Source organism: Callospermophilus lateralis, chromosome 3 (genome assembly GCF_048772815.1).
Source record: "Callospermophilus lateralis isolate mCalLat2 chromosome 3, mCalLat2.hap1, whole genome shotgun sequence".
Classification (NCBI taxonomy): domain Eukaryota; kingdom Metazoa; phylum Chordata; class Mammalia; order Rodentia; family Sciuridae; genus Callospermophilus; species Callospermophilus lateralis.
The window spans coordinates 87,032,237-87,171,857 of record NC_135307.1 but is presented as its reverse complement, the minus strand read 5'-3'; the positions used below and the strand labels follow the sequence as shown (position 1 = coordinate 87,171,857).

Here is a 139,621-nt window from a genome sequence, read left to right as displayed (position 1 = left end):
CTCATGAGGTTTTCATTTTTATCCTTCCTTCCAACGTGGTGCTATCTCAGAAATGAGCATTAGTGTGCAGCCCTAGACAGATGCAACCATCTCCTTAGGAGGAGATGCTGATCTAAGAAGGATCTTCTGTGGGTCTGTCTGGGCTGTGATAAGGAATATTCTGAAATGTGCCTTTTCTGCTGAGATCGTGTTAGCTCCAAAGCTTTTCCTATCGCAGAGTGTTTCAGTTCGTTATTTTTCCTTGTGGATATACTATGTGAACAATGGTATGAGTGTGGTATGCCTGATCACAGATGGATTTTGTTATAAGCATCAATGTGACACTTGCAGGACACTACAATGTGGGACATTGTTTCTTCCATATTTGGAAGATAAATTTTATGTGTAGACTGTTTTTTTTGTAAGATATTGTTAATAACTAAAATTTATTGAAATGGTCTTGCAATGACTTGCATCCAGATGCTTAAAAGAAAGCATTGCTGCTACAAATATTTCTATTTTTAGAAAGGGTTTTTATGGACCAATGCCCCAGTTGTTGAAGCCGTTTGGTGTTTTCATTGTTTAAAATGTCACCTGTAAAATGGGCATTATTTATGCGGGTTTTTTTATTTTTGGCATTTTTTTTTTTTGGCATTCCTGATAATTGTATGTATTGTATAAAGAAGGTCTGTACATTGGGTTATAACACTAGTATATTTAAACTTACAGGCTTATTTGTAATGTAAACCACCATTTTAATGTACTGTAATTAACACGGTTATAATATGTACAATCCCTCTTTCTTACCATACAACTTTTTTTGTGTGCAATGAACCAATTTTGGTTTGCAATAAAACCTTGAAAAATAATAAAAATATATATATATATATATATATATATATATATATATATAATGAAAAAAATATATATATATTTTAAAAAAGAGGGGACTGGGTATACATACAGCTCAGTTGGTAGAGTGCTTGCCTCACATGCACAAGGCCCTGGGTTCAATCCCCAGCACCACAAAAAATAAAAAAAGAATTTCCTGACTTAGGGCATTAGCACTACTCTCAGTTACCACATTTTGGGCTTCTTGTCTCAACACATCATTTATGGATTATAGTGTGCTCATAATCATGCATTCCTTTGAGTTTTTGTCATTCCCACTAAAGAGAGATCATTTGACTTTAATAGATGGCTGATGCAAACATTTAAAACTTTTTGAGAGGTAACAGCATACCAAGAAGAGTACTAATTATGACTGTCACAAGGATGATACCAAGAGTATGGAGCATGCTCTTGCTATAGTTTGGATTTTGAAAATTTTCCAAAGGCCCATGTGTTAAATGTCATGAAGTGGACAGGACTTTTCTGCCACAAACACAATCCTGCTATGATGGGCTGTATTGCCACAGGCCCAAAGCAACAAGGCCAATAAAACATGGACTAAAGCTTCTCAAACCATGAGTCAAAGTAAGTTTCCTTTAATTATTATCTCAAATATTTTTCATAGTAATAGCAAAAACCTGACTTACACAGTTCCTTAGCAAGGGTGCCCATGAATCTAACCAACTAAAATCAAGTAGATCAGGAAATAAAACAGTTAAGGAGTCTGCCTGTTTTAATAATAAGTAACCTGTCCATTAATTTTACACGTGTCCTCACCAAACCCATTGTATTTATTTATGTGCAAAAAGAAGTACCAGCAACTACCAAATTCCCCTAGTTTAGGTGACAATTAAAAATATCATCTAGTATTGAAGGACTGGATTAAATTAGTGGTTAAAAAAAAAAAACACTAGTGGGGCTGGGGTTGTGGCTTAGTGGTAGAGCATTTGCCTAGCATGTGGGAGGCACTGGGTTCAATCCTCAGCACCACATAAAAATAAATAAATAAAATAAAGGTATTGTGTTATCTACAACTAAAAGTATTAAAAAAAAAAAAACACTAGCACAATTTGAACAGTTGCAGCAGGGATGTTGCTAAAGTCATGTACTAGCTAGACTAAAACATCTCTTAAGGCCTATAAATATTTGAGTTTGACACATAGTTAACACAGTTAAGTGAGTCACAGAAGTTATTGCTTGTGAAATTCTGGTCACAGTATTATTCTGTCAAGTGCAAGAAGGAAGCATAAAAAGTCTTATTACAAGGGGTGCTAGAATTTTATTTCGACAAAGGGAGTCTTACTATGAAAATCTTGGGTGGGAAAAGCTGCACACAGTGTGAAGATAACTTCTGGTTTTGACTTTCAGTCTGTTTCTGGTTGTGGCATTGGGTGTTCTGGTGATCATATCAGACAAGACTTGTTTTAGTTAGCTTTTTTGTTTCTGTGACCAAGACAAGCACTTAGAGAAGGGAAATTTTATTTAAGACTTTATAAGTCAGGATTCTCCTATGAGAACAGAATCAACAGGAAGCATAATTATAAAAAGGGGATTTATTAGGTTGGTTTACACACCCGAAAATGGATAGTCCACAATGGTCGTCTGCAGGCTGGAGAGCTGGAGAGCTGGAAGAACCAGTACCTGCGCAGTCCAAGAGGATGAAGCAATGGTGCTACCGCAGTCCAAGACAGAAGGCTTCTGGAGAATTGCTGGCAGAGGCTGCTTTGGAAGAGTGAAGAGGCAAGAGTCTGATATCCTCAGATGACAGCAGCAGCAATCAAGAACCTGTCCAAGAAGAATTAACTTGCATCTGCTGCTGCTGCCTCTTTCTTCCAATTTTAATTCCATCCAAACCATCATCCTATTGGACATTGCTGCCCATGCTTAGGGCGGGTCTCCATTTCAGTTGGCTATCCCATATGCCAATCATTCCTAGGCGCGCCCTCATCAACACACCCATGAGGCTCTTAATCCTTGTCATCTCTTAATCCGATTAAATTGATAATTCAAATGAACCATTACAGGATTCATGGTTTAGCAATTTCATTGCTGAGGCCCAAGGTGATGTAGCACATTATGGAGGAAGGGCCCAGTGAAGGAAAGCTTCTCAGGTCAGGGAAGGATCAGGAAAAAGGAAGGAAGAAGGGACTCCAGGGAAGTTGCACCCTTCCAGGCATGCCCCCACGACCCAGGTCCTCCAGGCACACCCCACCTGCCTACAGTTACCACCCAGTCCATCCATTCAAACTAGGGTAGAATATTACAGCTCTCACAATCTAATCATTTCATCTTTGAATGTTCTTTCATTAAGAGGAGATTTTTTTTTTTGGGGGGGGGATACCATATATCCAAACCTTATCAAGGCTGTCTGTAATTTCTCTTGAAATTTACATGAAATTGTCCAGTTTTGTCTTATTGAGTTTTTATTTTTAGTTGGAGAGTTGTAATCAGATGTTATAGAAAACTAGAATTCAGAATCCAATCCAGTCTACAGGTACATCACAGAAACGCAAAAGCAATGATCAGGGTTACAATATAATAACAGGTATACTACAATTTTCTTCTGCAATGTGATTTTTCTCTCTATAATCACTTCCATTTCCATCAAGATAATTGTTGTAAGATCAATTTGTTTGCAAAATAGGTCTAGTCTCCTGATTATTTGCATAAGTGGAGCCATAATAACTACACAGGCTGTTTTCAAATTTGTTTTGTTGGAAGTTTGACAAAGAATCTCAGATTGGCCTTTTATAAAATCTCAAAGCTAGGAAGTCAAATTGAGGCTGACTTCAGATAACATTCTGTTGAGAGCCACAGCCCAGTCGGAATGGCCCCTGGCATTTTGCCAGAAGTAATGGTTGAGAGGTGAGCCATTAAGATGATTCGGAATTGAAACAGGTTGTGTATTCAATTGTATATAGACCCCTGCTGGCGCCCTCTACTTTGGAGTTCCCGTTGAGTTCTTGAGGGGTTCCGAGAGAGTGGGGTCGGAGCCCGGTGGAGAGCTGGGAGAGTTCCCGGGAAGTGTGTGTGGAGTGCTGGTGGAGTTCAGGCAATAAAGTTTCCTGTTTGAACATACAAGTGCTTTGTGGCGACTCGATTTGTGCCCAGCCAGACTGCGGCAACATTCCAATCAAAGCCTTGGTAATATATATACCCAATGTTTCCAATTATATCTTTCTTATTCAATTTATGCAAATAAAATAATAACCATAAAAATAAGAATATTCACTAATAGCTTCCAAATTCTAGAGGTACCAGGTAGGGAGAAAAGTGTTTCAATTTTTGTTTACAAAATATACTTTACTAGATTGCTATAAATATAGATAACTTATGTGGGAGACCAACCTTACAGGTGACTGAGTCACACTCCCCAGCTGGGTGCTGAGGCGCTCAGTCGAAGAAATGTGGCAGAGCTTTCCCCACCCTTTTTGGGTCCAAGGGTCAGTGTCTCCTTCATGGATGTGTCTTGCTACAGCCCCATGGGTAAAGCTATGCTCACCTGTTCCTTTGTAATATAACCCCTTGCCCTGTTTAGGATAGAATCTTCTATGGCAGTGCCTTGTGTGTGTCCCTTTCTCCTACTGTGCCCTTGGGTGTGGCCTACCCAGGTGTCAGTCAACCTGCTTACAGTGGACATCATGAAGACAGACTCAGCCCCCTGAAACCTGACCCCTTGCCTCATTTGAATAGCTTCTCCTCAATAAAAGGGGTCAGCGTGTGTGTGTGTGTGTGTGTGTGTGCGCGCGTGTGCGTGTGTGCGCGTGTGTGTGCGCGCGTGTGCGCACGCTCTCTCTCTCTCTCTCTCTCTCTCTCTCTCTCTCTCTCTCTACCTACGGACGCTTAAGGTCAGAGTGGCCGTCACAGCGACCCCAAAGAAAAAGGTATTTGTGTCTCTTATGTGGTTATTTCATGCATCCCAGTTAGCCCAGTTTAATTGGAGTGACCCCTGAGCCTTTTAGTCGTGAGAACAGAAACCCAGCAAACTTAAAATAAAAATATTTCCTTAAGACTGTGCCACAGTCTCTGGCTGGGCACAAATCACGAGTCTCCACACAGCTTGTAGATTCAAACAGCAATTCTTTATTCCCGAACTCACACCGGCTGTCTACAAACACGTTCTGGGGGAATCCACGTTCTCTGCCCAAATCCACTCTCTGCCCAAATCCACCACTCTGCCCAAATCCACTCTCTGCCCAAATCCACTACTCTGCCCAAATCCACTACTCCTGGGCTTCTGTCTCCCAAATATACTGTCTGACCCTAAGAACTCAAGAGGAACTCAGCAGCAGGATACGCCCTATTCTAAAGGGGGAACACCCTAATCTCCTATTATGCTAAACCGCCCTATTCTAAAGGGGGAACACCCTAAACACGGATCCTGCCCTGGTCCTTGAGCAAGGTCACCTTACATGCAATGTCCTGCAAAATGTCCTATTTCCATGAGTCCTTCCACTAAAGAAACATGGGGGTACGCTGGCAAGGAAATTGTCATACCTACTTGGCTGATGGCTCCCAGCATCTCCCCGCTTCTGATTAATTAAACAACAAGTAATGTGGCTTAAGGACCGTGCCTGGTAGGTTGTCCAGTTCAACATATGGTTCTTACCCGTCATTGGAAAACTGACCTTTAGGCGTCAGCCTCCTGTCTTAGGTTGATACCACTGCAACTGGATCATACCCGTCACTGACTACCGGTCCAGCATACAGCCATACTTGTGGATAGGTCTATGCACCAGTGGGGGGGTGAGGTTCTTTGCCTCACCTCTGTTGGCCCCCAAATTTGGCCTTGGTGCCAGTGGGGGAGTGAGGTTAAAGTGGCTTAAGGACCGTGCCTGGTAGGTTGTCCAATTCAACATACGGTGCTTACCCGTCATCGGAAAACTGATCTTTAGGCAACTGACCTTTAGGCGTCAGCCTCCTGTCTTAGGTTGATACCACTGCAATTGGATCATACCCGTCACTGACTACCGGTCCAGCATATAGCCATTGGCCCCCAAATTTAGACCATCACTAGCAGAAGGGAGGAGCATACAGAAATGCCACGACACCAAGCCAATTGACAGTTCCTTTGGAAAAATTGCATCATTGGTGACACCTTCAGCAAAGATATGCCAGCATTACCACAATTAACATGTGGTGCGCTGGCAAGGAAATAAAAATTGCATCACTGGTGACACCATCACACCATCAGCAAAGATATGCCAGCATTACCACAATTTGCTGCACTAAACGTAGCTACATAGTCCAGGCAAGTTCTGCAAGTGGTTCAAAGTGGAGGAATCTATCAATATGTCCGTCTCCTCCCAAAGTCCGTTGCCTCCCAAAGTAAGTTGACTCCTTGATTGAGCATACTTGTTGAGTTATATTCATTGGGATGAAGATAGGAATTCTGGCAATGATGCTAAAAAGACATTATCCTGAAAAGAATTATTAAATATAATGAAAAGGAAAGGTGAAAGTAAACAAACAGATCTGTTAACCTCCTTAAAAAACAATCCTTAACAGCTGTTTACCTGATTTAAATTAGTAAACAAGCAGATCTGTTAACCACCTTTAAAAACAATCCTTAACAGCTGTTTACCTAATTTAAATTAAGCCATTTAAATCACGTGAATAAAAAATAAATAATTCGGATCCATTTTTTCATGAGCGCTCCTCATATATGAAATATGGACACACAGACATACAACACAAAACACAAATGTGCAAACAAACGTACAACACATAAGATAATAATAAAGGCCTTGTAGCTTTACCTAGGTGAAATCTCCATTGCAATGTTTAAAAACTCCACAGTCAAAAAATAAAACTGATCAAAAAAAAAAAAAAAACATTAACCTAGGTTTCTATGAGCTCAAAAAATAAAAATAGAACCTTATGATGTGGAAAAATGCAATAATAAAATAGATATTGAAAAAAGCATCCTGGTTAATCACAGTTGCAGATGTAAGAATGGCCAAGCTGGGGTTTTGGATATCAGCTGTTATGGATTTGAGTCAAATCATCTTCTTTTTGATCTGTAGAAATCGTTTTAGTTAGTCTTTCTGGAATCCAAATCGGTTGCTGTTCTCCTGTGGAAAAACAAACAGAACCCCGACTCCAGAAAATCACTGGGTCAGGATCTTTCCATTGTCCTGTTAGAATATCTTTCCAAAGTACTTTAGTCTTATGTACATTTTTTGGATACATATGTCTTTCTGTAGCACTAAGTCCTCATGAATCCAAATTTAAAAAGTTTAGAGTAAAAAGCGTTATTTTAAGTTTATCTTTGGGGGATATATACCCCTTTCCAATTCCCTCTTTTTGCTTTAATAAGTACGTTTTAATAGTTTGATGAGCTCTTTCAACTATGCCTTGTCCCTGTGGATTGTATGGAATTCCTGTTATATGAGTAATACCAAATGATGAGCAAAATTGTTTAAAAGAGGTAGAGGTATAGCCAGGACCGTTATCAGTTTTTAACTGTTTAGGAACACCCACAGTGGCAAAATTTTGTAAGCAATGAGCTATAACATCTTTAGTTTTTTCTCCAGCATGAAGGGAGCCCATCAAAAATCCGGAAGAAGTATCAACTGTAACATGTAAATATTTTAATTTTCCAAATTCTGGCAAGTGTGTGACGTCCATCTGCCAAATATGGTTAGGTATCAGTCCTCTAGGATTGACTCCAAGATTAAATTGTGGTAAAAAGGTCACACAATTTTGACATTGTTTTATTATATGTCTGGCTTGTTCCTTAGTTATTTTAAAACGCTTTTGTAAAGTATTAGCATTAACATGGAATTTTTTATGAAAACTCGTAGCTTCTTCTAGTGTAGAGAAATATGTATGTCATGTGTAGTTTTATCTGCTAAATCATTGCCCAAACTAAGGGCTCCAGGTAATCCTGTATGTGCTCTAATATGTCCTATAAAGAATGGATCTTTTCTGTCCCAGATTAGACTTTGTATAGTGGAAAACAAAGAGAAAACAGTAGAAGAAGGGGAAATCCTACCAGCATCTTCAAGAGATACTATAGCATTAACTACATACTGACTATCAGAAAATAAATTAAATACAGAATCTTTAAACATTAAAAAGGCTTGTAATACTGCATTAAGCTCTACCTTTTGAGCTGATTGTTTGGGTACTAAAAATGTAAAAGTTTGATCAGGGGTAACTACTGCTGCTGTACCATTATTTGGCTGATGCTGGGAGCCATCAGCCAAGTAGGTATGACAATTTCCTTGCCAGCGTACCCCCATGTTTCTTTAGTGGAAGGACTCATGGAAATAGGACATTTTGCAGGACATTGCATGTAAGGTGAACTTGCTCAAGGACCAGGGCAGGATCCGTGTTTAGGGTGTTCCCCCTTTAGAATAGGGCGGTTTAGCATAATAGGAGATTAGGGTGTTCCCCCTTTAGAATAGGGCGTATCCTGCTGCTGAGTTCCTCTTGAGTTCTTAGGGTCAGACAGTATATTTGGGAGACAGAAGCCCAGGAGTAGTGGATTTGGGCAGAGTAGTGGATTTGGGCAGAGAGTGGATTTGGGCAGAGAACGTGGATTCCCCCAGAACGTGTTTGTAGACAGCCGGTGTGAGTTCGGGAATAAAGAATTGCTGTTTGAATCTACAAGCTGTGTGGAGACTCGTGATTTGTGCCCAGCCAGAGACTGCGGCATTTGGTGGCTCGTATGCGGAACGCCTGAAGCTTGGGGGTAAGTGAAATTGCTCGCCCCTGAGGGAAGGCAAGAGAATGGATGACCATTTCAAAAAACAATGTGTTCTTCTTTTGATTTATTTTGTTTTTCTTTCAAGCTGCCTATCCCTAGAAATTTCTCAGGCAAACTGGATTATTGGGACGTAGTTCATCTACATTAAAAGGACTTATGATAAGTCCTGGGGTAATTGATCCCGATTATGTAGGTGAAATAAAAATTATAGCTAGTTCTCCAAGAGGTATATCAGTAATTTCACCTAGAGATAGAATAGCACAGTTGTTAATAATACCCAGCCTACATAATAAATTTCCTAGTCATAGTGTAAAAAGAGGTTCCAGGGGATTAGGCTCCACAGGTGTAGATTGGGCTATGTTGTCTTTAAATTTAGATTCTCGCCCAATGTTAAAACTAAATATTCAAGGACACGACTTTAATGGGCTACTGGACACAGGTGCAGACCTTAGCATCATATCTAGTAAGGAATGGCCAAAACATTGGCCATTACAACAAGCCACTCAAACGCTTCGAGGCCTAGGAGTGGCTACTAATCCCCATAGAAGTGCAATGGTATTAGATTGGAAGGATCCTGAAGGATGTGAGGGAACTATACAGCCATATGTATTGGATCATCTTCCTATAAATTTATGGGGACGAGATGTCCTAGATCAATTAGGTTTGACGTTAACAAATAACATCAATCCTAATGCGCCCACTACTAGGGCTAGACAAGTTTTTAGGAAAGAAAAAAGATTAGGAAAACAAGGACAAGGTATAGCAGCACCCATTCAAATAGATCAAGGAACAGACAGACATGGGTTGGATTTTCAGAAAGGGCCATTGAGACAATCAAAATTACTTGGAAATCAGAAAGACCAGTGTGAGTTCCTCAGTGGCCCCTGACTAAAGAAAAGATACAAGTAGCCCATGATCTGGTCAAACAACAATTAGCGGAAGGACATATACAACCTTCCATATCTCCCCATAATACTCCCATTTTTGTCATTAAAAAGAAATCTGGTAAATGGAGATTATTGCAAGATTTAAGAGCCATTAATAATGAAATGGTTATTATGGGACCTGCTCAATCAGGGATTCCTCAATTGTCTGCTTTGCCAAAAACCTGGCATGTTTAGCCATAGATATTAAAGATTGTTTTTTTTCAATTCCAATTCATCCAGAGGATAGTCCACGTTTTGCATTTACTATCCCTGCATTAAATCATGAAGGTCCTGATCAGAGATATGAATGGAAAGTACTCCCTCAAGGGATGGCTAACAGTCCAACTATGTGTCAAATATATGTTAATAAAGCAATCCAGCCACTTAGAAATCAAAATCCTGAACTACAAATATTTCACTATATGGATGATGCATTATTGGCACATAAAGATAAAAACATATTGCTGGAATGTTATGCCACACTTACAAACTTATTAAAAAATTATAATCTAGAGATAGCAATAGATAAAGTACAATTAAATTTTCCAATTAATTATTTAGGAGTTCTATTATCCTCAACCATGGTCCGTCCACCAAAAATTCAAATACGAGTAGATCAACTCAAGTCACTTAACGACTTTCAAAAGTTATTGGGAGACATAAATTGGATAAGGCCTTATCTAGGCATACCAACAGGAGAGTTGGGACCTTTATTTGATATTCTAAAAGGTCCATCAGATCCAAACTCACCTTGCATGTTAACTCCTAAAGCAAGAAAGGCATTAAAAAATATTGAAACATATATGGAAAATATACATTTGGATAGAATTGATATAAGTTTGCCTTTATTATTTATTGTACTACCAACAAAAAATATTCCTACAGGAGTATTTTGGCAAGGAAATTGTCATACCTACTTGGCTGATGGCTCCCAGCAAGACTGGAAAACAAAACATTAAATGGAGGCTGGGGATGTACCTAAGTGTTAGAGTGCTAGCCTAGTATGCATGAAACACTGGGTTTGATTCCAAGCACTGCTACAATAAAAAACCAAAACATTAGTTGGGCTTGGTGAACAGGCCTATAATCCCAGTGATTCAGGAAGCTAAAACAGGAGGATTACAAGTTCCAGGGCAACCTCAGCAACTTAGTGAGACCCTGTCTCAAAATAAAAAAGGGCTAGGATGTAGCTCAAGAGTAGAGTTCCCCTGGGTTCAATTCTCAGTACCACAAAAACAGAAAAAAAAACCCCAAAACATTAAAAAATCAGCAATGTTTCAAATAAAAAGACATAACAATCCATAACTATTTTCATCAGTTCCTTCAGCATCATGTAACTAATTCTTGTTTTGCCTTATCTTGGTTAGACATTGTATCATCCCCAAAGAAAAGGGGGACAGTAAAACACCATGTCTGAATGCTTCTTTCTGTTCCCCAAAATAACCTAGCTAAATTAAGAGAGCAAGCCTGGGCTGGAAAGTCCAGATACTTATTATCTTAAAGGACACTGGCTTTCTCTTATGCACACTAGAAACTAAGGCAATTAGTGTATTCTGTAGAAAGCTACTTTCTTGCATTTATATCAGGACAATTGCTCCTTGGGATGCTGGTCATACAAGCAAGCTAATGTTGATTATGTCACTGCTTCTGCAGCTTAAATAGAAAACTCTTCTGTGAGTGGATACAGGCATAAAATTGAGGGTACTCTGGAAAGGATACTTGTGACTCCTGCAATCAGATACCACCGGACAGAGGCTGTGCTTGTTGAAGCACCCTGAGGGATGGAGGGGCTATCTGTTCAGCCTGTTTCCCCTGAACTCTTGGAGCAGTCTCTGATCTCTTGTAAACTTTCCCCAATAAATCACAAGTCTTGCGCACTGACTCTGGGCACTTTTTTTTTGACCTGTTTGCAACCTACCCCTGATGCCCTGGCAAAACTGGGCTTATAGATAAGACAAACATTTATAAAACAACCACTTTTGTCCCAAGAGTTTTGGAAACTCCTTACCCAGTTCAAAGTTATTAGAAACCTGTATTTGTAAGAGCCTCCCCTTCCCATCCTTCCCATCCATGACCTCCCTGAAGACAAACACTTTAGGATTATAGTTGCTTATAAAAAGCCTCCAGAAATGTATCAGAACAAAAAGACTTAATAGTTATGATTAAAGATCTGGTGAGTGCTGGTACTCTAGCTCAGGTAGAGTATATGCTTTGGCATTCATGAGGTTTTGAGTGCATGTGTACACACAAAAGAGCTGATGAAAAATTATTATGGGGCTGGTGTTGTGGCTCAGCGGTAGAGCGCTCGCCTAGCATGTGCAAGGCCCTGGGTTCGATCCTCAGCACCATATAAAAATAAATAAATAAAATAAAGGTCTTGTGTCCAATTACAACTAAAAAATTTAAAAAGAGAAAAATAAAAATTGTTATTTGTGACATACTGCTGCGCCCCTCCTCTGACTCAGGAAATGGCAAGGCCCTACTGAGGTGGATGTCTGGAGGAGTGCAGTATATTTCTGGGAATGGGCTGGTTTGTTTTTGTATTCCTTTAATAAGTATAGTTGCGACTTCTTATATTACAATTAAGTATGAAGGAAAAAACATTTTCCCAATTAATGCAACTACTTCTGAAGAATAGATCTGTTTGCTCTAAATGCAATGATTCAGCTGTGGAGCGTAAATTGTTAATGTTTAAGGAAAAACTCCCTGTATTCCTGTCAAGGAAGTTTTTGAGAAATTAAATTAAAATCAAGAGAAGAAGAATTAATGTTAAGAAGACAGATTAGTGCTTAGTACTGGGCAACTTGTTCTTGTTCCTGTGCACCATGGTTTGTGCTCTTACTCTTGTTTGATTAAAATTAATAACAAGTTAACCACTTGCTGTAACCATGGCACCGGTTCCAGTCAGTAAGTCAAAAAAGAATAGTCAAGGTATAGGCCAATAGTTTGGGACATTTCTAACTATTATTAAAAGTTAACTAAGCAGAAACAGCTCAAAGCAAAACGCGAACTGAAAGTAAAAATGTTTGCTTATGCCTAAGCCAAGAGACATTCTTCTTATCTAATTGTAGCTACGTAATATTTTGTTTCTTTGAATAATGATTCCTGTTTTATAACCACAAAGTTCTGTGAGCCTGCCAAAATGCAAAGTATATATGATCAACTTCACAAGTAAAGACTGGGATCAGCACCTTCACTTTGGTGTCTGTGTTGTTTCTCTACCCACCTCCCACCCCCCACTCCTCACCATTTGTTGTCTTCTGAGACCCCCTGTTGGAGCTGAACTCCGACAACATACAATAACTTACCATAATAACTGAAGAGTCATGACTAGTAATACCACTCTAAAATATGTCAGATTCCTAGGATCTCATATGATTTTTGTATTACATATTAACAAGCATATCCATATAAATAGAACTCAAAGAAGGTTAAACAATATATTTTTATTTGACAATGTTTCCCAATTCATTTAACAAATGAAAATAAAACTCTCTTTCAGACTTCCAGAAACCCTCTGAAAATCCTAAAGTTTATTCAAGGGGCTGGGGATGTGGCTCAAGCGGTAGCGCGCTTGCCTGGCATGCGTGCGGCCTGGGTTCAATCCTCAGCACCACATACAAACAAAGATGTTGTGTCCGCCGAAAAACTAAAAAAAAAAAAAGTTTATTCAAGGTCAAAAATATTCTATTTTATGGGCTGGGAATGTAGCTCAGTAATAGAGTGCTTGCCTAGCATGTGTGAAGCCCTGGGTTTGATCCCTGCATCCAAAAATAAATAAATAAATAAATACAGACTTAATTTTAGAATTTGATTTTGGGAAGTTTGTCAAAAATATCAAAAGGCTTATTGTGCCTACCGATAACTAGGGGATAAATATTTAAAACAAAAATCAAAAGGCTCAAAACAATTAAATAGGATCAAAGATCATTATAAAATAAAACCAAGGTGATAAATGATCTCAAGGGCACCAAGCACAAGAAATTACAGAATCATTTGTTTTCTAGACCTGTTATCTAGAAGGTGAAGAAAAAAAGTCTTGCTTTTTAAGAGCAGATGAACATTTTAGAAAAATTTATTAGTAATTCCCTTCTAATTTCAGTTAACTTCATCCCACATACGATTTCTTTCACAAGACTCAACCTCCACAAACCTTCTACAACCTTCCATGGCCTTTAATCATTGGCCCTACATTTTCCTCCCTCTCATGTAATCCCAGCAGCCAGGAGGCAGAGACAGGAGGATCAAAATTTCAAAGCCAGCCTCAGCAAAAGTGAGGTGTTAAGCAACTAAGTGAGACCCTGTCTTTAAATACAATACAAAGTAGGGCTGGGGATGTGGATCATGGTTGAGTGCCCCTGAGTTCAGTCCCCCATACCCCCACCCCATCAAAAAAGAAAAAGAAAAAGATACATATCCTCATATTCCACAGTCTTCCTCATAAAACATACCTTACTTTTCTCTCATACAAAGTTGTTTCCTTTCTTATTTCTTTTTTAAGTTACAATGTATTAGAATTTTATTCCTTAGCAATTGTGAACCAGCAGTCTGTAGAGGAATACCATTTCATCCTTTCTAAAAATATATGCTTCCTCAAAGTGAATTTTTCATGTTCACTAACAGATCCAAATAAATTTAACTTCTTAAACCATATAAAAATAAGATGCCAGAGCTGGGCTTGGTGGTGCTCTCCTGTAATTCCAGAGACTTGGGAGGCTGAAGCAGGAGGATCGCAAGTTCAAAGCCAGCCTCAGCAATGGCAAGGCACTAAGCAACTCAGTGAAACCCTGTCTTTAAATAAAATACAAAAAAGGGCTGGGGATGTGGCCCAGTGGTCAACTGCCCCTGAGTTCAATCCCTGATACCAAAAAAAAAAAAAAAAAATACGATGCCAAAGTAGTTAACCTTTTTGCATGTTTGTGTGGTACAGGGTATCAAGCCCAGGGCCTTGTACATGCTAGGTATGTGCTTTACCACTGAGCTACACTCCCAGAATAAAGTATATAAACTTTAAATTTATGCTTAATGATCAATATTTTAGTATCTGTGATTTGTTTACTTATTTATTTGGTGCTAGGGATTTAACTCAAGGCCTTGTACATGCTAAATACACTCTAACACTTGACCATCCAGGGGCAAAATTACAACTTAGTTTATAGATATTAATTAACTTTGTTTTCAATTCTATAATTGGGCACTGTTTTATCCCATAAAATAGAATATGTGTTCTAATGGTAGAGCCAAGGAAATTGGTTTCATAATCAAAGAAAGGCTTGAAAAATCCAGAAACAAAAAGCAGATTGGGTATTTTAGTTACTTTTCTTAGAAGATTGGGACAGGAAAACAGACCTGTAGGGAAATAATTGATTAACTAACTTTAAGCTATTTTTTTTTTTGGTGGTGTTGGGGTTGAACTTAGGGCCTTGTGCATGTGAGGCAAGCACTCTACTGAGTGAGCTAATTCCCCAGCCCCCAGGCTATTTTTTAAAAAATTGTTTTTACATTTTTTTAAACTTTTATTTACTTATTTTTATGTGGTGCTGAGGATTGAACCCAGTGCCTCACATGTGCTAGACAAGTGCTCTACCACTGAGTTACAGCCCCAGCCCAACCTCAGGCTATTTTAATGTTACTTCTTTTGTTTAAGAATTAAGGCACAGCCAGGTTCAGTGGTACACTTCTGTAATCTCAGCAACTCAGGAGGCTGAGGCAGGAGAATCGCAAGTTCAAAGCCAATCTCAGCAGTTTAGTGAGGTCCTAAGCAATTCAGCAAGACCCTGTCTCAAAATAAAATATAAAAAGTTGGGGATGTGGCTCGGTAGTTAAGTGCCCCTGGGCTCAATCCCCGGCCACCCCCCCCCCCCAAGATGCAACTAAGGAGGCTGAGGCAGGAGGATTGCAAGTTTGAGACCAGCCTCAGCAATTTAGAAAAGCCCTAAGCACTTAGTGAGACCCTATCTCAAAATAAAAAATAAAAAGGAGCTGGGCAGATGGTTCATGCCTGTAAACCCAGTGGCTCAGGAGGCTGAGGCAGGAGGATTGTGAGTTCAAAGCCAATCTCAGCAATGACGAGACACTAAGCAACTCAGTGAGACCCTGTCTCTAAATAAAATACAAAATAGGGCCAGGAATGTGGCTCAGTGTTTGAGTGCCCCTGAGTTCAATCCCTAGTACCAAAATAAATAAATATAAATAAAAAAGGATTGGGGATGTGGTTCAGTGGCTAAGTGTCCCTAGGTGAAATCCCTGGTGTCAAAACAAAAACAAAAACAAAAAACAAAAACTTTTTAAGCTGGGCTTGGTGGCAAACACCTGTAAACCTAGTTACTTGGAAAAATGAGGCAGGAGAATCTCAAGTTTGAGGCCAGCCTGAGCAATTTAATGAGACCTTGTCTCAAAATAAAATATTATAAAAGGGCTGGGAGTGTAGCTCAGTGGTAGAATGTTGGCTAGCATGTGTGAGTACAAGGTCCAGGGTTCAATCTTCAGTACTACAAAAAAAAAAAAAAAAAAAAAAAAAGTATAACTGGTCCACTTTGAATGTTTGAATATAACTCTTGCTGCTCTGCTACTATGATTTCATTTAAAACTGACATTTTTTTTCTTCTCTCTCCTCCTTCTCCTCCTCTTTCTCCTCCTCCTCTCCCTAACCACAGGGAAAGCAAGATTTAACTTTCTTCCATTCCAAGCCCAGTTATCTGTCCTCCAGCCCAGAGACCACAAGAATGAAAGCATCCAGACTTCAGATTTGGCACCTGCAGATGCAAGAAATGACTGTCTCTCAAAGCTACAAATGAATGAATGACTCCTGACAGGGCACGTTTGGAGTGTAGCCTTTGTATCCCCTCTTTAAAAGCCCACTGCCTCTGGGACAAGAGTTCACTGTTTCTCCTTTGCTGGCAAAGCAATAAAACTTCTTTTTCCTTCTGAAAACCTTGTCTTCATTATTAGAGTGGCATCAGGGACAAGAACTAAAACAACAACAACAAAACACAACTAAGGAACCAGGGACTGGGGATATAGCTCAATAGCAGAATACTTATCTAGTATGTGTGAGGACCCCAGCACTGAAAGAAATTTTTAAAAAATTTTCCATTTCCGAGTTGTAAATGGAGCCTATCATACATCAAGTGACTCTGTGTTAGTCTATTATTTCTGGAAATTAGTATGCCCCAGTGATCTCATTGTATTTTTTCCTTTTTTCTTCACACTTAGGCAGACAGGGTCTCCCTAAATCCTAAATTGCTGAGGCTAGCTTTGAACTTGCAATCCTCCTTCAGTTTCCTGAATAGCTGGGATTATAGGTATGTGCCATGGGATTTTTCGTCTTGACAAAAATACCGTAGTAATATATTACATTAGGGGAAACATTTTTTTCATATATTTATCATCTATCTATCCATCTATCAATCATCTACCTATGAAATCTTCAACTGTCATACACTGATGGGGTAATGTAAAAGTAATTTGTTTTGGAACTGTCATGAGTTAACCTACATTATGATTCAGCAGTTCTGTTCATGTTTGGTTTCAAGAGAAACCAAGGCAGCTGAAACTCTGAAACATCATTATTAATCTACCAGCTGGAGAACAGATACTGATCCATTCAATATGAATGGATTAGTCAGTCAGACATGTTGAGTTAAAGAAATCAAACACCAGTATACACTGTATGAGTCCATTTATGATGCTACAGGTTGGAAGAGTGACCTTGAAAGGTCCAGAGTGTCCCAGTGTGCCATTATTGGGAAGTGCTGTCGACCTTTAGGAAATGAGGGCTTTTTTTTGTTTAATATTTTTAGCTGTAGATGGACACAATACCTTTACCTTATTTATTTAGTTTTTTATGTGGTGCTGGGGATCAAACCCAGTGCCTCATACATGCTAAGCAAGAACTCTACCACTGAGCCACAACCCTAGCCCAGGAAATGGGGGTTTACAGAAGATCCTTAGGTCACTGTGGATGTGCTTTCAATAGGGATTATGGAATCCAGGTTTCATGATCTTTCTTTTTTACTTCCTTTTGACTCACAAGGTGAGCTCTTTGCTATGCCATTCACTCCTGTCATGTTACATTATTCTCCAGAGGCCCAAAGTGAAGGAGCCACATGATGTTGGACTGGAACCTCCAGAACCATAAGCCAAAATATTAACCTTTTTTAAGTAAATTGCCTAACCACTTAACATGGTGGCTGCTTGCTCAAAATGTCAGTAAGGCAATACTAACGGATAATGATTTGTCAGAACAGTGATTATTTCTAGAGCAAGGGCAGTGTTATAAAGCTTTGTCCCGGGGTTTCATAAATTGACTTCCAGACCACTCATGTATAATTGAATCAAGCCTTTATTGAAGCACACCAGTGGCGACTGACCAGAACATAAAGCTGTTCCCCTGATCAGCCCCGAACAATTGCAAGGGTGCTCCTTATAAGCCTGAAAATTGCAAGAGGTATGTTTGGGGGTCCAGCCAATGCAAGTAAGCCAGGTTACAGAAGCAGGAGAGTACAGTCAGGCGGTGGGGTGCTTAGCCAACCACAATTAGCCCAGTCACCCCAGTTACACAAACAGAGCCCCATTACCCTCGTTACATAGACAATGCCCCATTAGGTAGTTCTGTGTTCTTAAAGGTTTCTACAGCAAAAGGAAAAGAACATCTTGTCCTGGTCATGACCCTTCTACTTGGCATGGTTGTTTTACAAAATGGAGTTACTAAACAAAATGGAGTCACTTTGGCTTGACTATCACAGCAGTAATTGGCAATCTGTATACTTAAGGTTGGTGCATTTTGTTAAGTACAATTAATTTATTTCTTGTCTTTTTTTTTTTTTTTTTTTTGAGAAAGTCTTATTCTGTTACCCCAGCTGCCCCTGAACTCTTGGATAAAGTGATCCTCCAGCCTCAGTTTCCTGAGTGCTGGGATTATAAGTATGCACCACTGCACCTGGTCTTTTCTTTTAAAAACCTGTAATAATATATAAAATGTGCCATTGGCTAGGTACTGTGGCATGTATGTAATCGCAGCAATTTGGGAGGATGAAGCAAGAGGACTGCAAGTTCAAGAGCAGCCTCAGCAATTTAGTGAAAACTTTTCTCAGAATCAGTGGCACAGTATCCCAGGGTTCAATTCCCAGTACAAGGAAAAAAAAATTGGGGCATTGTAACTTTTTTCCCCCAGTGCTGTGGATCAACCCATGATCTCTAACAAGCTCTATTGCTGAGTTACACTGCCAAATCCAAAGTGTGGGGAGCCACTCTTGAGTTATTTGAGCATCTTCACTGGGCCTTGGAGCCAAAGAGATTTTGGTTTGGCATTGCAAGCTATTTTGTGGCTCCTCCTGCTTAATGGATTGGGCAATGTACAGGACCTCTGTCTTCTCTAGGCCGGGAAGACTGATCTCCTAGCTATAGAGTTGGGCGTGACCCAGTGGGAACTGGGCAGCCCACCTCCTACCTTAATTGGCTAAGAACATTCTGTAGAAAGCCTTTGAAGTTCCCCCAAATAAAGAAAGCAAACGTCGGCTCTTGCTCTTTCTAGCGTGGAAGCTTGACCCTTAAGGTTGAAGAGCTATCCTGCCCCTACTCTTTAAAACTATTTTCTGTGTTGTGTGATTTTTTTCACCTTATTCCTCAGCCAGCCCACTCCACACAGGGGAATCCAGCTTCCATCACCTGTGCAGGCTGAGTCAGACCAAAGGTAATTTTTTTTGGTGGGGTGGGTCGGGGGTGGGGGGAGGCACGGGCTGTGGTACTGGGGATTGAACCCAGAGGTACTCTACTATTGAGTTATATCCCCAGCCATTTTTTGGTGCGGGGGGGGGGGGGGAGGGGGGGCGGCGGATGGGGAGTACTGGGGATTGAACTCAGGGGCACTCAACCACTGAGCCACACTCCCAGCCCTATTTTATTTAGAGACAGTCTGAGTGCTTAGCACCTTGCTTTTGCTGAGGCTGGCTTTGAACTCACAATCCCGCCTCAGTCTCCTGAGCTGCTGGGATTACAGGAACGCGCAACCATGCTCGGCTCCAGCCATTTATTGTGAGACAAGGTCTAAGTTGTCCAGGCTGGCCTCAAACTTGTGATCCTCTGTTAAGGTCTGTAAACAAGTCAGATTGGCACCTGTTATTTTGCCAGAGAAATGTTAAGAGTCTGTAAAAAAGTCTGGATGGCGCCTGGCAAAATGCCAGAGGGAGTGGTTTGTGAAGTAACAAAAGCAAGCCATTAAGTGTGGAGATTCCTTATTGGTTGACTGCTGTATCTATTTTATGCTAATTAGATAAGCTGTGTAAAATGTATAAATATCACTCAGATCCTACAATAAACGGCTTCCACTCCTGCTGCATCAACGTACACAAGTTATTCGTCACCCCCCGGTTATTCTGCTGCAGCCGGCCTGCGGCAATCCTCCTGCCTCAGCCTCCTAAGGTAGGGAATACAGGCATGAATCACCTTGCCAGGCTTCATGTCTGTCTTAAAGATGGCTGTAATTTGAGCCTAAGAGTCAAAGTTGATAGTTCCCAGTTCAGAGGGAAATTGAATGGCTGCAGTGGTGTGGTCAAAATGAGAAGCAGTATGTTTGGGGTGAGAAGGGATGTTGGGAAATTTGAGAACATGATTACAAAAGGAACAAATCTTTTGCCAAGATTAAGCTCTCAATTTGAATAGTATCACCACCAGAACCTTTGCCAGGCCTTAGATACATACAAACCAGCAAGACAGGTATTCTCTCTGTTTTACCATAGTTTCTGATTAAGACTGAAAAGAAAAGATTTGCCCAAGGCCAGTTCAGAAGGTATGCTGGGATTTCAATTGATGGGAATGGGCTGCAAGCTGAAAATCTTTTTTTTTTTTTTTTTTTTTATGTGGTATTGGATATTGAACCCAATGGCACCCTACTAATGAATACATCCCCAGGTATTTTTATTTTTGAAACAGTCGCAGTCACCCAGGTTAGCTTTAAATTTGTGATCCCCTTGAGTAGCTGGGATTACAGATTTGCATCACCATGTCTGGCAAAAACATCCTAATTTTTATAACCAATTCTTACTATCACCCTGACTCAAAACTTCTATATAGCTGAACACAGTGGCACATGCCTGTAATCCTGGTGATTTGGGAAGCTAAGCAGGACGATTGCAAGTTCAAAGCCAGACTCAGCAATTTAGCCAGGTCCTAAGCAACTTAGCAAGATTGTCTCAAATTTTTTAAAAAAGGCTGGAGATGTTGCTCAGTGGTTGAGTGTCCCTGGTTTCAACCTCAAGTATCAGGAAAACCACCACCACCACCACCACCATCACCACCAAAAAAAACCACTTCTATAATGACTCAATTTCCTCAACCTCTCAAGCCACCAATTAATTCCTATAGTTTTTGTTTCAACTTACTTTACACCTTTGTAGTCATGGCCCTACATACTTATTTCCTGTTTTTTTTTTTTTTTTTTTTTGTACTAGGGATTGACTCCAGGGGCGCTCGAGCTACATCTCTACTACTTACTTTCTTTTTTTTTTTACTAGGCCTAGACTAGTTGTGTTTAAGTGATTGGGTCAAATAGTATTTATGTCCTAACAACTTAGTAGTAGTTTGAAAATGTAATACACCTAAAACTAAGGAAAATGTATATTTCCATTTTAAAACAACTATATAATCATTTACTAGTCAGATGTTGGGCACTCTCAACTTCTCAAACTTTGGAATCTAGCTGGATGGACACTGCCACCTTCATTTCCTAACTGGTGTTCAAAGGAATTGAGCCTGGTCTATTTATGTTGTTACTGACCTACTTTGATAGTTTACAGGGGCCTAACATGTCAAGTATCCCTGTGTGTACCCTAACATTAGAATATCCCGTGGCATTCTGTGAATATGCAGCCATGTTCCAAGGGTGCCTTGGCTTATGGTCTGGGAACCACAGATATAAGCAACAAGCTTTACTCATGTCCTAACCAGGCAAATACCATGAGTATTTTAGAAACATGAATCTGGCCTTGATGTTAAGAGGATAGCAGGAATAAGAGAATAGACTCAGCCAGGCACAGTGATTGGTGTATACCCAACGAGTGGTGCAATCCCAATGAACTCAGAAGGCTGAGGCAGGAGAATCACAAATTTGAGCCTAATCTGGGCAATTTAGCGAGACCCTGTCTCAAAATTTGGTATGAAGATGAAGCTCAGTACGTGCCTAGCATGTGTGAGGCTGAGTTCAATCCCTAGTACTGCAAAAAAATAAATAATATATAAAAGTAAAAAATCATGAGATACTGAAGGCACCATGATTTAAAAAGTTTGGAAACGTCTGGCCTAGATGATAAAAATTCACACTTCTTAGCCTGGCATTCAAGGGTCTTCAAAACTGCTGGCACAAACACATACTTCCCATCCCCAATATTCCCTGGCTCATTTTTTTTTTTTTTTTAACCAGGAATTGAACCCAGGGGCGTTTAACCACTGAGCCACATTCCCCTTTCTTATTTTTGAGACAGGATCTTGCTAACTTGCTGAGGCTACCTTTGAACTTGGATCCTCCTGCCTCAGAGACTTGACCCACTGGGATTACAGGTGTGTGCTACTGCTGGTACTCAAATCCATTTCTCCTACTTGTTGGTTGACCCTGGGCAATTCTCTTAGCCTATTTGTCAACTGAAGGGGAAAAAAAACAAAACAAAAAAACTAACGGCACTTAGCTTATATGGCATAATGAGTATTATTACATAAAGAACATACACAAGTACCATATGTGGCAAGTGCTCAGTTAAGTGGTAGACATGATTCCCTCTTATTTGAAACAAGCCCAACCTGTATTCTTGCCCAGTTTCCCAAGACTAACCTGAATATCCCCTAAATTTTCTGGTCTACAAATGTTATTTATTCTCTGTTGAGCCATAGTCCACCTCCTCCATTGAGTCTTCCCCAAACTAGCCCATAGTTAACTACCATCAGACTCCGTACCACCACAAGTCCATAATTAAGTATTGCCTTTTGTAATGTAGCTGGCATCACCTGCACATTTTGTTTCCCCAAATAGACAACTGTGAGCATCTTTGAAGTTAGGACCGTGATGCTACCTTTGTTTCCTAATGCATCTAACACAGTAAAAAGTACAGATCAATATTTGCTGAATTTGGGGCTGGGGATATAGTCAGTGGTGGAGCACTTGTCTAGAATGTAGAAGGCCCTGGTTTCAATCCCCAGTACCACTAAAATAAAATGCCAAATTTATATAATGTATAAATATGGGCTCCAGAGCAGATTAAGTACTCAAAACAACTCTTTTGTCAAGACCAGAGGAAACATACACACACACACACCAAAAAAAAAAAAGGAAAGTAAGCACAAATGCTGGCCAGCAGTGCTAAGTGGAAGCCTGGGATCAAGGTCCCTTGTGAGATCAGGTCATGAGACAGGGTCTCTATGTTGGAAAGGATGTATTTGTCAGGATAAGCACACAGGTAATTAAATTCCTAGGAGTGAACTAGCAAGGCCTAGCAAGAAGTGAGGATAGCATAAGAAAGTGTCCCACTCTCTCCTTCCAACTATGCTTTTATTTTTGTCAGAAATACCAATTACATCCTGATGAAGTGGCATATGCCTTTAGTCCCAGTGAAGGGGGTCGGGGTGGGGTTGGTGAGGCAGGAGGATCCCAAGTTCAAAGCCAGCCTCAGCAATTGCAAGGCACAAAGCAACTGAGTGAGACCCTCTAAATAAAAAAATACAAAACAGAGCTGGGGATGTGGCTCAGTGGTTGAGTGCCCCTGAGGCCAAGCCCCGGTAACTCCCCCCGGCAAAAAAAGAAATACCAATTATAAATTTGAGTAAATAATCTTTTAAATTATAAATATCCTGAAAGTGGGTAGAAGGAAATTTTTAGCCTTTCTCATTGATGAGGTCCACTCCTCAAAATATGAGACATAAACAATTTATGCAAGGGCAAATAATTGTAGCCCTTTAAGCTAGGGTGATGTGTTACTTGGCTTTACTGGAGGGCTCTGGGACGATTTAAAGATGCTTAAGAGTAGGTTATTTTGGGGGATGAAATTAGGAGGTGCAGAAAGAATAGGAGATGGCTGAGCAGGAAATTTGGCTGTGCCTTTGGTAAACTTGAGGGGAGTCTATTGTGGACTTTGGGCAACAAACTGTATGATCTGTGGGACAGGGACTGGGCCCAGGGTTAGCTGTGCGGCAAGCGGCAGGTGTATAGGAAGAACACTGGCACAAGCCAGTCAATGGAGCCTGTCACCCTTGGTACAAATGGGGGAACCACTCATTGGTCCTGAAAGCAGAAGGCTAGAGTGAGTGCTCAGTGAGTGGAAGAAAAATATCCTGGGTAAATCAAAATATCCCAAACTTGGGCTGAGGTTGTAGTTCAGCAGTAGAGCACTTGCCTAGCACATGTGAGGCACTGGGTTCAATCCTCAGGCACCACATAAAAAACAAATAAAATAAAGGCATTCTGTTCATCTATAACTGAAAAAATTTTTTTAAAAATCTTGAACTTATTATAATAATGTTCAGTTGACATGTTTAGGTTAAAGCTATTTTCATTCCTCAGAATATACAGTCAGAATATTTATATAAATATTTATTTCCAAAGTAGTACTTAAAAAAAAAAAAAAACAGATGTGATTTAGATTAAAAGCTCCAAGATGTATTGTTTCAGGTAGGTGTTATTCCTATTTATACCATCACCCCATTTGTTAAGCCAAAAACTTCAAGTTCACAAATTTACAATGATGTATAAAAGCCCAACCAGGATGGAACAGTGTGTGTTCTAAGAGAGAACAGCACAGCTTATCAGTGATGTCTCAGGGAGCTCCTGTGCTCTACTGTAAAAATAAGGATTTCTTCCTGTAAACCTGAATGTGACCTTCTAGAGTCTCTGGTTGTGGCTGCTTTAGTCTCCTGATTCTAATGGTGTGCTGCTTTGTTGCCTACAAGGTTGAGTCAAGCTTCCAGGTCCATTCTTATAGGCCTCCATTATCTACATGTGATGCTCAGGAGAGTTGACCAATCTGAAGGTGGGGAAAGCTGTTTAAAGGAAGAACCTCCATTTCAGCATAATCTGCCCTTAATCCTACTGCAGAAACTGTTTTCACTCTGGGGATTGTAAGTCTTAGAAGATCATGGCCACGAAGATGTCTTAAGTGACTTCCTCTGAGAATTTTATCCCCAACAGGGAGCCATCTGGCCACTTGTCTTTTATTACATTTCTAATAGCTGCTCCATTTCCTCCAGGGCTGTTTTAAAATCATTGACTTGACCATTACATAAGGTTTGCTGTTCTAGAAATCGAACCCTTTCTTCTTCTTTCATCTTCAACTTTACCTTTAAGGCCTGCAAGGAAAGGCATTTCAAAAGAATAAACACACTTAAAACTCTTGACTCACAGGAAACACAATACCCACCAGAACATTATACTTCTATTCCACTGAAGAAGACCAACAATCATTGCATTTTCTATCTCAGATTTTCTTTATCTGTGCTGGTTTTAGCAACTGTTCTCTGTATTACAGACTCCTGCATATAAACAGAGCAATGAAATTCTCTACTTTCCATGAAATATCACCAATGATTCATTCAAGCAATCTGAAGCAGTTCAGACCCAAGGTTTTCTTTTTTATACATTTTTTTTAGTTGGACACAATACCTTTATTTTATTTATTTACTTAATTTTTAATGTAGTGCCGAGGCTCAAACCCAGCGCCTCACATATGCTAGGCGAGTGCTCTACCGCTGAGCCACAACCCCAGCCAAGAATCTGGATTTCTTACTACCAGTTTCTTTCTTGAGATATGAAACTTTCACAGCATGGATTTCACATAGGTCTCAACTGTCAACTTTGAACAACCTACTGTGCTGCCCACTGCCTCATGGCCCGGAGATGTGAATATTTCTAAGCGTCCACAGGAACAAAAAAAGAAAGTTAGTGGGGAAAAAAATGGGAAGTCGAAATGAAGTCTTAGGATGTAGTTAACAATAATTCACCAGTGCTGGTTTCTTTTTCTGTCCTCCACCCCACCGCCCATATCAGGCATTGAACCCAGTATAGTGTTCTACCTGTGAGCTACACTCTAGCCCTTTTTTCCTGCCTTCATTTTGAGACAGGTTTGTACTAAGTTGCAGAGGCTGGTCTAGAATTTGTGATCCTCCTGGCTTAGCTTCCTGAATAGCTGGAATTATCAATGCTGGTTTTTAGTTTTGACAAATGTACAATGATGATGTAAGCTGTTACAATATTATTAGGGAAATTGAGTTTTCCAAAATATCTTTTCAACTTTTCTGAAAATCTAAAATATTTCAAAATTGTTTATTAAAATAAAGATGGGGCTGGGTTGTGGCTCAACGGTAGAGTGCTCGCCTAGCACATGCGAGGCCTTGGGTTTAATCCTCAGTACCCCATAAAAAAATAAATTAAAAAATAAAGATATTGGGCTGGGGTTGTGACTCAGCGGTACAGCGCTTGCCTAGCATGTGCGAGGCCCTGGGTTTGATCCTCAGCATCACATAAAAACAAATAAAATGAAGGTTAAAAAAAAGGTATTGACAACTACAACTAAAAAATAAATATTGAAAAAAAAAAAAATAAAGACAGGCAGTGGTGCACATCTGCAATCTCAGGGATTTGGGAGGCTGAGGCAGGAGGATTACAAGTTTTCAAGTTAGCCTGGGCAGCTCAGTGAGACCCTATCTCAAGATGAAATTAAAAAGGGACTGGGAATATAGCCCAGTGATAAGAGTGCCCCTGGGTTCAATCCCCATACCACAAAAACACAATCTACACCTGCTTCAGGTGATGTTTGCCCTCACCTGTAACTCCTCCATCTGCTTCTTGGCAGTTTCATTAAAAAGTTTCAATTCATCTTGCAAAGTTTCTAACAGCAACTAAGAGGAAAGTACAATGTAATAAACAAATCTTCATATGAATTAGATGGTGGTTAATGTTCCATTCATGTATCAATTGCTAAGCACTGAATGCACTTGGCCTGGCTCTCTAATGGGCGTTCTGATGAACTCAGTCCACCATACAGATTTCCCCAACAGGATGTGCTCTGTGATACATAGGCCTTAGCAACAAAATATGGCAGCCACAGAAGGGCTGACTAATAGCCTGAGGGAGCCAAGGAAGGTTCTGCAGCTAATATTCTATGACTAAGATGACGACTAAGATGACAACTAATCTTCCAAGTGAAAGATCATGCATGTATGAGAGGCTTGAAGTCCAAATGTATTACCTTCCTTTTGCAATGAAGGAACCAAATAAACCCTGCAAATTCAAATTTAACAGGCTGAAACTCTGTATCACATAGTTCTCAATAAAGGACTAGTGGGATGAAATTTGGTAAAGTATAGATTGGAGAGATCAGAAAGCTCTCTATATGAGTTCAACCTATCATGTATTTTAAAGTGGTACCTTTTCAATTCAGACTTTCTTATGTTTGTAAGCACAAAGCTACCTTTCAGGTAAAATATGCAATTGAATACACATCCTATTTGCTCTTCTATTACTGTGGATAACCAAAGGTTGCTTTTTGGGGTTTGTTGGGCATATATCAGACCCTCTGAGATCTACAGGGCCCCAAAGTCATACGGCCCTGCCCATTCACACTCACGCCCTCACCATAGAGTCTGTGTGATCCAGAGTAGGTTCCGGCTGTGATGCCAGGGTCTCACTGCCTAAAAGAAATGTATTCAACAAAGTCAGCCTCATTCTGGGAACTGCACCTTACACAGAACAAAATAAAACTCCCTCCATGGACAAGTATCAGAATATTTCCAAGGGAACTTTCTCCAAGTGACTATTTCTATACTTTCTGCTCTGAGTTTTCAACTGGAAAGAGTCACTCATGCCTGCTCTTCAGAGCTGTATTTTACCTCCTTTCTCTTTAGGTCTGCATAAAGAAAAAAGCCAAAAATTCATTCTGTTCTTCTTAGCTCAGTGGAAAAATTTGTTCAGAGGAATGTATAGGTTGGATTTCTGCTTTGTTTACAACCCAAAAATTATTCTTAAAAGTCTTTCAAGTCTTAAAAATAATGATTTTTGGTAATAGTTCATTCACATATTAGAAATATACAAAAATGCTTATGGTAATGATAAAGATTATCTAAACTGGAGCTGGGAGTGTAGCTTAGTGGTAGAGCATGTGCTTGGCAATCCCTAGGCTCTTGGTTCCAGCCTCAGCACCCAAACAAAACAGCTACCCCCAGGTTAAACTTATCCAGTCCCATTCAAAGTTAGCCTTCCTTAGTGCAAGGACTAAGGCTCTTTCCCTGGTATTCTCTGGTTCCTCAACTCAGCCTGAGGCTGTCTTACAGTCTTTTTTAAAAATTTTTATTTATTTTTTTATTATTAAAATAGCTTCTTGAGTAGCTGGGATTACAGGCATGTACTATTATTGTGGCTGGTCATCTTATAGTCTTTGGGCAATTCCCTCTTTCATTCTTTTCTTTGTTACAGAGTCTGGTCTTTTCTTTGCTACTCAAGGGACAGGGTCTGAATAGGAGTCACTTTTTTGGGGGGTACTGGGATTGAACCCAAGGCTTCCTACATCCTAAGCATGTGCTCTATTACTGTGCTATATCTCCAAGCCATGATCACGTTAGTCACCGTGATATTGCTGATTAGCCAGATTTAGGAACCCTAGAGTAGTAGTCTCTCTTTCTCTCTCCTGCTTCTCTCCTGAGATAGGCATTAGTTAAGTTCTACTTCTCTTCAAAGAAACACGATTTTTCAGTCTATTTGTGAGGTCATACCTGTTGGCACCAAATGAATAGCAGAGAGTATTCAGATAGTAGAAGTAAACTTCTTTCTACAGTCCTGTGAAATTCTATTGGTCAGGCAAAAATCAACATCAGATAATAACAGAAGCTTTCACAAATCTTTAGGCCTTTGCTAAGCAACTCCTGACCAGCTGGACCACCTGAAGCTATGCTGCCAAAGTCCATTCTCTTACCTGGGTTGAGGCCTTTGCTCTCTAAAATCGCTAAACAATTGTCCTGAAATTTCTCCAGCAGCTCCACCTTCTGAGTCAGGTCCTTCAGCTCTCCCTGTTGGAATGTCACATAGATCAGGAGCTGTCCTCTGGTAGGTCTTTGCCTGAGCTCGTGGACAAGACAGCATGAGCCTGGCTTCTTCTCCTTCTGCCCTTCAGCAGCTTGCTCCCACCCATCATGTGTAGCCCAGTGACAGCTGATGACACAGGTCTGGTGGGTCTCTTACCTGAGTCTCAGTCAACTTCTGGTGCAGCTGCTTGTTGACAGCCTCTAACAGCTGATTTTTATCCTTGAGCTCTTCCTCTGATTTTTGCTTACTTAATGGTTTGTAGCTGCAAAAAAAGTTGTACTTTACATGAAGATGCAGAGGGGATGAATATGGGCTAAGGAGTTACTCAAACAGGTATGAACCCTGTTTTCATTATATAGTGGTATTTGACTCAATGAGTTGTATAACCTCGCTGAGGCTCTGGGTACTCATTTCTAGAGTGAAGATCACACTCACATTTCATACTATTATTGTGAAGAATAAAAGAAAACCCATATATAGTGTTTAGGCCAGATACTAACACATGATAAACATTTAATAAACAGCCACTGTCGTCATCATCAATATTAATCCTTCATTTTGAAATTCTTTCTTACTAGCATTTTGTCTTCAAAACTTTTAAGACATGCCCACCTAATAGATTTGGAATAGAACCTAGGCGCATAGGCTTTTCAGTTTCTCATTATCTGTTTCAAGATTGTAAAACTTTCAAACTATCCTGAAACAGAGATGGGTCCAGGAGTTTACCATGTCCACCTCCACCACTGGAACATTTATTTCACTGTCACTATCCACTCCTATTCCAAACTCCTGTTGGTGGGCCATCAGCAGTGGTCTTGGCATGGAGCACAGAAAGCTCTTATCTGAGGCTCAAGATGGTGGCACCACCGATTCTTGTACTGACAATGGTTCTCACTGCTGGCTCTGCCTTATCCCTGAAAATTCCACTCAGGTACCCAGACCATAATATATTAAACAAGTCCTATGAGTGACACACAACTGGGAACATGAATTGCCCTAAAATGGTGGCCAGGTTTATTTACCCTGTAGCTCACCTCTTCTTCATGTTCCTCTTGATGGCAGTCTCTGCAGCCTTCATCTGCCTAGAGAAGCAAAAACAAATTAATCCAGGAATCATACTATGTTGCACTGTGTTGTAAACAAGGCAGAACTAAGAGCTTGAACTTCTGAAGAAAGAATCAGAGATTAGGTACAAGGCAAACAGTACAGGCTTAAGAGCCTAAATGCCTATGCTCTTTGGTTTCACGCTGAGAAAGTTTTATCATTAGGGAAAGGGTTGCCTTCCTGATTATCTCAACAACCTGACAGACCTGCTCATGCTCCATAGTGTGGCCATCCCATGCTAACTAAACTCACCTGGGAAAAGAACACTGGCTAGGGGACAAGCATATATCCTACACTGGGGCTGGACTTTGCTCAGATCAGCAACCTAGGCTAACAGCTAGGCCCTCGCAATACCATTTACATACTCAAAGCAAGTGTGAGAGAGGAAAGAATACATCTTTTCATAATCCTTGCTGTCTCCCTTCAGAACAGATTAACACAGAGAACCCTGACAAACAGGTCAGTGGTGCCACAGGTTATCATTCAGGAGCCTGGTGCTCCTGAACCCCTAGTTTTTAATTCTTAGTACTGAGCAATTTCTAACAAGATGGTTTTTTGTTTTGTCTTTTGTGGTGCTGGGGATTGAACTGGGGCCTTGTGCATACTAGGCAAGGGCTCTACCTGGATACCAATGATCTGTTCTCACCCATTCTCTCGCTTTGGTTTGTTGATTTTTGTAATATCATTATCTGAACCTCCTGAATAAAGATGTCTGGAAACATCGACTTCTTTGGACTTAATAGGTAACAGACTCTTGGTAGTAGCTCGAGTTTGTGTATCTGCAAGGAAAAACGAGAGAGAGAGAAGCCAAAGCTTTATGACCCATCAGCTGCAACCCTATAACATACAATTCCATCCCAAGTGTATAAGCCTTTATTTTCATACTGGCCAATCTCAGTTTGTGAAGACTAATTTCAAAGAGTAAGACTTCTGGACTAGTTGTCAATAGAAACCAAAATTCTTTAAATGTGATAATTTAGTGTACTTAACACATCAAACTGAAATGCTGGAGGAAATAAATATGAATGTGGAGACTGATACAAGTAATGGGTTAAATGAGAGGCAGAGTTAGCAGGGCAAAACCCCAGCAGGAAATCATCAAATACCTATGCAGTTATCCCATATTGTTAAGTTCCCAGAGCACTCAGCACATTATCCTTCGGCAAAACTCCAGTGGCTTTTCATTCAATTTTTGTCTGTTTTCGTCAAATTTCTTCTTAACCACCCTAAAAGTCACCTGTGTGTCCTCTGAGCTAGTAGAGCTTCTCACATATGAAAAAAAGTACAAGTACTACTGTTGAAATAAATGAAATACTTCAGTTTCACGGGCTGTTTCATAGCCCTTCACCTCTAAATTATTGCCTGTCTTCTTTCCTCTTTTTTCTGAGGCCTCTACACCAGCTCTTTTACTTTATTGATCCTTTATTAAGTTTAGAGGTTCCCTATTTGGATTCTTTTTGATCTTGCTGGGCTATGGCCAGATAACCATGATACGGTCTTGCCATGAGACACTTGGTTCCTAAAGGGGAGCATATCCCCCCTAGCCTTAAGCCAGCCCTTCACCACACATTTTCTATAATTTATATTTCATAGCAAATTCAACTAACTTATTCAGGAATTAAGACACACACCCCCCGCCCACACAACATATACACACAGGCTTTCCTTCTTCTTCTCCCCCACGCCTTCTTTTTATGTGTTGGGGAATGAACCTAGAGCCTTGCACATGCTGGGCAAGCACTCTATCACTACCTCAGCCCTGTCTTTTTTTTTTTTTTTTTTTTTTAATTTTTTTAGTCGTAGATGGACACAATACCTTTATTTCATTTGTTTATTTATATGTGGTGTTGAGGATTGAACCCAGTGCCTCATACATGCTAGGCAAGAGCTCTACCACTGAGCCACAATCTCAGCCCCCAGCCCTGTCTTTTCTAAATTATACTAACTTCATTTTGTTCACTGTAAAATGGCCCCTTTAAACTTGACCTAAGTTAAGAGCCATAACAATTACATCAGGTTGAAGAAATGAAGTACAAAGTGCTAGACTGCAGAGATTAGAAAAATTTTTATTTGTATACAACAAGATTTTATCTGAATAACTCTGGCTGCCTAACAGTTCACTTGTCAAAATGTCTTCCTAACCACCCTAAAAGTCATCTGTGTGTCCTCTGAGCCTAGTAGAGCATCTCACGTATGAAAAAAAGTCCAAGTACTACTGTTGGAATAAGTGAAATACTTCAGTTTCATGGGCTGTTTCATAGCCCTTTACCTCTAAACTATTGCCTGTCTCTCAGTTTAACACATTATTTTATTTAAGGGTATATTTTTATGGGCACCTAACCTTCACTTCGGTTTTCTTTTTTCCCTGTGGTACTGAAGATCAAACCCAAAGGTGCTTTTGAATTTAAGGGTGCCCTACTGATGAACTACATACACAGCCTTTTTTTATTTTTTATTTTGAGACAGGGTCTCTCAAAATTGCCCAGGCTGCCCTTGAACTTATGATCCTTCTAGCTGGGATTACAGACATGTGCCACTATGCCCAGATCTATATTATTGTTTTTATATTTTTAAAAACTTTTCCAGCTCTATTTTTGATACTCATAACCAAAAACAAATAATTTTTTTGAGGTATCTGAAGTAAAAAGTAACCTTGAGGCAACATTTATTTTATCCTAACTCAAGTATTTAAAAAGTTAGAAACATGAGCTGGGATTGTGGCTCGGCGGTAGAGCACTCATCTAGCAAGTGTGAGGCCCTGGGTTCGATCCTCGGCACCACATAAAAATAAGTAAAATAAAGGTATTGTGTCCAACTACTTCTAAAAAATAAATGTTTTTTTTTTTTAAAGTTAGAAACAATAACAAATCTATCTCATTAAATAGGAAGAGAAAGCAATGAATTATTTGCATCTTGACTGGGAGATGGCCAGTGACTGCAGCACCCCATGAGAAAGATAGCAGGGCTGTGGTGAGAGACCAGTTCTCCAGCTAAGTGCAGCCCCTGATGATGCCAGGACTACCATCCAGGTGTTGAAGCAGCCAAGACAAAGACAAGAACCCTTTAAGGCTTGGAGAAAAGCCTATTTACTTCAGACATCAATCTTGCCACTGCTTATCAACCAGCTGCATGGAATCATCTGGGAAGGGATCATAAATAGCTACTCCATAATCTCCCACAACAGTTTTCAGGTGTCTGGAGTTTATTCTATGCTATAATTTTTGGATTAGGCAGCTCAACCACTGAAGACCCTATGAGATAACTTTCAACCACAAGCAAAACAACACAAAGTAAGGCAGGAAAGCAATTAAGATTATGTTTCTAGTCATGTCTTTCTCTTTTCCCAAAGTCCTCAAATACTTTGGCTAGGCCTGACCCCTCTCATTTCACTCAACATTTATTGAAAATGGGCTAATGAAAGACACTGTGCAGATTCTAATGTAAATAAGGTACCCTAGCTCTCTCCTACTCCTCAAATGAGTCTCCTCCCAGACAAGAGATACCAAGTTTAGAAATAAAATGGATATTCCTTAAAAAAAAAAAAAAAAAAATTCTAGTTTAATAATATTGTACCACAACCAGCAACTTCAATCTAATTGGTGAAAGCGGCAAAGGTGGGGATGGGGTGTTACCGGTCCTACCACGGTTCTTCTCCTAGCTCCCAACATAAACCTAGACAACCGGGATCTAAGGGGCTAGCCCACCGAAGGGCCTACAGGTTCCGCGCCCCACATTCCCAACCATCAACCAGATCCTTGTACTCCCGGCCTGACTTCTACGGCGGGTCCACAGTACCTGGGTTGGGGAAGGTGTGTACACCCACCTGCCGACAGGCCGCTGCTCAGCACAGAGGGGGGCTGCACGCTGTACACTGTCTTAACCACACTGGTCATCGTAAGGAGGCGTGGGCACGGCTGGGCCCTGGAAGGTGCAAGATGAATGTTTTGCAGCGCCGGGCCCCAGCCCGAGCAGGTGGAGGACAGGGGGAAAGCTTGACCCCGCCAGTCCAGGCTCGGGATCTGGGAAGAAGCGCCTCCACCCAGCGCCACCCGATCCGCCCCCACACCCAGCCCAGTCCCTCGCCCCCGGAGAGACGAACTCAGACGCTCGCCGCTCCCGCTCGCAGTCCTTGTCGCTGTTGTTCAGAAGAGGCTCAGCAGCAACGGCCAAGCAGCCGGTCGGGTCTGCCGCCTCGGTTTCAAATGGAAACTTCCGGGAGCTGGGCGGGCGGGGTTGCAAGTCGCTTTCCGTAGGCGGCCCTGATGTGCAGAAGAGTCTGTCCCGCGCCGCGACTTTGGGAGCCGCCATGCTGTACGGAAGGTTCGAGCACAGGTGTGGGAGCCCCGGATCTAGGAGAGGAAGGGGGCGCACTTGGCAGGCCTGAATGGAGCTAATGAACTACGCTGTCATTCCCGGCAGGAGGCGAAAACGTGACCACGTTTAATGTCCACGTCACAAAGCTGTTTATTTGTTCTGTGGACGTTAGGGTTACTGCTAAGAGCATAGGTTATTGGGATGAAAACTGAAGGCTTAGTGGGCTGCAATACCTAAAGCACCTAGTTGGACTCCTAAATGTAATAACACTAATCCTTATTTAAATGGAGATTGAAAACCACTCCTATTAAACAGGGTAGAGTTCTCTGACGTACATTCATTTTATTTGACGAATGTTCACTGAGCATCAGGACTGAGCTTGACTTTGCCCTTCTGGAGTTTAATTGTGATTAAACTATGAAAGAAAAGTATAAAATTTTATGAGAGAAAAGCAGGGAAGCTTAGTTCAAATTTGGGGATCAGGGAAGATTCAGGTGGTGTTTGACTCAGGAAGAATGAGAGGGAGTTAATTACATGAACATGGGGGAATGGGAAGAAAAGCTAATGAGCTTTGTTTGTTTGTTTGTTTGTTTTGGTACTAGGGATTGAACTCAGGAACACTCAACCACTGAGCCACATCCCCAGCCCTATTTTGTGTTTTATTTAGGATCTCACTGAGTTGCTTAATGCTACTTTTGCTGAGGCTGGCTTTGAACTCACAATCCTCCTGCTTCAGCCTCCCCAGCCGCTGGGATTACAGGTGTTCGTCACTGTGCCTAGCTGAAGCTTACTCTTATTTAATATCAAATTATATTTTTAAAAACTTACTCTGGGGCTGAGATCGTGGCTCAGCGGTAAAGCACTTGCCTAGCATGTGTGAGGCCCTGGGTTGATCCTCATCACCACATATAAATAAATAAATAAATAAATAAATATATTGTGTCCAACCAATATTTATAAATATTAAAAAATATATTCTAAAAAAAAAAAACTTACTCTGGCTTTTAATGGAATTCATTCTGGAGAATGGACTAAAGATAGTTGGGAGGTTGGGAGGATATTGCTATGTTCAAGTTACAGATGATGGCCCCTGGGCCATGGTGGTGGAGATGGAGCAGATACATGTGCAGCAATTTTGGGAGGCAGAGTCTCAGGCTAGATGGGATTTAGGGAAGGGAGGGAGAAAAGAGGAAGATGTTGAGGATAACTCCTAGGCTTGAATAATTAATTGTGTGAATAGAGTCACTATTTTGTGGAGGCATGTGGGAAGGATTTGAGAGTTTAGTTTTGAACATGGAAAACTCTAAATACCTTTGAGACATTTCACTAGAGTGGTCAGATAGGCAGCTGGAAATACAAGCTTTGAGCCCAGAGGAGATTCTGGGTTGTAGATATACAGTAAGCCCTTCATCCTTGAATTCCATATATATACATTATTTGGAGAAAGAAACTGCATCTGTACTGTATATGTGTATACACACACACACACACACACACACACACACACATATGCTTTTTTCCTTGTCATTTTCCCCTGTTCCCTAAACAATATAACCTAAGAGTGATTTAATAGCATTTACATTGATTAGATATTATAAGTAATCTAGAGATAATGTAATGTGTATGGGAGGATTGTGTAGGTTATATGTAAGTACTAAGCCATTTTTAATAAAGGACTTGAGCATCTTTGGATTTTGGTAACCTGGGGTTCCTGGAACCCAAACCCTTGGGATACCAAGGAATGACTGTACTTTTGGGAATTATTAGTATATGGATGTATTTAAAGCCACTTTTTTCTTTCCTTTTTTTTTTTTTTTTTTTGATGTACATGTGTGTGTGTGCATAGAAATTGAACCCAGGGCTTCATACATGCTATATGTGTGCTGTACCACTGAGCTACACCCCCAGCCCAAGGCAGAACTTCTGCTCATGTGTTTGTGCTTATGAAGATGGATCATCATGTCTTTCCTGTGCCCTATTATCCCAGATAAGATCAGGGATGTCCTGGTCTGGCTGTGTGATAACAGAGAGACCCAGTCCATGGTGCAGAGAAGCTAGAAAGAACCCTGATGAGCAGATGTAGGGTAGAGAGGCTGAATGCTACTTGGACATATAGAGAGAGGTCCCTTAGATGGACAGATCCAAATTAAGTGCTAGTCATTGCCCCCTCTTCCTATGGCAGGAGTTACTTTCTTTTTCTTCTTCATCCTTGTCTTCTTTTTTTTAGACAGGGTCTTGCTATGTTGCCCAGGCTGGCCTTGAATTGGGCTCAGGTGATCTTCATGTCTCAGCTTCCTGAGTAGCTGGAACAGATGTGCCACTGTTCCTCGTCAGGAGTCATCTTGATTTATTTATTTTGCAAAAAAGACAACTTATGTGGTCAGCCCTCCATATTTGTGGGTTCTGCATTTGTGCATTCAATCAACCACAGACTGAAAATATCCCGCATGAAAAAAAAATCACATCAGAACTGAACACATACAGACTTTTCTCTTTTTTTTCAACACAGTGTAACAACGACTTACACAGCATATACATTGTATTAGATATTATAAGTAATCTAGAGACAATTTAAAGTATATGAGAGGATATACGCAGATTATATGCAGATACTACACCATTACACAAGGGACTTGAGCATCCTTGGATTTTGGTATTCTCCATGGATACTGAGGGTGGGTACTAAGGGACAACTGAACTGTCTTCTCTGTCTTCCATAACTCTTACATCTCATTTGAATTTCTGCTCCACTTGTCATGAGCTATTTGGGATGGGAGGTAGGTCTTAATAACTAACACAAGAACACAACAAAATTAAACAAAACACCCTCTGATTTGCCTTCAGTTCTGTCACAGATTGTCTGTTTGGATGTGGAAAAATCCCTTCGTATTTCTGATACTCATTTGTAACATGGCCTAGTTCTTTGTAATATCATATGCAAAACAAGTGTTCCATAAACATGCTGATGTCCCCTAGTGTTATGAGTTCTTACGGAGATGAAACCTCAGGACAGACTCTGCTTTGGGTAGGGAGAGCCAGGATTTGGTCTGCCCTAGACTCATTCTTAAGAAGCATGGGACCTGACTTGGGGAGCACCTTCAGATTCACCCTTCCCCTCCAAAAAAAAAAAAAAAAAAAAGGGCAAGTCTGAATTCCTGGATTAACTGGATTCTGCTCAACCTCATCTACCTTCAGTACCTTTCCTGGCGAGGCCACTCTGCACACTATGACCATGGAAGAGACATGCCTCCGGAGCCTCAGAATCAGATCAGTCATGATGCCACAAGCCTGAAAGACATCTCAGAGGATTTCAGAGGGAAGCACAAAGGAGACAAGGAGGAACCCTAGGATCTGTTCAGAGTACAGCTTTCTCTGCAGATGGAGGCTCAAAGGGGAGGCAGGGTTTCCACAAAGACATCTAAGAAGGCAGGTTGGAGGAATGTGCTAGAAGCGAAGGATCAAGACAGCCAAGGGGCCAATGTCTCTGAAGCAGGTAGCTGGATGGAGACTTGGAGTTATGTAGAATGAGTCAGGATACTGCTCTGCCATTGACAGTGACATGACCAACCTTACTTAGTCTCAATGTCTTTACCTGCAAATTAGGGATAAGACCCTAATCAACTGCAGATCATGCTGTGGTAAAGTAGTGAGAGTCCAAGGAGACTAACAGGTGTGGAAATGGAAAGGATTATTATTGTTTTTTTGTTTTGTTTTGTTTTTTAATAGGGGAGAGCACTGGAGCCTGCTTCCAAAGAGGGAGTCTTGCAATTTGATAATGCTCCAAGACTGATCATCCCACCTTCTCCTGCTTCACTCCCAACAGCCATCTCTGCCCAGCTTTGGAGAACTTTCTGGTTAAACTGTGAATGTGAGCAGAGCAGGGTAGTTTAGGATAGAGGCCTCAGCCTAATTCTGGCCCAGAGAAGCTCCCCCCAAAGTGAGAAGTGTCCTGATGAAGAGTCAATGAGAGGGGTGAAACCTAGGAGGTTATGGAGGTTCTCAAGGGCTCTTCTGGTCAGTTAGGTACCCCCAAAGGATCCCAAAGACAAGGTACCATAGTGTCACTGAACTTCTTGTTGGGAGGGGGGTCAGGTCAGCCTCCCCTGATACTCAGAACTGCACACTTGGCCTCTCCCCTTTCCAGAGGAGGAGGTCATTGTTGGCACTGTGGGAGCAGATGAGCCCTCAGCAGGTCACAAGGAGAGCCTGTATCCCTTCCAAAGGCACTCCCTGTTGAATCCTCCAGATATAGGGGGCAAGTCACAGACAGATCAAGGCTGGAATATCTGGCAGGGTTTAAAATCCATGTTGATTTGGAGAATACTTTCACATTGCAGCCTGGTGCTGCCCCTGCCTTATTTTTACTGACAAGGTTCTGCACTCAGGTCTGGCTTCCTTTGGTCTTCCTTAGCTGCTGTAGCCTGAAGTGTGGGTACTGGGCCTGCGGAGCCAAACATCTGGCAGATCTGGCTGGCTGTTGGGCAGCATCACAGGGCTGCCATCCCCTGGCCCACCGCGGCCCTTCCAGGAGGAGCTGCTCTGGTAGGAGTTGGGCAGTGATGGATCATACACCGTCTCCTTCAGTGCCAGCCACAGAGTGTCACGCTTCCCATTCAGCTGGCCCCGCTCAAGTATTGGCTGGTCAATGTCATCTAGGTCTTCTGGAGAGATACCCATGGAATCTGGAACACGGGCACTGGGCTCAGAGGTGCTTAGGCAGGTGTCATCTGAGACGCTTAGCCCCTCTAGGGTGCTGGTTGAGGAGCAAAAACCATCAGGAAGATCTTCAGCCTTGAGCCTTGGGGAGTGAGCCGGGGTTTCCAGTGAGGCCTGCAGGGGCTCAACCTTCTGCCCTTGGGAATCCTGCCTGGCCCCAATTTTGGGGCTGGAGCCAGCTTGTTTATAGGGGGAGGAGGTCTGCAGGGCTGGGCACTGACTGAAGACTGCCTGGTGGTCCAGCAGCAGATCCCTCGGAGAGCCAGGGTCTAGTGGAATTCCAGAGCAGCAGTTGCCGTCATGAAGCTGCAGATCCTCTGAAAGTACCGAGGGCCGGTGGGATAGCTTGCTGGTGGCTGTGCTAGTGTCAAAGCTGGGGCTCCGGCGCCGTGCCAGGGGTTGAAGCTCATAATGCTCAGAGCAGGATCCAGGTATCCCTCCTATTGGTCGTGTCTTTTCCTCATCAGGGTCCCCACTTCCAGCGTCCCATGGCAGGTGGGCACAGGGCCAGAGGATCTGTCCACAGTTCTTCTCTGGCCCAAAGAAACAGCACAGAGATTGGAAGAAGAAGCTGGCAAAGCCACAGCTGACGAACTTGACCATCATGATGATGATGCCCAGCTTGCGATAGAGCAGCACTGTGGCAGGTAGCATGAGCACCCCAGATGCAAACAGGGCTGCAGTTCCCACTGCTGTGGCACGGCTGGTCTGGCGCAGCGAGAAGGCCACTCGGCTCAAGCGGTCAGGGTGTGGGCACAGGTGATAGGAGATGCAATAGTTGATAGTGAAGTCTACTGAGAGACCCACAGAGGCAGAGAGAAAGAGGGACTCAGCAGTGTTGAGTTGCCACTCAAGTAGAACCAGAAGTCCTACCGTGAGTAGAACAGTGCCTGCCACAGCTGCCACGGAGAACAGGCTGAGTGGAACATTCCAGGTGCCCAGCAACAGTGTGGCAAAGGCCAGTGCCAGAGCCAGGCCCAGTACCACAGCAGGCTCAGTGCTCAGACTGTGCTGCAGGCTGTACAGCTCTAGGCGGCTGGTGAACCAACCTCGGCGGAGGCCAGAAGGTGCCCTGCCCAGCTCTGCTGCCAGCCAGCGGCTGATCTCAGTGTAGAAGTGGTGGACCTGGTTGTAGTCTGGACTGTACGGGAAGTTGCTCTGGAACTGCAGGACCAGGGCAGCCAGGTTGCCATGGGCGTCAAAACGGAGTCCCAGGTCACGGGTGCCATCGGGGCTTTGCTCCTGAGCCATCATCTTGAGGCAGTGCAAGAAAAGCTGAGGGGCCCAGGGAAAGTCTGACTGGCCACAGCAGACATTAGGCCCTAGGCGGGCACAAGCCGGGCTCTCTACCCAGTGCTGGAGGGCCTCCATGAAACACAGCGTGGGCCAGCCCTCTGGCTGGATACCAAAGAAGCTCTGGTTGCGGACTCGGTGACAGAGTGCCAGAAGCCAGCGCTGGGCTTCTGGGCTGCTGACTGAGAAGTCAGGGTCGGTCACTAATGAACTGTTGCTGCGAGGGTCCAAGGGGTCGCTAGTGTCCACCGGCAGGATTCCCCACACCAAAACCACGGGCAGTTGTCCGCCCTCTTCCGGAGGCAGGTGTTCAAACAGAAACTGCTGCTGATACTCTGCGTCAAAGCGCTCGAAGGGGTGACTAGGCCTGAACACCTGACCGCCAGCTGGCAGCAGAATGGGGAGCTGCAGGCGGGGACTTACGCCGCCAATGTAGGCGCCCCCTGCAGCCAGCGCCGCGAACCAGCAGATCCAGATGTAGCGGAACTTGATGACGCCACAGGGCAGCAGACGCTGAAAGAGCAGGCGCGAGAGGATGGCAATGGCCCTCCGAAAGCCACGGAACCGCCGGTGCAACGCTAGCAACAGCCGCCAGGGGTCACTACTTCCCCTCGGGCCTTGCGCCCGGGGCACACAGCCGCGCGCCAGGTAGCGCTCATGGAGTACCGCAGAGGCAGGCAGCCAGACCAGTGTGAGAGCCATGTGCACTAGCACAGCGGTGCCCATGAAGAGGGCGAAGCAGCGCACCGCCGGCAAGCGGCTCAGGTAGCTGCCGTAGAAAGCCGCGCTGGTGGTGAGGCCCGAGACCAGCAGCAGGTAGCCGAAGTGGTGCATCGTGCGGCCCACTCGCTGCGCCAGACCCCCAGAGGGCACCTGGCTTTTGCTGAGGCGCCATAGGTCGAAGAAGATGAGTGTGTGGTTGACGCAGACACCGCTAAGCAGGATGAGGGCTGCCAGATTGACAAAAGGGAAGTAGGCCATGCGGAAGGCCACATGGTATAGAAAGAAGGCCACCAGTAAGGAGCCCAGCACCCCCAGCATAACCATGAGCGTGATGAAGAGTGAGCGCAGGTAGAGGGCAACGCTGAAGAAGATGGCAACCAGGGCCAGCAAGGGGTACACCGTATCCAGGGCCAGATAGTGCTTTAGCAGCTCCTGCTTGATGCCCAGGTCCATGCCAGTAATGGAGGTATAGTTGTCAGAGACATCCATGGGGTTGACTAGGCCGTCTAGGTAAATGTCCATCATGGAGGCACCCTTTAGGATGGGCAGGAAGAGCAGGCTATACTTGAGGGAGGGAACCTGGTAGTCAGCAGTCTGGGGACTCAGAAAATCCCTATCTAGCAGAAAGTGAAGGAGCTGGTAAATGGCACTGCTCTGGGAGCACTTGGTGGGAATCTGGGCACAGTGTGGGGATTTGTCATGCTCAGGTCCCAGACAAGAGGGCTCAAGGATACCACGATGGTAATAGGGGGCACAGGCCCGCAGCAGGGCCAGTATGCGTGCTGCATCAGCTTGGGTAGTGTCCAGGCAGGAGGAGCGGTTGGAGAGCATAGCAAGATAGTTGCCCAGTGACCAGCTGGGACAGCACTGGTTGGTTGCTGAACGCTGACATAGAGCCCCAAAGCTGGGATGGGAGCGGATCTGTAGGGCACACAGCAGAAGAGAGCTCAGGGGCAGTCCAGGGACCCAGGTTTCCCCAGCCCTGTCCTAGTCCTCTCACCTTTCAGTTTACTGGGCAGACAAAGAAATAGCTTGACAGCCCAACAGAATTTGCTTGTCTCAAGAATTGCTTTTAACTACTGGCATCTTGGCTTTGTCAAAGGGGAGCCTCAGGGATGCTGCCTGAGGCCTCAGCTTGAGAGGCCCTTCCCTAAGGACCCCAATAAGTCACACACTCCAACTCTGCACTGCCTGGGCCAAGAGTAGGAATGGAGGTAGCATCCACATTATGGAATAGGACCAAGGGGCCAGGAAGCTGGAAGCAAGCAATTGAAAAAGTAGGGGCCTGAACATTCCAGCATCAGGGGTATTGCCAAACCCTAGCCCCTACCTCTCTCCCTGGGCTGCTTAAATCCTCTTAGGGTCAGAGCTGTTTCTTTTTTTATGCCTCCTTACCTCTTCCACCCTGTAATTAACATCACAGCAGTTGGTACAGTACAGCCAGTTCTAGCCTGGGAGTCAGAGATCTTACTCTGCCACTGTCATGGTGATGACATGTTTGCGGAGCAATTTCTATTGCCAGTCATTATGCTATAGTTTCCCAGATTCTATTTTGTTTAATTGTCCCAATATCCTTATGAAGGAAGTACTGTTATTATCCATATTTAACATATGAGGGCTGAGAGTGTAGCTCCATAATAGAATATGTGCTTAGCAGGTATGAGGCCCTGGGGTTGAGCCCTAGCACCACAAAAAGAAAACAACAACATATATGGAGACTGAGGCACTGAGAGGTTAAGTCATGCAGCAAGGAAGCCTTGGAGCTCATCTTAAACTCAGGCAACTAACTCCAGAACATATGTTCTTAACCATTGTCTTTTGGTACTCTAGATATCCTGATGTGAGGCAGGGGACATAGGCTCCTGAGTGGTTTTCACACTGTTTTTAGAAGCAAACCCTCCTACAGATGTTATCATATATGATCCCCAGTTAGCATAATTGGATTGGCACTGCTTGAGTTGATGAGGGCTGAGGCCTTAAAGCTCACGGTCTCAGTCCCCTAGGCCAGGGTCTCCTCTACAGTGCTTAAGGTTCTTTTTCAGGAAATTTTGAAAATCCTCAGGCTTTGCTCAGGTTTTCTTATGGCAACTGTAGTTTGGCTTTTCTAAAAACAGTCAGTTCTTCCTTACCCACCTCAAACTGGAGCCTCTCTGCAGGGTTAGAATAATTTTCCAAACAGGGAATGCTCGTCCCTACTCAATTACCGCAGTCCTGGCTTAGCTCATCCTTGGGATCAGGCCCCTCATGTCCTTAATTCCCCCAAATACCCCTGGCACCTCCCCAGCCAGCTTACCTGCTCCTGTTCCATGCGACACATAGAATGGATGGCATGCAGGTTCCATAGACTGCCCACTGTGGTGGACATGAACACCAGCTTTGCGTTGCTCTTCTCTGTAACACACCCACTTGGAGCTCAGCCCTTTGGGCCCAGGTTTTGGGCCCACCACAAAAGGGAAGATGCTCACCCAGGGCCACTGAAGGATCAGATTCCCAGGAGCCTGAAACCCATGCCTGGCTATGCTATTTGTTCCTGCCCCTGAACCCTACCCCCCACCCAGCTTGACCCCACTGGCTTAGAGTATCTGGGATCTGCTTCATTCTCCCAGCTGTAACCCAGGTTCTTTGACTTGAATGTGGCCAGCTGGCTGCCTTCACTTTCTGTCTGCCCACATTTGTTCTGGGTCTGCCCATCCTACTATGTAGGGCAGGGACCACCATGGATGCCAGGGCTGGCCAGCCTGTTGCTTACCAGGGGGGCCACAGAAGTAGTTCTCCTGCCCTCTGTCCTCAGGGGGCTCCACCATTCTCCGGGCCCGGACCACACTCTCCTGAGCCTTATCCCAGTGTACAGGATTCAAAGTGCTGTGGGAGTTCAAGCTGAAGTAGAGAGAATTTCTGTACTAGGTACCATTGGGAGTGGAAGCTCATGGAGGCCAGAGATCACTCCCCAGGGAGCCCCAGCAAGCACCTCTGACCTGCCTTTTGGAGGTCACTCAATGTTCCCTCCCTAGAGACCAAGTTCTTCCTCCCTTTCCCACCCTCAGTGGGAAAATGGGGATCTGTTACCTGTTCAGATCAAGGTCTGGGGAAAGGGAAAGTAGGTTCCTGGGGCCTGTGAGGGCCTGCAGTGCTTTCCACACCTCTAGCTTTCGCCCGACGTCTGTATCCCGAGGCTCAAAGCCCTGCAGGGAGGAGGGCAGAGAAGAGTGGGTAGGCAGAGGAGGAGCTCTCTATCTGGGATGTCCCCAGCTCTGCCCCTTTGGTTTTCTGGAGCAGGGAGGGCCGGCCAGCCTGCCTGTGCAGATTGTAGGTGTATGACCTCTATACTATTTGTAGCTCTCTCTGGAGGTCAAGAGCTCACCATTCCTTCCCTACCCCAACTGGGTCAACTCAGCCCCAGACTGAGCTTCAGTGGCCAGGCCTGGGGCCCCCTCCCTCCTTTTGACCTCTCACCAGTAAAGGGTTCGAGAAGTCAGGCAGCTGGCTTCCCAGTAGTCCAGCCAGGGTGCAGAGGAGGATGACAGCTAAACACACCAGCAGCACGGCCACTGGCCACTCAGCAATCAGCTGGGAATAGCTGGGAAAGAGGGAAGGAACCACATGAGTTGGTGTTAGGTGTGGTAATAAGAGGCTGGTGAGCTTAGAATCCACTGAAAAGGGGTGGTAGAACAGAAAGCACATAGAGCAGGGTTAAACTGGACACCAGCCTGGTCACCCCTAGGAATCTGGGGGAGGCCCAGGCCTACCTCTTTGGCATCCGGAAGGTCCGTTCCTGCCTGTGGGAAAAGAAGAAAAGACACTTGTTTACCTGAGTCTTTATGTGGAGTATGTGTGAAGAGAGGTGGGGTGGGAGGGTGTGGAAGAATAGAGGATGGGGTGTAAAGGAAGATGGCATTAATCCTCTTAGAGCTTTCCCACCCCCAAGCTCTAACCTTTTCCATCTACTCCATCAGAGGCAGTGGACATCCAGGCCCCCAGCAATATGTTCCATTTTTGAGCCCTGTCCTACCTTTCAGTGGCAGCTGACAGGCTGCTGGACCCCTCCTTACCTGACGCTGACCACATGCTGTTGCACAGAAGGTGGCTTCCAGATCCCATCACGCTGTGAGGAGATTGGAGAAGTATTGATGTTGGAGCTATGGGAGCATAAAGCTGCCTGGTCTCCAGTCCCTAATAGAGAACTGCCTTCTTGATATTCTTGCGGTTGCCGCGAATAGGTAAAATGACCAGGGGCTAAGGCACCCGTCGGGTCTAGAGCCTGAAGAGTGGAAGTTGGTGGTGGGGGTCCAGAAGAGCTGGAAGGGTCCTCAAGGGGACAGCTGTGGAGGGAGCAGCTCCTCTCTGGGCTAGCCTCAGGCGCCATAGCCTTGGTCTGGGACCTGGGGAGACAGCAGGCAGGAAAGATAGGGGTAGAGGATGGTAGTGGGTCATTTCATGCTCAGCAAGAATTATTCAGTTAAGGGAAGATAAGGAGACAGAGCTCAGGGTTGTTTTATTTACTAGTCCTAGGGAAAAGTAAGAAGGGTAGAGGCTCAAAGTCTGTATCCCCAGGCTTCTTCTTGGGGTCTGTTCTCTCATTCACTAACCATCCATGAATTCTAAAGACACTGTTGGCAACCTGCCAGACGCTGTGCTCAACACTGAATGTGCTGTTACATATATGACATGTATTTTTTGACATGAGGTCCTGCTGTGTAGCTAAGGTTGGCCTCAAACACTACATCCTTCTGTCTCATTCTCCTAAGTAGCTGGGATCACAGGTGCATATGACTGTGCCCAATTTATATACATGATCTTATTTCTCCTTACAAAAATCCCATAAGGGAAGCATTTTCTTCTTTTATAGATTTGAAAGCAGATTCCATGAGAGTTGAAGATCTGGAACTTGAAGCCACTTCTTCTGACTTGTAGCCCTGTATTCTTCCTGTGGTACTTGTCTGCTCATTCATTTGATAGACATCTGTTGAGCACCTAGCATTCTTGTTCCCATCTTAGAGCCTTTGAACCTTCTCTTCCTTCTGTTATATTGCCCCTCCCACCAATTGCCTGGGGTGTGTGTGTGTGTGTGTGTGTGTGTGACCTCATCCTTTTTTTAAAAATTCTGAACTCTGTTCAACTGTTACCTCCTCAGAAAGTCTTCCTTGACTACTCTCTACTTACCAGCTCTCTGTTCTATTACCCTGCTTGATATTTCTTCATAGCATTCACTGCAATTGGCTATTATAGAGTTGTATTTCTTGCCTGTCTCTCATATGTAATGGGAGGGCTAGGAAAAATAGGAACCTGGTGCATTGGCTCATCTCCATATCCCTAGTACCTTAAACAGTGTCTTGCACACAGAAGGTGCCTGGCTGCTAAGAGTGGTGCTAGGATGAATAAATCCCAGCCCTTACTCTAGGCACTCACAGTAGTGAGATGCCAGTAGTCGGACATGTTGGTTTGTGTCATAGGCCATGCAGAAAGCAGAAGGTTTGCTCTGCAAGGGTGTGCACAGTTGGAAAAGGAAATTGGGAGCCCCAAGGAATGTGGCAGGGAATCAGTAATAGACTCTTCTTCCAAAATTACTTATCAGGCAATGTTCTGTGCATGGATTTACCCCTATTCCTTGGTTCAGGGGAGATAAGTCCCTCCCCAGTGGCAGGACTGCCAGACCTAGGACAGGGAAAGATGGCCAAAGAACAAACTACTTTGTGGGAGGCCAACCTTATGGGTGACTGAGTTATACTCCCCAGCTGGGTGCTGAGGTGCTCAGTCACAGAAATGGGTGTGTCTTGCTACAGCCCCATGGGTGAAGCTATGCTCACCTGTTCCTTTGTAATATAACCCCTTGCCCTGTTTAGGATAGAATCTAGGATGGAAGTGTCTTGTGTGTGTCCCCTCCTCTTACTGTGCCCTTGGGTGTGGCCTACTCAGGTGTCAGTCAACCTGCTGACAGTGGACATCATGAAGATAGACTCAGCCCCTGAAACCTGACCCCTTGCCTCATTTGAATAGCTTCTCCTCAATAAAAGGGGTCAGCGTGTGTGTGTGTGTGTGTGTGTGTGTGTGTGTGTGTGTGTGTGCTCTCTCTCTCTCTCTTTCTTTTTCTGCGGACCCTTAAGGTCACAGCAACCCCAAAGAAAAAGGTATTTGTGTCTCTTGTGTGGTTATTTCGTGCAGCCCAGTCAGCCCAGTTTAACTGGAGTGACCCCTGAGCCTTTTAGTCGTGAGAACAGAACCCCGGCACTACTTGAAGGCCATGATAGTTCCCAGGGGGTTCAGGGTTTGACACTTTGACAGAGCCTATCCTGCCTGGCTTCTCAGCCTGCCAGAGCTTGCATGGCTCCCATGGGAGAGCCAGGTCTATGCTGAGCCAATCTTGGCTTCAAGTCCTACCTGTTGCACTTTGAAGAGGCAATGAACCAGAGTCCTGGCCACAGTGGCAGGTGGACATTGCCCATGGAGGCCAAGTGGAGGAATTGGAAAAAATAAGCAAGCACTGCTTCTTCTTCCAGGATGACTGGCTGCTGGCCAGTCTGGGAGATAGTGACCCTTATGCTAAGGGTAAAATGGGAGAGTAGTGGAGGCAGGCTCCTGGGTCTATTTCCCACTGCTTTCCTGAGCTCTGTGGCTTCAGGAAATGCTCACAATCCTGGAGCACTGGCATCCTTGTCTGTTGAGGATATGATAAGAACATCCACCTTTCAATTTTGATGTGTAATATAACACATGTGAGGTGCCTGGCATAGAGTTTAGAATGTTAGAAGATGCATTTACTTTCTTGCCCTTTCCCACACTCAGTATTGCAGGGAGCATGTGCTTTAAGAACTAAGTTTATATTTAATTTGTCCTCTTTTGTCATCACATATAATACATTTCCACTTCGGAACTTCTCACACCTTGAGAATTTCATATGCAATTATAAACACTTTCTTCTTTGTTATCCAAAAGCTGCATTGAAATTTGATCTCATGATTTAAATCATTAGTCTTATTTTTTAGTAGCTCAGCATTTAGAAAAATAAGATTTTTTTTTTTTTTTGTACCTGGTATTGAACCTAGGGACATTTAACCACTGAGCCACATCCCCAGTCCTTTTTTTATATTTTATTTAGAGATAGGGTCTCACTAAATTGCTTAGGACCTCACTAAGTTGCTGAGGCTGGCTTTGAACCCACAATCCTTGTCTCAGCGTCCCAAGCCACTGGGATTACAGGCAAGGGCCACCATGCCAGGCAAGAATAAGAATTTGACTAATGTTGTTTTAAAGCAAGAACTTGGATGACTCCATGAAATTAATGTTGTAAACAACCAGTGTTTACATCAGCAATCTTTTATCAGTGCAGATAAAAGACCCTATAGGCCAATTCTTGTGGGACAAAGAGAAGTTGGATAAATGGTCTCCGTTATAAGTGGGGATATTTATTAATTAAAGATTTTTAATTCTATGGCCTTTTGTTTTGAGCACTTGTCATGTGCTCAGCCCTGTGCTTGGATCCTGAAGGCATGAAGATGATCCATTAGCCTTGATTTCCCTCTCCAGAGCAGGTCCTGCTTTCAAGAGGTAAGGAGAGTGGGACAGCAGTATAGATGTGAGGGACTTGTTTCAGCTACACACCCTGTAGAGCACTAAGCACTGGGCTTGTTCTAGGAGCCAGTTCCCCACTTAGAGTGTCAGTATTTTTACATTAGAGGTTGCCAGCATACTAGAGGTGCTGGAGGAGAATGGAATCCCCCTTCCTGTCAAACCTCCTAAACTATGCCCTTTCTTAATTGGTTCCTGTTCAGGGGGGAATCTAGGCTCCTTCCTTAGTTTGCTTCCATTAGGGTCTCCCTGGCCCCAGCTCCCTCCCTTCAACAACTTCTATTCTGACCTAGGATCAGCTGCTCCCAATCATATCCTTCTCAATTGTGTCCACCATTGTCATTGTGCCAGAATTTGAAATCCTCCACATTCTAAGTGCTGTAGAGCTGCACCATTGTCTCAGGACTTCCCATGAAAAGAGTCAAGCTCCACTCAAAATGAAGTCTTTCTTCTGCCAGTGCCTGCTGTCCACTGCTCTCAGGAGACACAGTAATCTCATAAGAGTTAAGCACTCTTGTCCTTGCATCCCCAGGGGATTTTCATTCTCACCTTCTCAGTTCTGAGACCCTGACTGGGATGAGTAACCTCCTGGTGGGGGGCCTGCCTAAGCTCCCTAAATGACTGAAACAAGCAGGCAGGGAGGGGAATAGAAAATATTGACATTCACTCCACTTAGGAGGTCCAACATCACAGCAATCAGGGCCTTGCTGACAGGGCCCTAGATACAAAGCCCCAATTTGGGCACCCTATAAGGAACATATGTATGTGTGCATTAACCTCATTCCCAAGCCCTCAGAACACAGCCACCTGGACATCCATGTGATCCCACAGAGTGGCCAGGACAGATGAGGGAACAGCTCACACCACTAGGAAATTAAAAGGTAATTTTATTATTATTATTAGGTACTGGGGATTGAACCCAGGGGTGCTTAACCTCTGAGCAACATCTCCAGCCCTTTTTAATTTTTTATTTTGAGATAAGGTCTCATTAAGTTGCTTATTATTAATTTTTGTGGTACTGGGGATTGAACCCAGGAATGCTTTACCACTGAGCTACATCTCTGACCCTTTTTATTTTATTTTGAGACAAGATCTCCCTAAATGGCCAGGACTGGCCTCAAACTTGTGATCCTCCTGCCTCAGTCTCCCAAATTGCTGGGATTATAGTCACGTGCCACCACACCTAGCTAAAAATGCAATTTTAAAAACACAAACAATTATTTCAAAAATTTCTATAGTCAATGGGTTAAAAACTGTGAGATGTGGCTGGAGGTGTGGCTCAGTGGTAGAGTGCTTGTGTTGCATGTACAAGGCCCTGGGTTCTATCTCTAGCATTGCAAAAAAAAAAAAAAAAAAAAACCAAACCAAAACAAACAAACAAACAAAAAAACCAAAAACCAAAACCCCCAAAACTGTGGGTGAAGTAGCACACACCTGTAATTTAATTTATTGGGGAGACTAAAGAAGGAGGATCCCTTGAGCCCAGGAGTTCCAGGACAGCCTGTGCAAAAAAGCAAGATCCCATCTTAAAAAAAAAATCAGGAGAGGGGCTAGAGATGTAGTATTTGGCATGTGGGAAGCTTAAAAAAAAAATTGTGCTGTCTCTGTGTGTTTGTGTGTGTGTGTACGCGCGCGTATCTATGTGTGTGTGTCTGAGTCATCATGTGTCCATCTCCGAGTTCTACTTAGCTCAGCAGGAACATATCTGTATTTCTTCTTCTTCCTTTTTTTTTTTTTTTTTTTTTTTTTTTTGCAGTACTGGGGATTGAACCCAGGGTGCTTTATCCCTGAGATCTACCCCTAGCCCTTTATTTTATATTTTTCATTTTGAGAAAGGGTCTCTCAAGCCATTGTGATCCTTCTGTCTCAGTCGCCTGAGTTGCTAGGATTACAGCTCTGCGCCACTGCACCAATCATATTTGTATTTATTGAATTGAATTGAACTGATTCTCTCTGCCTGCATAGTCTCTGTGGTCTCAGGGAAATGCAGAGGGGGGTCAGAGGTCTCCGGGAATTGCTGGAAGAGAGCAAGTGATTCTTATGGGGGGGGGGGAGATGAGTGCACCAGACAGGGCTGACTGGACCTTGGCAAAATATACCAGACAGCAAATGTCTCTCCTGCTCCTTCTGGCTCTAGGCCCCTATTCTGTCCTGTCACTGCTTTTTCCTTATCTTTTGGTTAGGCCATAGCTACAGGCAGGTCCCTGATCCTGAAACACATCCAACCTGTGTCTCACCCTTTTGAAGAAGGTTCTGTGCCTTCTGGACTGATATATTAAGAGGGAAAAATGTATGTCTCCACTTGTGGGGCTTTGGCTTCCCTCTGAGGTACAGAATGTGAATTTTAACTGGTGCAGTCTGGAGACCTTGTGTCTGTCTGCTTTTTGCCCCCCAAAATATATATATATATATATATATATATATATATATATTTTTTATTTCAGGCAGGAGAGAGAGGCAGTGCCACGTCAGTGGAGAGATTCTGGGGGCAGCAGAGCCAGACAGGGCACAGAAATTGCGCCATCTTGCTACCTGTCTGGGCTGTTCCATCACACATATGGCGGAGGAAGGCAGAGGAGAGGCATCCAGATCTGGGGACAGATTCTCAGCAAGAAAGGGTCCTTCCTGTCCCACTAGTCTGGGGCTGCTTCAGTGGTCATTCAGACCATCACCTGAGTCTGCGTCTGAGAGCCTTAGCGGCTCCAGTGAACGCCAGTGGCTGCTACAGGCAAGGACTCAAACAGATATGTGCACAGCTGGGGACCATGCAGGGCAGGCAAGCAACTGACATTGACAAACAGGCAAGCAAATGACGGTGACAGACAAAGACAGTCACTGACGTAGCTGCCGAATGTCTGCTCTCCCCAGGAAACTAGCCTTGGCGAGCCTGTTGTCCACGGTACATGCGCACCCCCATGCACACTGACACGCAGCTGGAGCCCAGGCTGACGTTGTTGCGGACTTGAGGCCTTCTGCGAAGACGCAGAGGCAAAGCCTAAAGGGAGGGACTCCGGAGGCCAGGGGAAAGGGGGAAACCATGGCTTTAGGGGAAAGGTAAGAACAGTGGGTGGGGCAGGTCCCCCAGACAGTGAAGGTGATGGGAGATGGCACTGGGGGATGTCAAAGAGCGAGTAAAATTACCTGGCAGGATGAGGGTATATCGATCCTTCCCCCCTCCCCAGAAGGGGCAAAAGGAAGGGATGGGCAATGAATGGGGCTACAAATGGCGACTAATGAAGATACCTGGAGCAGAGATGCTGAGAAGATCTTCGAGCCGGATCTGCGGAGCTGTTCCTCCCTACCTGTCCGAGGAGCTGCCGTTCGGGGATACGGAATCCCCTTCGGGCCTCTGCTCCTCTTTCGGACACGGGCTGGGAGACCGACTGCTGCAGCTGCTGCGGCTGCTGCCACCGTCCATGCCCGTGGGCGGCGCCGCTGTCCGAGAGCTGGTGCTGAAGCAGCGGCAGCGGGAGGCTGGTGCGCACGCGTCAGCGCCCGCAGACCAGTCGCTGGGCGGGGCCGAGAAAGAGCCCAGCCAATGGGCGCGGGGCTGGTGGGGGGTGAAGGGATGAAGGCTGCCAGCTGCGGCGCCGCAATGGGGACCCAAGGGGGGGCGGTTGTCTAGCAGAATGGCCGTGGGGCTAGGGTGTAGGCCCATCTACGCAGGCCAGGTCTACGTGATGTTAGGAGTCCGGCGGTCTGGCCCTTTCTGGGGACCTCGGACTTCTCATAAGGAACTAAGGAGCGCGGCCCGTTCAGAGATCCCCACAATTTGAAATGCAGGTTTCCATGCCCGCGTTTCACGGCATTCTGGCGCAGAGCGCTGAGTGGTAGAGAGGTCGAGCGACTAGTCCGCATTCCTCTCGGATCCACTCTGCTCCCTCTTTTCCTCCCCAGTGGGGCTAAGGGTCTACTTAATTTGGGTCTTCCTTCTTGTCGGTTTGGACCTGGACCTGGGTCTGTGTCCCTCAGCTATGGAACCTGGACTCGGTTATTGAAGTGCGCAATACGGGGAGGGAGGAGGGAGAAGAGAAACGCCCAGAATGCTCAGCTCCCTTTTCTTACAGTCACCACTACTTCCCACCTCAGCCTGGGAGGGACCAGTTAGCCACTCACTCCTGGGCACTTGCCTGTAACCCATAGGGGAATAGCTCTGAGGGATAGACAGAAGAGCACATTTGGAGGTAATGGACCTGAGGCAGGTTTGGCTAGAGGGATGTAACAGAACTAGAATAGATATTAGCAATGAAAAGCCTGGAGGCTGGGAAGTGGAGAGGATCCTGGGCGTGGGATTTGGGTAGACAGAAAGGGTTTCACAGCAAGCAGGCTGTCCAGTGCCTGGCTCTGGTGCTGAAAGCATGGGGCTCAGAGAGTCAGAACCCTTGTGGTCAGGCCCATGAGATGACTGATGCCATCTCTTCTTTGCAGCTTGTGATAGAGAAGGGGCAGTGTGCAGAGGAGGGAAGACCTTCTTCCTAATAGGCCTTAGGGAAAACTTCCTGGAGATGGTGGGTTTCCTCTGGCTTGGGAGGCTCTGAAAATGTGGAGGTACGAGACAGGGAGGGCATCCCTGACCTGGGATGTCTGACCCAGACAGAGAACTGCAAAATTCATGAGGTTGGAAAACTGTATATTTTCAGGGAATTGTGAGAAATTCACCTGGTTAATAGGGAGCTTTTGAAGGCTTTAGCTGTGTAGAATGAGGTGTGCAAGGTGGAAGCTTGGAATGCCCACAAGATTTGGGTGTATGGGACAGGATAGAGGTGATGGGGCCACATGCAGGACCCTTTATGGTAGGGAGAAGAGTTGAGAAAGAACACAAAGGAAGTTGACCTTATACAACCACCTGCTATGGGTATCACTGAGCCAAGTTCTAGAGAATACCAGACTGGTTATTCTGTTTTCACAACAGGGAAACCCAGAAAAAACTAGACCCTTTGAATTCCAGTTTGAATGTTGTGTTAGATTTTCATCACAGTGGCCAAAATACCAACAAGAACAACTTGGAGGAGGAAAAGTTTTCTTTGGGCTCATGATTTCAGAGGTGCAGGCTATGGTTGACCATCTCAATGACGTGAGGTAGAACATCACGGCAGAAGACCGTGGTGGAGTAAAGCTGTTCAGCTCATGGCAGCTGGGAAGCAGAGAGAGGAGTCAGAGAAAAGCCGTATAATCCCCAAGGGCATGTTCCCAGTGACCAGCTTCCTTCAGCCACGCCTTAACTGCTTACAGTTACTACCCAGTAATCCATTCAAATTATTAACCCATCAAATGGATTAGTCCACCGATTAGGTTACAGCTCTCATAATCTAATCATTTCATCTTTGAGAATTCCTGCTTTATCTGTTACATGAGTTGATTGGGAGATGACTCGTATTCAAACCATAACAGATGAGAAGAAAGACAGACTCTTAAAGAATAAAACTTGGCCTCCAGGAGGCTGTTTATTAGGAAGAGAAGATTCTGGTCCATGACTAGTACCAGGTCAGGAAGGCAACCTTCTCAGGTTCCTCATCTTGTGTCTTTTTTCTTGTTTCTTCAGTGGTGTGGACCAGGGGGATGCCCTGGACCATGACCAGGGGGATGCCCACCAGGTCCTGGGGGGTGGCCTCCCCCAGGACAGTGCCCTGGACCATGACCAGGGGGGTGCCCACCAGGTCCTGGGGGGTGGCCTCTCCCAGGACAGTGCCCTGGACCATGGCCAGGTGGGTGACCACCATGGCCAGGTGGGTGACCACCAGGTCCTGGAGGATGACCGCCATGGCAGTGCCCCTGTGGAAAGCCAAATGACCAATGTCAGAATCTGAGGTCAGTGCCAGTCTCTCCTGTAATCAACTCCTCTTCTTTCTACTTCCTCAGGGATTCTGGATTCCTGGGCAAGCAAGGAGCTGTAGAGGAGAACTGGGTGGTAGGGATGGCCTTGATGAAGCCCCTTGAATACTGAGCAGACAAGAGGGGAGGGACCTAAATTTATTGGTTTCCATTCTTGACCTGAGCTATGATTCCACTTCTTGGACTTTGGTTTATTTTATGTGTAACTAAGAAGCAAAATTATCTCATCTTCCCTGAGGGACCCTTGCAGAGTGATTCTAGAAGCTTTTCCATGCTAGAACTGCAGGCTTATTGTACTTAGGCGCAAGGGTGAAGCTCAGGGAGGCTGTAGAGGAGCTGAGGGCTAGGGAGAGATAGGAGCTGAGGAGAAGAGAAAAGCAGCTGGAGGAGGGGCAGTAGACCAAGAGAAGGAAGGAAGATGAAGATGTGCATGTTCTCTACATAGGTAGTGGGTCCTTGTATATGAACAGGACATATGCTGCATTAACATACATATAACTGTGTTTGGGTACATGTATATAAGTGAGTGCATATACTTGCCTGCTGTGCACATAGATGCATGCATGGAGTACATGGTTGTGTGTTCATGAGAATGGGTGTGTGTGTGAGCCTATGGCATCCCTGAGCAGGGTGCGAGCCCAAGATACCAGGAAGACTAAAAAATAATGTCAAAGTTTTAGTCCTCCAAAGTACAGGTATGAAGACACGAAGTGCTGTGAATACACTATGTATACAACCAGAGATATGAAAAATAGTGCTCTATATGTGTAATAAGAACTGTAATGCATTCTGTGTCGTATATAAATTTTAAAAAATAAATAAATAAAAATAAAAAATGTTTTACTCCTTAGCTAGAAGACGACTGGAAAAAAGTGTGGTTTAACCTTCTGTCTTGACTACAACTACCTATGAGGCCCTAAGATGAAGGGAATTTCTTTGTTTCTTACCACAGGCCCAGGGAAGGAGAGAAAGACACCATCTTGCTTCTGTGCTAGACACTGAGGGTCTGGGCCCTTGTGGAGCAGGGGTGAAGCTATGCCCCTTTCCAGGGCTTCTGTTTCTTAGGGCATGGTAAAAGTTCAGAAGATCAAGGCTCCAGGGCTTTCCTGTGACTATGTTAGAGCAGCTCCTGCTCCATCCAGGCTCAGTGATGCCTGGAAACAGCCACTTCCTACTCTATCTGCTTTTCCTTCTATGGCTCTTTTTGTGGTGGGGCCACAAATCCACACCAGGGAACTGGTCTGCTGTGGTAGCTGATGTAGGAGAAGAGGGTGAGGGCAGACCAACTTCCTTTCTTGGCAGAAGCCTGTCTTGGGGGATCTGCAGTGTGGCTGGGGCTTGGGAGCAAGCCATCCATCCAGCAAGGCTGTGGGGGTAGCCAGGAAAGCAGAGCAGGGTAGAACAGGTGGGGAAGCAGCAGGAGAGAGGATGGGCAGGGAGGGGAAGTGAGGAAAGGAGGAGACAGATGGGAAAACAGAGAGAATGCCAAGGAAGGAGGCTGTAGCAGCAGGGGCTGGGTGAACGCGGCAATGCCTCACCCCACGGGACTGCTGCCCAATCCTGCTCCTGATTTTCATTTCTGGAAATGGGATCTAGGAAGGAAGGTCTGGAGGGCATGGTAGTTGGTAGTGAGGAAGAAAACAGGGAGAGGATTGGGGAACTTTCTTACCTTTGGACCTGTGGGAGGGGAAGAGAGAAAAAAAAAAGGAGCAACTTGGGTCATTTGGTTCTGCAGTTAAAAACCCTGTCTTCTCCCTGGCACTGATCTGTTCCCCTCCCCCAACAAGGCTCTTCAGACTTGGTCATTTGCCTGACAATCATTTCTCCATTCATCCACTCAACCACAGATTCATATTGAAAGTCAATACAAAGTTCCATTGTGAGTCCCTGTGTGCCCCAGACTGGCGGAGTCCTCTCAGGTGGCACAGGGCCAATTAAGAGGCATGGGTTCTTGTCCACATTCTGTCAGCTATTTGTCCTCCTCGCCTTGGTCAAACATCCTGGCATTAGAGAAATGCTCCACTGTGGCAAACTCTGATTCATCCTCTTCCACTTCTGCAAGGGCCCCCACCTTAGTTCCCTCACATCTCATTTATCTCACCCAGTCTGTGCTTAGCCCCTCAGAGCTATTTGTTGGCTCCTGCTTTAACTTTGTTGGCTCCTCCTTATAACTCACATCTGGACCTTTGCTTATGCTTCCTGCTACTTGGAAATCTCTCTAGCTCAACTCTGCCTTGTTTTCCTGCAGGAAATCTACTTTGTAGGTCCAGTGGGCTCATTCAGCAATAATCACCTGAATGGTCTCCAGTGCTCTGAACCCCTCCTTTGGAAGGAATCAAAGTACTATTACTTTGTGCCTTTTAGGAGAGTCAGTGGCACAGCTACTGAGAGCTGTGTTCTGGACTCCAGACTGATTGTTCTGTGATCTCACCCCAAGCAAGACCCTTAATTTCCCTGGGCCTCATGTGTAAAGCACTTGCCTGTTTTCCTCCTGAGGTTGAAGATCTAGTGAGATGAAGGATGTGTGAACATGTTTCTTAAACTGTGAAGTGCTCTTCAGAATATAAGGGCTTGTTTGCATTTTGGAACCCTACTGCCACCTACACACACACACACACACACACGCACACACGCACTTTTTTTTGGCAAGCAGTAGATATGTCTGTCTGATTGGCCCTGCCTTCACCACTCTCCTTCCTTCTTTCACCCCATAGCTTCCCACCCATGTTGCTTACCTGGATCCATCTTTATGGGGCAAGAGCAGGGAGTGACACAAGAAATACCTGTGGTTTGACAGATAAAGTTTTAGTTTATGGTGATCTATATCTTAAACTCTTTCCTTCTTCTCAGGGATGCACACACAAAGCCCCTCTAAAGGATGAAGGGGTAAGACTACTCCACCTGGCCTAGCATAGCACTCAATGTGGAGCTGTCACTCTGGGTGTCAATACAGGCATTGATTGTTTGGAGGGGGTCTATCCACATGGAGAGAGAAGAGAGACAAGAGATGTACTGTTTCCTTAGATCCACACTCTTAACCTCCCTGAACCCCCAAGATCCACACCCAGACTCATAATCATGTGTTAGTTCAATTCCACTTGGATCGCCTTTGATCATGTTGAGTGCCTGCTATATGCCAGGTCACAGTACTTCTGTCCCTAGAGGTCCCTGAGCATAGGGGCTGGAAGAGCAGGGAAGGGCAGGATGGGTTGGTGGATAGGGACCTTTGGGGGACCCAGATGATCCTATGATCCATGCCCTACAACACAAGTGAGTGAAAAGCTTTCCTGGGTCCTAGCTGCTTATTTCTGTTTCCTCCCTACAGAATTGGAAGGCAGTGGGAACTTTGAGATCTGAGCCAATTTGTCATTCACCAACAAGCTATGCTGTCACTGGATGGGAATGCTGAGGTTTGGCCTCTGCTTATTTGGGTCTGGCATGCAAGTCACAATGGACAACTCCAGGATGGACCCAGTGCACATATAGTACACTTAAGGATCAAATACTTGTCATCAGGGCTCTCTGGTACTCATATGGTTGCTGAGAATATTTGTTATATTTTGAGCAAATTGTCACACACACACACACACACACACACACACACACCCCTAATATAACAGTGCTGGCCCCTTGTAGGACAGTCTCCTGCATTTTTTGAGCCACTGTGTGTGTGTGCGGGGGGGGGGGGGGGGGGGCGGAATTACTTACACATGCAAAGCAAGTGCTCTACTACTGAGCTATACCCTCGACTCTGTTGAGCTGCCCATGGTTCTATTTACTCCCTCAACTTTTGCTTAGTAATGATGATGCTGGAAGAGACCCAGGAAGCTGGACTTGTGGGAGGGAGAAGTTACAAAAACCTTAGGGCCAGTTAGGATCTGGGTTAGAAAAAGGAGAAAAGATAGTCCTTAGAATATATCTCACAAATTCAGGTTTGGCTATTTGAGTTGGCAGCTTTGGAAGGGACCTAATGCAATCCCTTTGACTCTTAGCTAAGCCCCTCTATAAGTCATGGCACAGGCTGTAAGTCAAAATTCAAGTACAGAGTGGAAGTGCAAGGGCTCAGCCCAGGAGTGGGACAGGGCAGACAGGTAGATATGAGGGCTTATACGCAGCCATAAGCACACAGATACATGCTGCACACATGAGAGACAGAGAGCACACACAGATGTACAACAACAATGATCAAACACATTTACCCAGATAGAGCACAAACAAACAGGCACATGAAGCACTCTCACGGAGAACCCCCACCCCTACCCCGACCCCAGCAAACAAAACCAGGTTCTTACCCAAGAGTGCAGAGCAAGAGCAGGAAGCCTGAGACTCTGTCTGTGCTCAGTGTATTTATATTGGATAGGGAGGGGCTGGCATGGATCAGGTGCACTGAGAGAGTCATGGGCAGAGGGTAAGTGAATGAGAAGGGATGGGCTACTCTGGGCAAAGAGCAGCTGGAAGCAGGATGTGTGGGCAGGGGAGGGGGGAACAGATGGGGAGAATGAGGGACAACCCATTATAAGATTGGTCTGTTAATGAGATGCCATAGAACCAAGGGAGGGGTTCCCAACCCTGGCAAATACTTCAGCACCCAATACTGGCTCTAAATATTTGTGGAGCTCCCACTAAATGTCAGGCCATATGTGAGTGCTTCACACTCCGCAGTTAGCTCCTACAAACGAGACAGGATGAGTATCTCCCTCCAGCAGGTCGAGGGGATATAGTGACCCGAGTGGAGGACCTGGTGGAATTCTTGCCCTGGGTGCTTAGTCCCAAGCCCAAGTTCTCAAATGTGCTGCTCAAGTCAGGGTATTAACCTAGGAATAGAAGTCACACAGAAAAGGAGACTTTCAGGATGGAATCTAGACAAATTGAGAAGGGACCCAGGATTTTGAAACCCAGGCAGTCAGCTTTCTCTGCATTCTGCAAGCCCCTCATGGGAGCCATTCCGTTGACCCTTGTGGCATTGGCTGTGTGTCACAACCCCTTGCTCAGTGTGCTCTGGAAGACAGACCAGTGGTCCCTGCTACAAGGTCTCCTGTCCCCCTGGATCCTTTATTCTAATGTATCTTGCTTCCACTGGCCTCTACGCTCTTCAAACGCAGGGACAGTGGTGGCTCTCTTAGTCACCTGTGTATTCCTAGGGATTAACCTTTAGCAATTCTCCTGGCTTTAGCAGATGCTCAATAAATATTTGGTAGTTACACGAGGGGTTGGAGTTAGTTATTGCTGGGTAATGGCTGGCTTCCTTTTCTGTGCTTTATATTTGTGTTTATTTTTTTCTCTTTTATTTGCATATTTAATTTTCTTTTTCTGCAAGAAGAAGGGAGTGCCCTTCCCTATCTCACAATGTTGTACAAAACAGAGAACATCAAAGACTCCATCCTCAGCAAGGCAAAGGGTCTTGGCTGGCCCCCTGTTTCAATCAAAGAGGACAGAAGCCATGTGAAATCAGAAGCAGCAAGTTAAAGAAGCAATTGTTTCCAGGTTTGCTATAAAGAGCCTCATGAGCTAGCTGCATGTCAGTGCATTAGATTATTTGTTTGTTTGTTTGTTTGTTGTACTGGGGATTGGACCCTGGGACACTTTGCCCTTATGCTACATCCCCAGCTTTCTTTTATTTTTTATTTTGAGACAAAGTCTCACTAAGTTGCTTAGGGCCTCACCAAGTTGCTGAAGCTGGCCTTTAACTTGCAATCCTCCTGCTTCAGCCTCCCGGTTGCTGGGATTACAGTCATGAGTCACCATGTCTAGCTAGATTAATTTTTAAAAAAAAGCTAAGGATGTAGCTCAATGGTAGACTGCTTGCCTAGCATGTGTGTGGCCCTGGATTTGATCCCCAGCACTGAAACAAACAAACAAACAAAAAAGTAACACATACCCAGAAAATGAAAACATAGATTCTCATAAAGAGTTGTACTGAATATTCACAGAAGCTTTTGGAATGGCTGAAGACTGAGAACTTCTCAAATGTTCATCACTAAGGAAATGAATAAACAAATCATGGCACATTCATTCAATGGAATACTGTTCAATAATAAGAAAGGACAAGCTATTGATTCAGCCTAAAATATGAAGAAATCTCAAAATAATAATGCTGAGCAAAAGAAACCAGACATGAGGAATATATATTGCATACATTTGTCTATAAAATTCTAGAAAATGTAAACTCACTGACAGTGACAGCAAACAAATGTTTGCCTAGGAAGAGGGTAGAGGGGGAGGGAGCGGAAGGAGACATTAGAAAGGAACATGAAGAAACTTTGGAGTTGGTAGATATATTCATTATCTTGCCTGTTGATGGCAAAACATCAAACTGCACCTTTTAAATATGTGCAATTTATGGCCGGTCAATTTGACTTAAATTAGAAGTAAATCAAAAGTACCATAATCTTCATCAGAAAACAACTTGGAAGATAGAGAGGAACAAAGAGTGATTCTTTTTCTCCATGGTGGGAAGGAAAGTATCTGCATGCCAAGCTCTTCTATAGTATCAGTGATCTCAGATCAGCTCTTGGAGGGTTTATGATCTTTTCCATGTATATATATACATATATATGTATTTATATATATGTATATATATATGATCTTTTCCTCTTTTCCTCTTTGATATATATATATATATATATATATATATATATATATATATATATATGGCAAGGTTCAAAGATGGTAAGACACTTGAGGTGACTCAGTCATTGTGTAGTTAGCTCCAGTCAGGGACTGTGTGAATCTAGACCCTGGGCTCTTCTTCACATTAACTTATCTCCCCTTCTGGGAACTCTCTTCTGAAAAACTCCAGCCTGCCTTGGTAACATCCCAGGTAGAGGACTTTGGTTTATGACTAGGTGGGGTTCTATTACTCCATTTGGCATAATTCATTGCTATTTTGATGGGAGCAAGGACAGGGACAGCTGGTGGGCTGCTGGAGAGGTACAGAGTCCCAGGGGAAATTTTCAAAGGTGTGGTGGTGTCCTCCAGGCTCCCAGCTGGGTCGTGGGAGGGGGCACTTCTCATGTCTTCCCACTCGCAACCCTCACCAGTGCTCCAAGCCCTCCTTTTCAGGGATTCTTTGGTTTCCCCTTCAGGGACCTTGACACTGTGATCTCCCACCCCCAGCCTCTGGCAGGAAGCTAAAAAGAGAGGTCTATGTTCTCATGGGCCTAAAAGAAAGAGGTGTGTGTGGTGGGGGGATGATCAAGACCTCAGACTCCAGTTCTTGTCACCTCTGGAGTCATGACTTGAGCCCTAGCCCAGGTCATGAGGGGTGAGCAGTGGAGGTACTGAGGCCTTAGGTGGAGGAGACAAGCCCTGCCTTGCATGCAGAGAAGACAGGGAAGTTTGGCCTAAGGGCCAGGAGGCCCCAGAGAGGAGAGGAGGATGCCAGAGCAGTGGTGGGCACATCAGAGTCAGTCTATAACAGATGTGTACATTCATGGCCTTGTTCCCCTCCCCAACCCTAAATTTTGAGGGCTAGCAGATCCTCAGCCATGTGTGTGTCTCCTCTACCCTTTGACCCTGTGCTTTACAGATAGTAAGTGCTCAGCATGTGCTTGGACTTATTCCCTGGCAGAGAGAGGTGGAACCTTCCTGCCAGAAAGTCACAGAGTGGAGAAGAAGGGAACTGGGTGGAATAAGAGGAACCATTTGAAGAACTATAAGAGGGTGAGGATATGCAGTGAAGGTCCGAAGGCAGGATATTGATCTTCTCTGTGACCTGTCAGCAGAGCCAACAAGACTACCCTGCCTCCCCAGCTGTCCTGCAGAGCAGGGAAGAGGCCAAATAGCCGGGTGCCTTTGCTTGGTTTGGCAGACAGGTTTCTGATGGCATGAGGGCAAATGTGGCTGCCCTGGGTCTGGGCTGGAGACCGTGCTGCAGTGCGTTCTTGTTAGTGATTCAGGTGCAGCAGGGCGCAGTGCACCCACAGAGACCCCTGGACAGGTTGCTGACCCTGATCTCCATAGAGAAGCCAATAACACCAGAGCTAGAAGAGATCAAATGACATCACAGGTGTGAGGGCTTTGCCAATGTTAGCTGTGAGTGCAAGGTGTGATTCGGGCCTGTGTAAGCACCGGTGACCTGTTTGACTCTCTGGCCCCATCATTCCTTCCCTTGCTCTGAACCGGGCATCTGCCTTCTGGATATGTCACTATTTTTGGCCTCTGATATCCACCAGCATTTCATGATGGGCTCCTGAGACATGCCCTCCAGGGCCCACCCTCCCTCAACATCCTCCTTTCCCACAACATCCTGGTGTCCCTAGAACTGTGTTTCCAGCATAGGCATTTTGGAGCTAAAACAGGGACAGTTCCAAGCAAACTGGGACAGTTGGTCACTCTGCTTCACTCCCCACTCTCAGGCTGCCTCCTCTCTTCCCCAGTGACCAGGGTGACCACTGTGTCCCAGACCCGGCATTTTGGCCTCTGTTGTCTCAGCCCTGGTTACCCTCTTCTGCCCGGAAGCATCTATACCAGGAGAAAGCTCCCAAACGCGCCCTTTCAGCCACTTTCAAAGGCCCCCTTCTCAGCTTCCTGCCATTCCTCAATCTTCTAGTGGCTTCTGCCCTCTCTCCATCTCTCAAAACTGTGCCAAACCTTTCTCTCCTACAGGGTGTGACCTCACCCACACCTATGTCCATGTGACAGGGCAGGGATAAAGCCCGTCTGTCCCAGGCTAGCTTACTAGTCCTTGCCTGCCCCTATCACACGTCTTCCTCCAGGCCTAGAAGGAGGAGCATTCTGGGGACATGCACCCAGCCCTTTGTGCTGCTTCCAGAATGACCCCTAGGACTGAGACCTTAATGCCATTTGGTTCTATGCCCACCTACAGCCATGCTAAGGTTCTGAACACTCTCCTGCTCACTCCTTCCCTAGACCTTTCTTGCCCTGCCTGGCCCAGGTAGCTCCCTGCAGTGTCTGAACATCACTCACACCTGTCTCCACAAATTCTTGACTGAACCTTTCTGGCTTCAGCTTCCTAAACCACCACATGACCTCATCAGCCCCTGTTGTGGAGCTGTCAGTGAGCCCCTGGACTACTTTATTGTCAGTCTGCCCTTCAGTGACCTCCTTAGTCTGGTCTACACCTTTCTAACCTGATGTCCTCTTTTTAGAAAAGCCACCACCATTTCCCTGCCTCTTCCCATGTAGTTCTCTCTTGTGCAGGTCATGCAAAGCACACGGTAGGTGCCCTGCTAATGGCATGTGGCAGGCAAGGCCTGACAGACACAGCATTTAATCTTTGGTAGCAACTCTGAGATGGGTCATAATGTGGGGTTCTGGAAAAATACTGTGAGCCCTCTTTTCATAGATAACAGAGGCCTGAACAAGGGAAACCCTAAGGGGTTCAGTTTCACACCAGGGTACACCTCTTACCACTGAGTCAAGGGCTGGAGAGAACATGGTGGTCTAGCCCTGGGTGAGTCCTGCAGAACAAAATGTAGTGGCTCCCAGTTCAACCTGTCTCCTGCCTTCAGATGCCACCCTACTTTGGCATGTGTGTTCTTGGAAAGGCGGGGCCCAGACTTTGTCCTGGCAGCTGGAGCCTCCCAGGGCGGGTCCCTCTAGCCGCACCTCATGCACTCTGAGGTCTTCCCACCCAGGGCCAGGCTTGGTTTGACACACAGACCACTAGTCAAGACTGTTTCTTGAGACAGGAATATCCCTAATAAGGCAAAGGGAGAGGAGTGGGTATGTAGAAAAGGTACTTTAAGCCCTCCTCTTGCCCTCCCATTAGGAGGTAGTGTGGTAACTGGGCTCTCCAGCTTGTCCATCCTCTTCTTCAACATTCACCCACCCACCAAGAACTGGCAAGAGACTCTAGGGATCACTAAGAATTTAGCCCCCAGCCAAGAAGATGGTTCCTGAGTACCAAGATGTGAATCTGGAACAGCCAGAGGGGTTCAGAGGCAGGTGAAACACAGAGACTGCTTCCAGGAGCACCAGTGCTGACTGGAAGAGATGACAGTCAGAGTCTGGGACTTGAAAGGGAACAGAGTATGAGGAAGGTAGTAGACAGGGAGGACATCCTGGAGGGATGGAGGGCGCAGGAGCCTGGGCTTGCAGGATTTGTGCAGAAGACATGAAGGAAGGCACAGAGAAGACACTGAGGGGGTACCTCAGGGCCTGCCCTCCAAGGTCTCAAATCATCCCCATAACCCAGAAGTCCCCAGTGTGCTCAGGCCCCAAGGGCTGGGGGAGGCAGCTTTGGGTCCCCTTGATGAATGCTAAGGGTTGGCTACCATGAAGTTACCTGAAGCCAGAAAAAAACGACTTTGAGCCTGGCTATGAGTCACACGTTGTTCCAGGTATAGATGTCATTATGTTATTTCATTTTGTCTCCAAATGACTCAATGAGAAATGTGCACTTCAATTTATAGAGGAAAATCAGAGAGATAAGAGACAGTGTCAGTAAGGAGGGAAGGGATTGAACTCCATGCCAGCCTGCCTCATTCTAGGACAAGGATAAGAAGGGCAAGGACTAGAGTGCTGATATTTTATTGTTCACCTATTCACAGGGACAGACATTCTGGATGAATATGGCCTGAGTAGCCCTGTCCCCTGCCAGACCTGTGCTCCCAGGTCTGTTAGGTCTTTCTTCCCCAGTAGGCCCCTCTTCCCTTTTCTCCTCAGAGAGAAGGCATCTCACAACCATCTTGTCGCCAGGTTGGCTCTATGTCTATGTTCTAATCGCCGTGAATCAGGTCCAGATGCCCTCTGCCACAGGGGTGGGGCTGTCGCCTGAGCTGGCAGGTGGTCTGGGAGGTGGGGAACCCACCAGGAAAGAGCTGTGATCCAGAGACCTGTGCCATGCCCTGGGATGCTGGGATGACTGGCCCAGCCCCACGGAGAGAGGGAAAACAAAGAGCGAGGTCTCAGCCAAAACAGCATTGCAGGGCCATCAGGGAAAGGAGCCCTGGGCAGGGAGGCACCAGCCCTGACTTCCAGGCTCATCTGCAACAAAAACAGGCATGGAGGCCCAGCAGATGGCTTCACCTCTCTGGGCCTATTTTATCATAAATAAAATGTGACTTCTACAACTGTGTGGCCTCTCTAGTCTGATGGAGTTGTGAGGTGGGCTGGGGGCAGGTGGGGTGGTGACTGAGACTTAACAGATGCTGGGGAGAAACAGGGGAAGACATGCGTCTCCCTCATCCAAAGCCAGGCTTTGTAATGCTGCTTCCCCCTAGTGGTGGCAGAGAGTAAGAGACCTGGTCTCCTGGGAACATCACACTGGTCATTTCCCCTGCCTTTCCCTGCTTCCTGTGGACTTCTCCCCAGGACAGAGGGAGAGCATTCTTAGTGGGCTTTGACAGTCACTGACTCTCAGGGCTGTGTGCATTCTGGGTGGACAGAAAGACCGTCATAACCTATGCACAGCAATGCTTGGGACAGCACAGGTTAATTCACTCTGCAGGAGCTGATGGAGACTCTGCAGCATGCAGGGGGCACTGTGCCAGGCCCTGGGGATCCTGAGGATTTGGCACATTCATTATTCTTGCCCTCAGACAACCTCTGTCCAATTGGATAGCAGACAGAGAAAACTGCAGGTTCTAGAGAAAGTGGTAGAATGTGGGGGATGCGCAGAGGCATGACATATTGTATGAGTAACACTTGGAAGCATGTGGCCAGCAATAGTAGGTCCCTGTCTGACTGTGGGTTTGCCTGGACACATGGGTCTCCAGCCTGATAGGCTACTAAGCCTTTGCCTCTAGGGTAGGGGTTTCTCTTCCTGCAAGGTCACCCTTCTCAGTAGGACAACTGGATTTCTACCTGTGCCTGCCCACTCTAGCTGGGAATGGATGCAGCAGGGAATCAAGACCTTGTCTGCATCCTCCTCTGTCCAAATCTCTCCTCCCCAACCCTGCTCTGGGGCTCTGTATTCCAGAGAGTGTAGAGAACATTAGGTCTTCCTCCCAGGCCAAGCTCTGGGGGCCTCCCAGCTCCAACAACACATTGTGGGACAGATAATGGGAAGTTGAGGCTTCTGGAGGCTTCTGAGACTGGGCTGGAACTCAACCTGTGTGAGGCAGAACATAGAAAGGGTGGGAGAAGCAGCAAGTATGTGTGTGTATATGTGTGTGTATGTGTCTGTGTGTATATGTCACACACACACACACACACACACACACACATTAGGGTGAGGAGTCTGGGTGCGTCACTGTTGCTGGGAAAGTAGCTGAGTCTGACTCAGTGGGAACATCCGGCAGGAAAGAAGGAGAGAGCACAGTGGCATTTGCAAGCAGGATGGGAACTCTGGGGCTGCAGGGATGGGGTGGGGCCAGGGGTGAAGGCCTGAACAGGAAAGGGGCTGATCGTGATGGAGAAGGGGGTGGGCTGAAAGTGTGGTTCCAGGGGAGGAGAAGTGGGCCTCTAGCTGCCTGGGCTGATCTGGGAGGAGAAAGAAGGCAATGGTGCTTTTTGATCCAGTCACAGAAGGGACAAGTTGTGGTGAGAGGTTAGGGAAACTGAGGCCTGGTCAATCAGGAATGTGGGGAATGCTGAGGTTTCTGACACTCACTCCAGAGCCTGGGTATTAATGCCTTGTAACTACTGATACCGAATGAGATGCCAGGCACTCCTAAGACAGAGAGAGCATCCACCCCTCTCCCCAGCACCTCAAGCCTTGGGCCTCTGAGGTCCCAGGATGGAACTGCTCATCAGGCTGGTCCCTGGGCACAGACACTGGCTTAGACGTATGAGGATGACTTAGGAGAGGTTTTCCTCAGAAGGCCTTTGTTCTCCTTTAGAGTTAGAGAGGCTGAAATGGTCAGCATCGGAGAGCAAGGCCAGGAAGGACCCAGTGTGAGCAATTGGAGAAAGGAAGGCTAAGGGCCCTGGAGAAAGGCTTGGGTTTTCATACCAAAGCTTGCCAAGAGTAGCTTTTCTGGGAATACAGAGAAGACAAGGTTCAACCTAAAGGGACCAATGACTAGTGGTAGCATTTTAGGTATGTGTAGTACGTGCTGGCCTAGGAGGCTTGATCATTTTGAGTGATGAGAGCCAAGGAAGGCACCCTAAGGTGGGGGGGGTGCGGGGGAGGGGGCGCTCAGACCACAGAGCTGGATGGACTGGGCTGTGTCCCGTAGGCCTCTTTTATTAATGTGAGACACAAAGGCCTCTGCTATCTACCTGTCTTGTCCACGGGGGGGTCTAGGATGGGGTCCTGTTGAAGCATAGGACCTTGGGTGAAGGACCTTGGGGGACAAGGCCTCCTGTGTGGGCTCGACCCACCAGGAAGAAGTCTCCGCCAGTCTGTCTGGGGACACTGGGGCAGGGCGGGGAGAGGTGCTGGGCAGGACCAGCTGGCTGCCAGTGCCCTGGTCCTCGCCCTCTGAGAGTGGAAGGGTGGGGGTGGCGGCTGCAGTGTTCCTGGCTGGGAGCCCAGAGGAGTCTTTTGTAATCACAACATGATCTCGTGTGCTGAGCAGCAAAGCCGGCAGGGAGAGGCCGGCAGAGGCCCGGCTCCGGTGGCTCCAGCTTCCCTCCTGCTCTGGTTCCCCCGGGGCTGTTCTGGAATTCTCTTGGTGCTCGCTGTTGCCATGCACTCAGCTGTGAGTGGCACCATGCCTTTGGCGGGGGGCTTCTTGGGGCTGGGGAGGGCTGAGATACCAGGTAGCTACATTCCAGGGACAGCTGGGCCTGGGAGGAAGAGGACTGAATTGAGGCGGGTAGAGGGCTGGCCAGGGGCACTGGCTACAACAGAGACCCCGCAGCCAGGCAAGGAGGGACCCAGGATCTCGATGCAGGGACATGATTTGCCCTGGAGGGCTCCCTGGCTGAGACTAAAACATAGATACCCCTTTTTGCCTTGTCTGCCAGTGGCTCAGGCCTGGAGGGCTGGGCCCGTGGGAGCGGTTCTTTCCTGCGGGTTGGGGTTAGGTCCAGAGAGTGGGGTCCAGGGCCTGAGAGCCCAGGACCAAGCTGGAAGACCCTTTTTATCTGTGGTTTTGGATTGTAAGGCAAACAGCTCCCCCCTCGACCTTCCAAATCTCCTGGCAGCTTCCCAGTCACGGCAGGTTCCACTGCCAGAGCCATTTATAACTCCTATTCCAGGCGCTGCTCGGCAGTGAGCTCCCTGGAGAGCCAGGGGGAGGGGCAGCTGCTGCTGGGCACTGTGGTCATGAGTATTAGACCCTCACCTGTACCCTGGAGGAACTGGGATGGAGGCTTGGGGACTTCTATGGACCACCTTCCTAACTCCAACCCTCTTGTGTGGCCTGAACTATGAGTCTGGGGCCTGGTTCCCAGGTCATTAGAATAAGGCTGATTGGGTAAATGTGGAAGGTGGGGTAAAGGTGGGGTAGGTCCAGCAGTCAGGAGCATGGGTTGCCTGCCCTCTGTAGGGACCTCACAGAGCTGAGTCCCTGATGAGCAAGCAAGAAGAGAAGGATGCTGAGCTGGATCGCAGGATAGTTGCCCTGCGCAAGAAGAATCAAGCCTTATTACGTAGGTACCAGGTGAGTGGGCTGCGACAGGGCTGAGAGAACCAACTTGGCTGGTGCCCCTGGCTGACCAAAAGGTGGCTACCTGCATGACAGGCTCTCCATGCAGGCTGGAATGTGTCTCTAGGCCCAGGGTTGGGGTGAACATGTTCCCTCTTAGAAGCTTGGTCAGGATCTCGGGCACTTGTGATGTGGTGTCTCTGCCTCCTGGTGTCCCCCTGGTGTCTCTTCATGTAGGCCTGTCAGCATCTGTGTCTCTGTGCATCTGGGGGGCCGTGGCGTGTGTTGACCCCCGGCCCTCCCACAGGAAATCCAGGAAGACCGTCGGCAGGCTGAGCAGGGGGGTATGGCTGTGACCACGCCAGACCTCCTCCGACCTGATGGCCTCACCGTCACCATCAGCCAGATTCCTGGTGTAAGCTCACCCTGGAGATAGGGCGGGATGGCAAGGAAGGAAGTCCAGCCCATGTCAGGGGAGGACAACTGCCTCTGGCCCTCTTCTCCTATTTACCATTCTGGATTCACCCATGAACTCCTCATGCAGTCCAGGTTGAAGCTAAAAGGCCACCCAATAGAAGTCTCCCTATAGTCTTTCCCAGCCCCACAGCCTGCATCTTTGCCTTAAGCACAGGCTTCTGCTAATTCCCAGAGCCAGATCTAAAAACCCTGCAGGAAGTGGGGGACAGAGAAGTTGGGGATGAAAGCCAGGAACAGTGTCTAAAGGACAAAGCTGTATTGTCTGAGAGCTCTGGATTTCCCAGCTCAAAGATGACGGGCTATTGTGGCATCTTGAGCCTTGGGTGGCCCTGGGCCCTGGATAACCTAATGCTGTTGGCATGTGAACTCCCCATAGAACCAGCTTCTCTGGGCATTCCAGGAGGGCCCAGGCTAGAACTCAGGCCTAGGAAATACCTAAAGAACCCAGCACCCAGATCCTGCCCAACATTGCTCATGTGGCCTGAAGGCATGGACACCTGATTCTGCAGGAAAAGCGGGTGGTCAGCAGAAACTGGGCAAGGAGCCCCCTCAAACCTGGAGTGGCCCATGAGATACTTGAGGATGAAGATGATGGGGACCAAACTTTCTGTTTGGGGGAACGAGTGGAGCTGGCTGTGACCATGGAAAATAAAGCCAAGGTGAGCAGGTGTGGGGAGCAACTAGACCTTAGAGTAGGGGCAGTCTCCTGTCCCTGGCCCTGCCATGCTGTCCATCTTCACCTTCCCCAGGCCAAACGGATCGTAAGTGAAAAGCCTGCCAGAGCAAGGAACCAGGGGACAGATCAGCCACTTGGAGCAAGCCAGGGCCACAGCCCCTCCATGCAGATAACCACCAGCTCAGATTCTTCACGGAAGGTATATTTTCAAAAAGGCAGAGAAGCTGAGTCAGACTCTCATCAGCAGGATATGACCTAGGTAGCACCTGTGAAAATTTCTGCCCCTCCATCCTTTCTGTGGCCAGTTTCTACTTTGGGTGGATTTTGGGGGAGAGACAGTTGAAGCCAGAGATCCAGCCCCCTCCCTATCTAGCCTGGCTGGTGGCAGCCGGTGGGGAGGGTGTGGAAGACTGGCCATGTGCCAGCTGTGACCTCTAGGTGGCAGCAGCCCCTAGTCCTCGTTCTTGCTCAGAGCCTCTGGATGTCCCTCCCACCCTGGGCCACTCTACACACCTCTGCAAGGACCCTGTGTGTGGGTGCTGTTGTTAGCCTCATTTTGTAGATGAGGATATGATACACAGAGACGTTTAGTTACTTTCCCCAAACTCACATCTAACAAGTGGATGGAAATCATGGCCACGGCATATTAGTAGAGATGGAACAGATCTAATTTTTACATGGGAACGTGGAAACCTTGAGAAAAGACTGGGTTAGTGGACCCTCCAGACAACTTCAATCTTTTTCCTGCTTCTTCCCCTCCCCACTACTGGGGCTGAGTGTCTTCTCCTTTCAGGGTGCTCGTGAACCCCGGAGTCCCGGCGTGGTCCCAGGCCTAGCTCCCAGAAGGCCAATGGGGGAGCCCCCAGAGGTGGGCTGGGACTATGCACAGTGGAAGCAGGAGCGGGAGCAGATTGACCTGGCACGCCTTGCCCGGCACAGAGATGCACAGGGTGACTGGCGCCGCCCGTGGGACCTGGACAAGACCAAGCCCACGTGGGTGGCAGGGCTGCAAATCTTGCTGGGCTGACATGCTAATGGAGCTGGGGTAGGGCTACGTGTGGGTGCTGCTTGGAGGGAGAGATCCTACTTGGGCCCTCTGGTAAGGCCCTGGGCTCAGGGCTTATGTGGGTACTGGATGCCCCCACTTCTCTCTTTGGCCCATCATCTCCCTGCTGCCTTCAGTTCTGGGGCTGGGGCTGGGGGAGGCTGTGTTAGTACGGGGCCTGAAGCAACTTCTGTCCACCCAGCCACCAGCAACCTGACTCCCTCCTCTGTCTACACAGGCTACAGGACTGCAGCAAGCCTAGGGACGAGGGCTCGGCCAGGGCGGGAGGCAGAAGGGGTGAGCCAACCCCACCTCATCCCCTGCACCTTGGCATTTCTCACTCTCCTCCTTTTCTCTGTTTCTTGGTTTCCTACTTCTTTTCAGAGCTGAAAGGAGGCATGGGAGGATATCTTCCTCCTCTCTTGCACCATCAGACCTCCTCGACTGTCCTCTGAGTCCACAGCTCTTGCTGGTTCTGGCCCCAAAAGGCCCCTGGAGGAGGTTTCGTGGAAGCTTGCCTCCACTGGGGTCTTTCAAGGCCTCAGTCTATACTGGGTGAAAGTCCGACTGGTCCTCCCCTGGCCTATTGCAGAAACAGCCTGTGGGTTTCTGGTGCCCTCATGCTATGTACAAGGAGGCTGGGGCCCCAAAAGGCCAATCAGGTCATCTAGCCAGGAAGTGGCAAACTAGCACAGGAAGCCAGGTGGGGGCTTTTCTGGGGAAGTAGAAAACCCACAATTGGATCAGGACTGGTAACTTCCTGGTACTAGAAGAACTGGTGTTTCTGCTTTTGATCATTAATCACCTCACCCTTTCCCCATTTCCTTTGTCCCTCTTTAGGACCCAGGACCCACTGGAAGATACAGCCCCCACCATTGCCACCTGATGGAAAAGGTGAGTTGGGGGAGAAAAAGCAGGATCCCATCAGCTAGTGAGATACCAACTGCCTCAGCCTTCTTCTTTCCTTAATTTGTGGACCATCTCCTGCAGGTCGGGGTGGACAGCTTGGCAGACCCTCTGTGGCGATAGCCACAGTCAGCAAAGCCCGAGGAACAGAAAGGCTGACTGGCAGAGCCCGAAGGTAATAGGTAGCAGGGGACAAAAATCAAAGCAGACATCTAGTTGCCCTGACTTCTTGGACAGGGCTGGATCCAGGTGCCTGCTCTGTCCCCTGGGCCCCTGCCTCCTTGCTGGCTGCTGATGCTGCAGGTTAATGAGATACCAGGAGAGACCAGCAGCAGAGGCAGCAGGAACAGAGCCTGGCGCTCAGGGAGGCCACAGTAATTACAGCAGCTCCCTTCCCCTGGGAAGTGAGGAGTGCCTTTCTCAGGCAGTGCAGGCAGGGACATGCCTGGAGTCCCCATAGGAACTCAAGGTGTGCAACTAAGGTACAGCAGGCTTGGCCATAAACAGCAGCTGGGGACCCAGGATGGGGCCAAGGTGGGTAGCATTCAGGGGAAATGGTTGGAGTTGGGGAACAAAGCCAAACTGGGAGGGAAGCATTCTGGAATCTTATTCTGGGTCTGATTTTTCTCTGAGAACCTTGGGCTTTAGCTTTTCCCTGGGGGACATGGGCACTGGCTGGGGTGATGTGAGATGGGGTAAGGGTAGGCATAGGGCCTGCCACATACTCTGTTCCTACAGGTGGGACATGAAGGAAGATAAAGAGGAGCTGCAGAGTCATGAAGTGGGTACTTGGAGATTGGATGGGGTGGGCTGGGGACATGATCCCTGAGTTTGCCAGCCAGCCAGGCTATTCTCTTGTTTCAGGGAAGCCAGAGCCCCAGAAAGACATCCAGTGCAGAGGAGGAGCGTGAACAGAAGCAGAGCGAGACAGAGCCAGGCCGACTAGAGAGGATTCCTGCAACTAGCCCAACCCTGCCATCCCCAGAGGGGCCACAAGGGGACTCAGCAACCTCCACAGCCAGTTCAGTCCCTTGCTCTCCGGAAGAAACTGACTTGGCTCCCCTTGACCTCTCTCTAGGAGGAGCCAGCAGTCCTGGGCCTGGAGAGAGCATTTGTATGCTCAGTCCAAGGCCTGAGGCCCAGGAGAGTTCTGTGTCCTGGCCAAATGGCTCTGAGCAGCAATCCCTGGGATGGAATGCCCAGCAGTCTGGGCTAAATGTCCAGACTTGCTCTGGGCCACAAAAAGAAACCGGGGTTTTAGAGCCCAGAGAGGACAAGTCTAGAAAGGTAGGGGCCCAACAGAGACTGGTATCAAGAAGCAGGGCCCCCAGAGGAACAGGTCAAAGGGGAAGAGGCTCAAGTGTGAGGAGTAGGACAGGAGGTCCTGGCCCTTCAGGAAGATGCTGAGCATAGTGCATGGGAGATGGGGAGCCAGGTTGGGGAGAAGAGGAGGGAAGAACTCAGTTGAGAGTCTTCTGCATGATGGGCATCTGATTGCCAGTGAGCTTGTGCCAGTCTGACTGAGCAGTGTGGCAAACTCTGTGGCAGGGCCATCTTGTGAGGGCACGGAGTTGCCTCCTCCCTGCACAGGATGTACACATCTCTGTGCAGTTTTCATGTACAGGCACAACCCCTGGTGTATTCCTAAGCTGGTGCCTGGTGTCTAAAGCTGTTATGACCTGGGCCTACTTCTGCCCAAGCCACAAGTCTTTCCTACCTTTGCAAGACAGCAAAGCTTAGTAGCACCCAACAATGGACTCTGGCTGCTCTCTCCAGCTGCAGGCTTTTGTCTCCTCAGGTCCAGGTAGCCTCGAAGCTGTCATGGTCAACTCAGGTTCAAGCCCTTTCCCATACCCCTGCCTTTCACCCAGGTGACCCAAGTCCCAGACCCCTGGGATGGCCAAACCAGGGGAATCTCTTGCCAGCCTCCTGTTTCTCCTGGAAAGGAGAATGAGATCCAGAAAGAGGGAGGTCTTGCAGCTGACAGGGATTGGATTGGGAAGAGAAAGGAAGGTGTCTGAAAAGGTCTTCTCTCTGCAGTGAAATGGGCTGGGCAGGGGACCACCTCCTGTGCCCACAGCAGGTGGGAGAGCTCACTAGCAGGCATGCCCCTCTTCAACACCCAGGTCAGACATCCCATGCATTCTGAATGGAGGCAAGGGCCTGGCCCTGCACCTTGGGGTCCTTTCCTGCCTTCTCTTTCTTTTTCTCTTCCCCCACCTCTCCACACCAAGGCCATGGACTCAGACAGAGAGTTGAAAGACAGAAGAACACAATTCCAGCTAAGTACGGACATTAGGACTTGTCTTTCTGACTTAATCTCCATTCCTGCCCCTCCCTGGAGGCCCATGTCTGGTGAATTATCCAGGCTCTGCACAAGCTGTGGCTTCCTTTCAATTCAGTGAACATTTCCTGAGCACCCTCTACCAGTAATCTACCCGGTGGGCGACAGTGACTCTGCAACTCAGTCATCCGGCAGCTCTAGGCTGAACAGCGGGAGCTGTTCTTAGCTGTAGGTGCCTGACAGTGCTGGGGGCAGAATGGTGGTAGGAGCCCAAAGAGAACCATTGCATCTATGCTTGGCCGAGGCAGGTGTTCCTCTCTTTTTTATGTGACACGTGCCATTTATTCCTGAGTTTGTGCCTGGATCTCACCGTGGCCCCTTCAGCTTCCTTCCTCTCTGACCCTACATGGTTATTCCTTTCTGGAGGGTTGTGGGCCTCTCATTGCCTTCTGAGGCGCTAGGGAGACTCCTGATCATATCCAAGGTGACTCCACCATTATATGTGAGGCCTGAAATGGGGGGTCCTAGCTCAGGCTTCCTCACTAGCTCTTGGTTTCACTCCCAGCCCGCCTACTCAGAAAGGGGTATCTCTTCCTGACTGTTTAGAAAACTCTTCTCACACTCTCATGTGAAGAGTCATGCAGATTCTAATGTCAGGTCTGGGAAAAACCTGAGAGCTTGCACCTCTCATAGGCCCCAGGTGAGGCCTCTGCTGTTGGCTCCTGAACCACACCTTTTAAGTGGCAAGGGTCTGGACTATAAAATATGTTGAGGACTGGGGGCCAAGGCCACCTCTAGATTCTAAGAATGGGTTACTGGCTTTGTAGGGATTGGAGGAATGCTACCCTTACCAGGTGGAGGGGGCTTCCTGGCTTCAGAGTACAGTGGGAAGCAGAGGCTCCTGGGAAGATGCTTTAGAGGGCAGTGTCAACTCCCTGCTACACCAAGAAGCAGCTGGTCAGGAATGTGATGGGATGAAGCTGGTGAAAGCGTTGGTGTGGGGTTGATCAATGGAAGTTTAAAAAGGCTTGGAAACATTCCTATGCATGTGGGGTGTACCTGGGCCAAGGGTGAAGTATCCAAACTCAGGTTTTCCTCTTGCTTTCCTAGTCACAATTATATGACTTTGGAGTGTGGCACAAGTCCTGGAGCCCATGACTCCCAGAGAATGGGACTTGGGTAGAGCAGGTTTAGGCAGAGCCCTTGAATTCAGATGTCCGAAAACTATTGCAATCAAGAATTTGATTTCTGGACTGAGGATGTAGCTCAGGGGTAGAGTGTATGTTTAACATACATAGAACCCTGTGTTCAATCCCCAACACAACAGAGGGAGAGAGAGAGAGAGAGAGAGAGGGAGAGAGAGAGAGAGAGAGAGAGAGAATTCAAGAAAGAGAATTTGAATTCTAAGAATCACAATTTGTTCCCAAGCACCAATACTTGTACAGATATGCCTTCAGTTCAGGTTACAGACCAAAGCATGTTTGACCATGGGGTGAGGATGTTGAAATTGGGCAGAGCTCTGGTTCAGTTTTATTAAGGTTCCTAAGCAGGAGAGAAAGCTGGGCAGATGGGCTATGAGGACACGAGGCAGAATTCTCTCCACAGGGTAATGTCCAGAAAGCTGTTAGGAGGAAGAATGTCCTAAGGGTAAGAGAAAATAGAGTCTAGTGTAGGATATCTTCATCTAGAAGATGGTAGTACAGGTAAAAATCACTGAACTTTTCCTGAAACAGGAATTCTCTTCTTTGTGACAAAGGAAGCGACAGTTATGGCAGCTACCCCTCCTGCTCTAGGATAGAACCAGCTATGGAGCAGGAGGGAAGTGTAGTTAGGCAGGAGAGAAGTGTAGTTAGGCAGCCCGCCATAGCCCTCAAGGCCTTGGAGAGCTGACAGTATCCTTTCCTAGCTCCTTTGTTTAAAGGCTTGGCTGATGGAGCCTTCGTTTGGGATGCCCTTTTCCTCTCCAACCACCAGACAAGACTACTCTTCAAAAGTGAAAGTCCATCAGAGTCTAGGGATGTGGCTCAGTGATAAGAGTGCTTGCTTAGCATGCTTGAGGCCATGGATTCAACCTGCAGCACTACAAGGAAGAAAAAAGGTTATCAGGAACCCAGGGGTATAGTGCTGGAGGAGTTGAGCAAGGAGGACACACAGAAGTGAGAAGGAGCCAGCAGGGAGAGTTCTCAAAACAAGGAGAGGAGGAGAGGCCAAGGCCTTTTTGACTGGGGCCCATCTCACTTTGACAAAAGGGGAGCACAATAGACCGGACTTCGAGAAAGGTACATGTTTTGATGACAAGCAGTGTGGTGGAGTGGAACAAACACAGACCTTGCCCTGCAATAGACTGAATCTGAACCCTAGGCCTGTCATCTGTCAGATGGGTGACCTTGGCCAATTGTAACTTCTAAAAGCCTCAGTCTCCTTATCTGAAAAATGAGACTAGTAATACCCACCTTGAAGGATTGTTGAGAAAATTAAAGATAAGAGCATGCAAAATATACCTGGCATGCAGGAGCTACTCAAGTAGCAGTGGCCTGGCACATAGGAGACACGCAGTGAATTTGCTGAATAAACAAAATGGCTATTTGGTGTAATCTCTGTCTACTTTGTTTTCTCTTTCCTTTAACTTTCTCTTTTACCTTCCTCCTCACTGGGAACCAATGGATTCTCAGGCAAATGAGGCATGGTTTGTAACATTTATCCAGTCTTCCAGGACAGCTTATTATTATTATTTTTTAAATCCCCTGGGTTGTCTGGTGGAGTTAAAAGCCTCACCAAAAGTCCCTGCTTTTACAGAGTCCTTTGTCCTCATGGACTGGCTCTATCAGTTCCCCCATTAACTCTGCACATAAGCTCTCTGGCCTACAGTAGTTCCTCTGCTGTTTATATTAGGAACAACTTCATAAATTCATATCACAGTTTTTATTTCTTTAATATTTTCCCCAGAAACTAACCCCCTTGGGGAGTGTGTTCTGTGCCTCACAGAGTTAAAACTCGCCACCCAAAGGAGCAGTATGACTTCATTTTCTTATGGTCAAGGAACAGGTAATTGGGGAACCTTGGAAGCAGGAGATTCCCAGCTATCTAACAAGATGCAAGTCTGGGAGGTCTGATCACCTGTCAACTCCACACCTGACTGTGTCCTCAGGGTCAGGAACAGGAGGAAAGATGATACTAGACCCCATTAAAACAATAATAATAAAAATAAGGAAATGGCAAAATCTCCACATGGCTGTTTTTTTTTTCCTTTTGTAGATTAAATTAAAAACTAAAGACACCATTTTACTTCTGTCTCTTATGTCATTTATCAGTGTCTACAGATTCTGCCAGCATCTCTTTCTGCACCAGAGTTAGTTATCAGGGTTTATGAGGAAAGGCTGATGGATGACCACTCCTCCCTGCAGGGGTGAACTCAGGGCTGGGAAAGGCAATGAGAGGAGCCAGCAGAAAGCATGGGGCGAAGCTGCTTTCTCTCAACAAGTCTGCTCGGCCTACGTCACAGCTCTCATTAAGCATCCACTTGACGCCAGGGAAGTGAAATAGCACAGACCTGGCACAGAAAGGACAAATGTGGCACCCACTGCTCCTTTTAAGGACTGGCTCGAAAAGCGGCAGGCCCCAGAGCAGGAGGTGAGGCAAACACATCAGTACCTTTGAGGGAGAGGGAGGAGGACTCTGCCTCCTTCTTAACAAGCTCTCCAGGGCAAGTTCTCCTGCAACTGTCAAAAAATAATGGAAAGTGTAGGCTCTTTTCCCTTTCCTTACAAACTCCAGGGACACAATATTTCCTCTTCCCCCAGCAGGGCAACTGGCTTCAACAAAGCAAAAGGTCATAAGTCACACTGATGAACAGCTGTCAAAATAGAAATATCCTAACCCTAAGCTACAGACTCAGAGGAAAAGACTGGGCTAGCAGTTCTCCAACTTCAGTGTGCATCAGAAACACCTGGAAGACTGCTTAAAAGAGAAGACTGACCAGGTGCATTGTGGCACAAGTCTATAATCCCAGTGACTTGGAAGGCTGAGGCAGGAGGATCACAAGTTTGAGACCAGCCAGGGTAAAAAGTAAGACCCTGCCTGAAAATGAAAAATATCTAAAGGGTTGGGGATGCAGCTCAGTGATAAAGTGCCCCTGGCTTCAATCTCCAGTACCAAAACAAACAAATAAAATCCAAAACACCAGAAGGCTCGGATCTACTTCCTGAGTTGCTCATTCTGTTAGTCTGGGATAGGACCTGAGGTGTCATAGTTCTACCAAATTCTCAGGTGATGTTGTTGGTCTCAGCACTGGTGTCATGTTTACTACATACCCCTTCATATTTATTTCCATGCATCAATTTTACCCAGAGGGCCAGACATTCCTTTGAAAACTATTACATCATGTGTATACATTATTTTTTTATTCCAAGATGTCAAAGCCCTTTTACATTTCTGACTTCCTTTTGCTCTCATGAGGTTCCCTTTGGCTGGCAGAAAAGAGGTCAAGGGGTCTTGACAAATGCTACTGTTGAGTCTCTTCAGGTTTCCTATCTTGCAGTTCAGGGGTCCCATCCAAAACACACTGCTTCCCCACTCAGGTCCTAGTGATGCCATGAGCTGCCTGCTCAATAGATTGGCTACTCTGACTAAACACTGCTCAGGACACCAGCAGTGAGCTTAGAGGGCTGGTGGCCTCCAGGTCACAAGTCAGAAAGACATTAACTAATCAATATGAACATTGAGGGAGCAGAGAAAGGTAAATTTAAAAGGAAATCCTTGGTGATTAACACGATTGCTTTTATTGAACCCCATTTTTTTTTCTTTTCAGGACTTTTGTGGCTGACTTGGCAAATGTATAAACTAATAAATAGTTCTTGTTTGATAATAGTGTTTTATGAAAAATATCTCTTAAGATAGATATTAATTGGAATCTTATTGTTATTTAACTGAAAACTATTACAAAAACAGATTAGTTAAATTAAGAAAACAGGACAGTTTAGCAAGGGAAGACACTTGTGAACATGATTATAAACTGTATGCTAATTTTCTTGACCCATCTTGTACCTTAACCAACATTTTTAGAACTGAATGAGGCATAGGAAATCTGGCTTGGGTAGAGTGTTCCTCACTGACCAGAGGGGGTTCACATGCACAGTGTACCACATGGAGCCAGGACTATTTCTGACAGAGAATGGACAGCCTTGTAGAGTCTGGGTATGTGGCAAAGAGAAGCTTCTGTTTAATTAACTATGGAGGGAACAAAAAGCACAACATAGGCTTTCTGGCAACCTTAAACCACAGGCTATGTAGTGAAACAGATGTGACCCCAAACAAACAAACAAAAAGCTGTTAATAGAGCAGCTATTTTTAGAACTCATCATTAGGGCTGGAACAGAGGAAACAATGAATAGGTCACATAGCCTATATTGTGTCAATTAAGCACCACATAGAATATAGCAGTAGACTTCTGGCACCAGGATAGTATAGGAAACCCAAGCCTGAGTCCATTGACTTGGAAATAAACTGAGGCCAGAGAGGTCAGTGAGGCTAAAATTTGCAGGGGTCCTCTTGCACCAGGGCTGTGGTTGGTTACACATACCCAAGTGGATTATGCCAGGGATGCCACAATGACATTAGGGCCAATGCCATCCAACACAGTGATCAACCAGGTGTTCAATAAACTCTGAGTACCTACTGTTTTGTGCTTGGAACTAAGTACTAGTAATAATAAACGAGCAAAGCCATTATAGTCCCTTCTTCCACCAAGGGAGGAGGAAAAAAAAATGTACAACTGTGGCCCTTTTGTTACTGAATTGCAATTCCAGAAATATCTCCATTCTCTGTAGACAGGAAGGGGAGGACAATTATTACCCTTTTAAATAGCTGTGGTAGCCCTAAAACTTGGGACCTGACCTTTTAGTTCTCCTTAAAGAAACATGTAGGAACAAGTAGATGCTCTGCATTCAGCATTTCAAAACAGGATATAAATACTCAACTAAAAAATACACTATCTTAGAATTCCCCAGTGAAAACTGAAAAACAAGGTAGACAAAAAATCTTTCAAAACCATGGTCTCATACCATGTAGAAATCTTCAGCTACTAGGAAAACAAATATTTCTTATACTTAACACTTCAGAGAAACACTTTTTTTGCACCTGAATATTGACAGAGGAAAAAAAGGTACTCTCACAAGAGCAGCCCAAAGGGTTCTTTGACCCTATACCTTCTAGAACTTCCTTTTCAAAAAAGGATTCTCTCTTCTTTCAAATTTAGGCTGCCAGGAAATAAATGCACATAAGCAAATATCTGGAAATGGTCCTAGTAGCACTAGTGCAAAGGAATAGAAGGAAAATAACCCCGTTTGCACAGATCTTTCCTTGGCTTAAAACCTAATGAACGATTTTGCAGCACATTTCTAACTCTTTCAAAACAAAAGCTGTTCTGACCACTGCTCCCAGCCAACCAGGCCCTGTCCTAATCTGTCAGTAGACTCCTGCTGTACCTACTGCTCTCTGTGCCCAATGTGTGAAGCCATGTGCAGCTGCAGAAACCACATGTCACCATCTGCAGAAAGGAGGGACTGACTCAAAAGAGCCTGGAAACTCTTTCACTCCCCTTCTGCTCTGCCTTACCAAGCCCTCTCACAGAAAGCCATTGTGTAGGCTGAAGAGGGAAATAAAGGAAGGGCGGACTTTTTCCATGCCTCCCTGCAGACTACAAGGTGATGTAAAAGCACAGTGGCTACCCCCCAACAGCTCTGGTGAAGTACAGGCCTCAGGGGGCCCCACCAACACTGGCTTCTCACTCCGGATTTGTACTGGGTAGCATTGTCTAATAATGAGCTGAGCTCAATTGCTTACCATATATTTTGCAGCATAACTAATCCCTTATATTTGTGCTTTTCACCCACATGTCTTTTTTGTTTGCTTTTAAGGGGAGGAAAATCTTACCTTTGAAGCAACCTATACCTCTCAGCCACTGGGCTCAGCGGTAGACAAAGCTCTGACTAAGTAGTGAAGCAGCATCAGTTTGTCTTTCCTAGTGTTAACACTTCCTGCCTGAGTTACCTAGGAGCTAGAGGTTTACCAGTGAGAACAGTGATACCATCAGGCAGCTTATCCTCATCTCAGTACTGTGTCCAAAAAAATGTTTGCAATAAATTTTAATATCCATGCTTACTGGTCCTTTAGCTTTGTCAGAAAGGCATCAGCTCAGAGTCCTTTTAAAGAAAAATCTTTTCATCCTTTTTAAGGTTAACAAAAGGTGGTTGAGCTAGATACCACTGTTCTTCTGACCCCATGATTGCTTCTTGACTAAGATGGATTCTGCCACCCTTCATGAATCAATTCGGTCAAGCCATTGGGCATTGAGCACAGCAAGACAATTGCTTTTTTCTCCTAAACCTATTTATCACCACTCATCTGCCACATCTCAGATCACCTCCACTCTTTCCCACAAAGTCGATAAGAAAAATGATCGATTTACACAGGCTTAGGCAGAGTTCTTAGAATGTATTTTTGTTCACCTGAAAAATAAAACTTTTAAAAAATATACAGGACTTTTGAGTACAGGTATATTTTGAATGGCTGAATTATAAATAACGTCTCTGGTCATGTTCACAGCTAGGGCTGGAGCAAATGTCCCAATTCCAGTGAAGGCTTTAAAGAGTCAGGAGGCCAGCTGGACCCACGAGTGGTCTCACTGGACTCTCTGATCCATCCCAAAGTGAATTTAAACAGTCCAGAAAGCAGGGTTAGGGGGACAGGGGACTAGACTCCAGATGGTCTTCTGAGAGTCCAAAAGGTTCTTGGGAATAAGAGATCAATTTACAAATTATTAAAATATAGGACTAAAAATTCACACAGTAAATATAAATTACAGGCTATTATTGAAGTTATAAAGTGGCATTTTATGTTTCTTACCCCAATCTCTCACCAAAAATTTAAAAAAGCCTCATAGGCTTCCTAATGACTGAAGTCTTAGTTGGCTGCTAAGAAACCTCCTCTAAGCCCAGGCTGTTACCAGCAGGGAGTTACCAGCCTGCCAGTAGGCTGCAACAGCTCAGTTGCTATTTTCTTGCCCACAACAGGACATGGCTTAAAGCAAGGCTATTGTCCTGTAAACTTGAGTGTAGGCCAGAAAAATGGAAAGACAAACTGTTTCAGGACTCAGGTGGATAAGTTTTCTTTTCTAAAGTGCCTCATTTCCCAAAAAGGAAACACTAAGGGGTTTGATATCTTGTCACTACCCACTCTCAATTGCCTAAAAGCAAGTGGCAGAAGGAAATGGAATCCAAATTGAGGAAGTATAATTCTTGCTGCCCCAGAGCTATACATGTGTCATTTCTCTGGATGTTTGTCACCTCCTCTATAAAATTATAGGCTGCATTTAAATGGGGCTTATCAGGAAAGGTAAACTAATTCAACCTTCCCATAGCTGGTCTCTTAGCTGGCTATCAAAACACAATCCTTAAACACAGCAAGTAAGCACAATCCTGAGTTTCTGATTCTGCAGTCTAACTCAAAACCAGAGAACATGATCAAAGCTCTGGTTTTACAAGATTTTGTCCCAACTGTGGAGCAGCTCTGTTGCTACAGGCTCAGGAAAGATGGAAGGCAAAGGTGAACAAGACAAGATCTTGAGGAGCAGGGAAAAAAATAAATAATTAAATAAAACTCCTGACATTCTACTTACAACAACTTGTTCTTTCAAAAAGAAGGGGAGGGGAAGTTCAAGATTAAAGCACAATGGCACTGCTCTTTCCCTTCCATTGTCTCTGGCACACATCCAGATACTCAGAGCTGCAATAGGAAGCCACTTTGGTGGGGGCACTAGGGTGGGAAGAGGAGGGGATCAGTACATTCTTCACCCTCCCTAAACTGCTTCCACTTCTAAGGTTTTCTTTTGTCATGTCAACGGTCTAAAAATGATTATACTCTTGTGTAAGAACGCCATAAACCTATCTTTCTGAAATAGGAGGGCAACAGGGAAAGAGTGGGTGATGAAAAAAGCTGTTTGTGCCTTTCTGGCTAGGTGCACTTTGGGGGCCAGCAAATAGCCCTTGCAGGACCCCATCAGTCAGTAGCTACCCAGGGTGTGGGAGGATACATAGAATTCTATGTGATTATAGTTTCTAGTGCATATGTCAACAACTATGTACAGGGATCTATAAATTAAATGCATGTCTGGCCACTGCAACTAGGTTGAGGTACCTGAGCTCCACTACCTTTGGTCCCCTCTTCCCTTTTGAGAGCTTCGGCTTATCAAAAAAGAGCCCCTACAGCTCCCTCCTAGGGGTGTGGGGAAGCCCGAGTAACCCTGCATGTGGGATACACCAGAGCTATCGGCGCAGAAGGGTTCAGTACTAGGATCTCCCCACCCTCCCCCATCCCCCTTATGGCTCAGGGCCCTGGCGCAGCACGGGGTCCTGGGAAGATCAAACCCCGGGTCCCGGCGAATCGGCGAATCGTGGTCCATTGGCTGCGGGCCACCCATTCCCGAGGCGAGCAGGAGATCATCTGGATGAAGGGGGGCGTTCGCTCCCGTAGGGGTCACTCCCGAGGGCTCTCCGCCCTGACCTGCTGCAAAGTCCAGCCTCTGGGCTTGGGGAGGATGGTTCCCCACCGCCCCCGGCGCTGAGAGGTTCAACGACTCCCGGCCGCTGCTGCAGATTCCTCCTCATCCTCGTCAGGCCCCCGCGGCCGCTCCAGCGGCCGGGCCAGGGGGCTGTCAGCAGTGGGGTCCGGGGGTGCGAGCCGCGCCGCCTGCAGCGGGGGCGCGTCGCGCGGCGCCTCGCGGCGGGACGACCTGGTATTGTTGGGCCCTGCGGCCGCCGCCCCCGAAGTCCCGGACGGGCCGGTGGCGTTGGAGCCGCCCGGAGGCTGGCCAGCTGCTCCCCCCGAGGTCCCGGCGCCCACCGGCTGCCAGATGAGGCTGTAGTAGACGGCGAGCACGATGGCGGCCAGCGACACGGAGAGCACGTAGGCGAACACGGTGGCGAGCCGGACCCACTTCTTGTTGGTCTTGGCCGCCATCTTCGCCTTCTTGTCCCCGGTGTAGGTGGCCGGCTTGCCCCGCTCGGCCGGGGCCGCGTCGCGCTCCTTCATGGGGGGGCCCCGGCCTTTGCCCCGGTGCTCCACGGCCCCGGCTGGAGGGGGCCTGGCGGCCTGCGAGGACTGGACAGGGGGGCGGCCCGGCGCCCTCGGTTCCCGGCGGCTCCGCGCTCCGCCGCCGCTCCTCACGCCGCCCGCCCGCAGCCCGCCACCGCGTCGCTGCAGCCGCCGCCGGGGCCTGGGCCAGTCACCGCCGCCAGCGCCGCCGCCGCCGCCGGCCCGTCAGCTGCTTCCCCGCCGCCGCCACAGCCACAGCCGCCACAACCGCACGGCTCCGCGTCCCCATCCGCCGCCGCCGCGCGCTTCGCCACCGCCGCCTGCCCGGCCGCCGGCCGCCCGGTCTCCAGTGGCCGCGCGGACAGCGCGCTCGGCTCCAACCCGGCTCCCCCGCCTAGCGCGCCGGCAACAGGGGGCGGGGGAGAGCGCTGCTGGGGGCTGCCTCTTAAAAGGGCGACGCTGGGGTCCGGAAACGCTGCGCGGGGAGGCGGGCTGCGGTCGGGCGCAACGATCCCCGCCTGGACGCCCAGTTAAGAGAGAATTAAGGGAGGCTGGTTCTTAAAGCAGCGATGTTGCGGCCGCCCCGCGCGGGCTGGTGCGGGGAGGAACCAAGACCGTAGCGCCTCTTTAAAAGGGGAACGACGCTGTTTGGGGCGGAGTGAGGGACTGGAAGAGGGGCGGGGAGGGGCGGTCGGAGCGCCGAACTGTCAACTCTAGCACCTCCCCGCTCCGCCCCAGGCTCCGAAGTGACAGGTGGAATAGCGGCCCGGGTTTCGGGACCCCAGGCCTCAGTTTATTCCTGCGACGCGCGGGTCATACCACTTTCGTGCTCTCTGCTCGCGCATGGCTCCACGTATCTCCGAACTGGTTTCCCAGGCCCCTTCACACCTAAAGAGCAGGATTCACGCCTGGGATAAGCAGCCAAGGAACCTGGAGCGTTCACTGAGGCCACTCTGGTCGCGTTCCTTCTCCTAGGGTCAGACTGGGTTTGGGGATCCTGTTGGCATCTTCCCAATTCCATGTCCTCTCAGATGCCTCAAGCCAAGTTGCCCAGACTTCCCCAGGCCTCCAGGACTGAATTTGTTTTCCAGATTCTCCTGCCACCCTAGTTTTGAAGTTCACTACAAGTCCCAAGTCCTGCTTTTTGGGTTTTAGACTTCCAGACTTGATTTGAACCCAAGGGGCTTCACTGAACTGATGGAGTGTGGCTTCCAGGTTTTCCCCTCCGTAATCCTCTTTTGGCCTCAGAGCCTCGGTGGTTGTCCTCCCTTTTCCTTGTCCCCTTCCAATGTGAGATTTGTCTTCCCTGGCTCCAGGCCAGGGGCCAGGCAGTGGGGTTCGTGCTTGTTCTTTGGACCCCTTGAGTGCTGACAACCGTTCTCCAAGTTGGGACTCTCATTAGCCACTTTCTTTGTGCTTCCCTCTATCCTTCCACCTGCTTGTGTCTTTTCCTTCCCCATCCTTGTTCCCTCTTTATGAGACTTTCTAGAATTTCAGGTTCCCTCCTCCTTGAATCCTATTTCCTGTGTTCCCAGAACTGGCTGTATGGACTGCCTCCTGGATATCTGAATATATGAAGGAGACTGTGCCTGTGTGAGTGTGTATGTGAAAAAGGACTGTGGTCCTGAAGGGGGTCTGTAGAGAACCCTCACTATAGCCCCTGCAAGTGAGAGTCTGACCTGGTTTCTGACCTTGTGGGGTCCCCTCTTTCCTTTCCACTTCCCATCCTCTCCAGGAACCTTTGACTTCCAGACCCCTGAGTTTCTCTCTATTATTACTGCCTACCACCTCCTCCCACAGAAGTCAAACAGCTACCAGAGTTGAGTGTGCTGGTGAACTGAGCCTCTATCTGGGCCACTTGGTGAGTGCTGATGGAGGGTAGTTCTACCACTAGCAATGAACAGCTGGGTGCTATTTCAAGGAAAAACCTTTCTTTTTACTTTCTAAGAAATTTCAAGGACAATGGAAACTAGAAGTGTTTATTGCCTTCTGTGGGCTGATGGGGAGGAAATAACCCACTCTTTTCCCAACCTGCTCCCAGGTCAGCCTACGGTGGTCTTGAAGGCAGCCTGCGCAATTAAAAATTCCTAAGTTAAAATCCATTAATTATCTCTGAAAGTTGTCCTCTCTTGTTTCCCCCTGATCTCTGGCTTTCCTGGCAGAACTGATCATACAACTATCCCAAGGTGAATTATTTTTAAAGATTCCAGGAATAGTCAATACAAAGTTTCCTTCGATCCCCTTTCTGGAATACACTCCATATTGCTTCACCATATTTTTGGTACAAATTAAACTTCATTTTTCTTGCTTGGTTCCCAGCAGAGTAAGAAAACAGCATGTAACTCTACTATACTAAAGAATAATATACTTGAAGCTCTTATTCAATTCCTCTTACCCTATTCTTCTCCCAACTAAACAGTGCCAGATTCTTTAACATGTCATCAATAAGCCCTATTTATTATCTGGATTTACATAGTGTCTTTTACCCTTGGAACTCAGAATGCTTTCAGATATAATTGAGCCTGATCTCCCTGGTGCCTGAGCCATTAAGAAACCATTAGTGGATTCCTGTTGCAGGCAACTAAATGGCCCCCTAGTGGACTGAAAGTGAATATGCTTCTCTAAGTGCCTCTCCCCCATGAAGGGTAGGCACAAATCAAGAGAATCAAGGCAACTTGGGGACAGACTGGGCCCAAAAGGCCATTTTTGTGACTACCCACACGGACCCTCGAGCCTTATCCACAATATCCCCATAGAGCACTCTCCAGAATTGGCTAAATGACCATCTATGATGGTGTACCTTGTTGTCTGCTCCCTGAGGCAACTGTTTCAGGCCTTGAAAAGTTCTGACCAATTACAACAGCAACAAGAACCATCCCTTAGAATGTGCTAGGCACTATACCAAGACCTGCATTCCTTGTTTCATGGTCTCATAGGAATTTATCAGGTAGTTACAGGTATTTGGTAGAAGAAACTTTTTCAAAAAGGCTCAGGAACTTACCCAAGATTACAGAAAATTTAAGTCTTTCTAATTCTAGGGCATTAGGTTTTTGATCCCTGCTCTACTCTGTCTCATAAGCACAGCTGAATTTTGTCTCTGTAGCGGATGTTATGGGGTACCACCACCTAGGTTACCCTCAGCATGGAGATACTCATTCCCCCAGCTGCCAGCAGTGTCAGCTACTGATGGCTCATAGCAGAGACTGTCCCTGGAACTTTCCCTTAAGAATCAAAGGATTTGTCTTTTTCTCTTGATTTCTAAGACTAATAAATAGAGCCAAATTATAACAAAACCCTACTGGAAATGTGCAGGGTCCTGCTGGGAATGAAAAAGGCTATGTCCTAAAGTAGCTAACATGGAGTAGCAGGAGCCAGGAGAGGATATAGAGTGTGGGCTGAACATAAAGTTGAGTTAGGGAGACTTTTCTTCTGCTATGAGAGAACACTCCTGTGAGGCAGGATTTAATACCCTGATAAGGATCCTTGGAGACAGGAGAAAGGCAATGGCCTACCAAAGTGCAGTGGAAATGCCAGAAACATGATGACAGAAGGTAGAAGAAGAGCTTGGAAAGCTCAGAGAGCAGTCATGCTATGGTGGGTATTCTGTGTACAGTGAGAAATCACTTAAGTCCTGCAGGAGAGCCCAGTGAATACTATGTGTCAAGCAACAAGGAATGACTATGAGAGGGATACCAGAATCACTGAGCAGCTCCTTGGGCTGTCCTCTGTGGGCCAGTAAGAAGCCCTTCCAGAACTGGCTTCCTGATAGCAGTGGGAATGATAGGACTGTGAAATAATAGAAGCTGGATGTTTACATAGCTATTGTAATGAGCAGCAAGTTGGAGTGGCATTGGGGGGTCTTGAATGGTAGAGCTATGGAGATGACTAATAGCCTAGCATCTCTGGAGCAAGCTCTATGGGCAGCTGGTAATGGTATTGCTCAACCTATAACCTGATTTCTCAAACATTTTGCTTTTAGGATCACTTTACACTCTTAAAAACTGAGGTCTCGGACTGGGGTTGTGGCCTAGTGTTAGAGCATTTGTGAGGCACCACATATGAATAAATAAATAAAATAAAGGTGCATCAACAATTAAAAAAATTGTTTCATGGTCTCATAGCAATTTATCAGGTAGTTACTATTTGTCTTCATTTGGTAGAAAAAAAATGAAGTCTCCAGAACCAGTCATGAAGTTGCACCTCTTTGGTCCCAGACAACTTGGGAGATTGAGATGGAAGTATCACATCAGCCCTGGAGTTTGAGACTAGCCTGAGTAAGCCAGCAAGACCCCATCTAAAAAACAAACAAAAATTGAGGTCTATAATGAGTTTTGTTTAGGGGGATTAAACCTATCAATACTTGCCATGTTCAAAATAAGAGAGAAATTTGTAAAATATTAATCCATTTAAAATGATAATCTCATTACATGTTAACAGATAACATGTTTTTATAAAAATGTATATGTTATAAAATTTTAAAAATAGCACACAGACTATGAGGTTCTTGTTCTGCTCCCTGGTGGAAGTGTTCCCTTCTGAGAATCAGACTCTCTGAACTCAGAGGGCCTGGAACTACAGAAACGCAGGCAGTGATGGTAAGTGAAGTCCTTTCTATTTCCACCTCTGGTTTCCTGGACCTCAGTATTCCACATGTTGGGACACAACATCATATAATAATTAATTAGGATGCATACTTCATCCTGGAGCCTGTTATCACATCATCTCTGAAAGTTGCTTCAGCTGCACCCCTGAAAGGCTGTTCTATTACAGCTCCATTCAGCTGTGGCTTCTGGTGGTCAAGTACACAGTAAGCCCTGAAGATCCTGATCATACATACACCTACTCTTTGCTATAAAGTAAGACTCTTAGTCTTTTTTTTTTTTTTTTTTTGTAGGTGCAGATGGACAGCATGCCTTTATTTTGTTTATTTTATGTGGTGCTAAGGATGGAACCCAGTGCCTCACACATGCTAGGCAAGCACTTTGCCACTGAGCTTCAGCCCCAGCCCCAAACTCTTAGTCTTATGCATTGTTATGTGAGATCCTATGTCAGTGAGTCAAACACTCTTTAAGCCCCCATAGAGTGACCTTTGAACAGAAAAGAAAAGACCATAGCCACAGTATATACCAGTTCAAGTAAGGATGAGTAGCACAGGTGCAATAATCTGTGTGTGTGGAGGGAGTACTAGGGATGATTTAATCCAAGGGCACTCTACCACTGAGCTATACCCTCAGTTCTTTTTTTTTTTTTTAACATTTATTTTGAGACAACTGATAAGTTGTCCAGGCTAGGCTCAAACTTGCATTCCTCTTGTCTCAACTTCCCAAATGGCTTTTAGACATGCACCACCACACCCAACAAGAACCTCGTGGGGTGATGGGAATGGGAAAGACAGTAGAATGAACTGGACATAACTTTCCTATGTTCATATGTGAATACACAACCAGTGTAACTCCATATCATGTACAACCACACAATTGGTGATTTATATGCCATGTATGTATGATATGTTAAAATACATTCTACTGTCACATATAAAAAGAACAAATTAAAAAAAAATTGAGGTATGGCTGCTTTCTGTTTCTCAGACTCCTTGTGCCAAGAGACCAGCATGCAAGAAAAGGAAAAACTTCCTGAGAGGGGTAATTGATCCTGGTTCTTTGGAAGAGACAGGGCTGCTATTACATAATAGGGTCAGGAAAGACTATGTTTGGCACCCAGGGCATCCACTGGGGTCTCTCTCTATGTACACTTGTGCAATTTTGATGGAAAATGGACACATCCTGCAGTATAGTTTGAAAGGGCATGGGGATTAGGAGATAAGTGGCCCTACCAAGTGAGTCCCTTAGATCAGCAGAGGGACTAGTTGAAAGTAAAGAAAATGAAGGGCTGGGGGTATAGCTCAGTTGGTAGAGTGTTTGTCTCGCAAGCCCAAGGCCCTAGGTTCAATCCCCAGCACCAAAAAAAAAAAAAAAAAAAAAAAAAAAAAAAAAAACCTTTCAAGAAAATCTAGAATGGATAACAGAGAAAGGGAATGATGAATATCTATCGTGACATAAAAGCTGGCTGCAGCAGTATGCACTATAGTTCATTCCACTTAATTCTTAAGTTTCCCAGAGAAAGACTACCAGCATTCTTGAGGAGCTATCTATGAACTGATAGGTCCAAGCTATGCAAAGGGGCGCATAGATAGATACTTGTCCTGCCTTTAGAACTAAGGAACTTTCCCCCAAGTTTCCAGGACTCTCTTGCTGGGCATTTCCTTCAGCTGCCAAAGGGAACTGCCTTGCCTGACTTCATGAACTTTGCTAGGGGTAGTCTGCCTGATCAATGTGGCATTCAAAGGTCCAGCCCCTTTTCCTTAGTTGGAGCTACTTCTGAAGGGTCATCCCACCCCTGTAGCTCCCTGTGGAGGTGTTGTGTGTGTGACCTTAAGCTTGATCAATTTCTTCCTCTGTTCAACACTGACTTTCCCTACCTCAGATGTGTTTTCTCTGAAAGCATTTCCCCAGAAACTTCCTGCAAGCAAATCTCTGTCTCAAGATGTTCCTTGAGAAACCTAAGTCACCTAAGATTCTAATCTTTGGGACCCAGAGAACAGGTCTCATCCTCCAAAGGTGATCTCCTTTGTCTTCTTTCTATGCTCTGGTTCACTCCTCTGGTCCAGTAGAATGTTATGTACATCCTGAATCCTGGCTGCTGTCCATCAAATGTCCTCCAGTTTATGTGCTTACTGAAGTAAGGCAACCTAAACAGAACTTTCAGGTGTGGTCTGCAGGCTGAGAATGAAAATGGGACTGAGTTTTCCTTGGTTCTAGAGGACTGGCTGCACCTGGCACCTGGGGTGAAGATCTATAGAAATCCAGACCAAGAATTCTTCTTTCCCTTTTCCCACCCTCATTCCAAATCCCAGTTTGGAGGGTTTAGGAGCAGCAAGGCATAAGCAGTGTTACTGAGCTTTGCCGGTGATTATGAAGTGATATTAAGATGAAGAATCACTAGCTTGGTATTCACTTCAATCCAGCAACCTGAGAGTCTGTCTGCTTTTATTGGCAGCTTTGTCATTTGACTCAGATGGAGCTGGCTGTCAGCAAAAACCCTCAGTTTTATTCACACATGCTTTCGCTAAGTCGCCACTTCTCCACCCTGTCCTTGTACAGTCGGTGCCTTGGAGCCAAGCCCAGATCTCTCAGTGGAACTCTTTCACTTTACCTAGGAGGTTTGGGCTGTTGCTACTTTTGGTCTTGAGTCTATCTCCTGACCTATTCCTGTCCTCAATGGCTTCCTGTTATACACAAAGTCAAGGGGCTTGTCCTCTGAGGCTTTGTCCAGGTCCAGATGGAAAGGTGGACCAAGACAGGAATAAGGACAGAAGCAGTTGATCAATACTGAGGACATTTCCTATGTGCTATGAACTGTGCCCACCTTAAGAAGGACACCATCTAATTCATTTCCAACATGAAATGGAAATGGTCCATTTCACAGATGGATAAACACAGGCAGAAAAGATAAGTGATTATGTCCAAGAACACCATGCTGGGTTAGTTGTCATGCCCTTCCTGCCTCTACAACTCTCATCTCTATTTGGTCATCTTTCAGAGGAAAGGAAGGAAATAAAGGTGACGAGCTTGGCCCTGCAGGTTGGAGAGAGAGATTAAGAGCCAGAAGATATATTGAAATTGATACAAAGTTTATCAGATCAGAGAGCACAGGCACTTTGCCAAGATCACACAGTAAACCTTAGCTCCAGTTGAGACTACAGTCTGGGTATCTTGAGAATGGTATTCAGTGGTCACTCAGCTACAACTCCAGTTATTTTGGATCCAAAATGGCACTGCGAGGGAAATAAACACAGGACTGATTCTTCTCCACTTTGAAGTTCCATATAGTTCCAGGGGTGCTCCTAGTGGGGTTCTCTCCTGCCTGAAGGATCAGGCCCACTGTGCCTGCTACCCAGCCTTGTCTCTGCCTGCACTCACTCTCAGCTCTCAGCATTGCAGAGGGCACTGGAATCCCCAGCTGGACATACCAATGACCAGCTCCATCCTTTCCTTAGCTATGGAGGCTGAAGCTAGTGGGAATCTGCTTATGACCTCATGCTGCTTGGGGACAGTTGTCTTCAAGTCTACAGCTGGGAGCATCCCTGACAGCCTGCCATAGGAAGGTGAGTCTAATCCCTGATCCATACAACTTCTGGTAGGAGAAAAGCAAAATCAAAGAACAATTCAGTGAAGATACTTGGAGAAAGAACAACATATATTAAGTTGCCCCATGGCTGGGGATGTAGCTCAGTGGTAGAGCACTTGCCTAGCATTCATGAGGCCCTAGGTTTGATCCCCCACACCACAAAAATAAATATATAAAAATAATTGCCTCTTGGTTTCTGTGGGGTATTGGCTCCAGGCCCCACTGTGGATACCCAAATCCAGAGATGCCCAAGATCCTTATATATTTGCATATAACCTGGCATATCCTCCCATGTGCTTTAAATCATCTCTAGATTACTGATGAGGCCTAAAACAACATAAGTGCCATGTAAATAGTCATTATACTGTATTGTTTGGGGAATAATGACAAGGAAAACAAGTCTGTACATGTTTAGTTCAGATGCAATTTTTTCCACAATGTTATTTTTATCTGTGGTTGGTTGAATCCACAGATGCAAAATCTACAGATTTGGAGGACTGATTATATACTGAGGAAGAAGTAATAAGAAACTGCGCCTCTTCTGCCAGTGTCTGCTAATAAATATAGAATAAACAAACTGGGTGCAGTGCTGCACATCTGTAATCCCAGCGACTCAAGAGGCTGAGACAGGAGGATTGCAAGTTCAAAGCCAGCCTTAGTTATTTAGCAAGGCCCTAAGCAATTTAGCAAGACCATATCTCAAAATTTTAAAAAAAATAAATAAAATAAAAAGAGCTGGGGATGTGATTCAGTGGTTAAGTGCCCCTGGGTTCAATCCCTGGTACCCCTTAAAATATATATCAGTAAACAAATATTCAAAATAATAATAATAATGTGTAGGCACTGTTAAGTACTTTGTATTTCTTATGTTATTTAATCCTTTCAACTCCCTCATGAGGCATTATTAACTCCATTTTGCAGATGATAAAGACAGGGTGTAGAAAGATTCAGTATCACAAGATAAACCAGCTGGTAATGGCTGGGTCCTTAGAGTATGAGTGTAGCTGGGAAACAGACCCCATCTGAATCCCAAAAGAGAAGCTAGCCATGGCCTGGGCACACACACAGCAGGCTCTGGAATCCCACTGTCCTCAGGCCAATTGTGGTATCAAGGAGGAAAACAACCTAATGGGACTCTTCCTTTGTTTGGCTGGTAACGGAGGTACCTGGAGATGTGAGTTCAATTTCTATAACTAAACTTCTCTGTTGAACAAGTTGAGAAACCAAAGCCCAGCGTCTTCACACAACACTGACAAGTGAAAAGGAGAACTTGGGACTTGTTCCTGGGAGGCAGCAGTTGAATATAAGTTCTTACGGTCTTCTGTGGCCCGAAGCTCCCAAGCGCTGCAGCATGTGTGTCTCTGGGGATCACAAATGACACAGATCTTCCAGCAATTTCTCTGAAGATCAACTTCCCTGGGAGTTGTCTTTCCTGAGCCCACACCTTTTTCCCCAGGAGTCACCTCCCCATGCCACCCCAGTGTGCCCAGCAGGGGGCATCCTTGCCCTTCCACTGCCCACCCTGGGGGCCATTGCCTGATGAGTCCTTCACCCATCTTAGCCTAGGAACCTAAAGCCAGTTTCCTAAACGGTATTTATGTGACTTCCCTGATTTTCTCCGTACCTACTCTACTATTATTTACATATTTTTCTTTGTCAACACACATAAATCTTTTTTTTTTTTTTTTTTTGTTCTTCTTTGAGACGGTCTCACTGTGTTACCCAGGCTAGCCTCAAAATCCTGAATTCAAGTGATCCTAGTGCTTCAACCTCTTGAGGAGTTGGGACTACAGGTGTGCATCAAGTTGGGTGACTTAAATGTATTTTTAAAAGATAAAAGCCCTCTTTGACAAAGGTCATCTGAGCTGGCTCTGCTTGCTGCCTGGACTTCCCACACTCATAGGTCTGGCTTTGCAGGAAATCAGGATATGGGCAGGAGAGGACAACCCCCCACCATGGAAGTCACAGGAGGGTCATAAGAATGGTCCAGGCAGCACCAACTGGGTAAAGACATGTGAGGCTTTTTCTGTGAAGACAGGGCCTGAAATTGAAAGAACCAGAGTGAGGAATCCTGAAATGTTTGAAATGAGGGGAGTAGTTGTCCCTCACTCCCCCAGCCTGAGGGAGTCGGAGGGACTGTCTTTCCAGATAGAAGAGCAGACTGAGGGCTGCAGGGCAAAGAGGGAGGGGCTTTGTGCTGGGGCCAGATCCGCTGCTGGTGACAGGTGCAGGGGCTTTGGGAAAAGGCAGGGATTTCCCTTGCAAAATTCATTCAAACAGAGAAGGAACCTGATCCCAGGGAGAGAATCAGAACATGTGGGGAAACCTAAGGGGCCCCCCAAGACTGGAAAGAGGGAGTGAAGAGAGACCTTGAAGGGTTAGAGCACTGTCACCTGCAGGAGTTTCCAACCTGTTTTCCAGGAGGCTCAGTTGGGCCTTGCTCCAGGTTTCATCCCCCTGGTCTCAATTGCTTTTCTAGGGATTATTCCCATGTTAGGAATCCCCTTAGTACTAAGAGATTTTCTGGTTCTTAATTCTCACTCAAGTGTCCTCCCTCTGCCCCAGCCTCCACCGCCCCTTCTGTTCTGGTCCTGACCTGCAGAGGCAGTTCCTGGGCAGGGTAAGGGTCTCATAATTGTTAAAGGTAGCACTAAGGCCCCTGATGGGACCTAGGGCAGAAAGCCAGGCCCGAGAGGAAGGAAGTCATGGGTAGAGCTCCTTGCCTACCCATAGGGTGATAAGAGGAGTAGGTTAGGCAAGAGGAAGTGGGCTGGGGCTGAGCTGGGCTGGGACTGAACTCCCTGGGACAGGGGCAGTGAGAGAGTCGTGCACCCTAAATAGGGCCCAGAGCAGAGCCTCTCCAGTCTGGAGGAGCCATCCTGCCCCAGGGGCTGTCACCCAGGCCCCTGGCTATGCAGCAGAGGAAGAACAGCTGGTAGTAGTGCTCAGTGGAAGCTGTAGCAAAGGGTTGCTCCAAGCTGTGTGAGATGGTGGCTGGTGGCTGGTCAGTGAAGGCTCCAGGCCTCACAAGGCCCACAGGGAGTCTTGTGTGAAGGGCATGATTGCCTCACCTGGCCCTCATTTTCATGGAGAGGAAGCACTGAGAAAGAGGAGCTTGGTGTACTGCTAATTTTGCTTAATGTTTTGCTAACTTTGCTTATTCAAAACACTGAATCCCAGCTGGACCCAGTCCCCATCCCCACCGCCCACCTCCCAGGGTGATCCCACCTCTAGGGACAGACCCCTGTTGGACTTCTCTTATGAACTCTTTGCACCCCCTCTTCAGTCCAAGACTGGTCAACGCCATCCCCTCCAGGCGACCATATTGCTCTTTTTTTAGTCCTTTGGTCAAATCTGACAAAGGACAACTTCTGGGACTGAGAGGTCCTGGCTCCAGGCGACCAGACCGCATGACCTGCCTCTGGGTTTTGAGCAGCACAGAGAAGGAAGCCCTAAGCAGGAAGTGCTGAGGCACAGGGTGAGGGCGGGGGCTTCAAGGAGGGGAGCCCAGCCTCCCTGGGCAGGAGCAGTGACTACAGTCCCTTGCTGCAGGCAGGGTGGGAGGAGGCTGATTTACAAAGCAGATGGGCCTCTGACTGGAGTTCTGGGCCCTGCACCCAGCCACTGCCATCCCGTGAGCTATAAGAGCACCCAGACATCCAGACCAGCTCTGGGCGGGTGCCATGTAAGCCTAGCCTGGCTGCCCCCTCCTGTAGGCCTGCCTTTTTTTCTCCTGCCTGCTGTGTCTGCCCAGCCTCTCCAAAGAGGGACTCTTGGCACCATGTCTCTGCTGAACCCTGTCCTGCTGCCCCCCAAGGTGAAGGCCTATCTGAGCCAAGGGGAGCGCTTCATCAAATGGGACGATGTGAGTAGGCAGGGGCCTAGTCTGCTGGGGCACAGGGTGGCGGGGGCCTGATTGCTAGGGGGCTCTGCCTGGGGTAGATGGTTGGTTTATGTCTGCTAGGACCCAGGCGCCTGTGTGGTTTGGCCAGGCAGCTGATACAACTGCTGGGATAAACAAGCCTGGAGATGAGGGTGCGTGGCCCTGGCAGCTGGGCCAAGGCTCGTAGAAGTGGTTTCTTTGGTCTAAATCTGTCTTTCCCAAAGCCTGACACCCCTCCCCTGCCCCGAGAAGAACAGGACTTGTTGCTCCTGGCTTCAGCATCAATAGGAAAAAAGTGTGCCCCAGAGCTTAGAGCCAGAAAAAGAAGTGAGCCAGCACTACCCCCAGCTTAGACACCCTGCTTTTGCTCCAGCAGAGGGCCCAGAGTCCCAAACCTGTGTTTTTCACGCCTCTCTATGGGATGTACTGGCCCTGTCCCATAGGAACACTGCTCTCCCCTGAGCCTCTGTGGGGTCACCACAGAAAGCCCCTGGACCCAAGTGAGAACTGGAGGCTCCTTCTCCTAGGGGCCTGGGAAGGAATTGACTTCTGCTTCCTCTTATGGGCTCAGCCTTGCTCCATGACGCCAGCAGCATGTCTGCAGGGGAAGGGGAAGGCACTGTTGAGCTGTACCCCTGCTTCCACTGTATCTGCTCCTCCCCAAACTGGGACCTGCTTGCCAGCCTCTGGTCTTCCTGGACCCTAAAAACATTGCCATTGGTCAGGGATTCTCTTGGGGCCAGAGAGAATGATAATATAGGGACTCTCCTTCAGGGAAGGGAAGTTGGCTACTGGGCTGGCCAGCCTAAGAGAGTGTTGTTGGTCCCGGAAAAGAAATGATGGTTCATCTCTGGAGGAGAGGGCCTTAGGTCTGGCTCGTCCAGCTTATGGGTGAGATGAGAAGATCTGGGCCTAGGCCTTTCATAGGCTGAGGAATCTGGTCTTGGCTATGGGGAGGGGCCCTAGGGTGGGACACTTTCAATTTCCCTAGGAGTGTTGTGGTTCATGTGGCATGGTGGTAGCATGAGGATGGCATGTCCCAGGAGTCTGTGGAATGAGGGAAGTGGCTCAGAATGAAAAGTGATGTGGCTTCTCTCAGTTCCTCTGGACACTGTGCATAACCTGAGTGGGAAGAGGGTCACCATGGGTGGGAACCTGCTATGTGCCCTTCTCCCCAACCTGCACCTGGTTGGCCCCTTCCCCTTCCAAAGGTGGAACACTACAGATTCCCTGGATCCAGACTTGTGCGAGCAAAAAGTTCCAAGCCTAGTAGCAGGGCACATGCCCCTGTGAAACATGCCCTTTCTCAGACTGCTTTTAGCATAGTTGGCAGATTGTAAGGGTATGTTGTACCATGTTGAAAAAGCACAATGCCTGGGATAATCAAATCCTGACTCCAGTCTCTCCTTTCTAGTCTCTCGCAGTCCCTCTAGATGTATTGGAGGGACAAGTTCTCCTCCTGGCTGTGTAAACAAACTCAGCTAGCCATGATACTTTCACCCTTAGGTAGTAGTCCAATGGTCATGATGGTCAAAACTTGGTCCTATTTGAGAAACTACTTAGAATCAAAACTCAGACCTTGTTTATCATTGCACCAGGCCCTCCAGGAATGGTTTGGGGCACAGGTAGGGTGGCTGCAGAGTCTCTACATGGGGCAAGTGGTGAGATTCTCTTCTCCTCTTCCTCCTCTTCCTCCCAGGACCAGGTGAGGAAGGGGTAACAAAGTTCTTTCTTGAATGGTACTGGCTACTGGCATAAACAGGGTCAGGCATTCTGAGCTTGACAGAGGTTTAAAGCATTCCCCCCCTCTATTGGACCCTTTTAATAATTCTTGCAAGACCCTCCATTCTGAGCCGAGGTTCTCTTGCTTGGGTCCCCTGACATCTCTATTTCAGGCAATTACTTCTTTAGCCCTTTGTGGACCCTTTCCCCTTCCATCCCCCACGGACCCACTCTGGACTCCAACAACACACTCTCCACTCTTGGGGCATAGGCTCATTCGACACACCAGCATCACTCTGATCTGCCTTGCACAAAGTCAGTGCATGTCATCTACTTGGTTTCCTGGTCAGGAGGCTGGTCCAGTCCATTACACCCCACAGTTACAGGAGTCACAAGAGCTCTCTAAAGAGAGCTGAAACCCCTCCCTAAGTTTGAGGTGAGGGGTGAGGTACCTCAACTCTTCCTTGTGGGGGAAGGGAATGGAGCTTATAGCACTGTTTCCTTCAAAATTGCCTGTTGCAAAAATCTTTTCCCCAGACTCTAAACACCTCTGATCTGAGAACATTTCTTTGATAATTTCCTTTGTAAATTCTGCATTTGGTCTGTAGTAACTATCAAGCCTCATTGGAAACTTCAATTTTAATATATTGTTATATTCACATGCAAAGCCTGTTAAAAGGTAGCCTATGTGCTCTGTGAATAGAACAGGGACTTAGAAGGTGAGACCATTCATGCATTCATTCACTTGCTCATTCAGCAAATCCCAAGCTCGAGCACTGAGCACCAAGCTCATGGTCTAGCTCAGGCTTATTGCCCTGGAGTCCATCAGTTCCTGGAATTTCCCTAGATGTGCTTCTAGGTCAGTGAATATTAATGATTATAGCACACTTCAGAGAAGACTTTCCTGAGGGATGAGGTATGGGCTGATTCTTGAAGGTATTTCAGGCTGAAGTGCTTCAGTTTTGAGGTGGGAAGGCACTTGGTGGCTATGGGGCAGTTGACTGGGGACAGTCATGGATGGAGGATGGGTATGTGAGGAGTTAGGAAGCAGTTGGATTGTGCAGGGTCTTGGTAGTGGGTTCAGGATTTAGGGTCCTTGGTTATCATTGTGTTAAGTTCTCCTAGGTGGAAGCAGGGAGTCTTGGGGACAGGCATTCTATCCCTTTACTGGAACCATGATGCTTGAAAATATGATGAGATGGGGAACAACCAGGACCTTGTTTGGGGTCTAGAGAGAACACTTCTATTTGGGGCTTAGAGGGGAAGCCTCTTGTCTTCTGGAAATGCTATCTCCAGCCCTCAATCCCTCCCATCTTAAGGAAATGCATTTGGATTCCTGGGACAAGCACCAACTAGGAAGATGAACTCTGAAACCCCTGCCCTGGGCCAGGGAAACTTGGCCTGAGGTCTCAGGACAGACCCCTTCTCTCTGCAGGAAACTGCAGTAGCCTCCCCAGTTATCCTCCGTGTGGATCCCAAGGGCTATTACTTGTACTGGACCTATCAGAGTAAGGTGAGGCAGCCCCTACCTACCAAGCCTCTGGGCTCTTGCTTGTCCAGTGAGACCAACCAGACTCTTGATAGTATAGGGTAGAGGCATGGATGCTGGGGAGTAAAGAATGGCCTGAAAGGGTGGTTCTGGGGGGTTCTCTACAGGTAGAGTTGTTCACTCTGGGAGAGAGAATATAGTCATTTCAAACATGGCTGCTGCAGCCCAGTTGCTCCAGCCTTAACATTCCCTAGAGAGACACAGGGGAAGGAAAAACAGCTGCTACGGAAGGGCTCTGCTTTGCCAGTGGCTCTGGATTACCTAAAGGCTCAGAGGTCAGAGAAGAGCCTTGGTAATTAGGCAGAAGGAAGGAACAGCAGTGTGGAGAGATACTAGGATGCTGAGGAGCTTCAAACCACAGCTTCTGTGTCAGAGAAGGGATAAACTGAGAAGTAGGGAGGAAGGTCTTCATGATAGAAGAACCTAGTTGGTGGGAAGGGAAGGTTGGAGTCCGGGTGGCTTTAAGAAGCCTTGGTATCTAGAGAGGCTAGTTGGTCAAGATTTGAAGGGGTGTGGAAGCTCTTGGTTCTGTTTTTCATTCTCATTCTGACCTTTTTGTCCCACATTCCTTCTTTGTTCTTACTGGGAGCTCCCTTCCAGGAGATGGAGTTTCTGGATATCACTAGCATCCGGGACACCCGCTTTGGGAAGTTTGCCAAGATTCCCAAGGTAGGTGGTCTCAGAGCGGCCTAGGCTCATCATGGCTGCCAGATCCATGGGGCAAGATCAGGAGTCCCTGTGAAGATGAGAAGTCTGATCTCTGGAACAAAGGGAATAGTTCCTGGGCTGGGCAGCAAGGACCCAGCCAGAGCCAAGGAAGGGTGTGGCTGCTCCTGGGCTCACCTGGGCACCATGAGCAGAGATAGTGAGAGTGTGGGAAGAGAGGGGTTAGCTCCTGTTCCCAGAGTACCCCAGACTGCCCAGGAGGTATTGCTTACACCTAGCCCCATACTGATTTGCCTATATTTGCCTAATGCTGGTAGGAAAATTAGAGGAAGGGATTAGAGGGAAGCAGAATTCCCTGACTCTGGGAGCTAAGAATCCATCTTCAAACAAAAGTGGCAATCAAAACACAGGACTCGCACTGCCTTAGCTAATGTCCTCCTGTGGGCCTCTCATTTCTACCCTTTCTACTCCTTTCTACTGGAGTCAGGCTTTGGGAGATGCCCAAGCCTGGTTCCTAGGATAGGGTAGGATTTTGCTCTAGTGGGCTACAATTCAAGTGGATGAGGGGGAGGGACAGGGAAGGCTCATTGGGGAGGGATGAGAGCATGCCTCCAACCCTCATCACTTGTAACAGAGCCAGAAGCTCCGGGATGTCTTCAACATGGACTTTCCAGATAACCACTTCCTGCTGAAGACACTCACAGTGGTGTCCGGCCCCGACATGGTGGACCTCACCTTCCACAACTTTGTATCCTACAAGGAGAACGTGGGCAAGGTGCACAGGGAATGCCTGGTCTGGGTCTTGACACCTGGGATAGCCTGAACATCCTGAGAGACACAGGCTATTGTATGATCAGGGGCACCCTTGTGGTCATGGGCCTGACCACTGGGTTCTGTGGTCCTACAGGACTGGGCTGAAGATGTGCTAGCTCTGGCCAAGCACCCGTTGACGGCCAATGCCCCCCGCAGCACCTTCCTGGACAAGATGTAAGTGCCTGTCCACCTGGCCTTAGCTCTGGGGCCAGGCATGCCTGCCCCCCACCCTGATGGGCTGCTTTCTGTTCCTCCAGCCTGGTGAAGCTCAAGATGCAACTGACCCCTGAAGGGAAGATTCCTGTGAAGAAGTGAGTCTCCCCAAGTCCCTCCCCATACTTCAACCTAGCTCCCCAGGCCTTCTCTTTCCAGGCATGACACCTCTTTGCCTGGTGCCTTTCTCTGCTTCTTCAGTTTTTTCCATATGTTTCCTGCTGACCGCAAGCGGGTGGAAGCTGCTCTCAGTGCCTGTCACCTGGCAAAGGGGAAGGTGAGTAGTTCTCCACCCGCAGCCCATTCACCAAATTCTCACTCCCACAAGAGAACAACTTGGCTAAGAATGATGGAAAGTGGAGCATGTAGAAATGACCTTGCAGTGCCACCAATAACCCCAAATAACAACTAACCCTAAAACCATTGGTTACTTATACTAGGAACAGATGTGGGACCAGGGCAAAAAGGATGAGATGCTGGGTTCAGAGCAGGTCAGTGTGTATCCCACACCTCTGGATGGTAGAGTTGAGGAGCAGCAGTTGATGGACTGTTAAGGGTCAGCAGTAGAAATGGGCAGTGTGTTTTCAGCCTGAAAGAGTGAGATAAGGTCAGCTGGGACAGGAGGCTGCCTGCAGCCATCTGACAGCTCAGGAAGAGACTATTCTGCAGGGCTGTAGAGAGATGACCAGATCCAAGGGTGGAGGCTGTCAGGACATAGACTTCAACTCAAGATAAAAATGAATTTTCCTCTTTCTTTTTCATTAGGTAATTAATTTTTCATTACAAGCTGCAAGCAGATTCACCCCATGAGGTACCTTATGTGAATTACCAAAAGGGATCCCTCCAGGCAGATATGGCTCTGAGTCAGGGTTCAAGCCTGGCCAGGGAAGTAGATCTCAGTCCTCTGTCCCCCTTGGCCAGTGCCCTTATGTAGGTCATTACCTGCACTCCATGGAGTATTTTCTCTTAGTAAGAATTTAGAATATTATAAATGAATAAAATGAAGATCCTGCTGGTCTCCTGTCCTTATGAATTCAGGAGGAGCTTTTCCCCCACAGTCACATATCTGTGGAGTTGGTGACACCCAAGTGCAATCAATCACACTGGATTCAAGAATGGGGTGGGGGAGTGGTGGTCCTCACAGCCTGCACTGCTTGCCTGTGGGTGATCAACTCATCCAATCTCCTTTTCTCTTGCTTCCTGAATTAATTCCCACCTTAGCTATGTCCTCCTTATTTATCTGTTTTCCTTCAGTCCCAGTTGAAGCTATTGATCTGTCTTGGCTTGGAGCTGCAGCTGCAGAGGCAGAGATGAGCTTGGGGAGATCTCGTCAGGCTCTCTTGCTCAGACTTTCTGCTCCAAACTAAGACCAATATTGGCTTTCCAGTGTGATCCTGAAAGACAGGATTGATTTTGTTGTTGTTGTTGTTCTTGGAGGGGAAAGGGGACAAAATACAAAGGCACAGAATCCATGATTACTACTAATTTCTTTTCTGCTTCTACTTCTTTAGATTTGCCTCTTATGGACATTTCACATAAATGCAATCATACAGTATGTAGTCTTTGACATCGGGCTGCATTCAGTTAGCATAATGTTTTCCAGGTTCATCCATGTTGTAGCATGTCAGTACTTCATTTCTTTTTATTATGGAATTGTATTCCATTGGATGTATATATCACATTTTATTTTTTCTCTTCATGAGTTGATGGACATTTTGGTTTTTTCCACTTTGGTGCTATTATGAATAATGCTGCTATGAACACTTGTGTACATGACTTTGTGTGGATTTGTTTTCAATTCTCTTGGCTATATATGTATGGGTGAAATTGTTGGGTCATATGGTAACTCTATATTTAGCATTTTGAGGAACTGCCAGACTGTTATCTAAAGTAACTGCACCATTTTACAATCCCACCAGCATTGTACGAGGGTTCCATTTTTCCCACATCCCACCAACGCTGTTACTGTCTTTTATTTCAGCCATCCTAGTGGGAGTGAAGTGTATCTCATTGTGGTTTTCATTTGCATTTCTCCAATGACTAATGATGTTGAGCATCTTTTCATGTGCTTATTGGTCATTTTTATATCTTCTTTGCAGAAAGATCTATTCATATCCAGTGTCCATCTTTCAATTGGGTTGTCTTTATTGTTGTTCTCTTATCAGATATCTGCTTTGCAGTTTTTTTAAATCCCATTCTGTGGATTTTCTTTTCACTTTCTTAATGGGGTCCTTTGGAGCACTAAAGTTTTAAATTTTTATGACGTCCTTTCTTTCTTTCTTTCTTTTTTGGTCCCTTATGCTTTTGATGTTCCCAACTATTGTTGAATTATCTATTTCTTCCTGCAGTTCTGTCAGTTTTGGCTTCTTGTATTTCAGAACTCTGTTGTTAGGTACATATATGTTTATATTCAGACTACTTCTTTTTTTAATTTTTAATTTTTAGTTGTAGATGGACACAACATCTTAATTATTTATTTTTTATGTGGTACTGAGAATCAAACCCAGTGCCTCACACATGCTAGGCAAGTACTCTACCACTGAGCCACAACCCCAGTCCCTCAAACTACTTCTTTTTGTAAAATTTCCTTCCCTTTTTTAAAAAAAGAAAAATGTAGACCCTTGCTCTGGAAAACAGTCACTCACTTCTCACTTCTTCTCCTTGCTCTGGTCATTCTTAGTTCCAATCCTATTCTAGCTAAGGAACTAGCCATTGTCCAAAACCAGAGTCAAAGTAAACTAGCTAAGCATGCTATCTGATCAGTAATCAGGGCTTTTCTCAAAGGTGCTGAAGATGTCAGTTCTCTGTCTAATTTGAGTACCTTCTCTGATCAAGTCACCTTGCCCAGAGCTGGGCTTAGGTTGTGGGTCTTAGCTCTGAGTAGGTGGGGACAGAGATAATAAAGTGTCTGTTCCCTCAGAATGATGCTATCAATCCTGAGGACTTCCCAGAATCTGTCTACAAGAGTTTTCTCATGAGCCTCTGTCCTCGGCCAGAAATAGACGAGATCTTCACTTCCTAGTGAGCTTCTTGGGCTGGGCCCCGCTTGGGGAGGAGTGGTGGCTGGCAATTGTTTCCCTCCCAATTGCCCTTTTGGGAATCAGGAACCTTCACTGGAGAAGTGGGTTATCAAGCATCCAGGCCCAGGGGATATGGACCTGTGCTCTTCTCTCTGGTCTGCAGCCATGCTAAGGCTAAACCCTACATGACCAAGGAGCACCTGACCAAATTCATCAACCAGAAACAGCGTGACTCTCGGCTCAACTCCTTGCTGTTCCCACCAGCGAGACCTGAACAGGTGCAGGGCCTCATCGACAAATATGAACCCAGTGGCATCAACGTGCAGAGGGGTGAGGACTAAGGGCCTGCTTCCCCTGGCAGCTGGACTGAGCCCTGGCAGCTGTCCTGCCCTGGCAGCCAGGATGCAGCCCTGATAGCTATCCTCTGTCCCCAGGCCAGCTGTCACCTGAGGGCATGGTCTGGTTTCTCTGTGGGCCAGAGAACAGTGTGCTGGCCCAGGACAAGCTGCTGCTCCACCATGACATGACGCAGCCTCTCAATCATTACTTCATCAACTCCTCACACAACACCTACCTGACAGGTGGGCCCTGGCAACCTGTTGCTGACCTCTCCTTTGACAGGGCCTGCTCCCATTCCCTAGTTCATCTGCAGATGTCATCCATATGCCACTGACCCTGCCAATAAGACAGATCATGATGGGGAGTGGGGGCTTGCCTGCCCTTGAGTGACACCCCTGCCCCTTCCCCATCCTGGCTCAGCCGGCCAGTTCTCAGGCCTTTCCTCGGCTGAGATGTACCGCCAGGTGCTGCTGTCTGGCTGCCGCTGTGTGGAGCTGGACTGCTGGAAGGGGAAGCCCCCTGACGAGGAGCCCATTATTACCCATGGCTTCACCATGACCACAGACATCCTGTTCAAGGTGAGACTCTGGGTGGAGGTGGTGGCAGTGGCAGTTGGGAAAAGCCTTTTTGAGGCTAAGAGAGTGAAGCTAGACAGGAGGTATTCTGGAAAGCTTCAGACCAGTGTGGAGACTACAGGGACAGAGGGGATGAGGGGCGTCAAGAGAGGCCATCAGTCTTATGTATGTATTGAGACTGGGGAGTGAGGAAAGGTACCATGGGGAGGGCAGCCAGAACACTGACCTCTCTGCTGAGTCCCCTTCTCCTCCAGGAAGCTATTGAAGCAATTGCAGAAAGTGCCTTTAAGACCTCTCCCTATCCCGTCATCCTGTCATTTGAAAACCATGTGGACTCGTGCGTATCCAGGCCCATGCAGTTTCATTCTCTACCTGGTTCCCAATCTCTGCTTGCAACTGCCTCCCTAGCTGTCTCTGGCCTCTAGCCATCAGTCTGGCTCTCTCCCAGATCTCAACAGTTTCCTGGGAACCCCATATTCTCCAGCCTGTGGCCCTACCCCCCGTACCTCCTGGGCCCCTGAACTGGGTCATCTAGGGAAGAAAAAGATGGACAAGAGGGTTGGGGCTGAGCTGTTGAACTCCCATTCTCACTTCTGCTTCCTACAGACCCCGCCAACAGGCTAAGATGGCTGAGTACTGCAGGACGATGTTTGGGGATATGCTGCTCACAGAGCCCTTGGAAAAATTCCCAGTGAGTGAAGTCTGCTGTCAGGCCTCTGGGCCTTGGGACAAATGGGTGCCAGGTTAGGGAAGGGAAGGGGTGTCTCCAAAGACACTGGGATTCATTTGGCTGGATTGTGAGGCTTGGATCCTGTCATCTGCCAAGTGTCAGGCACTGTGCTAAGCTCTAAGGTATATTATTGACCAGTTTTTTGTTTTTTTGTGTTTTTTTTTTTTTTACCCTCTAGTGATGGGATGGGCAAGTGACCAGGCCATCACACCAGTGGTTGTTATGGGGGTGCCTGGGGCATACCTGCTCTGGTCTTAGGGGATCAGGGAAGGCTTCCTAGAGGAATGCTGGCTAAGCTGGGACCTGAAGGACACGACAGGTTTAACTCAGTGAGAGTGGGAAGGGTGTTCTAGGTAGATGGAGCAGGTGAAAGAGAACAGCATTGCTGGAACAGGGATAAGTTTGGCCAGGTAGGAGTTTAATACAAAAGGTCAGGGGTGAGAGGTGATGCAAGGAGAGTAGTGAATGGCAGAGGGAACATGGCTTGGCACTGGGGAGCTCAGTGTATACCCCTCCCCTCTACACAGCTGAAACCAGGCATCCCTCTGCCCAGTCCTGAGGACCTCCGGGGTAAGATCCTCATCAAGAATAAGAAAAACCAGTTTTCTGGTTCAGCAGCCCCCAGCAAGGAGCCTAGTGGGGAGGCTGAGGGCAATGGCCTGCCCAGGGCCCCAGTGGGCGAGGACACAGGTAAGTTGTGGGGTGGGGCCCGGGCATCTGGAGTAGGAGAGGGTCAACGCCTGGCGGAGCCTGCCAGTGGGTGCTGACAGAGCTGTGTGTGGCAGTGTGGGCTGGTGAGGAAGGGTCTGAGCTGGAGGAGGAGGTGGAAATGGAAGACGAAGAGGAGTCGGGAAGCCTGGATGAAGAAGAGATGAAGAAGATGCAGTCGGATGAGGTGTGTGGGGACGGTCCCAGCCCCTCTGCCATCTTCTGCTGCACAGCCCTCTGGGTGGGGCACAGAGCTGTAATCTGGCCTCTGGACTATCCTCTTCTCCACAACTCCCCTCTGCTCCCTAGGGCACCGCAGGCCTGGAGGTGACGGCTTATGAAGAGATGTCCAGCCTAGTTAATTACATCCAGCCCACCAAGTTCATCTCTTTCGAGTTCTCTGCCCGTACGTTAGCATGGGGCTGGGGGTGAGGGGAGGACTGGTCAGGTTCAGGAGAAGATGGTCCTCAGACCAGTGCAGCTCGATGGGTGGGGTTGGAAGAAGGGGAATTTCCCCTTTCCTTGGATTTGGGGCCCTGTCTATAAATATCCAGTCAAGGAGTCAGGCAAGGCTTATTTAAGTGGCAGTGGCTCCCAGTCTCCCAGCACTGTAGAGAGGGACTTGGCAACAAACAGAATGTTCTGGAGTGTGTTGGTGGCAGGCAGGTTGTTGTGACAGGTCACCTCAGTCAAGGCCTGCCTAGGGCTCCTGCAGTCTTCTCTGGGTTTTGTGGCTTCAGGGTTGAACTGCAGCCAGGGCTGGCCCAAGTCCAGAAGTCCTAGCCCTGGGGGATGAGACATCCTGGGAACAGGCAGAAAGTAGAGAAAACTGCCAGTGCACACCGCCCTGTTTACCCCTCCCATTTTGCATACACCCCCACTGTTTTCCATGATCTTCTTGGGACCCATGCCCAGCATGTGCCTCTCGCCCTCTGTACATGCCCCCAACATGAGTATCTTTTCCGAAGACTTCTGTGCACAGTTGGGCCTCTTCAACATTGACTCCTCATCCCTGATGGCACAGCCTGCACCCCCATCCAAGCACACCCATGGCAAACACCATGGTGAACACCTCTCTTCCGTGTGTTCAGCTGTTGCCTACATGCCTCACTCCCTGTGCACATCACGGCATGTGCTCATGCTTTGCATGTGCACAGACAAGCCTGTGCACGCAACATGCTCAAGCATACTCCTGACACACTAGGCTCAGAACAAATACATTCCCCACAGCCTCTTGCATCCACACATGCAGCCCTCTCTCTCTGGGACTGTGACACCTTTCCCATCCCTTTGCTTGTCCACCGTGAAGACCTTTGACTCCAACACACAGTTCCCTACACATTTCTTCCAGAGGTCAGTCCCTTAACTCCCAGGTTTCCATGGAAATGCTGGGTTAGAGGCATCTCTGTGTTGAAGGGATAGACAAACATGGACTCCCCTCTCCCTTTCTCCTCTTCATAGAGAAGAACCGAAGTTATGTCATCTCCTCCTTCACGGAGCTCAAGGCTTATGAACTGCTCTCCAAGGCCTCCGTGCAGTTTGTGGAGTATCCTTGAAGCTTTAATAAGCTTGGGGGGCGGGGGGCTCTGAAGGGAGGTTTGGGAACGGGACTCTCTGTGTAGGCTGTTTGGTTCTCTTGGTGGAACAGCCTTGGCTGGGCTCCTATACTCAGAGGCAGCTACAACAAGCGCCAGATGAGTCGCATTTACCCCAAGGGCACTCGCATGGACTCCTCCAACTACATGCCCCAGATGTTCTGGAATGCTGGATGCCAGATGGTTGCCCTCAACTTCCAGACAATGGGTGAGGAATTCCCAGCCCCTGAGAACTCTCTCTGGGGCCCTGCCTATTTTACCTTTACCCCTCCCTGGGGGTCTTAGGAACAGACTGTGTGTCCAATGCACTTGTTTTGGCTCTGGGAGCATGCCAGAGCACTTGGGAGTGTAAATACATTGGCTCATGCCAATGCGGTTGCTCGTGTGTGAACAAGTATGTGAAGAAACCAAGGGGCTGGCTTGGGTTCTGGACACTCTGCCTGGCTGTGTCTGTGGGAACCCCTGCTTCACCTGCCCACTGTGAGCTTGCAGCCTGGTGGAATCATTGCTTCTTGCTGACCCCAGGTTGTGGACCCTTCCTGAGAGATCAGACAACCCAAGGAACTAGGCTGAAACACAATCTCCCCATTCTCAAGACAAGAAAGGCTGGGAAGTGCAGGAGACAGGGCACAGATCAGGGCCAGGCCTTCCTCACTGTGTCTCCTCACTCCCTGCCCCAGACTTGCCCATGCAGCAGAACATGGCACTGTTCGAGTTCAATGGGCAGAGTGGCTACCTCCTCAAGCATGAGTTCATGCGCCGACTGGACAAGCAGTTCAATCCCTTCTCGGTGGACCGAATTGATGTGGTGGTAGCCACCACCCTTTCTATTACGGCAAGTTCAGAGGTGGACAAGTAGCTGGGAGGGCTGGGGTCTTTAGGAGAAAGGCCCAGGAGCCCACCCCTCTACCCCCAGACCCCTCCCCTAATATCTGGAAGACTTCAACCCAGCCAGTTCTTGCAGTAGCAAGTTGCCTTGGAAACTGCCTCCTCCTCAGCACTGGAGGCTGCCTCTTGGTCCCCATGGAAACCATGGGGAAGGGCTGAGGCTGAGGTGGGGGAGGGGAGAGAGTGGGCAGAGCAGGCCAGAGCCCAGGGGGAGGTGGGGTGCACACCTCTTCCCTGAATGCTGGGAGCACCTTGGTCCTCAGAGCTCAGCTGTAACCCTTGATCCACATGGCTGCTCCTCTGTGGCCAGAACTGAATGGGGCTCTTCACAAGAAGGAATTCTTTAGTGTAGGGAGCCAGAGGCCTAGGTACTTAGGGAAGAGCCTGGGTGGGGGATCTGATGCTGGCTTCCCCTGGGTCCCCATTCCCAGGTCATCTCTGGGCAGTTCCTGTCAGAACGCAGTGTGCGCACCTATGTGGAAGTGGAATTGTTTGGTCTTCCAGGGGACCCCAAGAGGCGCTATCGCACCAAGCTGTCACCCAGTCCCAACTCCATCAATCCTGTGTGGAAAGAGGAGCCCTTTGTTTTTGAGAAGGTGAGGGTAGGGCAGGGCAGGGACTGGGGTCTGCCCCTAGTCCTTGACCTCTGTTTATAGATAAGAGGAAATAAAGGGGTCTCCTTGATCTTCCTCCTCCTCTCCCTGCCCCTCACCTGTACCCTCCTGAGTTTCAAGAGTCCCAAACTCAGATTTACAAAAGCGTGCTTGGTTGGCAGTTGTGTGTGTGTGTGTGTGTGTGTGTGTGTGTGTGTTGGTGGGGGGTAGGGGTGTTCATGTGTATTTGTTAGAGGCAAAAATGTAAATTCTCAGTTCAGGGCTCAGGATCCTGGGAATCTTTTGCTCCTGTTGAACACCAGTTGCAAAGTTGCTAAGCATTTTCTGCCCCAGGCTCTCACAGCCCTGGGCTGCATCTCCAGTCCTTCACTATATGAGACCAGTCTTGGCATGAACTGTAAGGATGTCTATGTACGTGACTGAGGGTGCTCTCTGTCATCACCATATCTGGTAACACCTGCCATGTTCTCACACTGACATTAAAACTTCTGGAGCCAGGGAGGCGGGCAGCTGGATTCCCCTGTCCCCTCCCAGCCTGACCTGTCCCAAACCCTCCCTAGATCTTAATGCCTGAGCTGGCTTCCCTCAGGGTGGCTGTGATGGAGGAAGGCAATAAATTTCTTGGCCACCGCATCATCCCCATCAGCGCCCTGAATTCTGGTAAGGAATGTGTTCTTTTTTCACTCTTTCCAGGAGTCTGCATCAGGGGCCAACCCACAGGTGGGACAACTTTAGGGAGGAGGCCCTGAGACCCTACCTAGCTTCCTCATGTTACCAGTTCTAAGGAGTGGGATAGGAATGGTATCTCCCCAGGAACCTGACAGGTGGAAACTCTGTCACTTAACAGAATGTTCATGATTTTCTGGAACTACTGGCATAGTTTTCTGAGCATCTGACACTTATGGAGACTTAAAATGTGCTAAGGGCTTATAACACATTTTAACTCAATCCTCACAATAACCACATGAGGCAGACACTATTATCCTATTTTGTAGATGAAAAAAAGTCTCAGAGAGTTAAGTAACCTGCCCAAGGATGCACAGTCAGGGAGGTGCAGTATAGACTCAGAATTGTCTCTCTGATCTTAAAGCCAGAAGTCTTAAGTGCTGGACTTTTTGTATGTAGTACTGGACAGGAATGGGCTCTGGCTCACTGTTCACCCCACTCTATCCAACAGGATATCACCATCTGTGCCTGCACAGTGAGAGCAACATGCCCCTCACCATGCCTGCGCTGTTTATCTTCCTGGAGATGAAGGACTATGTACCTGACACTTGGGCAGGTAGGAAGCCCATGACATGCTAGGAGACCCAGACTATCCATTCCTTTTCCTCCCATTAACCCAGCCTCAAGAGTGGAGTGGTACAGGGGCTCCTAGGGTAGGTGAGGACAGGGGAGGCTTCCAGGTTCATCTTCACACACACCATGTTGGTAATGCCCTATGCTCCCAGATCTCACCGTTGCCCTTGCCAACCCCATCAAGTTCTTCAATGCCCATGATAAGAAGTCTGTGAAGCTCAAGGAGGCCATGGGAGGTGTGCCTGAGGTCTGTGTTGCCTGGATCACTGCCAGGGACCCCCAGGAGCTTTGCCCCCTCTTTGGGAGGTTGGAGTAAAGGTAAAGTACCCGCTTAAGGAAAGAGGGCTATTGAAGCCACCTTTCTAACTCACTCTCCCTATGCAGAAGCCCTTCTCATCCTTAAGTCCAGTTGCTCACCAAGTAAATGGAGCATCATCTGCCCCAGCAAGCAACGGGTCAGCAGGTAGGCACTCTGGGGTCTGATTACCTTTTGGAGGGGCCTCCACCTCTAGGACTGCACCTATAGGCCACAAACGATGGAGATTTTCACCTGGGGAGGGAAGGGCTGAAGCCTCAAGGCTGAGAAAGTACACTGCAGGGGTGCCCATACTGCGACCCTCAAGGAGCAGGGAAGAGCCCAGTTGAGCCAAGGGATGCCCAGGGCATCTGCCAGTCCATCCTGTGCTCTTACAGCAGCCACGGCCAGGGCCAGGGAGGAGGCCCCCAAAGAAGCTGTGGGTAAGACTGTGTTCTTGGGTATGAACCCCGGGAGGACTTGGGGCTCCTGGGGGTTCAGCAGGCCCCCAGGGGCGGTCTGAGTGCCCGTGCACCTCATCCGGGCCTCCGCAGAGCCGCAGACCACTAGCCCCGAGGAGCTGCGTGAGCTGAAGGGCATCGTGAAGCTGCAGCGGCGGCACGAGAAGGAGCTTCGGGAGCTGGAGCGGCGAGGCGCACGGCGCTGGGAGGAGCTGCTGCAGCGCGGTGCGGCGCAGCTGGCCGAGCTCGGGCCACCCAGCACCTGCAGCAAGCTCCGCCCGGGAAAGGGCTCCCGCAAGAAGAGGTAAGCGCAGCGGCGGGCGGCACGCCTCTCTCCATGAGCCACCACGCGGGACTCAGGGCCTCTTCCCACTTGGCCTCTGCAGGACCCTGCCCTGCGAGGAGACTGGTGGGGCCGCCCGGGGTGAGGGCACTGAGGACGCAGACTCACGTGTGCGGGAACTGAAGGACAGGCTGGAGCAGGAACTACAACAGCAGGGCGAAGAACAGTACCTGTGCATTCTGAAACGCAAGGAGCAGCATGTGGCTGAGGTGCCAGGCAGGGGACAGAGCACAGTCCAACCAACCTCACCCACTCCCAGTCAAGGGCTTCTCACTGAGCCCATGCTTCCTTCCCCGCAGCAAATGGCTAAAATGATGGAGCTGGCCAGAGAGAAACACGCTGCAGAGCTGAAGACCCTCAAGGAGAACTCAGAGATGTATGGCTGCCTCCTTTGCACACCTCTCCCTGCTGCCCAGCAAGGGCTGGGCTGCAAAACATCTCCCTCATGCCTGTCTTCCTGCAGTGACACCAAAGAGATGAAGAAAAAGCTGGAGGCCAAGAGGCTAGAGAGAATCCAGGCCATGACCAAAGCTGCCTCTGACAAGATGGCCCAGGAGAGGTGAGCCTTGGAGGGGAGGCCCAACCCTGAGAAGACTCCACTCCCCATAGAGGGAAAAAAAAAAAAAAAACAAAAAAAACAATTCCCTACAAGTGGATCCTAATTCACTTCCTGGAGATATGCCTCTTCCTTGGCTCCTGAAGAAGATCCCGCCTCTTTCACCTCCAATCAGAAAGTGTCCTTAGGCAAAACACAGATGCCAACACTACTTGAGCCGAGAGGCGCATTGGAGGGAAAATCAAGCATGCAGAGAGGGAGGTGAAGCCTTGGGACATCAGCCTGTCCATTCTGGCAGCTCTGCTCCCCACCTGTGCTTCCCGTGAATGCCCTGAAGGGACATTATGTTTTAATGAGGAAGTTGTCCCACCAGAGAGCCCCAGGGCTCCAGTGGCCCCCTCTATCTCCCTTGGGTTCCCAAGCTTGCTCCTCTGCTTGTTCCTGGCCCTCTGAAGTTCTCATTGCCTATACCCTGAGAGTTCATCCCACCCTCCTTTCCACAGGGGCCTCCTCCCGTTTCTAAAATTCCCATTATACTAACAGGCTGAAGAGAGAGATTAACAACTCCCACATCCAGGAAGTGGTGCAGACCATCAAGCAGGTGTGTAAGGGTTGTGTCCTTCCTAAACACTCTCTTGATAGATGAGAAAGGGGTAATCATAGGCCTTTCCTTTGCCCTTAGGACATGGTGCCACCCAAAACTGTCCGTGCCAAACCGGGGATGTGAGGGGGCATCCCATCTGGCTTGCATGTGGAGGCTGGGGTACCAGCTTAAAGGGCTCTGCCTCCAGCTGGCTTCCCTAGGTGGAGATTATATAAACTAGCTGGCCAGGGGAGGTGTGTGAGGGGACCTCCCGAGATACCAAGGAGAGGAAAGAGAAAGGAAAGCCCTGCTAAGATTGGACCCAAAGCTTCCCTGGGGATTGCCAACCACAGAGACAGAGCAACCATGGACCGTGTCCTGACCTTATACCAGGCTGCATGCCAGGTGCTTCACAGGAGCTATCTCATGTAATCCTTCACAATCCTGTGAGCCAGGTGCTATGAGCTCATTTTACAAATTGATAAAAGTGCCCAAAGGTTAAGCAACTTGTCTCAAGTCTTACAGCTAGTTAGCTGGGATTAGAGCTGGATTCCAACCCAGGTTGCCTGCCTGTGCCACCTTGATTCCCTGCCTCTCACTACACCCAGATGACCGATACCCTGGAGCGGCACCAGGAAAAGTTGGAGGAAAAGCAGGCTGCCTGCTTGGAACAGATCCAGGACATGGAAAAACGGGTAACAGGACCACTGGCTTGGTTCCAGCAGAGATGGATAAGCTCCAGGGTGGGAAGGGGCCCTGTTCCTGGAGGAAACTCTGGGAGAGTCAAGGAAAGGGAAATGTGGTTCCTTACCAATGGGTCACAGACTTGTTTTCAAGGGATCCCAAAGTGCTTTCAAATGAGGCAGCTCTGCAGATCTCTTCGCTTGATCCCTTTCCTGAGAGACTCCCTGATAGGCTCCACTACCCATCCCCCCAACTCCCAACCTAGTCTTCTGGAAGCTCTGAACAGACCAGGCATCTCCTTGTTCCACTGTCCAGAGTAGGGAGGGTGGACAGGGCCTCTTCCTGAGCCAGGCAGTGATCCTTGCTGTCCCCACAGTTCCAGCAAGAGGCATTGGCGGAGTATGAGGCCAGGATGAAGGGCCTGGAGGCTGAGGTGAAGGAGTCGGTGAGGGCCTGCCTCAGGGCCTGCATCCCCTCTGAGACTGAGGACAAGCCTGAGAGAGTCTGTGAAGCCTCCAAGGAGCCATGTGGCCAGGACCCACTCACAACCATGGCAGACATCCAGGAAAGCCGCCTCTGATGCCCCCATTCCTTTGGGGGCATTTATCAAGGATGTTCAGACCTTTCTGTAGGATATGGGCCCATCCCCCAGGAGGAAAAAGCTCCAACACCTTAAACTGTAGGAAGCCAGGGTTCCCTTGCATGTTGCAGCCCTCTCCTCAATAGCCAGGCTAGAGGAGAGGCAGGAATCAGGTCCCATCAGAGCAGGAGACCAGCTGAAGCCTAAAAGTCTTCTCCAAGCTGATTTCCTACTAGATATTCTTTCCCTCACTTCTTGATGAGTGTTATCTATTTGTTGACTATGGACCAGGAGGTGGGATCCCTGGCTACATTTTACCTTTCCTAGTGTGCAACTGGTGCTGTCCCACTTGAAATTCAGTTTTCTCTCTTGGAGGGATGGACCTGCCCACCTGGAACCTCTACTCTTGCATCTGTGGTTCAAGCAGGACCAGACCCCAACCCCTCCTGCCACAATGAGGGCACTAGGCTTCTAGGCCACATCTTGAGTAGGTAGTGTGTGGTCAGCTCCATAAAATCCCTGGAGACAACTGTTTCCAGAAAGTTCCTGCCCCTATCTCCTGCTTTGGGGAACAGGAGGCTGACATGCAAAAGCTACCTCAGCAGACTGGCCCTCAGCTGCTGAGATACGTGGGGCTGGGGCTGATGTTGAGAATGGAGGTTGGCCTCCTGGGCTCCTACCCTGAACCTGGCTCACCCCTTTCCCTAGGCCTGGGGTGGGTACTTCCTACCATGCATTCCACTAAGGTTGCCTGACGAGGTCAGCATCATTTTCCCTTCTGAATTTGTGGTTTATTTATTTTTCTCCTTCCTACTCCTACTAAAGAACCATGACCCAACATTTCCTGCCTAAGCCTGGCCTCTGTTCTCCATCTAGGAAATGGGGGATATGGGAGTGGAGTATTCTTGAAACGAAGTTGGCTGGGGAAAAAGAATTCCTTGGAAACTGAACCCAGGGTGAGGTCCCTTCCAAAGCCCAGTGGAATGGCCCTGCCTCTGGGCTTAAAGAGGAGTAACTTCCCCTTCTTGCTGGCCTGATGCCACAATCACTGGAAAATCATGTCACTCCCTCTTCACCCCCACACAGATATGGCACTTCTTGTCTTCACACTCAGGACTGGAACATGAGGGCCTAGTGCAAAGGTGCCTAAAGTTTTAGGCCACCTGGACCTCTTTGGGAAGACCTAGAGTGGCCAGATGCATAGCCCTGTGGCAGCTGTATTTGACCCAAAAAAATTGTTGCAGAGGGTCTGTGGGAAGCCACTCTCTCTACAGCACAGTACCAAATCCCAAATGGGACAGGCTGTGGCTTGGGAGAAGCAGGGTGGGGGTGATGCTGGGAAGAGGTTGTTTTCTTAACAGAGTTACAGCAGTGCCATTAGTGGTGAGCACCTGTGTCTCTGGAAAGTAAACAGGGGCACCCTCCCCCTTCCCATCTCTCTAAGGGCCTGGCCTCTGGGGTCCCACCTATCCAAGCTGCAGGATAAGAATAGAAGACTGCTCATTCACAGAACCCCTGGCCCTGACCAGCCAGCAGACACGCTGGGTACAATGGGGGTATTCACCTACCCCGCAGGGCAAAGCCCTAACTTCAGTTCTCCAGGCAGGCAGCCACCCCATCTCTCCTCTCCTCTCCTCTCACCCCTTGGGAAAGAACCTCTGGATGAGGATCCAGGCCTAGAGGAACTCATTGAGCCAGGCACACGGGCATTAGCCAGAGCCAGAGCCAAGATAGCCACAGTCTTAGCAATTGAAGGTGACTGCTCAGGAGAGATTGGTGCCCCCTTGTAGTTAGGAAGCCCAAGAATGGGGAAGGGGATGCAGTCTTTCCTCCTGGAGGGATCTCTGCACAGCTTTTCATGAGGCCAGACCTAGATACCCACTTCCCTGATTTCTATAGTCTATAAAAAAGGGCAGGAGGTAGGCAGGCTGAACATCTGGGCAAATGCAATCTCTGGACCCTAGAGATGAATTAACATCAGGGGATGTGCAAAGGAAGAGTTGATGTCCTCCCTCTGGCACTGCAGCAGGTGAAGGGCACTGGGTTCCATCCCTGCTGTACATCTGTGAGGCTAGGGTCAGGTTCCCTTGTCATGTCTGTCTCACCATTGCACAAAGAAAAGGGTCCCTACCTATTGCCCAATCCCCTTGCTGACTCAGTACCAGATCCCCTGCTGACTCACCCACCCCCTGTACCTCTGGCAGTTCTCTGGATCTCCCAGACACGTGCTACCAGACCCAACCCTGCCAAGCTAGTGCAACGTGACAGGGTGAGGGGGCTGGTGACACTTGAGGAAGAAAGAAGGGGGGGCCTAGGAGAGAGGGCAGTTGCAGACAGAGTGACAGACTTGCAGACTGAGGCTCCTCTGGGAGGAAGACTTTTGCCAGCCTGAGGCCTGACAGCGGAGAGGTTGGGCAAGTGGGAGGGGAGGGGGTGTGTGGAGTGCCTGCCTGCCCCCTGCCTGCCTCAGCTCCTTCTTCTGTCAGGCTTCAGCTCTCTAAGCGACAGCTTCTAATTCTGGCTGCTGGTGCCTCTATGCTCTGCAGCAAAGTCTCAGCTTTTTTCAGCTTTGCTATTTCTTTTCTGTTCAGAACATACTGAGCCCATAGGAAAGGAAGTCAGAGCAGAGGCTCCAGGACCTGAGACCTGGCACCACAACCCATCCCGCTGTAGGCCTGGCTGGGTCAGCCATGCCATCTGGGGCCAATGGAACAGGCTGTACCTTCCAGAGAGAACCAGCACAGGCAAGGTGAAACCCTAAAGTGGCCTTGCTGCAGCTCCTCCTCTTCCCTGGATCTGTCTCCATCCATCACAGGGAACTGAGGTATAGAAGCTGAGTTGGCTCAAGGAGGCTCAGGAAGGAGGGGCCTGGCTCTTTAGGGCCCAGTGCACCTCCTTGGTGCAGGCTTTCTCCTGCTTCTCTTCTCCACTTGGGGGTGCGGGGGGGTACATAGCCTGGCCTATCACACATAGATTCCAGAGATACCCCTTCCCCTGACCCTGGAAGCAGACAGGAAGGAAAAAAGCCATTTTCCTTATGCTGTTGAAAAGGGAAACAGTCCTAAAGAGGGGCAGGGGAGCCTTTCATCTACTGAGTAAAGAGGGAAAGCATCCCTGCCTTACTGAGGCTGGAGAGTCTTGCTTGGTATGGAGTGAGGGGAGTACTGGGCTTTAAGGGTTTCCATGCAGTGCTTTTCCACATGCAGTAGCTTGTTCCCTGCTCTATTGTGGAGCAGGTAGGGCTGGTATTAGCATCGAAAATGTGAAGGCCTGGGGTCACCCTACTAGCACATTCCTCTAGGCTGGAACTTAACTTTGTTATCAAATACTGTGCCCTTTCCATAACATCATAAAAGAAAACTGGCAGACCCCTGGCCAAAGGCTTTTTAAAAAATGCACAAAGAGTAAGGGGTGCTTTTAGCATGTACAGGTATACATGGCAGAGTAGAGTAGAAAACCCCTACTACAGGGCATGGCTGGAGCATAAGTGCGTGTCCATGGAGCCTGGGCTAAAGAGAGGTTCATGGGCCCAAAATCTTCCCAGCAGCACCTGCTCTCCTCACCTCATACCTTCCCAGCACACCTCCTGCACAGCATCTTACCATTGCTCTGCTTGGGTGGCCTTCATTCTTCCCTGAATCTCTTTGTCTTTTATGGGACAGGACATCTTAAAGCAGCTCTCAACACTGCTCCCTACAGGTGTTTTCCTGTTTCAGTGCCTTTGCCTCCACAGTCCCCTGTCAGAACTGTCTCCCTCATTTCTTAGGAGCCAAGGACCCAATCTGCTCCCTATCTTCAGAAGACCCAAAGCTCTCCCCTCCCCACAACTCCATCTTACTCAACCCTCAGATGATAACAGGAGCTAGTTATATCCTGGCATTGTCTTCCACTTTAGAGAGGAAGTCTGTTTCTTCCAGAACCTAGCTTTTACCTCTGTATTTTTCACGGCTGGGAACACAATGCCCTGCTCATCAAGCCTCAGTAAATTCAGTAATTGATGCCTGGTTCACTCTTACTTTGAAACTATCCATTCCAAGCCTACTCACCCTCTCCACACTTCCCAGCGCTCTGAGACACCCTAACTTCCCTCAACCTATGCCTGTGGTGTTCCCCTCCCTGGGGCTGAGCAGTAGTGGGCAGAATGAGAGGAGATGGGGCAGTTTTTCCGCACATCTAATGGAAGATAGATCTCATGATCTCCTCTTTTCCTTAGAGGTCAGTTAGAACCAGAGCCAGAGCCCTGTGCTTGTGTTTCTCGCTTTCTGCGGGTGGCGCCAGGTGCTGGAGGAGCTGGGAGGTAATGCTGAGGAGTCCTAACGCGACTGCAACACTCTCGGGTCCTAGGGCTTCTGCCCTGGGACTCCACTGCCGCGTAGTCTACTCCCTGCAGCCACTGGGAGCTGGCACGCGATAGCGTTTGTCAAGGTTGGAGACGTCTGAAATTGGAGAGCGCGCCCCCCTCCCTGCTCCAAGTGAGCCTGTGCGGGAGGCACAATTGTGTGTGACGGCGTGATCCGCTGCACTTCGGGTGGCAGTTCCCAGCCACACTGAGCTCCCCCATCCCCCGTCCGCTGCACAAGTGCCTCATTTGCCTTTCGCCGCCACCCCCAGCTTGTGCATGGTCTAGTTCTGCCCTGTTGTGGTACCGTTTCCTTTCACCCAGGACCGCTGGAGGCAGCTCTCAATTTTCCCCGACGAGCCGCGGTCCCGACAGTTTCTAAGGAGCCTAGGGCACTGACTCCAGTGGAGGCGGAGGGCGGGGAGAGAAGACTGCAACTTTGGGATTGGCCCGGCCGGGTGCATGTGGCCCCCTGCGAACAGCCCCCGCCTTCGCCCCGCAACCACCGCTGCATTCCCAGGGGAGCGCGGAGGAGGAGCCGCTCCCCAACTTTACGGCCCACAAAGGGGTGGGGGTCAGGGGCGGTCTCCCCAGCCCGATCTGTCTCTGCCCTGACGGTGCAGCACGCTTCTTGGACAGCGATTGCCATGGAGACCCCCGAGGCTATAAAGCCAGGTATCCAGGCGGCCGGCTGCTCCCGCGCCGTTGAACCCCCTAAGTAAGAAGCTAGCGCCCCGGCGTGGCCCGGCCCCCGCAAGACGGGAGGAGGCGGAGGAACGGCGCCAGCAGCTTGAGGAGCGGCGCGCCCCGCCTGGGTTGGAGGCAGGCACGCACGGCGGGCGCCACCGTCTCAGCAGGGGAGCGGGGGCTGCCCGGTGTGCGGGTGAGTGGTGTGGCTCCAAGCCACAAGGGACCAAGGGGCGTCGGACACCGTAACACCGTCAGGAGACTCAGGAGGGTACCAAGCTTGGGCTTTTGTCTAGTGGTGGACCAGGAGAGGACCCCGGAGTAGCGAGCAACCCACACCTCCAGGGGGGAAACCTGGAGAGGAAGCAGCGAGGCGCCAGGCGTTTGGCTTAAGAGCTGCCCAAGCCGCTGATATATCGGGATAGGAACCTCGGGACCTCAGCCTCAGCAGCCCACGCGCGGAGGAAGCGGACCGGAGCGCGGGCTGGGGCTGTAGCCCCGCGGGGAGCGGGAACAGGGGCGCCCCCGTGCGGACTTGCCGGGCCGCCCCGGCGCGGCTGTCGAGATCATGCTTAAGCCCAAGGACTTATGTCCCCGAGCGGGTACGCGCACCTTCCTGGAGGCCATGCAGGCGGGCAAAGTGCACTTGGCCCGTTTTGTGCTGGACGCACTGGACCGCAGCATCATCGACTGCCGCGCAGAACAGGGTCGCACGCCGCTTATGGTGGCCGTGGGGCTGCCAGACCCCGCGATGCGCGCGCGCTTTGTGCGACTACTGCTTGAGCAGGGTGCGGCGGTGAACCTGCGGGATGAGCGCGGGCGCACGGCACTCAGCCTGGCATGCGAGCGAGGCCACCTGGACGCCGTGCAGCTGCTGGTACAGTTCAGCGGCGACCCCGAGGCAGCCGACTCAGCAGGCAACAGCCCTGTGATGTGGGCGGCGGCGTGCGGCCACGGGGCAGTGCTTGAGTTCCTGGTGCGCTCCTTCCGCCGCCTCGGCCTTCGTCTCGACCGCACCAATCGTGCGGGCCTCACAGCCCTACAGCTGGCCGCAGCCCGTGGCCATGGGACCTGTGTGCAGGCCCTCACCGGGCCCTGGGGCCGAGCCGCAGCCGCCGCAGCGGCCCGGGGCTCCAACTCCGACAGTCCCCCTGGCCGCCCGGCCCCTGAACCCAGCCCAGAGCGTCGACGACCCAGCCCCCGCCGCCTACCGCGGCCTCTACTGGCGCGCTTTGCGAGAGCGGCGGGCGGCCACGGCCACGGTCACGGCCACGGCCATGGTGGTGAGGCTGGCTCAACAGGCAAGGGCTCGGGCCGGCACCGGGCACAGGGCAGCGAGCGGCCAGAGCTGGGCCGGAGCATGAGCCTGGCCCTGGGTACCATGACCGAGGAGGAGGCAGCACGTCTACGGGCGGGGGCCCTAATGGCCCTACCAAACTCACCCCAGTCTTCGGGGGCTGGGCGGTGGCGCTCACATGAGGTGCTGGAGGGAGCGCCCCCAACCTTAGTGCAAGCCCCCATTGGCCTTAGTCCCCACCCGGAGGGCGGCACGGGCTCTGGCCGCTTGGGTTTGCGCCGACGTTCCACAGCTCCAGACATCCCCAGCCTGGTCGGGGAGGCTTCAGGGCCTGATAGTGGTCCGGAGTTAGAGGCCAACGCTCTGCTCCACTCGGTGCCTGGGCCGAAGCCTTGGCAAGGGGGCTCAGAGGCTGTGGTGGTGCAGGCTCAGCCATAAAGGTGAAGGACTAAGCCCTGCTCCCCTAATCTCTTGTCTGCTCCACTGGGATTTCTCCCTTTTATCCAGGTCCCTTACTTTCCAGCAGCCTGTTCCTGGAGTCCCTCCCCATCTGCAAACCTGTCCCCACTGCCAAGGCAAGACTTTCATCAGAAGGAAGGGACCCCTCGTTTGTGCTCTTTGGTATTCCTTGTCTAGATCTCTCATCTTTCCTACTACCTGCCTTTTCTATTATCAGAAGGTGAGATATGGAAGACTGGTTCATAGCTTCAGTCTTCCTCCAGGAAGGTGGACCCTCACTCTAACCCCAAAGACTCAGTCTGCCTAGGTTTCTGCCGGGTCCCTTTCCCCTGGTGAGTTTCTCAATACCCTGGTAACCAGGCAAATGTCAAAATTGGCTTTGGAGAACCAAGGCCTAGCCCTCTTTGCCTACTGATGCTGAGGATAATGTGCAAGCTACCAAAATCTCCCTTCCTCCTAAGTTAGAGAAGGGGGAGGCCCCAGGGCCCTCAGAGTCTTTATGGACACAAGGCTGATTAGGAAGAAATCTGGCTCTTTAAGGTTTTCTGGGTTAGAAATTCCTGCATCTTTACAAAGCAGTTTTTTTTTTTTTTTTTAGGGGGGACAAGAGCACCTCTGATATTGGTCACCACTTGTCCCCTGAGCCAGTTTCTAGGTAACAAACTCCCTCTGCCTCTGTCCCAGACAGACCTGGGATTCAACTTCTTTCACGTTATAGGGTAACTGTCCCCCCCAAAATCCTACCCAGCTCAACTCTGCCTTCTCCTCGGCGCCAGATGCATTTAAATTTCATCTTGGAGGTTCAAGCCCTGGCCCACCCTTATATCCATTCACTCGAAATGGAAAGGACTTAGCACTTCCCCGCCCCCACCGCTTTCCAGCTCCCTGCGATCAGCACGTGGGTGCTCCGGCAGGGTAGAACGATTGCGAAGGCTTTGCTTAATTGCATTTTTTCCAACCCTCAAAGAACTCTTGTTTTGAGTCTTTGTATATGAAGCATAAAGCAGCAGGTCTGATCCGAGGCTTAAGAACCTGACAATATCTCTTTAAATAGAAGCTCCGCGAGGGGGATAATTGACTGAAGTGTTTGCGACGTTAAACGGCTGCGCGCGGGAGTCGGGAGCCCACACGAGCCGCAGGTCCGGGTTTAAATTACATCAAACTCGGGGGGAGAGCTGGAAGGAGCCTGTTAAACGTCTCCTGCTTCTCGCTGGGCTGTTAATGGAGGGCAGGGCCGATGATGGATGGTAGAAGTCGAGACCAAGGACCCCTGCCTTTGCCCCACCGCGTGGGATGCAGGCCCTGCGCAGCTTCCAGCTTTTATTACTGGGCAGATTAGTGAGTCAGAGGCCACCGCGGAGACATGGTTAAGGGCCCTTTCCTGGTCTGGTCCTTTGTCCCCTCCCTCCCTGCCTCCGTCCTCCTACTCTTTGTACCCGCCTAGCCAGGGGCGGGAGGAGGGGGTCAGGAAAATCGCTGAGCCCTACACCACACTGTGGAAGCGTCAGCAAAGGTGTCAGTGCGCCCAGTCTGCGGGGGGGCTCAGGTGGGGCTCTTTTTGTGAACCCCCATGGCTGAGCGTGAGGCCCTTCACCTGTCTACGATGGGGTCTTTTCAAGATGTCTTTGTGGAACAGAAGGTTTCTCACCAGTAACTCTAAACGAACCGGTCAAAGAGATAATGGGTCTGGGATTGAGGGGTGGGAAGGGAGTCAGGTGGGGCCTTGTGCAGGTGTCATCGCTAATCCTTACACCTACCCCACCCCCCAGGCTTCTCCGAGGCCGCGGGAGCCCATACACTGGACATGATTCCCGGTGCCCCCTGGTGGCAGATCTGCCTCGCTGCGTCCTGGCTCGGGGCTCAGCCTTCTGATTTTATTTGGGATCATCACCGCTGTGTACTTTTCCCTCGGTGGGCATTCACCCGTGGAATCCTCTTCCTCTTGTAGAAATTAAATCCGGATACTTGAAGTCACTTCACTGGGACAACGGGAAAAAACTCACACTGTAGCATGTGCCAGACCCTTCACTAAGACCCCCAAGTTAATCCTCCAAGTTAAGGCTTCCAGCCTTAAGAGCTCCTGTTTTCCCCCCAAAACTGGAGCTCCCGACCTTTCCCTTATGGTTTCTGAATCTTGGGACATGCCAATTATGCACTGTTTTCCTATGATATGCCTCTTCTCAGTCCTCTTGTCTGGGTGGTGAGTGAACAAATCAGAGTGTCCAAAAAGCCTGAGAGAGTGAGTCATGGGTGGGATGGGGGATAATTGGACACCCAAGTGCAAACTGCTTCTTTGTGGATCTTTGCTTGCTCAACTTATGCCCTTTTCAACTGTGTTAATTAATGAAGTTTTCAGTGGTGTAAGAATACAAGTATTTTGACTTAAAAACAGCAAGAGGCCTGGGTCACACATTGTATCAGAGGTACTATCATCTTTTCAGTGCCGCTGTCGTGTGAGTTTCTGGGTGAATGTCACCTCAGGCCCTCTTTATTGGGTAAACAGCCATGAGGGTTTCACTCTATGGAGTGGCCAAGAGCTTAGTGGTGAAAGTGATGTTTCTAAATAGCCACAGCAGATCCTCCCTGTCTGAACTATGTCTGCCTGCCTTGCTGTCCTTGCAAACTCCTTTCTAGGTCCGTCTCTGTGCAGAATTCCCATGTCTCACCACACTTAGCTCCCTCAACAGCCTCTCATTGTCAGCCTGGAACCATTGAGGTTGGGGTCCTCTCTAGCTCACTCCACTGTAGAAGAGACTTTGCTAAGTATTTTGCTTTTCCTGTTCTTGTTGCTTTCATCTTTGTGAAGAGTCACCCAGGCCACTAGAATTCAGTACTGATATGTGTGGGAGACTAAAGGACGTTTGCACACCTTTCTGGAGTGATACTGTATGGCAAAAAGACTAGTGGAATTCAAAAGAATAGTTAATAAACCCAGTGTTATTCCATTGTGAAACTGGCCTCTCTTTGCCTTACCACCCTCTCTTGACTCTTGGCTCCCTTTGGAGGGATGGAAGGGTATACGCGCTTCCTGTGGAAGCTCCTGCCTTCATCAGCTCCCACCCTGCCCATTCTGCTGTGGTGGACTTCTGAAGGTAGGTCACAGGGGCTGCTTCCAACTGAGCTGGTGGTACTGGGGTTGCAGTCTGGGTGGGAATGCTGTGGGAGTGGGAGACAGTCTGCATGACCCCTTACTCCTGGCTAAGGAGTTTCAGTGAACCCTGGGTTGGGTATAATCTCTGGAAGGAAGGGATGGAATTAATGTTGGAGCCAGAAGTTGAAAGGCAATTTTACCAACCTCCCACTCAGGACTGGACCCCAGGTTTCTTGATTTCTAGCCACTTCTCTGCATTGTTTCCTTTGGTTCTGAGAAATGAAACAGGACTGCTTTCTCACTGGGCACAGTTTCAGGCCACTTCCTATGAACAGTTTGAGGTCCAGGGCAGAAGAAGGGAGAAGCTGATGCAGAAAGGATCATCAGCTCTGGGAAGGAACCCTGTCTGTTTCTTGTGTTTCAGTCCCAAAAGCCTTTCACTTCCTGTTGCCCTACTGTACATTTATTCCCAGAGCCCATAGGTCAACAGGGAAATTGGGTGTCCTGTGGACTCAAGTGACTGCTGGGAAGTCCACCAGATCCCCACTCCAGGGCATTCAGCTCCACGACAGCCTGGCTCCAATACTAGACAGCAGGAAGCCCAGCAGTTTAAACACTCAGTTTAATTTAAAACAGGCACAAGTGCAAACAATTCACAAAAATTTCTAGGGAAGATCCTTTTGTTTTTAAAACTCTGACCCTTAAAAAAAATTTCTTTGCCCTAAAGCTGATCACTAGGGGACAGAGAGATCTAAAAATATTATCTGGAAAGGGTCCAGACAGCTGGAATTCTTCCCTGGCCTTCCCTGTCTCACAATAGCCTAGAAGGTAGAGAGGGAAGGAGGATAAGGGGGCAAGGGTCTGCAGAGGCAGCTGGGGCAGCAGGTTCACACAGATGGGGTGCCCCTTCTGATGTGATGGACCCCCAAGAGGTGGTATACCTTCTGTCCCAGCCCAGAGTCTGAAGGACAGGTCCCTGATGACCTGGCTATTGAGATGAAGCTGACAGGAAAACTAAGTTTATCACCTTACTATTCCTGTCTCTGGCTCTCAGACTCCACAGTATGGAAGAGACTCAGGAATCTTGTGAGTCCCCAGCATTGGTGGACTCAATTCACTGATTAAAAAGAAACATGGGACTTGAGAGGTAGGGAGCCAGGCCAAGAAAGCGGGTCCCTTCAGAGTTGAGCCTAGTGGGAGAAGAGGTTCGGATAGCCCTCCTGAAGCTGGCTGCGGGTAACTGAAGGGACACAGGCCATTGGGTCCTTCCTCCCCTTTCATATACACATACTCACACACACGTGGTGTTCTCTCCAACCTGTAGTGAGGCCACTTTTACCACCAACCCCATTCTTTCTCTTTCACTCAGAAAATGCCCCCTTTCCCCTCCCGCGGCCTAGGAGCAGGCCTTTCACAGTTCTGATAGGCTGTGTGGGGAGAGGCAGTACAGGTGGGGCAGGGAGCAGGTATAGGCAGGACTGTGCCTTTAGGAAGTTAGACCAAGGGAGGAAGTAGGGTTCAGGTAATAAAAACCTTCCCTGTGGCCCTCTGAGACCCCAAGGCTTGAAGGTGGAGCTGAGAACAGCAAGTATCCATGTGAAGATGGGAAATTGGCCCTCTTGGGTGGCTTGAGATGCTAGTATACAACTACCTTTAAAAAGTCTGCAGCAGCCTTTTCTGCTTGCCGACCACAGAGGCTAGGAGTGCTGGTCTCTGTTTCTTAGAAATATCCCTGTGCAAATAACAAAGGGTAATCCTGCAGAAGGGGGTCTCCATCATCCCAAAGGCAACTGGGGATTCTTTGGGGAGGGAGAGAGACCAAGGGGGCAGGTCCGGCCTGGCCCAGTGGGCAAAGGGGCAATAGGATAGGGGTGGAACTTCACATTCAATCTTTGGAGAGAATACTGAGAGAATGAGGCAGACAAGCCCTGCTGGAGGGCTGGATGCCCAGTGTCCCCTGCCTGTGGGGCACAGGTGGCAGGTGCACTCAGAGTGGGCTCAGCAGGTGGAGGTCTGCTTGCGGTAGAGCTGGATCAGGGGCACCAGGCACTCAGGCAGCCCTGTCTGCAGCAGGAAAGGGTGGTCCAGGAGCTCCTGGGCAGTGGCTCTCTCTTGGGGATCCCGCACCAGCATCCGCTCCAGGAAGTCTCGTAGCACTGGGGATACCTGTGGAGACAGGGCAACCAGGGGAAGTCATGGTTTGCAATTACTTTGGAATGACCTGACTGCCTGGCCTATTATTGTTTGAAAGTTTCGAATTCTCTTGTTGCTTACTTCCTGGTTCCTCCCAGGCTCAGAGCTTGTTTGATTATCAAATAGGTAAACGAGGATGCATCAGTCCTGGAACTGTGGCCAGTTCACCTGTAATGGGAGTTGCCAAGCAATGGAATTAAGATGTCTGGGACTCTAGGAAGCTGGGTCCATGTACAGCCCACTCCACTGGCTGGCTTCACAAAGCTCTCAGTATTCAGGCCCTGTGGCTCTGCGGAAGGAGCAGGGAACTGGCATCAATAATCCAGTCCTGGGTCCAGATCTATCCCTGATCTCAGGCAAGTTGAAATTTTCTCCAGACCTTAGTTTTATCTGCAGAATGGGCTAATGATGAAGAATGCCTCTTTTGTCTGCCACATAAGGCTTAAGTGAAGACTAAAAAAGAGGACAGAGATTAGGGAGTACTTGAAAAATAGAAAAGTACAAGCTGGGACCTGAAAAGGGAGCTTTCTTTGTTGTTCTAAGGCAGGGCTTGGTTCATTTTGAACTGGTATCTGGGGATGTCAGGCTGCTACAGAAGGCTACCTCCTCTGGGGAATTAGATGTGGAGGTCTCCTCTATATGCTTATTTTGGGTTACTAGTGCAGGTTCCAGTTGTCTTGGAAGATGTTTCCTGTTGGTCCTCCCAGCCGACTGTCTTGAGGGTCACAAAACTGCTGGTTATGGACTTTAACCCTCTGGGACAATTCTTGCTCTAACCACCAGATGGCAGTGCCATTTAGCAGTCCTGTGTTGAACTGCCAGCAGGGGGTGACCACAGGTAAAGTCTGCAGGTTTGGGGATGGATTTGGCAGGAAAGGCTTAAATATAATGCACATTTATACTGGTTCTAAGGGGAAAGCTCTACCTCTGGTCAGAATGTGCCATAGGGGAGGACAAGCCATTTGCTATGATAGACAGCAACACAGTATCACAGTGTGGGTCCCGACAAATGGGGTAGAAGGGTTGATGCTCAATTAGGCTTCTCTGGTCCCCCTCCACCCGCTGCCCTAGAAAGAAGAGACTCCTTACTTTCTCTGCTTATAGGTGCCTCTGGGCACCTGTCAGTGCCTGCTGCAGGGAACCTTGGCTGCTGTAGCTGGGAAACTGGAATGAACATGGGGGTGTGTGCATAAATGGGGCTCTGTATCCAGGTGCAGGTTTTGTGTGAGAAAGATACTGAACCCTCTGGTTTTGGTGGAGGGCGAGGATGGGAGTATAGGCTCTAGTCCTCTCACCACAGGAAGAATGGGGTCTATGGGGTCACACGTTATACACCAACCTACCTTGTGAAAGTTTTTCAGCTTGGGTGGGGGGTTGTCCCGGAGCCTCTTCATGGCTTGCACTGGGGAGTCACTGAAATAGGGGGGCTCCCCATCCACCATCTCAATCACCATGATGCCCAGAGACCAGATATCCACCTGCAGGGGAAGAATATCCCTGATCCTACTGCTGTAGCCTGGCCCTTGGTAGCAGCATGCTGGATGGGAAGAAGCAGCTGGTCTCAACTCTTCTTAGTGTCTTTGTGCCTATCTCCTTCCTCCCCTGATCAGCTGCCCAGTGGTTTGTTACTTCCTGCATTAGTGGCCAGAGACCATAGGGATAGAACTGTCAGCCAGTCTCTGAGAGAGGGCATCATGATTGGGGAAGCCTGGCCACACCCCACTTTGCTATTGAGCTGGTGGAGGGGGAATAGTTGGAGGATCCACTCCCAGAAGTGAAGTCTAGGTTACAGCAGCTCATCAGAAAGGGTGCCAGGTACTGACTGAGAGGGTACCTGAGAACCAGAGTTACTGTGGCGGGGACTGTGGAGTTATTGTGGCTGTGACTGAGCTCTCAGAAGCAGGGCAAGGAAGACAGCTAGGGTCTGACAGCTTCAGGGCAGAGGAATTGCATGGTTACCTCAGTGGCATACAGAGACCTTGAGATCACTTCAGGAGCCATCCAGTAGGGGGTTCCCACCAGGGACTTCCTCTTAGGGACATCTTTGCTGATCTGAGCACAGAATCCAAAGTCCGAGAGCTTCACCTGGGGTTGAAAGGGGAGTAGATGGAGGGCCAGGAGGACCAGGAGGAGAGATGCAAGAGAGGAGCAGGAAAGGAGGGCCTACCCTGCCATCAAGGGTCAGCAGGATGGAATCACTCTTGATGTCCCGGTGGATGACACCTTGGGCATGCAGGTAGGCCAGGGCCTGCAGCACAGCCTCACACACAGTGGCGATCTGCTCCTCATTCAGCCTGGACAAGGTCAGTAGGGCCACGAGGGAAGAGAATGATAACTTTAGCAGGGCAGCTGGACTGGGAAGAAGGGTGTCCTGGCACAAGGCCCCACATCTCCCAGGCAATGTGTCCAGCAGCCCCCTCAGGCCCTAGCCCTGGGCTACTTTTCTCTTCTCACACCCTTGAAATCTCTGGATCTCAGTTACCTCAACAGGTAGGAGGTCCCTCAGACAATATGACAGGCACCACAACCCCCCTTCCAAAGCAGTGGTGGGGAGAGCCTCCCTCAGGGCCCCAGCCTCCCAGCTGCCCACCTGACTTGGGAGATGATGTCTGTGAGGGCCCCGCCCTGCAGGAACTCCATTAGCACCCACAGCTCCTCGCCCACCAGGTAACTCTTGTACATCTCCACCACGTTGAAGTGCTGGTAGTCCCGCATGATCACCACCTGGGGGTGAAGGGGAACCTGAGTGCTGGCACAGTGCCCCTGAGGCATGACCACCTGACCACCCAGGCCCGCAGATGTGCGGCCTGGTTATATGCTCACTTCTCTCCCAGTTGCCCCCACCCATGTCCCATCCTGTCCTCCCACCTCATTAAAGAGCAGCTCCCTGCGCTGCTGCTTCCTGAGGTCCATCATCTTGACGGCCACCTGGCGGCCAGAGTGCTTCTCTCGGGCTAGGCAAACAATGCCTGTGGAGCCCTCGCCAATCTTCACGTAGCTGTCCAGCAGTAGTCGGGGGTCACCCTGGTCCACCACCATCCTGAGTGCAGCCTTGAACTGCTCATGTGTCACAATGCCCGTGTCCTCACTAGCCAGGGCACCCTTGGCCACTGTGGGGTCCTGGGGCAGGTACAGGTTGCTGGTGCTGATCTGGGCATGCCGGGTGCGGGGGGAGCCCGCCGGGGAAGACCGACCTGGAAGTGGGCCAGTGGCTGGGGCTATGCGGAGGGACTTCTGGGGGCTGCTGGTGTCCGAGGTGGTCAGAGGACTGAAGGTCCCCATGGGTTGTTCTGAGGGCAAGGATTGGGCCTTGGCCACCAGGCTTGGAGGGGAGTCTTTCTGTGGTGGTCGGAAAGCAGAGTTGGGCTGCAAAGATAAGGAAAGAAACAGGTAGGGACGTGGCTATGGGAGATTTTGGAGCAAGTTTCCCAGAGGCAAGGGGCAGCCACTGTGATCTCTGGATACAGGCAGGGCTTCAGAACAAGTTGAGGAGATATTGTGAGCAAAGATTTTCAAATGAAGCTAAGCCCAACCAGTCGTATTCAGGAAGCAGCCCCATTCCTGCCACACTCCCAAGTGAACAGGCCAACAACACTCTTTACATTCACTCTGCTGCTCCTGGGAAGGATCCAAGTCCCTGGGGTGTCTTCCAGCTGGGTATTTCTTCCTAGGTGAATGACAGCTGGGCCCCAGGGAGGCTACTGTGAGGCAAAGTCCTGCTTCTGTGCTCTGGAGCTACTCTGAGAAGCTGGGTTGAGGCTCCCCATGTGGGTGGAAGAGGCCCTGGGCAGGGCCAGTTGTGACTGGGCTCCCAGAAGCAGGGCTAGGGTCTGACAGCTTCAGGGCTCCACTCCCTACAGTTCCTGGCCTTGCCAGGTGGTCAGGCAGGTCAGGTGCCCCTGTAGGGTAGGGTGCTGCCAGCAGAAGGCTATGCTGTGACGGTTTTGCATGCCCATGCCTGCCTGTGCACCAGAGGGGCACCTACCTCTGACAGGCTCAACGTTTGCAGGGCAAGAGCCAGGAAACCTGCCAGAATTGCTTGGACTTACTCTATCCCTGGTGTGCATAGTCAAAGAGTAAGGCCGTTCCTTTGCCAGCAGCTAACCCTCACACTCTTTCTCTCTGTACAATGAATGAGCGGGACTTTTGGCTGGGGCATCAGCATCTAAGCTTCAGTACTAGTCTGCTTTAGACAAGCCACCCTTTCTAAGCCCAATATCCTCCCTAAAACTGAAGGGGCTATGTGCAGTGACCTGGGGAGCTAGAAAAACTGCAGATTTCTGTATACTGGAGCCTGATTCAGATAGTCCTTAGAGTAGAGATGTATTTTAATGGCCTCGGAAAGCTTCCAGGAGTTGTGGGAAGGGGATTTAGGTAGATATGGGTAGATGTGGGTAGGTGGAGGAGGGTGGGGAAGTCAAGGCAGCATAGCCAGTACAGAGTCTGTGATGTCATGTCCTAAAAGCAGCGGTTACATGAGATGTCAAAGGATCAGGGAGGGAAGGAGGGGGGCAACAGGCCTCATTTTATCACACAATCACCCTTGCCAGTCCCCGGAGGTTCTGTAAAAAGGGTCAGGGCTAAGGAGGTTGTCTGCTGGTCTGCGAGTGTGGACCTCACTCAGAAAATGTGCTCTCTGATCATCATCTATGTGAGGTGGGGTAGAGCTTGAAGGCCACCTACAGCTCCTCTTCAGGTTTCTCTAATGGCCCTTGTCCTCTCTCCATCATGGAATTCCTAAAAAAGGCTATGAATGATGTCTTTCACCTCTGGCCTCCAGAACTTCTGCAGAGACCCATGGACCACAGTTCTGTGGATGTGTGAAGAGACAAGCCACATGGAGGAGCCAGGAAGAGGATTCCCTCCCTCTCCTCTCTGTCAAGGCCCCTGTGGTGATGCTACTGCTGGTGCTGGCCTAATTCAGGGACAAAGCCTGCATCTTGGGGCCAGGGGTGGAATGGTGCAGTCAGGAGCCCTACACCAACATAGTTCGGGCTATGGAGGTAGGGCTGGATGGGTCTTCACTTATCAAACCATGCCAAGAAAGGAAAAGGGGAACACATGATGGAATTGTTCCGGGCTCTGGACTGATGGTTTCTAGTGCGACTGAGACCTTGTGGAAAAGAAGCTAATTGAAGAGGCATATGTCAAGGCAGTGATGCTTCCTTTCCCTCCTTGGCCCTTAGGTCTCCCACTGCCAGCTGAGTGGGTTGTACCATAAGTGCCTAAAGGCAGAGGCTGTATCTTAACAGTTTTAAAAAGCAATAAAGCCATTCATGGAGGGCTTACCACTTTGCTGTGGTCCTGTTGCTGCCATGTGTCCTTGCTGTGAGTATATGGTACACGTAGGTGCTTGATCAATGTTGCCCTTCTGATTCTAAGTGGAACCACTTCTACATCCCCAAAGCTCCTATCTGTCCTGCTCACTTTGCTCTTTAGCCACAGTGAGTTATTATAGACTGTTCTGCCAGGGGCTGACAAGAGGACTCCTGAGGCTGTACTCAGACCTCCCACAGCCATGCCTTAGTAGCCTGAGAGCCTAGGGCACCAAGACCTGGCTGTTGCTGTGGAAGCTACCATGAGTGTCCAGAGCCAGCTCCTGGGTGTCCAGTGCAGAGAGCTTGTGGCCTGGGGTGGATGGGAGAGCTTTATGTTTCCCATCTGTGTTGCAACTTAAATCACTGTTTCTCAGCCAAGGACAGGGAGTGTGTGTGTCTGATTTTTCTGTTCAAGGGACATTTGGTAGTATCTAGAGGCATGTTTGGTTGTCCAACTGGGAGTGGTACTATCATCTAGTGGGTTCCAGCTAGGGATGCTGCTACAAAGCACAGGGCAGCTTTCATAACAAAGGACTATCTGCTCTGAATGTCACTAGTGCTTTCAGAGCAACTCAGAGGTCTGGCTTGAGAGCACTTATCTAGAAAGGTAAGCACCCAGAAGAAACACTCCTCTGGATTTGGTACTATGCTATCCCCAAGCCCAAGATGACCACTATCAGCTACTGTGGAGGCACCCAGTACACCCAGCAGTGGTGGCCCATGGTGGTTCTAAGCATATAGGGACAAACAGGCCTGTGCCTGGCTGTGGGGTATTGTAAAAAAAAAAAAGGTTCTGTAAAAAGGGTCAGGGCTAAGGAGGTTGTCTGCTGGTCTGCGAGTGTGGACCTCACTCAGAAAATGTGCTCTCTGATCATCATCTATGTGTTGGCAGCAACCAACAGATGCAGGTCAGTGCCCAGTCTAGTTTTGGCACTCCTTTTCTTCAAATCCCTGAAGCCCATCCAGCAGGACTCCCATGAGACCAGAGAGGGATCAAGCTCTGATTCTCACCTCCGCTCGGATTCTCACCTCCCTAGTGGTATGCACTACCCTGCTCCTACCTTAGTTTGGAGTGGGGAGATATCTCCCCATGTGCACAGCCTTCCAGAGACCCTTAAGCTCACAGGGATCTGACATGAACACTTCAAACCATGTCCTGTGCAGAACCCAAACCACTGTCCTTTGTCCTAGTGAAACAGGAACTGGAGTGCATGAAGCCCAGAACTTTCCTTGGGTGCCTCAGCCAGCAGGAAACTAGAAAGTCTGTAGTTCCTGGCCACCTCCCAAACCTCCCACCCCCATTCAGGCTGGAACACACTCATGCTAACATGGGAAGCAGGGACTTGTTCCCAAATCTAGTTCCCAAATCTGTCCTAGGAGGCAGGAGTCACTCACACTACATCAGCCACTATTTCTTTGGCCTGACTGAAAACCCTGTTGCTGTAGCAACAGCTCATTCTGCCCGATGCTCAGGACCTAGAAGACATCTGGCTGCCAATGGTTGTAAAGCTTTGTAGTCAAAAAAGAGTCCAGAGGTCCCAGGACAGCATGCACGGTCCTGAGCAAGTTCTGTTTCCTTCCTTGACTCATTGGAGGCACTAAGTAGGTTCTCTCATTTGCCAAATGGGAAAAGATGTGATTGTGTCTATGGACGGACGATATGCCATAGGGTAGGTAAGAAGCAAAAACATGCTCCAATTTGCCTGCCAAACAGTCACCACTGGGACTCCCTCACTCTTTCCTTTCTCACAAGAAAAAGGTGTATTTAAGGCCATCACAAGTGCCAGGAATCAGTTCTCCTGCGGTTTCCAGATCTGGGAAAATTCAATTCTCTGGATTTTCAGGTAGCATACACACTAGAGAAGAAATAACTACAGAAATATGAAACAAAACAACTCCTACCCAAAAGAAAAGGCAAAGGAACAAAGGGAACAAGGTAGAATGACAGGAACTACTCATTGGAGGTGTTACTATGCACACTTCTGCCACCTGAGGGAGATGCATCCAGGAAGCCCCTCTGCAGGTCTTGGGGGCGTGCTGGGGAAGAGTTCTGAGAAGAGGGAGGCAGATGGGGCAGGAGCACACACCTCTTCTGGAGCCTGGGGGCTTGCTGGGCATCGCAGATCAAGATGGTCTGCTTTGGGCTTGTGGTTAAAGATGCTACTTTGCCAGGGGAGTGTCTGCTTCCTGGAGTGGTCCTCCCAGACCCCACAGGGGTGTCAGCCAGGGTACCCCCACTCTTGTTAAAGAACCTGGCTTACAACCTCCGACTCCCACACACTAAGCCTTTGGAGGACAAGAAAGAGCTCAGTTGGTTCCGGGTACAATCCTCAGCTGAGGTTGACCTAGTTTGTTGATCATTTTGATTCCTCACATTCTTCCTAACCCTGACTCTATAAGTGGGAAAGACCAGGCAGGTCCTATGTTTCTGATACCCATTCCCTGTGGCCATTTGCCAATCCAGGATCCTTGTGCTCCTGAGTAGCCCCAGAAGGAAGCTCCATTTGACCTACCTTGCTCTGTGGTGGAAGGCCTGGCTTGCTGCTGCTTGGAGGTGCCGTGGCAGGAGTGGAGAGGAACATGCTTCGAAATAACCTGCGCTTGAGGCTGTTCTCTTGGGCCTTCGGGCTAGGGCTGCCTTCGCCACCTGGCCTGCCTGTGGCTGAACCCACCAGGCAAGACTGTGGCCGGGCTTCCTCAGAGCCATGCTTGGCAGCCTTCACGCCCCGCCTCCCTGTAGCCATAGGGGGTGAGGTGCCAGGTGGGGAGTTCTGCAGGCAGGCGCCCAGCTGCAGGCAGCGCTGTGAGGCACCCTGGAATTCAGCAGGGCCCAGGGACTGTGCCTTGGTGGCCAACCCGTTAGGCAGGACCCGTGGGCTCTGTGGTTCAGGCCATGGCATCTGCCTGTGACCTGCTGGTGTGCCCCCGTTGCAGCTGAGGTAGAGGCTGTGGGGGTCAGTGCGCTCAGACTGGGGGCTCTGGAGGTACATGTCCGGATCATTGGCCCAGTGCTCATCCCCTAGCAGTCCCAAAGACTGTGCCCGCCGCCGGTTGGTAGGGCTGCGACCACGCAGAGTATTGGAACTGATGACTGACAACTTCTGGATATCATTGAGCAGCCCTGAGATGTAGCCATCTGTTGGCACCGAGCTGCCCCGAACCACTGTCTAGAGAGTGAAGACAGAAGAGTGTGAGCAGCCCCTTCGAGGCAGGGAGGGCTGGCCTGGAGACCAGGGTCACAGCCTTCTCTGGGGCCTTGGGGAGGAACACCTATGGACCTCCTTTGTATCATCCACCCATTCATTGGTTTTTCAGTCATTTACTAGAGCCCCGAATGAGTCAGGCCTATGCTGGTGCAGTGTGCAAGGATACAGGGAGAAGGTCTTTGTCAGCAGGGCAGGCAGGTGAGTAACCATGGGGTTACAACATGACAAGTAGCGTGGCCTGCTGAGCATGGGGAACTGAGGCGCACAGGGGAAGGGAGCGCCATTCTCTAGTTCTATCTGTGGCCTTCAGAGTCATATGCAAAGCCCCCAGCTGAGAACTCCAGTACCAGTCCAGGGGCCCTCTCCACACTCACTAGCTTCATGGCCTACCCTGACAGCGCCCATGACCCAGACCCTAACCAGGCTCTTAGATATACCCATCTGGACCTCCACAACTGAATTGCCCCAGTCTGTGAAAGCGCCAATCCCTTTGAGATTATAGGTCCAAATATCGCATGGAACATATTAAAGACTATTATCTAAAATTCAAATTTAATTGGCTATCTTGTACTTTTATTTGCTAAATCTGGCATCCCTATCACCATGCAAAGGACTCCCCAGACTCTACCTCCCTGGATCCCCAGGGAGAGAGACTGATTACCAGGAAATTAAGACAGCTGGCTCATCCACGCTGATAACTAGGTGGCTCCTCCAGGTGCCTCTGGGGTTTTACCAGCCGTTTTCTGCAGAATGGGAGAGGCTGAACTTGGCCGCCATCCACACCCACCCCCTTTACCTTCATGGGCTGGAGCTGCACTCGTGTGATACGTGAAGGGTCCACCACGGGCTTGGGGCGCCTCAGTGTATCCAGGATGTTCTGCCATTGTGGTGGGAGGCCCACAAACTTGCCCTCTTTGGGGTCGAAGGAGGTGTGGACACGGTGTTGGAAGTTCTGAGGGGCTGAGATCTCTGGGCGTTTCTTCTTTTTCTTACGGAACATGGTGCCTGCAAAGGGAGGGTCAGGTTGAGCTTTGGCCCAGGAAGCACGGGGTAGCTGCAGTGGGTGCTGGAGTGCCAGGCACAGAGCTCTCTCCTATTCCCCCAGCAGAACCCATCCCTAGCCCTTTGCTGTCATCCCTACCTCCTCAGGGAAATGGCTGGTTCCCAGCAAAACAGTCTCAGGAAACACAAAAGGGCCATAAATAAGCCAATGCAGACTAGGAACAAGGGAAAGAGGTGTCTGTTTGTTGGTCTGTGCCAAGTATCCTGCTGAGGAGGCAGACTCTGGGGGTGTGTTTTTTAAAATCCAAAGCCCATTACAAATATCATTCTACTGTCAAATAATTAAAAAGAGGGGAAAGAGGGAGGAAAGCTGGTAGACTCATTTTAAGAAGCAAGTATGACCCTGATTCTTCAATCAGATAAGAATACAAGAGGAAAATTTGAACCAATCTTACTTAAGAACATAAATATGAAAACCCCTGAACAAAAGTAGCAAATTGAATCCAACTGTATGTTAAAGCTTTTGTTTATCACAATCTGTCTGGGTTTGTCCAAGGATGGTTCAACAACAGAAAACCTGTTAATGTGATACACAACATTCATAAAAAGACAACTAACTAGGGCTAGTTGCCCAGATTGAGACCATGCATCACAGGATCAGGGAACCCCCAAGGGGCTCCCATACTTCCCAGGTACTTTGTCTCAGCTCCAGAAAGGCCCTCAGCCAAGGCGATTAGCTTGGGGTAGGTTCAGGTCAGCCATCCTAGGGTAAGCTCTCCTGGGAAGTCAGACAGCCCCGCTTCCCTAGGGATTCCTCTCTGGTCCCAGAACTCTGACTGCACAAAACCTCACTTGGTGTCAAGCCAGCATCCCCTCACCTTGCTGATCTGGCATTTGCCTGAGGTCCTACTGAGCCTGCAAAGGATAATGTGACTAGCTCTGAGAGGGAGAAACTGGAAACCTAGGTGGGAAAGTGACTTCCAAAGGGCTCTAGCCTTGCCACATGGAGAGCCGTGAAAGGGAACCACATATTGATGGGAGACAGGGTCAGGGTGCCTACTTGAATGCTTTTGGACCTAAAGTGATTAAAATAGTTCAGTGGATTCAGGAAAGGTCACGTCCAGGTTTTAAGAAAAAATGAAATGTGTTTCCATTTGTGTGTATGTGTGTGTGTGTGTGTGTGTGTGTGTGTGTGAGAGAGAGAGAGAGAGAGAGAGAGAGAGAGAGAGAGAGAGAGATATGGGGCCTCACTATGTTGTCCAGGTTGGACTCAAACTTCTGGGCTCAATGGTCCTCCTACGTCAGCCTCTGAGTAGCTGGGATTACAAATATATTGTACCTCACCCAGCTTAGCATGTTTCTCAATCTGAATGTCTGGATTACTCATCTATACAAAGATCTTAAGTATGGGGCTATCACATTCTCTTTTGGCTTCTGTTCTGGAAATAGCATTTCTCTGGTCATTTTCACAGATTCTAGAGAGTCACAGGTCCAGGAGGGTGCTGGTGTCCACTCAGAAAGACAGAGAACCTGAACAGCCCACCATTTCCCCACTAGGAGCCCACCTGGACTCATGGAACACCTCTTGAAATGCCAGTCACTTTTCTGGACCTTGAGGTCCAGGAATCTCCCTAACAGTCTCTAAAGGCAGAGCTACAGATGTGAGACCAATATAGCCCAAGGACTTTGGAATGAAATGTACCTGTTTGAGTTGTAAGGAGTCTCCCGTGAATTTGAAGAGACTAAGAACAAGTTAATTAGATAATCTGAATCTCAGGATTCTTTGTCTATCAAATGGGGTTCATAGAAGACAGGATTTAGGGAGTATGAAGTAAGTACAGTCCCATTAGACTGTATCTCTTGCCTCTCTTTACATACCTGCCTCTAAGCTCAAGGCCTCTGGATACCGACACTTGAGGGTGATGCCAAATCCTCTCCAATTTACCTCTCAAGGGTAATGCTTGATTTCTGGGTTTTGGGATCCGGGGAATTTACCATATCTCCATTATGCAGACTCTCCATGGTTTAGTAAAATCTGAATGCCTACCTTCCAGCCTTTGCCTTTTACTACAGAAGGGTCTTCATCAGCAGGGCTATTCTTGCAGCCTCTTGGACAGACCCTCTATCCCTGGATTAGTTAGCGGAACTTTTTTCCTCCTCCTTAACTCTGTGAAGACTTCTGGAGGTGCAAAGACACACCTAGAGCTGAAGAAGATCTGGCTGAACAACCCTCTCCCCCAACTACCTACCCCCAACCAAGTTCTTGGCTCTTGCTGTAGGAACTCATGGGGAGACTATCTTTAGCAAGTGGTCTAAGTGATAAGAGAATTCCCCTCTTGAGTTCACTCTAATAGCCATTTCAGAAGAAAATCTCCCCAGAGTCAGTAGGAAAGACCTGAGGAGAAAGAATAGCCCAGAGTCCTAGGTCCAGGGCTTATGGTGGTGAGGGTGGCAGAAGCAGTCAGTTGAGCTCAGGCTTTGTGGGAATGGATGGAGATTTAGAAACCAGCAGTCATTAATTATTGTGAAATTAGCAACCTAAAAAAAGGCTGCTAGGACCATTTGAAAAGTGGTAAGACCAATAACATGTAGACAACATGATTGCATAAGTAGAACATACAGAAAAATTCTATATATGAATTACTGGGATTAAATAAGTAAATTTGGAAAGTCCTCAACTCGAGGTGAACATAAACAAGTCAATTAATTTCTACATCCCAGAAACCAAAAAATAGAAAATGAGATAAAAAGATACCATTTATTATTTTATTTAAAAATATAAAACATAGGAATAAATCTAATGAAAGACTTGTAAAATCTTTACATTGAAAAATACAAAGATTAAAGATATTTAAGAATGTTCGTACACTGGAAGATTCAATACTGCAAGGATGTGTCAATTACTCCCAAATTAACCTACAGATTTATTTCAGTCTCAGCAGATTTTTTTGGGGCAGAAATTGACACACTGATTCTAAAATGTGCAGAGAACCAGGAATAGCCAAGGCAATCTTAGAGAACAGAGTTGGAGGATTATACTAAATATATATCAAGATTTATTATACAGCTACCATAATTAATATAGTATAGAATTGGCATAAAGATTGACAAAAAGACTAATGGAAAAGAAGAGAAAATCCAGAAATAGACCCATTCATATGAGGTCACTTGATTTATGATGAAGGTGACATTGCAATATGGTAGAGGATGGATGGTCTTTTCAATAAATGTAGCTGAAGCAATTAGATGTTCATGTGAAGAAAAATGAGTTCATATAATATCCTCAAATTAACTGCAGATGGATTATAGACCTACATATGAAAGGTAAAATAATAAATTTGATGGTATGATAGGAGGGGGCATAGTCTGGCTGTTCCCTCCCCCCAGCCTGGTGTGATTAATTCCATTGGGCCCAAGTTTGGTAGGCTTTCTGACACCCTTGACTTTCTGGGACCCAAATCTGTCCATATCCATGGGTCCCAGAGACTACCAGGATTTTCTTTGTTCAAGCAGAATATACATATATATATATTTTTGTACCAGGGATTGAACCCAGGGGCACTCAACCACTGTGCCACATCCCAGCCCTTTTTATGTTTTATTTTGAGACAGGGTCTTACTAAGTTCTAAGGCTGGCTTTGAACTTGTGATCCTCCTGCAGCCTTCTAAGGTGCTAGGATTTCAGGTGTGTGCCACCAC

General features: G+C 48.0%; 7 protein-coding genes across 11 annotated transcripts; 3 read left to right on the top strand and 4 right to left on the bottom strand.

The window, feature by feature from the left end:
* Positions 1-24,168: 24,168 nt before the first annotated feature.
* Positions 24,169-33,976, bottom strand: Knstrn (kinetochore localized astrin (SPAG5) binding protein). Its single transcript, XM_076848488.2, has 9 exons — positions 33,768-33,976; positions 33,492-33,589; positions 30,315-30,447; positions 29,599-29,646; positions 28,721-28,826; positions 28,455-28,548; positions 27,122-27,177; positions 26,311-26,385; positions 24,169-24,837 (listed from the first exon to the last, which is right to left on the bottom strand). The coding sequence occupies exons 1-9, from the start codon at positions 33,974-33,976 to the stop codon at positions 24,706-24,708; spliced, it is 951 nt and encodes a 316-aa protein (XP_076704603.1). The 3' UTR covers positions 24,169-24,705.
* A 4,413-nt stretch (positions 33,977-38,389) lies between these two features.
* Disp2 (dispatched RND transporter family member 2) lies at positions 38,390-51,695 on the bottom strand. The gene is made up of 8 exons (XM_076848487.2): positions 51,580-51,695; positions 44,764-45,093; positions 44,461-44,490; positions 44,168-44,291; positions 43,781-43,896; positions 43,464-43,591; positions 43,008-43,105; positions 38,390-41,635 (listed from the first exon to the last, which is right to left on the bottom strand). The coding sequence occupies exons 1-8, from the start codon at positions 51,693-51,695 to the stop codon at positions 38,390-38,392; spliced, it is 4,188 nt and encodes a 1,395-aa protein (XP_076704602.2).
* Positions 51,696-67,535: 15,840 nt separating this feature from the next.
* On the top strand, positions 67,536-76,532 carry Ccdc9b (coiled-coil domain containing 9B). 3 transcript variants are annotated; one of them, XM_076850552.2, is made up of 11 exons: positions 67,536-67,659; positions 68,452-68,565; positions 68,858-68,965; positions 69,537-69,686; positions 69,777-69,902; positions 70,497-70,696; positions 70,987-71,045; positions 71,589-71,642; positions 71,739-71,829; positions 72,393-72,435; positions 72,519-76,532. In XM_076850552.2, the coding sequence occupies exons 1-11, from the start codon at positions 67,648-67,650 to the stop codon at positions 73,059-73,061; spliced, it is 1,500 nt and encodes a 499-aa protein (XP_076706667.2). In that variant the 5' UTR covers positions 67,536-67,647; the 3' UTR covers positions 73,062-76,532. The 3 variants fall into 3 exon arrangements, with proteins under 3 accessions (XP_076706667.2, XP_076706668.2, XP_076706669.2); XM_076850553.2 differs by lacking the exon at positions 70,987-71,045 and having other exon boundaries at positions 70,497-70,653; XM_076850554.2 differs by lacking the exon at positions 67,536-67,659 and having other exon boundaries at positions 68,480-68,565; positions 68,788-68,965.
* Positions 76,533-78,912: 2,380 nt separating this feature from the next.
* Inafm2 (InaF motif containing 2) lies at positions 78,913-84,611 on the bottom strand. The gene has a single exon (XM_076850551.2). It carries the CDS (start codon positions 84,022-84,024, stop codon positions 83,563-83,565), a length of 462 nt encoding a protein of 153 aa, XP_076706666.1. The 5' UTR covers positions 84,025-84,611; the 3' UTR covers positions 78,913-83,562.
* An 11,160-nt stretch (positions 84,612-95,771) lies between these two features.
* Plcb2 (phospholipase C beta 2) lies at positions 95,772-115,130 on the top strand. Of its 2 annotated transcripts, none has more exons than XM_076848486.2 (32): positions 95,772-96,079; positions 99,255-99,332; positions 99,969-100,037; positions 100,669-100,809; positions 100,942-101,021; positions 101,105-101,158; positions 101,262-101,337; positions 103,981-104,081; positions 104,244-104,410; positions 104,515-104,661; positions 104,840-104,997; positions 105,249-105,331; positions 105,601-105,685; positions 106,252-106,414; positions 106,510-106,619; positions 106,742-106,838; positions 107,894-107,978; positions 108,111-108,235; positions 108,708-108,862; positions 109,347-109,511; positions 110,090-110,189; positions 110,707-110,811; positions 110,981-111,075; positions 111,213-111,291; positions 111,522-111,566; positions 111,678-111,888; positions 111,971-112,136; positions 112,227-112,303; positions 112,391-112,486; positions 113,027-113,084; positions 113,675-113,761; positions 114,127-115,130. In XM_076848486.2, exons 1-32 carry the CDS (start codon positions 95,996-95,998, stop codon positions 114,328-114,330), a joined length of 3,546 nt encoding a protein of 1,181 aa, XP_076704601.2. In that variant the 5' UTR covers positions 95,772-95,995; the 3' UTR covers positions 114,331-115,130. The 2 variants fall into 2 exon arrangements, with proteins under 2 accessions (XP_076704601.2, XP_076965143.1); XM_077109028.1 differs by having other exon boundaries at positions 106,252-106,456; positions 106,528-106,619.
* A 4,794-nt stretch (positions 115,131-119,924) lies between these two features.
* On the top strand, positions 119,925-121,091 carry Ankrd63 (ankyrin repeat domain 63). The gene has a single exon (XM_076849388.2). It carries the CDS (start codon positions 119,925-119,927, stop codon positions 121,089-121,091), a length of 1,167 nt encoding a protein of 388 aa, XP_076705503.1.
* A 5,110-nt stretch (positions 121,092-126,201) lies between these two features.
* Positions 126,202-135,920, bottom strand: Pak6 (p21 (RAC1) activated kinase 6). 2 transcript variants are annotated; one of them, XM_076848484.2, is made up of 8 exons: positions 135,717-135,920; positions 134,228-134,881; positions 129,265-129,762; positions 128,987-129,120; positions 128,564-128,690; positions 128,356-128,481; positions 127,740-127,874; positions 126,202-126,369 (listed from the first exon to the last, which is right to left on the bottom strand). In XM_076848484.2, the coding sequence occupies exons 1-8, from the start codon at positions 135,918-135,920 to the stop codon at positions 126,202-126,204; spliced, it is 2,046 nt and encodes a 681-aa protein (XP_076704599.2). The 2 variants fall into 2 exon arrangements, with proteins under 2 accessions (XP_076704599.2, XP_076704600.1); XM_076848485.1 differs by lacking the exon at positions 127,740-127,874.
* Between the last annotated feature and the right edge of the window lie 3,701 nt (positions 135,921-139,621).

Coding starts and splice junctions, on each gene's coding strand:
- Plcb2 (XM_077109028.1), top strand. CDS start 95,996: ATGTCTCTGCTGAACCCTGTCCTGCTGCCCCCCAAGGTGAAGGCCTAT. Junction 105,332..105,600: donor TTTGAAAACCATGTGGACTC/GTGCGTATCCAG, acceptor TGCTTCCTACAG/ACCCCGCCAACAGGCTAAGA. Junction 105,686..106,251: donor AGCCCTTGGAAAAATTCCCA/GTGAGTGAAGTC, acceptor CCCTCTACACAG/CTGAAACCAGGCATCCCTCT.
- Inafm2 (XM_076850551.2), bottom strand. CDS start 84,024: ATGAAGGAGCGCGACGCGGCCCCGGCCGAGCGGGGCAAGCCGGCCACC.
- Ccdc9b (XM_076850552.2), top strand. Junction 71,643..71,738: donor ATTGCCACCTGATGGAAAAG/GTGAGTTGGGGG, acceptor CATCTCCTGCAG/GTCGGGGTGGACAGCTTGGC. Junction 71,830..72,392: donor CTGACTGGCAGAGCCCGAAG/GTAATAGGTAGC, acceptor CTGTTCCTACAG/GTGGGACATGAAGGAAGATA.
- Pak6 (XM_076848484.2), bottom strand. CDS start 135,920: ATGTTCCGTAAGAAAAAGAAGAAACGCCCAGAGATCTCAGCCCCTCAG. Junction 129,121..129,264: donor GGGAGCTGCTCTTTAATGAG/GTGGGAGGACAG, acceptor CTTCACCCCCAG/GTGGTGATCATGCGGGACTA. Junction 128,482..128,563: donor TGCTGACCCTTGATGGCAGG/GTAGGCCCTCCT, acceptor TTTCAACCCCAG/GTGAAGCTCTCGGACTTTGG.
- Ankrd63 (XM_076849388.2), top strand. CDS start 119,925: ATGCTTAAGCCCAAGGACTTATGTCCCCGAGCGGGTACGCGCACCTTC.
- Knstrn (XM_076848488.2), bottom strand. CDS start 33,976: ATGGCGGCTCCCAAAGTCGCGGCGCGGGACAGACTCTTCTGCACATCA. Junction 30,448..33,491: donor GAGCAGCGGCCTGTCGGCAG/GTGGGTGTACAC, acceptor TTTTCCTTGCAG/ATACACAAACTCGAGCTACT. Junction 28,827..29,598: donor AAGAGGAACATGAAGAAGAG/GTGAGCTACAGG, acceptor CTTTTTTTGCAG/CTACAAACCATTAAGTAAGC.
- Disp2 (XM_076848487.2), bottom strand. CDS start 51,695: ATGGACGGTGGCAGCAGCCGCAGCAGCTGCAGCAGTCGGTCTCCCAGC. Junction 43,592..43,780: donor CCAGACCTTGATCTGAACAG/GTAACAGATCCC, acceptor TCTCTACTTCAG/CTTGAACTCCCACAGCACTT. Junction 43,106..43,463: donor CTACTTCTGTGGCCCCCCTG/GTAAGCAACAGG, acceptor GGTGTGTTACAG/AGAAGAGCAACGCAAAGCTG.